General features: G+C 37.8%; 1 pseudogene; it reads left to right on the forward strand.

Moving 5' to 3' along the window:
* The first annotated feature begins 17,203 nt into the window (after positions 1-17,203).
* On the forward strand, positions 17,204-84,150 carry LOC149180181 (ABC transporter C family member 9 pseudogene; annotated as a pseudogene).
* The last annotated feature ends 60,029 nt before the right edge of the window (positions 84,151-144,179 follow it).

A 144,179-nucleotide genomic window follows, 5' to 3' on the forward strand; every position in this document is an offset into this window, starting at 1 on the left:
ACCTTGCAAACCATTGCACTTACCTTGTTCCATTCACAAACTTCATAATGGATGCTCCTGCACCCACAGCTCTCAGTGTTGCCCCCATAAATGCACCAAATAAAGACCTGGAGTCCTTGCCTCTTGCTGACAGGGACTACCTCATCCAAGACTTTGTGGGTGATAGAGACCATTTGCAGACCTTCAGGGAATTGAGAGATGACTGTTTAAATGGTAAGGATACATATGGGATATGGGAATCAAATCTCCCATACTACTTCCTCCCATCTGTCAATATTTTTCCAGAGATTATCCGCCTTTGTGCTGAGAATTATGATGCTAGTCACAGAGCTGTCAAGTCTCCCTCTGGGAGCATCCTCTTTTACATTAATGCTGAGTCCATCAACCAGATGCTCAACTTCAAACAAACTCAGCTGTTGTTCCCTTTCTCCATGAACTATCTGCTGGATACAGGTGCCAAGATGTCCACTGATGAGATTCAGAAGATCACCAAGACATTTATGAGGCCTGACCGCCAGCCCACAGGGCCACCTCCCTACTTATATGTCCACTTTACTGACATAGGCAAACTTCTGCTGGACATGATTTCATATGTGTTGGGCTATAAAACCAGCGAATTTGTTGATGAGACAGTGTTGGTATTACTAGCTGCTTATAGCCCAGGCCAACCTCCTGCCTACAAATATAATTTCGCTAAGTTCATAGCCAACAAGATACATGAGCAGCTTTTCAAAGTGGACAGAGAGGGCATCTTCAAGTATTCATCTTTTATCTACCACATGTTCATGTACTACCACTCCGAGGCTTTTCCATGCCACATTAAAAAGCTGGATTCTAAAGGAGAAAGAAGATCTGTTATCTTCTGGACATCTGTCTTCCACCAAGTGCAAAATTCACCATATTCATATTGTGAATTCATTGATCAATTTGTTTACCCAGTCTCCTGTTTGTTGATGAGGTCCCCTCCTCCCAGAATGTCATTTGAACTACAGAAAATCCTGCAGCTCTCCAAGAATTATAAAATAGGTGATTGGTACCTATACCAGGATCATACAGTCATCAGAATCTATGGCTGTGAGCTCTGTCCATACAGGCTGATGTCTGTCTATGACATTCAAGAGGAGAAAATGATCCTCAGCCACTTTAAACCTAAGGTGCCGCAGCCTAAATCAGCTGCAGATTTTGTAAGAACAAGGGTGGAAGTCATGGCAAAAGACATTCACCCCATGGACCAAATTGAACTCCACAAGCAGACTGGAGAAATGGTCTATGCCACATTGGTGGACAGGGCAACCATGGCCCATGAATTAAAAGAATCACTGAAAAATACCAACATTCAGTTGGATTTTGAGAGAATGTCCTCCATGGCCAAGGACAACAGAATTAAATCACTTGAGGACATCATCATCGACCTGGGACATGATCCCAAGGACCCAAAGGGCGTGAGGGCCCTCATGAAGAAAAAGGAAGATGATCTTAATGCACTGAAGAAGAGGTTAAAGCTGCTGCCCACCGAGCACCCTCAAACAGCAGAATTACAGAAGGAAAAGGAGGCCGATGAGCAGTTGGATCTTATAATGCAGCTCAACCAGAAGGTCCTTGATTTGGAAAAGGAGCTTGAAGGGGCACTTCAAGATAAGCAGGGAGAATCCACATCCCAAGCTCCTCCAACTACTTCAACCACGGCAACAACAACAGAGGCAGCAGTAGCCCCTATAACCACTACAGCCACAACAGAAGCAGCAACAACAACAGCTCCAGACTCCAGTACATGCATGGAAGAGTTGACTAAGGCTATTAAAGAAATGGAGCTCCAGGCCACTGAGATAAAGCAGGCCAAGGAAAAGTTGGCAGAACTAGAGGCCAAATATGACAAATCAAAAATGACTGTGGCAGAGCAAGGCAGAGAAATAAAGTCCCTGAAAGAGAAAATAAAGGCCTTGGAAAAAGAGCTGAAGCTAGAGACTGTTATGGCAGAAATAAAAAGAATTTTGTGGGCCCGAATTGACCAATCCATCACTAGACAATGGAAGTCAATTAAAACTGTGCATGAGCAAATGGATTTAATTGGCCAAGCACAGATAGAGATTCAGAAGGCCAGAACAGTGCTGGGAAACAGGCCTGAGCAGGCCAATAGAATGATAGATTTTTTGAACAGACAAACAAAGGAGGAACTGGCAGCCATCAACATTATTAACAGAACAGAGGCTGTCCTTACAGCTAAAAAGGTACTGACTCTCAGGAATTATGTACAAACTGTGGAGAGGAAATGCTATGAAATACAGGCTGAGGTGGATGAGTACAAACTCAAAATGGGAGCACTGCAAGCAAAGGGACTGCCCAGCCTACTAAACAGCACAGGAAGACTGCTCCCCCGTGAGCAATATGCCAACAGGATGACAACCTTTGTTGAAAATCAAATTACTGCATCTGGCAGCACTTCTGAGGAAGCAGGACCTCCAACAGGGCAGGGCCTTCTGGACAAACTTGAAAATATGTTTTTTATTGAGAATGAAATCCACCACCTTTTTGAGGTTCCTCCAAGTTTTTATAGATATACAGAGGCAGATGAAACTTTGGTGAAGATTCGAAGACACCAAATGCCCAAGGAGGATTGGTGGCAAGCAATGCTTCAAATTTTGCCGCAATAGCCTCAGTTGCTCGGTCCCAGTCAGCTACAACTCAGCAAAAGGCAAACAGCAGAATAAAGACAGCATTTAAGGCAGCCGAAAGGTGACTCGGCATATAGACAACGACAGCAAGCCAAGAGATAAATACGCAATTTTTGGGCAGCGCATCCTCAGCCGACTCCAACAGCCACAAAGTCAACATCTTCTGACCATTTTGGACAGCTAAGGCACTGAAAAGTTACTACAACATTTACTCCCTCAGCTACAATGCTCCAGGAGTTAGCATAACATTAATGAAGCATTTACTCATCAGCTAGATATTTTCTTATGTAAATTATGTATATATACCTCCCCTGGCAACGTATAAGGGGTTGGTGATTTTCATTCTGAGGCAAATGTATTGTATATTTTCAGATTATCTAATGCAAAAGGCTGGAAAGGCTCAGTGATTTCCTGAATGTTTGATGTCTTGGTGATGCTATGCGTGCTGTTGCAGAATTCCTGTACTGTCTGATGGAACAATAAGTTTTTCTCAATCTATGTTATGTCTTCTTATGTTTATTAAATCATACACATATCTCACTAATCTAGCAGTAGAGAAAAGGAATAGTACAGGATATGTTTGGTTACACCTTGTGCTCAATCTTTATTGCTGAAAATGTTTTCTTCAAATTGATCATGAACATGAATTCTTAATTGCTCATGTTTCCATTAAATTCTATAAATATGAATGTTATATAGAAATTCTTCACTGCTTCTAAATAATATTCTCACTGTTTCCCCATACCAGTTTGTTGAAAGATTCTTAATTTCCTTTCATAGCCTAGTTACATCATACTTAATCACAGTTTCAAAGCATTGTTCCTCAGACACTTATCTGGCTCTGCAGCATCACTACTGTATCAACACAGCATATCAAACAAATAAAGCACCACTGACTCCATGCCCAATGGCCTAGAACACCCTGGTAAGCACATATATATCTTGACTGAAGTCATCATCCAGCAAATCCCAAAACAAAATCTTGAGCACCATAACTAGCCTAAAATATTATACAAACAAAGTTAAAACATAAAGAGAGAGCCCTCTCTGGTCATAGGTAGGCTAGAACCTGTGACCCAAAGATTGGTTAGTGGTTACCTCGGCCGTATTCCCTTGGGAGTCAAAGGGAACAACCTGAGTGATAACAGGACTTAACTCAGTTAACTGAGCTAACTAATTACAACTCAAAGTACAACTCATCCTGATCTCCTTAATTAAGGGATAACTTCCTCAATCAAATGGATAACTGTTGCATGTCTTCACATAGACTTCATGTTTGATTTTCTCTAACTAATTAGCTCAAGATGAATTAATTAAATTTTTTACAAATAGCTGTTGAGATCAAATTCGAATTTTAATTCTCAATTTTAACTTAGGGACTAAATAAAATTGGAATGTATCCCGAAATGCTATCTATAACAATGCTATTTTTAGCATTTCTATTTTTATTATTTCTTGTTGCTATTTTCAACATTGACCCCATGTTGACGGTGCTGGACCTGCCACCAAAGGGGATCTCCTCGATATGAAGTCCCAACTAGACCTCACACCATTTGGTGTAGGAATCACATCTGGTATGATGGCCCAGTTTCCATTTAATTAGAGATCTACCTTGACCCTAGTTGTCAACACATGAGATTGCTACGCTAATATCTCCAAATAGCAAGGTACGTGTGCCTAGTGAGTGCATGATGTAACTATGTCAAGGTTCTCTTACTACAAAATGGGAGAATAAAGTAAGCCTTTAAGTGAGAGGTAGTAGTACCACCCAGGAAGAGACACACGTGAACCAGAAAGGTCTGTTTAGCACCCAGTAGAATATTCCACAACGGATGCGGCAGTCATTAAAACTGAGGTGAATAGGACAACACGTATGCCACCTAGCAGAGTAGTCCACACGGATGTAACAGTTGTTATAATAATAATAAAAAGGATGGTCTATCGAGTATCCTGCAGAGTAGTCCACAAGGATGTGACAACGGTGATAGACAATACACAAAGTTGGTCTGTCTAGTATCCTATAGAGTAGTCGACAGGGATGAGACAACGGTGATAATAAATACAACACATCTTCAAAAATGTAAGTACTAAAACAACCAAAGTAGTTCAACTATCTTTGTATAGGTTAAGAAAACATGCATTAGAGTAGTCTTAAAAACATCTACAAAATATGCGTGAAAATGTGTTGGCATTAACAGGCTTATGAATTAAGCAAAAGTCCCAAGACACATTTGTACACCATACATCACTAGTCCCAGTAGTGGGACATTAGAGCCACTCCTCACTCCTCAAAGAAAAAACTACAGACTCTCAAGGTGATGTGGGAGGAGCCAAGGTAAAAAGTCTTTTCTCATACAATGGGAGGGGTATATATAGCCAAGGGTGATGCTTGACCCTTGTGACTCTTGGACTACCCTCATGATTGTTCAACTTCCCATGAATTTTAAATTGACATGACTCTTCGAATTCTTGTGTGTGTCCATTGGACTTCACTTTACATTACATTCAATTACAACGAATATGGCCCATAATGGTGATGTGGTTGAGACAACTTATGACACAACTCAACATGACACTGCTAACATGTACTGCCTAAATGTGGTGTCGATGTCAAGCTACTGGGTTGTTGAGTAATGGATGTACTCTTGGTGTGCATTACCTTCTCCTTTGCATGGCATAGTGTTGTAGGGTCTTCTATGGTCTTGGTCTTGCTTGATGGTTCAATGCATGTGTTCCTTTTGCTTGTTTCTTGATATGCTTGGTACATCCTTTCAACTGCAAGAAAGTGTTCTAAAATGTGCACTCCTTCTTCATCCCGTTCATCATCTTGCCATGATCTACCAGTGAACCTGTTCCTATAATTCACTCATCATCAAACGACATCAAATCTAAAACCTCCTAGTCTAGCATGATGCATTGTTCTTGTGTTCTGGGTGACAGGGAGGGAGGACAACTCACTGAGACAATGCAGAGTGAAACTTAGGCTCGAATGAGGAATTCTAGGGGGACAACTTGCACTATTAGGAAATCTGCACAGTGATCACTGGGAGACAGAATTGTACAGTGAAAATCACCAATGTCAGCTGCAAGGTGGACCCTAAGGGAGGAAACCTCTACACAGTTTTCAGAGGGAGGACAGGGCGTGGTTGTAGAGGGACTACTAGGTGGTTTTGTGCAGTTTCCAAAGGGAAGATAGAGAAGGGCTACAGAGGGATCTGCTGAGCATGATTGCAAAATTTCTAGGAATAGTGAAGGACAAGCAGCAAGGGAACTGCTAGACATGTTTGCGCTATATCTAGAGGCAGTGTAGAGAAAGGCAGCAAGGGTTAGCTAGGAATTTCTATGCAATTTCTAAGAACAATGTAGAGAAAGGCAACAAAGGCTACTTGGGCACGTCTTCACAATTTTGGGGAGTAGTGAAGACCTACGTCTCAGAGTAGTGCAGGCTTCTGGTAGGCAAGAAGGAGGGTTGATGTCTGTGCTTGAGAAATGCGCAGTGTAGTTGGACATGGTGGCAATTTCTGCGCAATTCTAGGAGGTAGACATGTTGCTCACCTTCGGGATTGCGTAGTGTAGCTGACTTGGAGGACAACCTCAAGCACTGCATAGTTTTGGGACGCATAGTAGGTTCACTGAGGGTTGAGACTGCGTAGTGCAACTTAGTCAGGGTCTAGTGGAAGGGCATTGTATGGTCGTGTATATTTTCAAGAAAATGGCTAAGTGTCGAAAGCGAGTGAACTTGTGGAGTTTTACATTGTGATCATACACTTAGTATACTTGATGGCGAGACAACATAGACCACCATGAAAACAAGAAGAAACATGCTCTTGGTGAGACTGTCTTGGAGTTGAGAGCGACAAGCACGACACTTGTGATATACCTTCGGACGACTGTGATGACACTTGTGTGATTAAGCTTACAACTCTATGTGTAAGTGCAGTGATAGTTCACATAGCGAAGACAACTCAAACACACAAAGACAAACCTTCAAGCTCACCATAACTAGATCACAAGCATGACAAAGCAATCAACATGCCGAAATACAACCACTGTTCAAATAAGAAAAAAGGTGAAATACTTCACAGGAGCTCATGGGTGAGCTCCAGTGTTTGCAACCATCAAACGAAAAGCAAGGAAGGCTCTGAAATTTGGATACAAGCCAAAATTTTGGAGGGAATCATAGTCGTTACAAGACTTGGTGACACACTGTTTGAATACCAGCTTCTCGTTTTTGGTTCATTTTTTAGCGCAGGGCCTTGGCCTTTTGGGGAGTATTGATTTGTTGTGCAGATCAGTTTTGCTTCCCCACTTCCCTCGTGGAAATACATGGTTCACCTTGTATCGACTTAGTTGAACACAACACAAGATTCAACCAAATCACATTGTTTCAAATTGGGAAGGGTAATTTGGCTTGCGAGCTTAAGATTTTTAGAGTATAGTTTTTCATCTTTCGTATTTCTCCACTACTAGTAGGCCTGGACAGCAGCCCGACGGAGTCACGTAGGAACACTAGCGTTTCTCCACTACTAGCAAGCCTAGAAAATACCCCGGTGGAGTTTCTTTCTTCACCTCTCTACACAAGAACCTTTCTCTTCTTACACCTTTGTTATTTTTGAAAGAGAACAGTGCATAGGCACTTATTTGTTTTTGGGACAGAAGAGGGATCCCAACTTATTGAGAGCAGGAGAGGTTGTTCCTTCAGAAAATCATGTAAAGACCTCTGATTTAGGTTTTCTCATTTAGATTTTCCCCTTTTCCATTTCTACTAGTTGGATAAGCTTGAACACACTAGAGCATAAAACTGAGTATAGGCATGAGGTTTCCAAAATTGGACATAGGTTCATGGTTCGACGAAAAATTTCCTTAAAGACGGATCATATTTTCCATCAAGACTTCATCGGCCAAAAGTTACAACCAAGAATAAAGAAGACGAAAATAGGATTGGCCAAGCATTGCAGTGTCACAAGACTCTTTGAACTTCAGCCACATACCCATTCAAAAACCAGAATATAGTGTAGGCACAACACTTATTCACGTATTGCAAACAAAAGGAAAACTCAACACGAAAGTAAAAAACAAAATGAGAGGAAAGGAGTACACAACAATCAAATAAATATAGAAGACAAGAAAAAGAAAAGGGCAAAGAAAACAGGATGTAAAACTTGAATATGAAAACCATGATGGACTACGAGTGCAATATGAGTGCAAGGAAGGGAAAACTTAGATGCAACTAATCCTACTCCTATCCTAATAGTTAAATGATTGAGGTTATGTGAAATGAAATTTCTAGTGTAATCGCTTTCGACCTGCATCCACAAAGATAGAAACGATTAAAACATAAAAAAAAAAGTAGTGTGCAATAGAAAATATAAAAACTTGAACAAGTTGTACATGAAAAGGAAGGTATTTCTTGTGGTTAGAAAGATGTGTCAAAACCACCCAATACACATGATTACCTTTTTTATGGATACCCTTTCTAAGAAAACCTCAAAAACTTCTTGTGGGTGCATCTTCATCTGCACCAAGTTTCTCAAAAAGAAGGAGGAAGGATTAAAGCTTGTTACCTATAACATGGTTTGCCAAGTAAGATTGTTACAACCATTCAATGATTGGATCATAAAATTCATGATGGCTGTTTGGAAAGCTTCGTGATCTTTGAAAATACAGATTTCTGATTAGAGAGACAGGATCATGATGGGAATCTTGTAAGGAAGAATAAATTTGATCATTCTCAATAGTCATGCCAAGACAATGAGGACCTGCCATAACCATCAGCGTAGGCTGAAGTCCCTCACCTACTTGACAGAAATTTGAGGAGAAAGAAGCTAAAAAATGAAGATCAGAGAGAACGAAGCAACTATCATTAGATGTGTTGTTGGGAACATGATAAGTTGAATGATTGTTACCCAAGATAGAGGAATGATCAGATGATCTGGTTGAAATTTCCAATTCCCAGTTTGAAATAAACAAAGAAAAATCCATTTGAACAATCTTGCAAACGATATTAATAATAGAACCAAGTTCGTTGTGAGCTAGACATGACGAACCACCTTCATGCAACTGGTGAGAAATTGTGCAGGCATCATGGCCATCACAAGAATTTAAAAGAGATGCCAGCATTATGAACGCGGGAAATTAGTTGGGGAGAGAAACTTGATTCATGTGATAGCTCGTGCGTGCATCATCACACATGGGGATTGCTGGTGTGATGAGTGGGAAGATTCGCAGTACAAGATTCACAAGAAGACTGAGGAGTTGATCATGAGAGGGAAAATTCGATAAGTATGATTACGGGAAAAGACAGTCTTTGAGATGATTGACTTCACAATTCCATGATTTCATGAGAGACAAACATTCCCAACCCGAGTTTGATGTAAGAGATGTGCATGAAGATGGATGTGCTGTAACAGATTCATGGATTCAGTCATAAGTAAAATTTTGAAAATTTGAAAGATCACACCCGGAATACCAAACATTTTTTACATGGGGATCCACACTAAATGAAACCATGCAGATAGACATTTTATGCGTGAGAAACTAAATCTGATTTAATTCGGGGGGCTTACTAGATTCGTGAGGTCTTGACATAACCATCAATGAACATTGAAGTGCCTCGACTCCCTATTACGTCCTAAACTTTCTAGAATTGTAGAATCATATTTTAAAGAATGAACTAGATCAAGCATGTCTTGAGGATGCCTGTTGTTGCTGATTTCAAAAGTACTCTCAATATGGCAGCCATCTCTGTCACAGCTTTCACAAGAATTTTCAGCTTCAACAAGCTGACCTGAAGAGTTGTCTTCATGAAAGAGAGGAGATGAAGGGGAATGGGAAGTATGCTCTGTGATTAGACTATTTTCAAACTCATCATGGACAACCTCCCTTCCTTGTGTCAATTCAAGAGATAACTCATCCGATGAAGAAATAAAAGAACGTGGAGCATCTCCAATGCATGTGGATGCATTATGAATGGCAGGACAGACGGGAAATCTAGGTGAAGAGGAAGTTTCAATATGGACATCTTCTTTGACAGGAGCACATGCTAGATCAAATTTAGAGTCTTGATGAGAAAACAGAAGATCACATGACGTGCTTGGGCATTCATCACTGCATATGGAAGCATGGGAGTGATGACCGTCCAAGACTGGGGTTGATCGAAAGAATTAATTGTACAGGATGTTCGAGCGAGATTAGCAGATTGATAATAGTTCAAAAATGGAAGCTCATTGTTTTGATGTGCACAATTTTGAAACAGAGAAGGAATATTGATAGTGTCCTCACCTTTCTGCTCCTCTACCTATGTAATGTGACTGCCTTGTGCCTGATCGCAATTTGAGCCAAGAGCTTGAGAATCAAAAGAATGTGAACAATTGGCTATTGAAGTGGATTGATCAAGCGAGTCATGGTACAAGGAGTCATGGCTTGTAGATGATGGAGGATGGAAAAGATGCATATCAAATTTAAGACTTGAGTTATGAACGGTGACATCCTCTTGTGGAATGGAGGAGTGAATCTTCATTGTAGGCTTTCTGAGCCATTCTGGAATTTCTTCCATTGAAGTAGGAGACTGATGAGAAGATGGGTTGGGGACATGTTGCACAAATTTCTCAGCTTTGAAATCACCGCAAGGGGGCACCCACATCGAGATTGTAAAGTGAGGAGGACAAGGAAAGCAAGGTGTTGGGCTCCTCCTCTGCAATGTGAGGTGCCTCATGATCCACAAGGTTTGGGGAGGAAGGGAAATCAGAAGGTTCACCATATTGAGAACTATGAACCAAGTGTTTAAACTCTTCTCTCAAGAAGTCAAAGCTCACAAGTTGTTCAGAAATTTCGTAACAGGGGTGAAGGAGTGATTAGCAAAGTCCTCAACTGATTTGTCGAGCTAAACTCATCAAAAGTTTTAATCATCATTTCGGCAAGCTGACCAAAATAATCAATAGAGGCAAAGGGTAATGTGTAACACTAGCGTTGAGCATGAACTTCAAATGTGAGGGTGAGTAATATAGTCCAAACATCTTCGTACTTTGTCTTGTGGCGTAGGAAAAAGTTTATAACTTGGCACACATGCGCACGAAAATATGGTTCACCCTCACCACTGAACTTTAACTTGGACATGCCATGGATAACTTCCACGAGGATGGTACATTGAAACTTTGTAGAAAGACATCTCGGGATTATGATGTCAGGAAGAGCCATTTTTTAATAAGATATTCAAACCAGACTCTATGGGCACAACCTGTCGTCTGGCCCTCCTTCTAGTGCAATTTTGTTGATGATGTTGGACCCACCAACAAAGGGGATCTCCCCAATATGAAGTCCAAACTAGACCTCACACCGTTTGGTGTATGAGTCCCATTCAGTATGATGGTCTTTCCATTTAATTAGATATCTAACTTCACCCTAGTTGTTAGCACATGAGAGTGTTACGCTGGTATCTCCAAACAACAAGGTACGTGTGCCTGGTGAGTGCGTAATGTAACTATGTCAAGGTTCTCTTAATACAAAAGGGGAGAGTAAAGTGAGCCTCTAAGTGAGAGGTAGTAGTACCACCCAGGAAGAGACACATGTGAACCAAAAAGGTATTTCTAGCACCTAGCGGAATAGTCCACAGCAGATTCGATAGTCGTTAAAACCGAGGTGAAGGGGACAACACATACACCACCCAACAGAGTAGTCCACATGGATGTGACAGTCATTATAATCAGAAAACAAAGGTGGCCTGTTGAGTATCCCGTGGAGTAGTCCACAAGGATGTGACAACAATGATATCCAATACACAAAGGTGGTATGTTTGGTATCATGCAGAGTACTCCAAAGGGATGAGATAGCGGTGATAAGAAATACATCACTTCTTCAACAATGTAAGTACTAAAATAACCAAAGTAGTTCAACTATATTAGTACAGGTTAAGAAAACATGCATTACAAATGTTTAAAGAGTAGTCTTACAAACATCTACAAAACATGTGTGAAAATGTGCTGGCCTTAACATGCTTCTAAATTAAGCAAAAGTTCCAAGACACATATGTACACCATACATCACTAGTCCCAATAGTGGGACATTGAAGCCACTCCTTGCTCCTAAAAGAACAAACTATAGACTCTCAAGGCTATGTGGGAGGAGGCAAGGTGAAAAGTCCTTGCTCATACAATGGGAGGGGTATATATAGCCAAGGGTGATGCTTGACCCTTGTGACTCTTGGACTACCTTCATGACCGTTCAACTTCCAATGGATTTTCAACTGACATGAATCTTTGAATTCTTGTGTGCATCCATTGGACTTCACTTTACATTACATTCAGTTACAACAGATATGGCCCATAATGGTGATGTGGCTAAGACATCTCATGCCACAACTCGACATGATACTGCTAACATGTACTGGCTGACTGTGGTGTCCATGTCAAGTTGTTGTGCTACTGAGTGATGGATGTACTCTTGGAGTGCTTTGCCTTCTCCTCTGCATGGCATAGTGATGCAGGGTCTTCAATGGTCTTGGTATTGCTTAATGGTTCAATGCATGTGTTCCTTTTTCTTGTTGCTTGATATGCTTGGTACATTTTCCAACTGCATGCAAGTCTTCTAGCATGTGTGCTCCTTCTTCATCTCGTTTGTCATCTCTCCATGATCTACCAGTTTACCTGCTCCTCCAATTCACGCATGTCAGGATGAAATCAAATATATAACCTCCTAGTCTAGCTTGATGCATTGTTCTCTTGTTCCGGGTGATAAGGAGGGAGGACAACTCATTGAGACAGTGTAGAGCACAGCTAAGGTTACAATGAGGAATTCTAGGAGGACAACCTGCATTGTCAGGAAAACTATGCAGTGATCATTAGGAGACAAATTTGTGCAGTGAAAGTCTATAGTGTCAGTTGTAAGGTGGGACCTTGAGGGAGGACACCTCTCGCAATTTTCAGAGGGAGGACAAAGCGGGGCTACAAAGGGATTTTTGGGCAATTCTGCTTAGTTTCCAAAGGGAAGACATAGTAGGGCTGTAGAGGGACCTGCTAATCACGACTGTGCAATTTCTAGCAACAATGCAGGACAGGTAGCAGGGGAACTGCTAGACATGTTTGCGCAATTTTTGGAGGCAATGTAGAGAAGGCCAGAAAGGGTCAGCTGGATATTTCTATGCAATTTCTTAGAACACTGTAGAGCAAGGAAACAAAGGAAAAAAATGGGCATGTTTGTTCAGTTTTGGGGAGTAGTGCAGACCTAGGTCTCAGAGAAGTGCAGGATTCTAGCAGGCAAGAAGGAGGGTTGATGACTGTGCTTGAGAAATGTGTAGTTCACTTGAACATGGAGGAAACTTCTACACAATTCTGGGAGGCAGACAGGTTGCTCACCTCCAAGATTTCCCAGTGTAGTTGATCTGGAGGACAACCTCAAGCACTGCACAATTTCGAGCAGAAGTGCAGGGTCACTGAGGGTTGAGACTGTGCAGTGCAACTCAATTGGTGTCCAGTGGAAGGGGGTTGTCTGGTCAAGAAGATTTTCAGGAAAATGGTTGTATAGAAAGAAAGTGAACTTGTGTAGACTTACATTGTGATCATACACATAACATACTTGACGGCGAGACAACATAGACTACCATGACAACAAGACAAAACATGCCCTCGGTGAGACTATCTTGGATTTGAGAGCGACAAGAGCGACATTTGTGATAGACCTTCAGATGACCGTTACGACACTTGCACGATAGTGATTACAACTTTTTATATGAGTGTGATAGGTGTTCACATAGCGAAGAAAACTCAAACACACAAATACAAACCTTCAAACTCATCATAACTAGACCGCAAGCATGATAAAACAATCAACCTGCCAAAAGATAACCGCCAGTCAATCAAGCAAAAAGGTGAAAATACTTCACAAGAGGTCATGGGGTGAGCTCGAGTGTTTGCGACCATCAAAGGAAAAATCAAGGAAGGCTCCAAAATATCCCCTTAGAAAGGGCTCATTTTATTAGAATAAGCCATCATGGTTGTGAGGTTAGGTTGGGTGGTCATACACTCAAATATTGAAATGATGTCCCATCTCTTGAGAGGTGATGGATTCCCTAAATTCAAAGTTTAATGAGAACATCTCAACTCCCAAATCATAGGCATATTATAAATTTTAGAGCCACTACAATGAAGGGAATTACATACTAATTAGAGGAAATATTCATGACAAGGTGTAGGGAAACAAGATATAATAGCATGATATAAAATTATTCCAAGTGCCCACTCAAGTACGTTTTGCCCAATGTGGCAAATAATGGCATGTATCAATTATGTGCATGCAAACCAAGAATGTATGCAAGCTAGTCTACATCAAGAGTAGTCTTGTTGAATTATACGTTAAGGGAACTCTTAATGTCCTATACATATGTGATTAATTCATTTTAAATATATACAAAGGTATTTGTTTTGGACATATGTTGGTGGCAAGTTGAATAGATTTGGGTGTACTTTATTCAAATTTAAGTAATTTTTGGTGTAAATTGGTTGGGAAACTTGATTGTTTTATTATATTGAAAGATAATTGCAATAGTAAATTATTAGAGGGATATTTACTTAAGTCCATGTTATTGAATTTCTATTTTCATGATATTCTTTGTGGGACTATAAAATCTGGATAAAAAATGAAGCTATTAACCATGTTACTTGGTGAGTCATTCTCATAAGGAATGGATTTTTCTAGATGGCTATGAACCCCTCCTTTTGGATATTGTTGTGGTGATAATGGGTTAGTTTTGAATTCTGCATGTCCTTGGTTAGACCTCATAAATTAGGTAATTTGGGTCCTTATGTAGACATCTTATTAATGTTACTCTATAGTGTGCCTTAGTTTGTGTGTGAATTGTATTATCTATCGAGCTTGGTCATGCAAATATCTTACATAATGAAGGTTAGGTCAACTTTTATGTGAACATAGTGATGAAAGTAGGTATATGATTTCTAAAGTGCCGTGGATATTCCAATAGTATAGTTCATCACAACAAATCTGATAAAATTACTGAATTTTTTATTGTTGATTTCTCCTTAGATTCCAAATTCTTTAGTTAGCTAATTATATGCATGATTATTTAAATTAGTTGAAATGAGAGAAATAGAAAACTTATATGAATTCACACAACAACCAAAATAGAAACAAATATTTTCCATGGGGAACTCTTACAGGACAAAACCCAACTAGAAGGTGGGGCTACTCCGCTCTATTTTCTCTGGTATGGAAAATGTGCAAGTATGAAGAAATAGTGTTTATGTAGTTATGTAAGCCTCGTTGCCTATATATATGTTACAAAATATCAACCCACTATGTTTTTCTCATTAACTTACCACTCCTAGTTGTTTTTCTCAATTATGGAACAAAATACAATCACATATAATGAAACCCCTACTCCTCTTTGTGGCTCATTTTTTAACATAGCTCGATAGTAAACTACAAGTAAGTTTTGAATCCTTCAATCCTGAACTAGAGTTATAGGCTTAAACCTTATATATTCTTCTTCAAAGTATACAAATGGATAGTTACATATGCATGAGTGATGGGGGCCAATGTGGCATCCAATTGTACCATGGTTACCAACACGGTAGGTCAAATTATGTGATACATAAATTTTGCACATTAACTTTGTTTGACATGATTATTACATCATTAGAAAGGTATCTTAGTGTGGAACAATATGAGGGGTCTATCCTAAGAGATAATTTTTTTGACCCCAAAAAACTTTGTTAAGTGCATCAAAATGGGCTCAAAAGGTCTTAGACCCCAATTCTCCAAACTTGTACCTGTCGGTAAAAGTGATCATGCAAGTTGAATCCTCTAGTTTTTCTAGTCTGAAAGCATCAAGGTGAATGGAAAATAATATAAGGATCCAATATATATCATACCTCCACATTTTGGGAGTATTTTGGTGCCCAAAAGATTAATTGAAGAAGGTGATAAAAAATATCCTCTACCTTCTCTTTAGAGTACCATTTTTATTTGGCCAGAAATTGTCCTTTCAACGCAATTTTCCAAATGCCATGTTGCCCTTGTCTTGTAGTTCTAGAATCCCATTACAAAAATGTATTATATGCTAACTTTGCTTGAGCATCTAGTTCTATGTCTTGTAATTCTCCCTCCCACCCCCTCAAACCATCTTGGGATGATGAGATTTGTTATTTTTAATTAACTTGATCTCCATGGTATCAATATGAATATGGGGTTAACAAATCCTCCTTCTCCAAAGCATGGTAAATTAATGTATGATATCACCAACATATTCAACTCATTGAGAGAATTCTGATGATATAAAATTTATCTCAATTTGACTCCAAAATCAAAATATATACTCGTTCAAAGTTCAACCAATCACATGGTGCCCCATTAACATCAAACTACCACATGGAGTCCCCATAGACTCAGGTTCACAAGTTCTGGTAGACCTAATCCTATAGTGATAGTTAGTGTTTTAATGCATTTGGCCCAATGTGATTTAGGGTCAACGATGATTTAATGTGTTTGACTTGATGATCATTGAAGATGACACATATAATAAATCAACACCATCATAGCCTTGGTTTAGGTTAATTATGATGGATATGTACATGACCTATTAATGCAAGGGCATCTCTTGTTTTGGGAAATCCTTAAGAAAAAATATTGAATTTCTGCAATCGTAGTTAGAGTTCAATAAGGAGGGTTGAAACTCCATTTTCCATGTCACGTGTAATTCATTTTGTAATAGGATGAAACACATATTGTAATGCATGTTAGAACTCCATGTTAGCATTTCCATTTCACACAATGATATCCTCCAGCTGTTATGTGATTAGGTCATGTCACAATCACGTGCAGGTGAAAGAATGAACATTCATTGTTGAAGTTGAAACACCAAGGCCGTGAGGAGGAGGTGAAGTAGTTGTGATAGTTTGGGGACCGTTTTGGTCACAAATTCTTGGAAGAGTGTGTAACTAACCAAGAGCAGTTGAATCGATTTAGCTAGATCGGAGGAAGGGAAAAATAGGGCATCTTGTGATGGAAGTAGGATTGGGGGGAGTGTTTCGACTGCTGGAACTGTGTACAAAAGCAAGACTGAGTTGGGTTGAATGAATTCATGTTATGGAAACTTAGTATCAATTCTCCATGCATCCATGACTGTAATAGTGATTTGATATTTAAATGTTTCATTGTTGTCATAGTAAGAGTGTAATCCTGTGCAATGTTAATAAACATGTGTTGAATCCTTTGTCTGTTGTATGGAATTATTGGTCTGCATTGAGTTTATTCTTTGTTTTAGTTATGAGTTTTGTTGTGTACTTAGTTAGCTAAGCACAAGGTTGTAACTACTAGTGAGTTGTGGCCCGTAGCTACTGCATCAAGTGGTATCAAAGAAAAATTTTGGTCTAGTTGTTATGTGTGTTCTTGTGGTACGTTGGGAATACCCTAAAGCTTGGTGGTGTATCAACATTTGAAGTGTTGTAGTGCAAGTGTGTATCAAATTTTTGATTGAACTGTGGATGGTAGTTAGGATTAAAATTACCAAGGTACTTGTGAATATGTCACCAAGAAGGAGAGGAGCAACACGTGGAGGTGCTAGAAACTTAGATTTGGAAGATCTACTTATAAGAATAGAGGAGTTGGAATGCAGAGGAGGTGGGGATTCTGAAGAAGCTTCTGAAATGGAAGATGAATTTGAATTTGGACCAGATGATGATAATGTAGACCCAACCCTATGGTTATTATCGTACTTGAATAGTCGAGGTAGTGTGAAGGTCGAAGTGTCATGCTATGATGGAAGCTTGAAGGCCAAAACTCTCATATACTGGATTGGAGATCTTGAGAGGTATTTTGAATATGAAAATGTTCGGGACCCTAACAAAGTTCATTTCGTAGTCACGAAGATTAAAGGACATGTATCCTTTTGGTGGGACATGTTGTAGAGAGATATGAGTGATCATGGGTTAGAAAGAATCAAAACTTGGAATAAAATGGTGAGCAAGGTAAAGGAGAAATTTTTTCCTGCAAATTACCAACATAACTTATGTAAGCAAGTGCATAATTTGAGGCAGAAGGAAGTGTCTATGTGTGAGTATACTAAGGACTTCTTCCTATTGTCACTTTAGTCTATTATTAAAGAGCCAGAGTATCAACATGTGTCTAGATATGTTAATGTATTGAAGTATTCGATCCAAGATTAAATGAGCACACATTCTTTTCGAACTGTGGATGAGGCTTACCAAATCGCCTTAAACGTTGAGGAAGAAGTTGGAAGAAAACATCAGCATAAAATTAGAGGAAAAGGCATGCGAGGAAGAGGAAGAGAAAACCCTACCAAAGCTAATTATAAGGAAGGGGACACTTCAAGTAACCAAATCACCAGGGAAGTGGAACTGGTAGAGGTAGAGGTTTTGGTAGAATTAGAGGCAAGTTTGTAATCACATGTTATAGGTGTGGTGTTGAAGGTCACAAAGCATCAGAATGCCTAAACAAACAAGGTGTAAAAATAAATGATGTTAGGACATAGATGACTATGACATATGAGGAATCAGTGTTTGTAGAAAATGTGGTTTTTCTTCCACGGGAGGAAGGTGAAAATATGATGTTTTGGAGAATATGGTTGAGGTTGGAACAAAAGCTTGCAGTAGATCCTGGACAATGAAAGAAAGTTTTCAAATCCAAGTGAAAGGTAAGTGTTGTAAGTTGATCATTGATGGAGGGAGTACCGAGAATTTGGTTTCCACCGAGGTTAAAAATAAAATAAAATTTAAATTTGAACCACATCCTAACCCATACAAAGTTTCGTGGTTACAAAGGATCAACAAGTGACTGTGACAGAACAATGTCTCTTGAGTTTTTAGATTGGGGAGTTTAAAGAGCAAGTGATGTATGACGTTGTTGAAATGGATGCATGTCACATTTTGCTTGGGATACCTTGGTTGTTTGATCAGAAGGTGGCTCATGATGGAAGATCCAACACTTATCAATTTGTGAAAAATGGACAACGATACATATTAACGCCCATGCGTGAAGAGAAGGGGAGGTGCAGCAAGGAGGTAAAGAGATATAATAATAATGTGTTATTTTGCTCAACCAAAGAATTTCTAAATATGCATAAGAAAAATGGGTATTGATTGGATCTCTTTCCAAGGGAAGTTTGAAAGGATGAAAATGGGACTGTTGTTCCAATAGCGATTCAAGACATGCTCGAAGAAATTAAGGAGATTGTGGCAAAGAAAATTCCCAACAGATTGTTTCCCTTGTGCAACATTTTACACCAAATCGATCATATCCCAAGATCAATTTTTCCAAACAAAGCACTAGATAGAATGACTCCAACAAAGAATGAAGAGTTGAATTGGCAAGTGCAGGAATTTTTCGATCATGGATTGATTCATGAAAGTTTAAGCTCTTGTGCAGTACTATTCGTATTGACACCAAAGAAGACAGGGGGGTGGTAAATGTGTATTGATTCACGAGCAATAAACAATATCACCATAAAGTATCGATTTCCATTGCCAAGAATGGATGACCTTATGGAATTCTTGAGTGTTTCCGAGTATTACCTCATATCGAGACACAAGATTTTTGGGGCATTTTTGGAAGAAACTTTGGAGAAAGTTAGGCTTGAAATTTATTTCATTAGGGGAATTTTGAGGTCTAAAATGGGCCTCATAAGAAAAATGTACAACCAAAATAAACTTTATAAGAACCAATAGGTTTCAATATGATGATGTCAACCATGGGGGATGATTCACCATTTTTGGAGTAAAAAAGTAAAAAGATTAAACAAATAATTAAATAATAATAAAACTACTTTTCCAAATCGTATTTTCAACTTATCTCCCTAAGGGTTTACTAAAATTTTGAGTGGGAGTAATCATTGGATGCAAAATTTAATTCCCCATCTAAGGAGTGCCCATGTTGCATATTTTTGATGGACCCTACTACACGACAAATGAGAAATACATGAAAAAATGTGATTGCAATCGTGTTTTTCATGTATTTCTCATTTTTCGTGTAGTAGGGTCCATCAAAAGTATGAAACAGGGGTATTCCTTTGATGAGGAATCAAATTCTTGATCCAATGAGTGTTTCCACTCGAAATTTGAGTAAATCAATAGGGAGATAAGTTGAAAATATGAGTTGAAAAAATAGTTTTTTAATTTTTCCCTCTAAAATTTGATGATGTAATCTAATATTATTTTATTATTTTCACTATTATTTTATAATTTCCTTAGGAGTCCCATTTTAGACCTCAAAATTCCCCTAATGATAGTTTGGCATATCATCTACAAACAGAAGAGAAAACCAAAGTGGTGAAAAATAGCTTAGGGAATTTTTTGAGGGGTTTGACTGGAGAGAATTCTAGTTAGTTGGATTTAGCATTGGCTCAAGATGAATTTTCTTATAATGATTTAGTGAACCGATCCATAAGGAAGAGTCCATTCCAAGTTGTATATGGAAGATCGATGAAAATTGTGGTGAATTTGGTGTCATTTCCATAATTGAAAAACCAAAAGAGTGTGGATGCAATTGAATTTGTAAAAATCCTACATGAGTTGCAAGAGCAAGTCAAGAAGTTGCAACTCAACAATGAAAACTATAAACAAAGAGTAGATCAACAAAGGAGGAGGAAAGTATTCCAAGAAGGTGAGATGGTTATGGATCACTTGAGGAAGGAAAGGTTTTTGAGAGGCTCATATAACAAGCTGAAGTATAAGAAGATTGGTCCCTGTTGCATCCTAAAGAAGATTTCATATAATGCTTATTGCTTGGAGCTTCTGGATAAGTTTGATATCTCACCTACATTAAATGTAGCAAACCTTTCTGAATTTCATGAGCGAGAGCAAGGAATAGATGAAGGTATAGTTAATGAATGGGAGCAACATTTACCAATAGGCTAGAAGAAAAGATTGAAGAAATTATTTCTACATGAATTAGAAAGAAGACTGATCAGAAATAGTACCCTGAGTATTTAATTAAATGGAAGAATTGAGGGGAAGAAGATGCATCTTAGGTTATTGCAGATTAGTTAGCTCACTTGAAAGAACTCTTTGCCTTCAGCAGAGGTCGGCACATGAGATGGGGCTTACGTTTCTCTTACCAGGGGTGTCTGATGCAGGGGCATATATTGGTTTCATAAATCCTTAAAAAAAATTTGAATTTATGCAACCATAGTTAGAGTTCAATGAGGGTTGAAACTCCATTTTCCATGTCACGTGTAATTCATTTTGTAACATGATGAAACACCTTCTATAACTCATGCTAGAACTCCACATCAACATTTCCATTGCACACAGTGATATCCCCCAGTTTTTATGTGATTAGGTCATGTCATAATCGCGCGCAGGTGAAATAATAAACATTCATTATTCAAGCCAAAATGCTAAGGTCGTGAGGATGAGGTGAAGTGGTTGTGATATTTTGGGGACAATTTTTGCCACGAAGTCTTAGAAGAATGCATAATTGACCAAGAGAAGTTGAATCGATTCAGATGGATCGAAGAAAGGGAAAAAGAGGGCAACTTGCGATGGAAGTAGGATTGGGGGAAGAGTTTCGACTGTTGGAACTGTGCGCAAAATCAAGACTGAGTTGGGTTGAATGAATTCATGTTATGTCAACTTAGTACTAGCAATCCATGCATCCATGACTGTAATCATCATTTGATATTTAAATGTTTCACTATTGTCACATTAAGAGTGTAATCCCGTGAAATGATAATAAATAGGTGTTGAATTCTCTATCTGGTGTATGGAATTATTGGTATGCATTGAGTTTATTCTTTGTTTCAATTATAAGTTTCATTGTGTAATCATTGGCCAGAGCACGAGGTTGTATCTTCTAGTGAGTTGTAGCATGTAGCTACTGCATCACCTATGCACTTTAGCAACCACTTCCCTACACTTATGGGGTTATATACATATGTAACGAATGTGCCACAATGTAGTTTATCGATACCATAGTCTAGGTCGATAATGGTTTAATACCGAATTATATGTAGCCTCTATCTACTTCCTTAAAGTAAGGCATTACTCCAATCTCCAATTCTATTAGGATAAAACCCTTATCAAAACATTGAACATTTCAAAGATTATACAAAGCCATAATACATTCAATGGACCCATCAACATGCATACTAACGACCAATAAAACAAGCTAAGCTGTAGCTAATAATACTTTGTATATTTAAACACAATAGCATCATATTATACCACAAAATGGTCCCAAACAAACACTTTCAAATCTACCGATATACCATACGTTACACCAAACCTTTTTCTTTACTAGAAAAGAAAGTCAACAATCTTAAACAGTCAAAGATCCATTATATTCACACCATAATACATAATCGAAATAAAACACTGCAATAATCTAGCTAATAACATGAAGCAGTCATACGTGACTATGGATATAGCTTTGCATTTCATGATCATATCAACAAACATAGAGTCCTCCAAGTCCCTATTAGAAGCCACAAAGATCTCGAAGCCCCTCATCACCATGAGGACACTCACATACAATGTTTCATCATAGACAAATAGGAATAACACTTTCCTCCATTAGTAGTGCATAATAGGTTAGCTAAAGCATATTAAGCAACCATGCATGTTCATGTAAATACATATGTAAATAATGAGGATATCAACAAACAAATAGACCCATAAGTTAAATAATGACCATGAAGGCTTCTAAAGAGAAGCATTCACCGTGGTCACACAGACTTATTAACAAATTTCCTAAGGTAGATATATTCCATATACATAGAACATAAATTGAACTCCTAATAAGATAGCCCACCATCATGGTTATGGTAGTGAGTTGCCCAAACTTATAAAGATATAAATATGACTAAAACTTATGAAATCACAGTTAATCTTGAGTGATTTGAGATCACAAATCAAGGACATATCAAATAACTTACAAATGATTAAGAAGGGTGCAATCACATAAATAAAACAACTCATAATCACCATAGATATGCAAGTTAGTCGATCAACCATGATTGGATAGTGAATCCAGCATTACATAAATGACATAGGACTAATCATTAACCATAAGCTCAATAAGGTATATCATAGCTTGTAATCTAACATGCATAACTAGGCATAATTATCTGAATAACTTGAAATGGATGGAAATTCAAGGAGGTACTTCCACTCTCCACCCAATCAAAGGTCAGCTACACTACAACTTTCTTGCAACTGACCAACCCAAAGCTAGATCTAGGGTCTGAGGAATTTCTTGCACAAGGGAAAGGATTCACACTAGTGATTTGAACTTGATTTTAGGAGATGGAGTCCATTGTTCCAATGCTTCATCATCTCAATAGACAACACTTAGTGGTCCATTCACTTTCTAAAATTTACACATGCCACCATGGTTTAGACAAGAACTCAATGGTTATAACACATAGCCACACAGATGATCACTCAAGTCACAAAGAGTGTGCCATCATTTCAATGGAAAAGCATTATAAAATAGGGGAATATGAGCTAGATAAGGCCAAACATTCCCAATCTCCGAGAATTTAATAGTCACTTCTGCTATTTTCTTTCAGCTACAAGAAATCAACTTGTCTCTTCAATTCATCCTTTTATCAATATGTGAGAAGGAGTTCGAGGAATGGGAACCACCAACCATTTTTTATCACCCAATCCAATCATGTCCCTTCATCCGTCAGGAGTTGGTTTGATTTGTTATGCCACCTCTTCCTCTTTAGGGGAGGGAAATTTTTCGACTTCTTCACTTTGCAATGCTCATCAATGAGCTCTTCCAACTTCATTTAGATCCCATCACATTTCATAACACCTATCAAAAAACTAACTCACCGATTATACAAGTAACCACGATATTTATTCAATTGTTATGGGTCGTGTCTTTTCAAGCAAGACAAGTGGACAAACAAGCTTCAGACATTCAAGTGGCTTTAGGTAAAGTAGGTGAGAAACCAAGTTTCCCTTAGGCTAAGGATCATAATTTTGTCTAATATTCAGTTGTGTTCATTAATTAATTAGTTTTTAAATGAAAATTAGCATATTTTTAATTAGAGGTCTAGTTAGCCATGCTCCTTCCAAGCTAGCATTATAATCACAATCGTCATTACAATAACCAAGGGTAGAACAAGGGGATGTTACAAACCTATCCCCCTTAAAGGAAAACCATCCCCAGTGTTTTGAAAAAAAAATGATGTCAACAAAACCAAGCTCTATATTTATAACTCTTTATCTCAATAACATTTCCCATATCCAACCATGTCTTTCACTGTGGTCATGACTCCTTTAGGGAACAAATTCAACTCATTTCTTTGCGAGACATACCCAAGGCATCTTTGATTCCCATGAGTATGCTTATGATTCTTTGAAACCAAGTTGACTCAAGTTTCCTCTTCCATTCTATCACACACCTTCCAGGTTCAGGAATCCCCTTTTATGCTTCATCACTCCCTTGGGTGATCCATCCCTTGGCAAGGCTTCCTTACATAGGAAGAGTCTTCACAACTAAGACATCCATCTGCCTTGCTTTAATAGCACAACACATTTATCATGGCATACCTCATGGTGATCAATGCATATCACAGGGTTCGATTTTCACCATAATGGCCTAGTTCCTAAAGTCTTTATCTCCATTATGTTGTTGCAATGCACTATGATATTATTAAACTAAGATTGTTTGATTTGTACTCTCTCTCTCTCTCTCTCTCTCTCTCTCGATATCTATCTATCTATATATATATATATATATAGTGTCCAGTAGTTAACATACATCAAAAGCACAACATTCTTATGAGATTTATCATAAATTAGTTCTAAAGAAAATTAAACCACACTTCCATAAACGGATTCTTTACGAGGTTAACCATAAAATTTTAACTCAATTCAAATCATAAATTTAACTCATAAATTCTTCAAATTGGTAATTGATACTTATCTCTGTAGTTACTCCTACCTCCTTTGGTTAACAAGCACTAAGTGATTTCATAGACAAATCAACTCAATGTTGCATAGCTTCAGGTAGTCTTAATTCAACTCCATCTATTGGGGCCCCAGAGTCACACTACATTGTGCTATAATGAAAAACATCTAAGTGTGATATTATTTTTCTACTACGTTTCAAATATTCTATATAAATCAACGTGTATGGCCATCTATTGTTGTCCAATATTTCTCAATATGTTTTCATAGCCCTTAACTTCAAAGTTCTAGTTCATTAGTTCTTGGGATAAAATTTGGTCTAAAAGGTGTAAATGGCTCGAAATGTAAGCAAATAAGACCATATATTTATATTGTTCTTTTAAATGTGTTGTCACAAAATGACTACGTAATTCTGGTTTGAACTTAATTAGAGTTACAAATTCTAGTAGAGGTTCACAGTTCATGTACTTTATTTTCTCTTATAAGATGTCAAAAGAAAGTAAAATAACATGAAGAATTCATCACAACCATTGAATTAATACCAGAATCTCTATTTATGTGTTTATTATTTCTATGTCAAATGAAAACAACTGATTCAAACATAACTAATATTGTAATAACCTTGAAAATTGATTCATTATTCCCATTTAACATTCATCATGTGTTCTTCAAAGAAGGTACAAAACTAGAGTGATATTCAAATTTAGCTCATTTGTGTTAAATTGGAAATCAGTTTCAGAATCAGGGTTAAGGGAAAAAATATCATTAAATGTATTTTGTTGGGTTGCATTTCCATTGATCCTAAGTTTGAGAATTCATAAACCTTGGGTTTGACATGAAGAGTTTACAATATGTAAGGTGCATGAAAAATGGAGAACAAATCCTAACCAGTTTAAAGGAATAATTAAGAATTCCTTTAAATCAATCAAAACTTTATGGGTAACTGAGAAATTAAGAATTCAACTACTTGAATTCAGAAATTTGAAATTTTCCATTTCTTATAAAACCCTTGTAAAAGGTATTAAATAATTCAAGATACTCTTGAAAGAACCTTGATAAATTTTGCAAAAACCAAAATATATCATCATATTGATGCCATAATTTATTTCAGTTAAACAATTCCACATGATTCACATAACATATTAGGTTTACAACTCAAAATGCCATGAAAATTGCATAAAACAATACTCATATGTAGTAAAAGTCAAAACATGAAATGGGTATGAGAAAATACATATGAAGGGACATATATCCCAAGAGTTACTGTAGAATTCTTCCTTAGAATTTTTTCAAGACCTCCCCACACTTCCAAAGAAAAAATTGATAGGGTTTCCCTACAGTGCAAGATTTCTCCCCCAAAATTTACAAAATGAGGCCTACATATAGGAACTTAATAACTTAGGCCTCACGCTAAACCACTAGTGGTATTTATAAAACCACCAATATTTGTTACAAAATTTCCAGTTGTACTATAGCCAACTTCTTCTAGAAGTTTCCTGAAGGATCTAATGGTTATGGGGTGGGCCCCTTCAGATTTAGCTTGAATAACTCTTCATCCTCTCTCTTGGTTGTGCGTTGGGCCTTTGTTCTCCTTGTTGAGAACTTCTTGGGTCAAGTGCTAGTGTGGGCACACCGTTAACAATTCCAACGGTGCTAATATTCGGGCAAGTGTCGATGCCATTGTCGGGTGGTAAAGTCTCATATGGTGGGTCAAACTCCTCATGCTGGAACTAGATTATATTGAGGTTACCTGAAATTCTAGGGTGAATCCTTGTTAAGAATCCCATTTCTACAAGTCCATTAGGGTTCTCCATTCTTACCGTACGAGATGTCATAATACTAGGCCTCAATGATGGCTCCCTCCATTCTGGTAATGTCTTAATAATAAATTTGTCCTCGATCTTTGAATATATTCCTGAGAAAGAACAAAACTTCATAGTGACCATTATATAACTTCATGATCTCATTTACTTGAAGGAAACAAATTTATTCTACGGGGCCTTTTCGATCCTCTTTGATTGCAGCTAAGAGTTTCATGAAGGATTCTTTGGGAAACACGTTTCCCTCCTTGTCAAAGAAAGTTGGAAAGCTTTTGCGATGAAGCATCCCAAACCTTATTTTAAAACCTTCTACCTCGTATGTTAAAGATTTCACTTCCTCTTTAGCCATCATCATTAGTTCACTTTTCCTTATTATTTGGTTTGCCCTGGTCACCCATTCAGACCAGTCAAGGTTTACCATTGTGATCCCATCCTTTGAAATTTGATTTAGGAAGTCTATGATGACTTCAATCTTAACATGTGAATCTCCAATTGTCTCCTCAATAGCCTCTATTTCCTTGCACACCCTTCTCACGATCTCAGTCATATCTTGAATTAAATCCAAATTCTTTGAGTATCTATCCATTTTATTCATTATGTGACCCCATAGTATCTTCCTGGTTGCTTTGAATGAAGGCTTGTTAGAGTCTTCTTTCTTTAATATCTCCAACTCGGTTTCCAGACTCCCTATATGCTCCCTTGCCAAAAAAAACTTTTTTTAGCAAATTGCAATTCTTTCCTTTGATTTGGAACTTGATATTGAGAATCATCATCTGTTAAGAAGTCTACCTAGTTTGCTAAAATTTGAATGGAATTTCTTAGCTCAAAAGATGCCATGAGTGGATCCGAAGTGCTAATGTCATCGTCATATCGACACACTTCTTTAACTTTTCCCTTCACGTCTGCACAACTCCTTGTAGATGAAGAGGAAATTTGATAGGGTGGAAGGCTGATGAAAATGCTTAGTAGACATGCTAAGGAGGAACAAAGAGAGTGATTTTTGAATCAAGGCGACAAATGAGGAGAGGCCATGTGTCACAGAGTGTCAGTAATAGGTTGGCAATAAGGCCTCCTCTAATTTTGATCCTAGGAATGGAAACACACATACGAGTAATAGGGTTAGGGTTCCTAAGCTTAAGGAGTATGAATTTAGACACTAAAAGGGTTATTTAAGCCTAATAATGCACCTATGAGGCTAATTCCATTGGTTTTTAGGGTTTGTTTTCATAGGAAGTGAATTTTATTTAAATGAAAGGAACTCCTCTTGCAAGACAAGGTTTGGGTTTAAATGAGTTAAATTATTGTAAGTTTTGCAGAATATAGACCCTGACAGGGAGAACTCATGAAGAAAGGAATTTTACAGATTAAATTTGCATGGCTTATACTCTTATTTTACCAAATTCATAAAATTAAACGCCATGGGTGTGTAGGAGTTAGAAAATGTGACAATAGTGGGAAAATGCCAAAAACAAACTCCTATACATCCTTTATACCAGTCAACACGTGACATGTGAGAATTTATTTGGCGAGAAATTTCAGATGATGTCACACTTACATCGACAAGATGTGGGGCTAGCCATGTGGCATGAGAATGGTGCGTGATGACTTAGTGGACGTGGCATGGATGACAAATGACTAGACAAAAGGCAGATCTAATTGGGTAGGTGACTAGATGTGTTGTGGGTGACTGGGAAATGGGTGCATCACATGTGACATGGTGACATAGTTGACTGACGTGAAGTGGAAAGCCACATGAAAACATTTTGTGTGGCATAGGTGGCAGTATTTGAAACTTTGGAAGGCGTGCGAGGCATGCCAGGAGATGACACATAGTGCCCACTGCACCACTCTAGCTTGTTATCATTTACATGTCTTTGTCAGGAATGGCTCTCACAACTATCATATGTGGTGCCTTCTATGCCATTATATCTGATTGGTGTGCAATTCAGTTGAAGGTCTTGGTAGTGTCACACTATCATCATTAGGGATGGGATTGGGACACATGGAGGCTGATTAAACAAGAGAATGTGAACGTGGTAGATGACCAAGTGGGTGACATGGAAAGTGACATGGGGAGGCCAACGAAGTGTATGGTGCATACACATGAATGATGAGTGGGAAGGAGAGATAGTGACAAAGCAGGTGACTTAGCATGTGACCTGATAGGATGCAACCTGGTGACGTAAGAGAGAGACCACGTGTTATCCTATTGCATCGACCAAGGTTTGGCTTTTGAATCTTGTATAGGTTTCTAAAGGACACGAGATATTAATGCATGGCCTCCTTCATGCCCCTCCATGATGTTAACATTTGGGCATATTTACAGTGTGGAATGCTCTGGGCCTTTGGATCAATGGGTGCTCGTGTTGTTAGATCTAAGCAGTGAACCACTCCATTAGTGCCCACGTGTGGCGCACCCATACTATAGTGCCTGTGTCTAGGTACTCATGGACTATGGTGCAACCCATTGTGGTGGCACGTGACAACGATTATGGAATGTCATTGAAGCATGTCAATGACAATGTCTGGCTAGCTGATGTTAGCGCCACTTCATATCATTAGCCATAATTGGACCAACTACAAAAAAATTTCCTTCAGACACAAAAAATTTCAAGGGTGTTACATTTTGTCACAAGCATAGGGTCCATGGGGGACAATGAAACCCTACAAACATGCAGTTCCAATGCCTTCCTTCATTGGGTTGTGGAATCTGCTTATTATAGAAGAAGGCTTGAAAGAATAGCTTTTGAGGAAAGAATAAAACCGTCATTTAATTCTTTTATTTTATTTTTATATTATTGTAAGAACTTAGGTGAAGAACTTCTTTAGAAACATGCCATTGTCAGGGTCTCCAAGGAAATCTCCATCAAGTGTTTCCATTTGATAGGTATTGTTATCTAGAACTTCCTACACTCAAAATGGAACAATCAAAAGATTTTCAAACTTGCCATTTTTGTCTTTGATGGATGAGATTGAGTTCCATTTCAGTACCAACTATCTAGCTTGCAGGTCGTATTCCTTTTCTCTTTTATAAAATACAACTTTCATTTTCTATTGGTGGGCTCAAACTTTACTTAAGGCTTCTTCTATTTGTTATTGAAGTTCTATCATTTGATAAATTCTCTTCTGCATTGGGCTGAAATCTAGTCCCTCATCCTGTAACAACTTCATGACTTGTAAGGTAAGGTTCATAGGAAAAACGACATCCATGTGATACACAACCTAATAAGGTGTGGCGTCAATAACTCTTTTGGTACTAATTTTATCTGCCCATAGTGCATATTTGAGATTTGCATCCAAACTCTTTTTATTGTTGTCCAACATTCTCTTAATGATTCTCATCGGGTTCCTTTTTGATGATTCTTCCAATACATTTCCTTGAGGATAGTATGTCATGGAACGCATTAAATCTACACTCTAATATTGAAAAAATTGCATCATCTTAAAATATTTGAATGCTTGAGAATTATCTATAACTAGATTTATAGGACATCTGAATCTAGAGAGAATGTTATCTTCCAAGAAAGCTATGATAACCTTCTCTTCGACCTTGCAGGTTGGAATGGATTTTATGGACTTATAGAAGTAGTCGGTTCTTGTGAGGATGTATTTTTGTTTCCCACTTGAGTTCATATGTATCTCTCTTATGAAATCCAATCTCCACTGCTTAAAATGAGCTTGAACTCTGATTGGTTTCAACGGTATAGGCTGAAGCTTCTATTTCCCTGCAAATATTTGACATTCGAGGGAAACTCAAACAACAACATTTGTATCTTTGAATAGGGAAGGCCAATAATACCCTGCTCTCAAGATTTTATAGGCTATGACTTTCCAAGTTTGATTTCGTTCGCACACACCTTGATGGAACTCTGAGATGATTTCTTGTACTCAGTATTCAGACATAGGTAATCAGGATTCCAACTAGATCTTTCCAATGTAAATATTCTTTCAAAATGCAGTACTTTATCACCTTCAATTTTAGAGACCTGCACTTGGCCTTAGGTAGTTTAGGCATACACTCCAAATTTTGTAAGAATAATATGATATCTCTATACTAGGGATAATTTTGGAACTTTGAGAGGTCCTTTAAGAAGGGTTCTTATATATTCTCTCTTCCAGGATGAAGTGTTTCTTGTGGATTCTCTTCGTTCGAAAAAGGAGGTTCTTGTGGATTCTCCTCTCCACAAACATTGCAAATATATTCATTAGTACGCATTTCCAGCACAACATGATTATACTTGGTAAGTAGTTTAGCTAATACTTGGACCTTGACAAACTTGGTGGGCTTTATTTCAAGTCATACTCTTACAACTTAGCTATCCATTTGCCTCGTCTTCCATCACTATCAGGCTGGGTGAAGATTTCTTTTACTATTATGGATGACACAAATGTTATTACTTTGGAATGTAACACATGTTCTTAGAATGCATTGAATTCTTTCACCATTTCATAAACCTGCTTCTCCAAAATGATGTACTTTAGCTCTGCATCCCTCAAGGCATGACTGAAAAATGTTATAGGTTGTTCATACCCTTCTTCTTATGTAACAACATGACATCAATTGTATGTTTGGATGCAAAGGAAAAAATCTATAATTCCTTTGAAAAATCAGGACTCGTTAAGACCAAATATTCCATAATAGCCTTCTTAATTTGGTAAAATGATTCTCGTGCTTCTAAAATCCATCTCACATCATTATTATTTCTAAGCATGTCTATTATATGCTTTAATAGCTCTATTGAATTTGCAATAAATATGTCTATAAAATTGATCTTTCCCAAGAATGATTGGAATTCCTTCTTGTTCTATCGTAAACTGATCTTTGATATAGCTTCTACTCGCTCGAGATCAAGTCTGACATGTTTTGAGATGATATGTCCCAATAATTTTCCCTCTTGTAGAGCAAATAATGTATGCCTAGGATTCAGTGATAGATTGAATTTTCTGCACTTCAGGAATGTCTATCTTAGATATTCCAAATGATCATCATCTGATTTTGAGAACATATCCATGTCATCTAGAAAAATGACTATGAACCTATCTCTATCAGCATCAAATGCAATACCCTAGCTCTTTGAAAGGTGGCCCTTGCATTCATCAGTCCAAAAGGAATTTTTTCATACGTGAAGGTTCCCCATGGTGTTGAGAATGTAGTCTTGTTTTTGTCATCTGGGTGCATTACTACTTGATTATAGCCTGAAAACCCATCCATCATTAATATTCTGTAGGCTCCTATAAACTTTTGGAGAAAATGGTCCATCTTGGGTAGTGGATAATTATCCTTCAGAGAACACTAGTTCATATCTCTAAAATCCACACAGAGTCTGATATCACCATTATTTTTCCTGACTGGTACCAGATTAGCCACCCATTGTGAGTATCTTAATGGCACAATAATATTTCCATCTATTATTTTATGGATCTCTTTTTCTATCGTAGATAAAAGAATCAGATTGAACCTCCTGCATTTCTACAAAAAAGGATTAGCATTCTCTTTCAACACTATTCTATGTTGAATTATGGAAGTGTCGTAAGTTTTTAAATATTCATAAATCCATGCAAAAACATATTTAAATTACTTTAATAGATGAACATACCTTTTTTTTATGAAAGTTGCAAATACTTGGCAAGTTTTACCTTTTGTGTGTTCTCTTTTGTGCTGAGATTGTGTTCCTCAACATTTTCGTCTACTAGCTGAAAAATAGGCTTGGTAGGCACATAATTGTGGTCAAATATTTGTTCCAGTGGGACCAATACCTCAGGGATGAAATTATTCTTGAGTTATATCACTTCATGACCTTCAATTTGGTTCAGACACTTGTTACTTTTGTCTTTCCAATCTTCCTCTTCTTGATCGATTTTAGGTGCTTCCCCTTCAAAGTCAATGTTGGTGGTTGACATATCGTCCATCAATTCAAAAAATATTCTTAGTTGTTTGTAGTCTTAAAAAACCTACCAACGTTTGAAATTTTCTAGAACAGAAGGCCTGTATCGCATTCCATTTCATGCTTCAACTTTGGCTCAGGAGGCAGTTTGAAGGTACTCACCGATATCGTTAGTGCATCTGCATGTTGGTTATCTTCTCTATGCACAAGTGTAATGTTAAAGAATCAAAATAATTTTCAATAATATCCCAAAGTTCATTGCGATACAATCTCATTTGAGGATGTTTTGTGGTATAAATGTTTCTTACTTGTAGGACTAGTAGCTCTAAATCACCAAAGATTGCAATATTTTTGACCCTCCTTTTTTGGGTTGTTTCTAATCCTATAATTAATGCTTCATACTCAACAACATTATTAGTGGCATCAAATTCTAGTTTAAAGGATAGTGAAATTTTTTGTCCTGTAGGTAGTATTAGGATGACTTCTGCTCTTGTTCCTTCCTTGGAGTATGCTCTGTCAAAGGAAAGTTTCCATATCAAATATAAGTCTCGTGGTTGTTCTATCCCAATAAGATGTGGTTTAGTTTTAACCATAACTTCAACATTTATTGACAAGATATAACATCCCATTGACTCTTCTGTAGCATAAATAGGTAAGTTCTTTGACTTCCTTGCATCAGTTATGATGTATAGGAGTTTAACCTCCCGATATAGTCTTCGCTCTTAACCCGCAAAAACTAGTGTGGTGGCATAGCATAGGTCCATTTCTAAGGTATCACCTAACTTTCCAACCCAATACCTAGAAAGAAATGTGCCATATGAAGAAAATTTATCGACCACTACTATATCCATTACTAGACTCTTGTTCGGTATTTGCATAAGGGAGACTACCAAATATTTGATGAGGCCAAGACATTTCACTCTTCGAGAATCAAAGGAGTACAAGTCGTGGTATGGTTTAGTGATATCCAATCATAATTTCACCATTACTAATTTGGGCATAAGGTTATGATATGCCCTTGAATCTAACATACACTTATGGAGTAACTTGTTGTGGACATTCAAGGTGATGTAAAACGGAGGATTATCGTCGTCCTGTTCTTCTATGTGAGGTTTGCATTCCACATAAGGACAATATTTTTGGATGTTTAGAGTATCATTGTGGGATATTTTCTTAATAAGGGTCATGAGTTTCTGTATAAGTGGTTGATATTCCAGGTTTTATGCTAACTCTAAGAGAGGAATGGGAACTTTGATCTTACTCAACTCTTGTTCAAGGTTGAAAAGTGGTACTATACTTCTTTCGGCCTCTTTGACTGGTTGAGTTGGTAATTTTGGGGGAATATGACCCCTTGAATCCTCATGTTCTTGCAATGATTTTGGGGTTTGATCCTGGCCATTATTTCCTTTCTCCTACGCGGGCTTGGGATCCTATGATAGTATATATGACTTATTCTAATGACTCATCCTAGTAGGTATTCTCAGCCTAGGTCACAAGTCATAATTTCTTCTAATTTTAGTGCAATCATATAGTTAGTAACTCTATGATATTGGAATGGTGGGATTTCATAGTAATAATATGGCTCATAGCTCTCTTGTGTTGTAAGAGAGTTCTTATAGTTGGATTCAATGATGTAGAAGGTGGGATTTTGATCTTCTACCCAATTTATCCATTTATCTTTCATGCACTCTTCTAGGTATTCATTAGTTTGTAAGTTGAGATCCTTGCTTACTAGAGGTTGTATCAGTTGTCCATAAGGCCTTCACTCTCTATTCATTTTTTGTGGGTTGAATTGTCTATGGATGAAAGGAGGGTTACAAGGAGGTTGGTTAGGATTATTTCTTAGCCCTTCTGCCTTAAGCTTGGAAATTTTTTTTGATAGGTTTCTAATCAGTCTATCCATTTCTTTAATTTTTTCTTCAGATGAGTCCTTAGTGCATGTAGGATGATTAGGTTCCTATTTTATTTTCCTTTTTCCTTTGCCTTTGTTTACTCCCCTCTCTTTCAGAAAATGTCATGGTTTTCATTTGTAACTTCCACTTTTCTTATTTTTCCTACTGTGATTATATTTCTTTCTATATCGGTTGCATCCAATTACATGCCAAACATGTTTTTAGGTTGTCTTTCCTTGAGCATGACATAGAAATATGGTTTTAATGCAGCTGCATAGTTAACAATGGTAGTGATGGGAGTGGGTTTAATTTCATTTGGGATCTTGTTATAGATCTTATTAAATGTCTTTTTGAATTCTTATATGTTTTCAGATGACTACTTCTTCATCGTAGAAAATTTTGTGAGGTAGTATTGAAAGTCTTTCTTCTCACCACACTGAGTACAAAATTTTATTTCCAAATCATCCCATGAGTGCAATGAGTTAGCAGGAAGGGTACAAAACCATTTTTGTACATCTCCTTAAAGTGTTTACATGAATAACCTCATGAACACATCCTCATATTCTACCATGAAATTGTCGATGAAGCCTAGGAATGTGCTAATATATTCCTTAGTGGTCCCTTTATTTTTTCCATTGAACCTGGGTAATAACTTCAATTAATTCTTGGGCATGTCATGTAATACCCAAGGTAGAGACAATGGGGCACATCGTGATGCTACCCAAGCCAATGGTCAGTTAGTTTGGTTGGGTTTATTTCAGGGTTGAACTTTTCCTCCCATGATGTGTTACAAGATCATGTCCTTAGCGGCGGATGATATTGGAGACCTAGCTCTTTCTGTGGATTTTGGAGTTTCATTTTCAAATTTATATAGGGGGCTAAGTGGCACAGAATTTTCTCCTAAGTCATGTTAAGGAAGTGGAACCGATGGAAACACACCATACAAAAATTCAACATCAACATTAGGATCCTTAGGAACCAATCCAACCTTTCTGCCAACCAGCCCCTGGGTCCCATTGAGATTTTGGGCATCTTGACCTTGGACGCTCTCATTCTATGGGCATGCCAGCGTCCAGGGACCTCTGTACGCTCTCATAGGCCTACAAGCCATCATCCAGGGACTCCTTTTGTAAGTGTTGAGCGAGCGTCCCCGGATTTGAGCCACTTTTTCAGGCCCTAACATGGAAATGATAATATAATTGCAATCATTTGAATGAGACCTTGACTGGAATTGTACTAGCCATGACAGTAATTTCGTCAAACATATCACGAATATGTAATCTACATGTATAAACAATATATTTGAGCATAGGGGTCTCATACTTAGCTGAGAATTGCTAAGAAGCATTGATGCCTCAACACATCAACTGCCATTTCATCCATTAGGTCATAGATACATTGATCATTCATTTACAAGTAAAAACATGATGAGAGCCATGCATAGATACTATCATAAAACACATATAACCAACATAATAGCAGCATAAATACCAATGAAATCACATCCATATAAACCACATATAATCCAGTATAATACTCATATAAATACAAGGAAAAATAACCTCATATTGATGATGAAAAATACAAACTTGGGATGGGACTTCCACATTCCACCCGACTGTAGAATGACTGAGCCAAATCTCTCTTCATCCATTCACCCCCATGCCATATTCCAAGCATGAATGTGGGATCTCATAGAACACATCAATCCAAAACCATGCAGGGCTTCCAGAGGGCATCCACCTCAACCCATCAAAAAATGATTCCACCTCAGGGCCATATATCACAATACCATCATTAGATTGGTCTCTATCCAAGCCTTCCAGGGCTTCCAGAGCATTTTTCTAACCAAGGCTTCTAGGACTAGTAACTCAACCCACAACTTTCACTGGGCTTCCAAAGCATTTGTCAAACCAGGGCTTCTAGGAATAGTAACTCAATCCACCAAGGGCTTCCATAGCATTTGTCCAACCAAGGCTTCCAGGACTAGTAACTCAACCCATGTTGTTATAGGGCTTCTAGAGCATTTGTCCAACCAAGGCTTCCAAGGCTAATAACTCAACCCAAGCTAAGGAAACATGAGAAACAACAAAAACAAAACAAGGAAAAAAAATCATAATCACCATACCTATCCAGGAAATGGCAAGGCTACACAATCCACTATGAATCCTGGCCATACTTCATGCCCATGATAGATCAAAACAAACAGACCACATGCATATACCATGCATTCCAAAACTAGTGGAAAACATACATGAAACTCGGTACCTGCAAGAAAAATATGATGTAGTTGTTGATCCTGATGTCATCTTGTGCTTTTCTTCTCTTCCTTTGCCTTCTTGCTCCAAAAATCCAAGTATGCCACACCATCCAAGAGTGCTCCAAGAAAACTCTAAGTATCCTAGAGTATGAGAGAGAGAGAGAGATAATGAGATAGATCTAAAACTGAACCAACGAAAGGTTACCAACTGATCCTCATAAGCCTTTTTATGAATTAGGCCTCTATTTTCTTCATTTTCCATTGTGTTCCTTCATTTTCCTCCTCACATGAAACCTCTGACCTTTCACCTCCCTTTTCTCCTAATTTCCATTATTTTAATAAATAAATGTGAAAAAAATGTCATTTTTCCTTTCCAAATCCTTAGCCATTTCCTTTGCTAATTTCCTTAGACATAATAAACCAAATGAACACCCACACTAGGATGTCTTGCCCAACATTCAGCTTGGAATACATGTCCCATCAATTGTGGTTATTATTTTTCCTTTAATAACTTTTATTATGGAATTTTCACTAGGGTTGTTACAGAACCACCCCCCTTGGGGGAACACCATCCTTGGTGTTCAACAACACCTATAACCACAAGAATGCTATAAGAAAAATATATTATCGATGGAGATTTATAACTTAGCTCGTTGTCGTATTTACAATGATCAACCTAGTAAGAATCAAACCAACATGAAAACAAACATAACATCATAATGACATGACACCCATACCGCTTATCGGAGCTTTATAACATATCTCATAGCAGTGTTTACATCCATATACATATGTACATATACCAAAATCACAAAAAATATACCAAAACATATACCAAGACTTATACTCAAACACCATACCAAAACACCATGCCAAAACTACTTTGCCTCAATTGGCAAACAAGGAAGGATACATCTGATCCACCATCTCCCATGTAGCTTCATCGGGCCCAATGTGCTTCAATTTCACTTTAACTTGTTCGATTGCTTGGTTCCAGAGCATGAGAACCTTTTTTTGCAATATACACTGAAGCTCCGACTGGAATTCCCCATCTAGTTCCACGTGCAATACCGACCATTCAATCACATGATCAACATCTCTAACATACTTCTTAAGAAATGACACATGGAAAACATCATGGACTTTCACTGTCGGAGGCTGTGCAAGTCGATAGGCTACTGGCCCAATGCTCTCAATAATGTTGAAGGGTCCACAAAACCGTGGTGCCATCTTGGCACATGATCCAATCCGTAAGGATATCTTCTTTGGTTTGATACGTAAGTACACATGTTTCCCAACCTAGAACTCTTTAAACAACCTATTCCAATATGCATAGTTCTTTTGCCTATCCCGTGTTGCCTTTAAATTCTTCTTTATAACCTGCATTTCTTGTTCCATGTCTGGTCCAATCAACACCCTGTTAACTAGATCACTCCAACTGACAGGAGTATTGCAACTCCGCCCATACAATGCCTCAAACAGAATCATCTTCAAAGATTCCTAATACCCGTTTTTGTAAGCGAACACTACCAAGGGAAGATACTCCTCCCATTTACATTGTTGATGCATCACATACATCCTCAAAATGTCCTCCAATATCCTATTGACCCTCTCTTGTGTATCCATCAGTCTGCAGATGATAAATAAGTATTGAAGGCCAACTCTAGGCCCAAACCTGCAAATAACCCCTTCCAAAACTTGGAAGTGAACTTTTCATCCCTGTCTAACACAATATTCTTTAGAACACCATGCAATCTGACCACATCTATGATGAATACCTGTGCTACATCGCTAACTGAGAATGTAGACTTCACTGGAATGAAGTGTGCAACCTTTGTCAACTTGTCCACAATAACCATGATGGAATCATGTTGTCTCACTATCCTTGGAAAACCTATGATGAAGTCCATGGAAATGACCTCCCATTTCCACTTTGGAATCATAATTGGTTGTAGCAGTCCACCTGGATGCTTACAGTCTATTTTCACACACGGGCAATCAAAACACCTAGCCACAAACTCTGCTACATCCTTCTTTTGGTTCATCCAATAATAAAATCTCTTCACTACTATCAGTGTGTTCTGATAACCTAGGTGACCCGAATATGGTTTCACATGAAACTCCCTCAATATCACCTTCCTGAGCTCACTACTGTCTAGCACATATATCATGTCTCTAAACCTAACCAATCCATTAGTTGTAAGACAATAATCCACATCATGTGCACCTGCACCTGTACCACTACCTATACTTGTACTTTCACATGTACCTATACTTGTACTTGTACCTGTGCCTGTACTCTAATGTAACCTGTGCATAATCTCCATATATCTGACATCTTGTTGGCCCGCCTACAAAATCCTATCCTATAATTCTATTTCATAGTAGCTCATAGTTGCTAAGGGATTTACCTGTATTCGCCTGCTAAGAGCATCTACCACTTTGTTCTCTTCTCCTTTGATGTACCTGATCTCGAAATCGAACTCACTAATCATAGCCAACCACCGAGCCTACTTACCATTTAGATTTGGTTGGTTAAATATATACCACAACCCACTGTGATCACTCATCAATGTAAACCTCCTGCCCAGAAGATAGTGTCTCCACATCTTCAATGCATGTATAATCACTAGTAGTTCAAGATCATGCATGGGATAGTTCTTCTCATCCTCATTCAGTTTCCGCGACTCATAGCATACCACATGTCCATCCTACATAAGGACTCCAGCAAGTCCTTTCTTGCAAGCATCTGTGCATACTACAAACTCTTTGTTCGAATCTACAATCTTTAACATTGGTGCATGTGTCAACAACTACTTGAGCTACTCAAAACTAGCCTCACACTCCTTTGTCCATTCAAACTTCTTACCTTCACTCTGCAATGATGTGATAAGATAAGAAATCTCTTAGAATTTCTTGATGAACCTCCTATAATATCTTGCCAACCCCATGAAATATCTCACTTAATCCACATTTCTAGGAGCTACCCACTCCATGATGGCCCTTACCTTTTCTAGATTTACTGCAATGCCTTCCTTGGAGACAACATTCCCCAAGTAATGTGCCTCAATATGAATAAACTACACTTGTTGGGCTTAGGACACAAATGATTCTCTCTCAACAACCTCAACACTACTGCTAAATGCTCAACATGCTTTTTTTCCATTTTTAGAATATACCAATATGTCATCAATGAACACAATAAAAAATTTATCCAAGTACAAACACAACACATTATTCATCACACACATAAATTAAGTGGGAGCATTAGTTAAGCCAAATGGAACTACAAAAAACTCATAATGCCCATACCTGGTCTAAAAAGTTTTCTTGTAAATGTCCTCCTCTTTGATGTGTACCTGGTGATATCCGGATCTCAGATCAATCTTCAAGAACATTGTTGCTCCTTTCAACTAATCAAACAAGTCATCAATCCTCAAAAATGGTACCTGTTCTTGATGGTCACTTTGTTCAACTGCCTATAGTCAATGCATAATCTAAGAGTACCATATTTCTTCTTCACAAATAATACTGGTGCGCCCCATGGTGATACACTTGGCCCAATGTATCCCTTTTCCAACATTTCCTTCAACTCAACCAACTCAGGTGTGCTCATCTTATAAGGTACTTTTGATGTCGAAGCTACCCCTAGCACCAACTCAATAAAAAATTCTACCTCCCTTTGAGGTGGAAACTTTGTAATGTATTTAGGAAATAGATCATTGAACTGCTGTAAGACTGGGTACTTTGTCAACACATCTTCATCCTCAACTTCTTTACCCTTGTCACTAGAAATGTGTACTGCAAATAACACACACCCTTTCCTGCAAGTGTGCTTTGCTTGCATAGCTATTACCATCCTAACTGATGTGGCTTTCTTCTTTCCCTACAAGACTCTTGGTTCCTCGTTGTCATCCACACACTCAATTGCTTTGTCATAACAATCTACCTTGGTTCTGTGAAGGTACAACCAATCCATGCCCAACAATATATTGTATGATCCCAATGGTAATACATTAAAATGTGTTGTGGTAGGCATACCATTCAAATCAAATGCACAAGCTCTTACCCAATGATGAACTCACTTCTTTGTACCTATAGCCAATTGCACTAACCAAGATTTTGCATGCAATTCCTTACTCAAACCACACTTATCCACCAAGTCATGACTAACATAGCTATAATTAGAACCAGGGTCAATAAAAATAGAAATAACTGGATCACAAAGATTACCATCCATCTCAATGATAGATGCCTGATGGTATGCCTGTTTTTTATCCAATGTTGCATAAATATGAGGAATGCTTTGACCAACATCCCCAATAGTCTGTGCATCTTGTGCACTATATATCTAAGGCCTACCATTTGGTTCTTCAAACAAGCTCTCCTACGATGATCTTTCCCACAAGTCCAACACTTTATAGGCTTCTAGCCTGCACCCTTACTCTGCTCCTCAGATCAATGTCCCTATCCTCTATCTGATGCATTAAACCTCTTAGGTGGTGCAACAGTCTCCTTATTACTCGAATGATGTGGTCTTACTAGCTTCTTGTCCCATTTTCCTTTATTCATTGCAAATCCCTTCTAGTTTGGCTTAGTCTCAGATTTGTGTTTCGATTGTTCATAGAAATGATTTAGCTTCTGGATAGCCTCCTCCAATGATATAGGCTCATTTGACTCAATCCTATCTTTGAATTCCATTGGCAACCCACTGGTGAATCTCTAAATCTTGGCCTTCTCCTCCTTGAGGTAAGGCACATATCTCAGTAGCTCTAAGAACTTGCTAGTGTACTCATCATTTGTCATAGACCCCATGCTTAGCTCATAGAATTATTTTTCCCTGTCATCAAAGTATCTCTCTGACAAATACTTCTTCTTGAATAACCACTCAAACTCACTCCAAGTGAAATCTTCCTCATGTATATCTCTGACATTATTCCAATCTACCCACCAAATTTTTTCTTTACCTTTCAAACTGAATGTAGCTACTATGGCTTTCATGTTCTCTGAATAATCATGCAACCTGAAGAATTTCTTCATGCAAAGCAACCATGCCTCTGAATCTTGTGACTTCATCATCTTTGCATCAAAAGTAGGTGGCTTTTCTTTCTTAAACTCATCTGGAAAGTATCCCCTATCACTCCTCCTGTATGGATGATAATGATATCTATGATCATGCATGTTAGAACCAAAACTAGAATGGTACCTGTGTCTATCCCTCCTATCCTAAGTGTCAAACAATCTACCATCTCTAACCATGCCACCACCATATGACCTATGACCACCATGTGACCTACTACCATATGCCACATTAGTTTTTTCTCCTACTCATGGCTGATCTGAAGTGGTCCCTGTCGATGCAAATCTAACAAAATCTAAAGTATCACTGCATTTACCTCTGCTAGCTTCTCTTGTGCATGTATGATTTTGTCATTGTCTGCCTTACAACTCCTTATTTCTTCCTTTAAGCTTCTTAGTGTATCTTCCAAATCGGAAGAGTTCCAACACCATACTTCTCTTCTGATTCATAGGGAGAGTCTTTGTAGTCTACCATCTTGCTAGCCATTTTATATTTATTCCTGCAAGGTATATCATGTCAGCTAAACCGAATCACAATAAACCAATGTACCTTAGTATAGCTCGGGGAGGATACCTTGTCTACAAGATCAACAAATCAACATGATACATGTATAACATAATCATGAAAACATAGAAAAACATAACACATAAGCATATGACCATGCAACCATCATTCTAGCTATGGTCCAACCATCAATGCATGACCTTAACAATGACACACACCATGACCTCATGCATGAAAACAACCACTACATCACACCACACCTGATCACATGAAAAAATTAATGTGCATAAGCAATGTGTAACCAACCACACACATGCATAAACACATGTAATCAAGCATGAACAAACGATACTTGGTGAAAACATTAATGTGCATAAGCAATGTGTAACCAACCACACACATGCATAAACACATGTAATCAAGCATGAATGAACGATACTTGAAACCAAACCTAAAGAATGATAGATGAAAACAAGCATACAAGAATGCAACCAGACATACAAGAACATAACCAAGCAGCATATAACAACATGTAACCAGTCATACAAGAACATAACCAAGCAGCATATAACAACATGTAACCAGTCATACACTCATGACAATGCACTCCACAATAACAACATCAAGTTCCTCATGATGATATCATTAAGACCATGATCAAAATTATGCAAATGCAACAAGCACATGGAATGCAAGTGTAAGAGAGACACATGAAAATGACATGCATGCATGACCAACACATAGCCCATCCAGTATGAGGGGTGAACCATGCTCTGATGCCACTCTAATATACCCTCCTCCCACATCTACCCAAGCAACCGACCAACCGGGGTAAACACGTGACAAGAGGCCACTATGATATGATTCGACCTCCTAATTCACATTAAGGGAGTGGAACCGATGGAAACATGCCATATAAACATTCAACATTAGCATTAGGATCCTTAGGAACCAATCCAACCTTTCTGCCAACCATCTCATGCGTCCCACTAAGCTTTTGGACAACTTGACCTCTGGACGCTCTCATGCTATGGGCATGCCAATGTCTAGGGACCTCTAGATGCTCTCACAAGCCTACAAGCCAGTGTCTAGGGACCTATAGATGGTCTCACAGGCCTACAAGCCAACGTCCAGGGATTCTTTTTGCTAGTGTTGTGCTAGTGTCCCCGGGATTTGAGCCACTTTTTTAGGCCTAGAGCCCAGGTCACTGCCAAGAATTGAATCATGTCTTCAGAACAGTAAAAAAACATGGAAATGACAGTATAAATGCAATCGTTTGAATGAGACCTTGACTAGACCCCTACTAGCCATGATAGGCATTTCAACAAACATATCACGAATATGTAATCTACAGGTATAAATAACATATCTGAGCATAGGGGTCTCATACTTAGCTGAGAGTCACTAAAAAGCATTGATGCCTCAACACATCAATTGTTATTTCATCCATTAGGTCATAGATACATTGATCAAATAAAAACATCATGAGAGCCATACATAGCTACTGCCATAAAACATATATATAACCAACATAATAGATGCAAAAATACCAATGAAATCACAACCATATAAACCACATATAATCCAGTATAATACTCATAGAAATACAAGGAAAGTAACCTCATATTGATGATGCAAAATCCAAACCCAGGATGGGACTTCCACGTTCCACCAAACTGTAGAAGGGCTAAGCCAAATCTCTCTTTAGCCATTCACCCCCCTACCATATTCCAAGAATGAATGTGGGATCTCATAGAACACATCAATCCAAAACTGTCCAAGGATTCCAGAGGCCATCCATCTCAACCCATCAAACAATGATTACACCTCACATCCAGACATCACAAATCCATCATCAGATTTGTATCTATGCAATCCTTCTAGGGCTTCCAAAGCATTTGTCCAACCAAGGCTTCCTGGACTGGTAACTCAACCTAGAGCTTTTACCAGGCTTCCAAAGAATTTTTCCAACCATGGCTTCCAAGACTATTATCTCAACCTACCAAGGGCTTCCAGAGTGTTTGTCCAACCAAGGCTTCCAAGACTAGTAACTCAACCCAAGCTGTTACAAGGCTTTTAGAGCGTTTGTCCAACCAGGGCTTCCAGGACTAATAACTCAACCTAAGCTAAGGAAGCATGAGAACCAACTAAAAAAAAACATGAAAAACAAATCCAAAATCACCATGGCTATCCAGGAAATGGCAAGGCTAGGAAATCCACTGTCAATCCCAGCCATCCTTAATGCCCATGACAGATCACAACTAACAAACCACATGCATATGCCATGCACGTTGTTAGGGTCCTATATTTCATAGGAAGAGTTGTTTTTACCTGATTATTTTACATTTGAAAAATGTAACTAAGGTTTCATGTTTGAAATTTATTTCCAATATATATATATATATATATATAGAGAGAGAGAGAGAGAGAGAGAGAGAGAGAGAGAGAGAGAGAGAGAGAAAAAAGAAAAAAGAAAATAAATTGTAGGGGACAAAAAAAAATAGAATAAAGAAAGAAATGAAAAGAAAATAAAAGAAAAAATATATATAGAAAAAATATGTATGAAAATATCCCCTTAGGTGAGAAAATCTAAATTCCACCAAGGAAAATCAGTATTGCATCAGTTTACGTTTAGAAATTTTGAATAAAGTGTGCAGCTTATTTAAATGCCACTTGGTTAATAGGAAAATTAGAAATAATTTGGGCTAATCACACTGTTTAATCATGATTATGCTAGGAACACAATAGGTTAGATTAGTGAATAAATTAATCAATTGGTTTATTCATGACCAATTGATAGGAAAACTGAGTAAAAAATGTGCTCTTCTAGTTCAAATGCAACATTGAATTGTTTCTAAATAGTTTTTAGGAAAAAATAGTTTTTGATTAACTTTACCTTAAGTAAGGGTTAATTGCGCTTTAATGTGCATGTAATAATGTTTGGAATATGTATTTTAGCCTAATTTCGCACTTTCAAATAAAATGGACGGATGAGATCGTCCCCCACCTAAATCAACAACGGGGGAATGTTCCCCCCCCCCCGAACTCAACTTCCATGGGGTGGGGGGGGGGGGGCACGGGGGGTCTTAAAGATCCTACTACATTCCACCCTCTTGACATTTCACACCCCCCTCACTTTCCTCTCATCGCCCCCTGTTACATAGTATTTTGTCACACCTCCTACACTTCCCTGTGACATGCCCCGAAGTGCCCGAAACATGACCATTATACAATATACCCATCCATGTATACAGCTCAGATCCATCCTAAGACTTTGTTTGGAAATTGCCTTGAGATTTCCTTGAAGAAATAGCCTTTAAAACCCTAAAATGAGAGTCATCGCTCTTATGAGGCTTAAAACAATGATGGTCACCTATTGTGTTTAACCAGTGATGGCATCACTCTGTTCTCTTGCATACCCACAATGATCTATAAGCTTCATGATCTATAAGTTTCCTGAGCGACGAGCTCGAGGTTGTTTCGTATAGATGAGGTTGAATCCTCCTAACTTGACCTATTTGTCTTATCCCTATGAGCTACCTCGATATGTGGGCCTAATCCTATCTTTGGAGAAGTCCTAACTCCCTCTCCCAGCCTATAAATTCCTCCTCTTCCATTCCCAAATGGTTGGTCTATGTCTATTTTCACCCTTATGTTAAGCTTGTGCCTAGAGGCTATTCATTAGACTTGGAGAAGGAGTGCTTGGAGAATTCTCGGCTTGGACTTGGATTACGACTCAAGGAGAGCCTTTCAACATCAAGGCTTTGTTTGTAAGCTTCCCTTTATTTCCTAATAATATACAATTGTTGGTTCATATTCCCAAAATATGTATGTTCATGTATTATTTAGCTTGACATTCCTTGATCAGTTAAGTAGGTTTTTATTGGATTTGCTATTGGTTTTGATATGATTTGTTGTCTCTTGATCACTTGTGTAGGTACATAAATATTGAGAGAAGCAAGAACAAGTCTGTGACAGAAGTGGTTTGAGGCCCTCAACAAAGGAAATCGAAATAGCCTCAGAATGAGGTAGGTCATCTCTATCGTTCCACTTTTAAATTATAACCTATGAAGATGTCTAGCTGATTGTCACTTCAGTTGCTAGACCCACTCATTGGGCTAGAGGGATCGTCTCCATCCATAGAGAGGACTAACTTTTTCAACAAAATGGTGACTCCGCTGGGGAGCCTATGATATTTTCCGTCCATTTATTCATCTTGTCTTTTGACGAGTTTGATCAACCATTCATTCTTAGACTTCATTACTTGTCTGTGGTCAGTCTCACTTTCTGGTAGATGCTTTAAGGTTGTTGGTTTGAGATGTTCTTGAAGATTTTGTGTTTTTACTTTGCTTTCCTTGCCCATCGCATTTTCAGCCCCGACATTTGCGATGATATCATGGGTTTGTTGATTACAATAGTGATGATCACTATTTTTCTCTTAACAAGTGCGATGATTGCAGAAGTTAAAGAAATTTAGGGTTTTTCTTCTTGTTTTCAGTTCTTTTTACCTTCTCCCAATGATTTACCAATGTGATATCAGTTGACTCTATTATTGTCTAATTGCAATCTCCTTTTAACTTGGTTTGAGTATGCTTGAATTTTGATTATCCTTTTAGGGTTTCTAAGTCTTCTAGGTCATCCTTCATCCACTCGTTGGTCTTCTCATCAAAGATTAGAGATCAATTACCTGTGTTAAAGAGTCTTTGTGGGTTCAAAAATCCTTTGTAGATCACTTTTGGTTCTTGTGTCTTAAGTTGTTTTCATTAGTGGATACTATGAAAGTCACTTAAGTTATGTTATGTAAATAATAGATTACAAATTTATTGTCTCATTTGAATTGAAAGGGAGTGCTTGCTTTGAGTTTTGTGTTTCGAAAAGTGAAAGTGAAAGCATTTATCATTTCATAGTTTTCAAAGCATTTTAGGTTGCATTCAAATCATTAATGTGAAAGAGATTTTCATATTTTTTGGCTTGCTTGCATTCTCTTTTACTTTTGCACTAGATTACGTTGATTGCATTTAAGTGAAAAAGAGAAAAATCATCATTATATCTTAAGGTAGTTTTTCTTTAAGGTTTGTTTTGGCATTGCATTTGCTTATCATATGAAAGATTAGATTTCATATTTTTCATTTAGAATTTGAAGATTGTCATGGATGCACTTTTGCATTTGGTTTTATGCATGATTTGAGTGATGTTCTTCCCTACATAAATAGATTTCATCGAATTGAAGGATTTCATTTCATCATCTAGTTGCATTTTAGGAGCAGGTAACATCATTAAGGACTTGAAATCGAAACATAATTCCAAGATTAACTTTAAAATCTATAAATTAATCTAAGAAGCATTTGAAACATTAACGTTCATACTTATTGGTCTAGGCTAGAGACATGTTCCAGCTTCTATAAAACTTAGCAGCTGTCGTTCGCTCCATGATTAGACAGTGCAACCATGGACTTGTGCTCCCCATACCGTTGTTTATATAAAGGGAGACCCCCATAGGTTGCAAACATTTATCCCTAGGAAGTCGAGTATGCCACCCTGTAAACGTGATACACTGAACACATCATTCGGGGAGATTGCCTGCACGTGCATCAAGTCCTTAGTAAATTTATTTGCTAAGGTGTATATTGTTGTTCATGGTTATTTGGTACTCATTTTACCTAGATTCACATGAGTAGTCATTTTTATCTTTTCTGGCTCTTTAAATTTGAAAATATCATCGAGCAACTTGTCCTTTCAAGCTCGCTAAACTATCGAAAGTGACTAGAGTCACCATTTCGTCCTTTTCTAGACTCTTAAAAGATGAAAAGGAAAAGTTTTTGTTTCTAAAAATAACTTCCCATGATAAACATGTTGAACCCAAGTAGTTCCTTCAATATTGTTAAAATCCCTAAATGAATCTCCTTTCCTTTTTTTATTTTGAGAGGAAGTAATCGTGGCTGAACCATTGAATTCATCTCATAGTTCCCCGTCATTGTCTGATACTGAAGGGTCCTCTCAAGGAGTTCATCCGAAACTTCCTCAGTCACTTGAGGGTCAAGGTTTTGAACTTGGGATTATTCCAAGTATCCAACCCTTGTCTTCTCGTCCACCTCCATAGGATTCCTGGTCACCTCAAGAATCTGATCCTGATAATCCTATTCAAACCCCTGAGAGTCCAAAGACTCCAGAGAGTCCGCAGAGGCTTGTTGTCTATTCATCGAATCTGTTATTCGATTCTATTGTGATATCTCCTCAGCTTCCTTAAAGTATGTACAATCGACCTGGTATTCCTTTGGAGTTATCTCTATTGGGAAATTTAATTGCTTAAATTGCTTTCATTAAATTATCAACCAGGGAAACTCGTAAGCTTGTGATGATGCCAGCAAAATATATGCAGGAGTAGGCAACTAACTCTATGTCTAACTAAATTATTTACGATTCAATATAATATGCAAGGGAAGAGGGTCCTAATTAAGGAGGTCCTGGTTGTCCTTCCCTACAGTATCATAGAGAAATCATTGATTACATAAAACCAGAAACTTGAAATAAAGACAAGAGAATGAACTTTAATTGTTGTTCAGATTCAAATAGAGAGAAAGACTAACTTAGTCCCTTGATTGTCCCCTCATATACTAATCCAAACTAAACTAAGATTCATTGATAAGCATAAGAAATGAAATACTTGAAACATAAAAGCAAAAGAATGAATTTCAATTATCATGCAAATCAAATGGAGAGAGAGCCTAACTTAGACCCTTGGTTATCCCCTCATATGCTGATAAGATTTCAATTTAAAACTCATTTATCAATCACAAACAAATCCTCAAACATCTAAGAAATTAAATGAAATAAGATCTATTATGAAATAAAATGTTTCTTTCATCCTTTTAGAGTGAGCTCAATTCTCTTAAGAAAAAAGTGACAAATTATTCCATTTACTACACTAAGACAACTTATATCTAAAACTATATAATGGAAATTTATGTAAAATGAAGCTTTATTCTATTCCATCATAAGTTGGATACATGCTCCAAGAGTCCTCCCCTTTGGAATGGAGGAGGTACTCCTATTTATACAATGGGATGAGATAACAAACTCATAATGATGATCCACTAATCTCTCTTTAGTTCCATACATTTCTCAACCATGTAGACACATAACCCCCTTTTGTCCTTGATCTTCTCCATGAGATCATGATCTTTTCCATGAGGCTTATCTTATCAAATTCGAATTTGATCATTCAAGGCCACATAAAGATGCCCTGGAAGCTTCCTTTGTACCTACACATGTCAACAAACTCATTCTAATTGTTAGGTATAAGTATAAGCATATTATTTTCTAAAGTTTAACCATAAATCCACTTTAAAATGTTAAGAATTAATAAACTTTGGAAAAGCATAGTTATAACCCAATAATGAGGTAAATGTAATGATGTGGAGGTGGAATGGAGGTGACATGAAGGTAAAATGTGAAGGTATTGGTGAATAATGGAGTGAGAATAAGGACAATTTTGAAGCCCAACAATCTCCTCGTACATCTTGCGTTCCTCGTCACCAGTTATTTCCATCTATGAAGTGAGAAGGTGAAATCCAAACCTCTTCTCTAGGTCATTCGAAAGTTTTCGATGCCCATACTCCTCATTTCGATGATGAGAAAGGATATGAATTTCCTCCAGAAGGCTTTCCTTATACAGGAAGAGTCCCATCTCTCACCTTTCCCAAAACTAGTGGACCCATGTTGCCACATGGTTATACCACCTTAGCTCAATTGGTTTTAGGTACTCCTAGTGCTTTGTCATTGTATCAAAACCCCATTTGGTCTTCCAATGCTATGCCTACATCTAGTATGTTCATTCCGAATGCGACCTCTTGAACTTCTGTACAAAATGCTATCACCTCATTTCTTATTCAACCTACAATTCCGTCACAACTTGTCTCATCGTTTCAACCGACCCTTCCGATGCAACTGACTATTTCAGGTCAGGTTTTGGTTAATTCTTCTACCCCTCCATCAAGTGGAAAAAATGTGCCACCACCTAGGGGAAAATATCCTAATACTCCTCTTGTGTCAGGTGAAACCACTGTGAATGGATTACAGACTCACATGGTTGGAGTTAATCAAACTTATTATGGTAGTATTCCTAAACCTGTTGGTCCATCTGGGTCTGGTAACATCCAATACCAGTAGCCTTATATGGCTCAAATTCTGCTCCAACAAGCTTATGTCCCATATGGTTCACAAGCCTTGGTTAATCTGTCTTACATTCCTCAAGTAGGAGCTTATGTCCAGCCTGGTCAATCTGTTATTCTTGGTGGATATGGTCAAATTCAATTCGGGAACTATCAATACCCTCAGGGTATGTCCCAAGGAACTGTCTAGCTACCCTTGCAACAACAAGGACAACTATTGAAGCAACAAGGGAAACCTTTGCAGAAACAAGAGAAATATTTGCAACAGCAAGGGCAAGCATTGTAGCAGCAAGGGCAACTGCTATAGTAGCAAGGAAAACCTTTGCCACAGTCACAATAGCCTTTGCAGTCATAAAATCAGTTTGTTCAGCAGTCTACTCAACCTTTGTCCTCGCAAGGCCAACCTTTGCAGCAGCAAGGTCAACCTTTACAGCAGCAAAGTCAGCCTTTGCAGCAACAAGGTCAACCTTGGTAGCAACAAGCTTTATATTCGTATCAACAAGGTCATCCTTTGCAAGCCAAAGGTCAACCTCTGCAGTAGCAGGGTCAGTCTCCTTTCATCCAGGGTCAACAGGTTCAACAACCTTATAACCTGTATTCCATGTACAATTCTTATCAGCGGCCTATGGTAGGACAATATCAAACCTACCCTGGACACAATCCACCTTATGGTCAAGCTAACCCTTAGTAAGGACAAAATCAAGTCCCTTATGGACAAAATCGTCCACTGTGGGGCCAAAATCCTTACTAGCAAGGATGGAATCCACATTTTGGGTCTCCTCAAAGACCTTATATGCCGTTCAATATGCAAAATTTCCTTTCTTGGCCACGTTGGATTTGCCCAAAGTCTCGAGGCTCATGAATGATCTCATTCTTCATTCACCTTACAGGCTTTCAGTTCCAACGAAAATTCCAAGCGATTGCCCCAAATTCAAGGGAAAGTCTAAGGAGGACCCATAAGCCCATGTGATGACATATCACCTATGGTTATCCTCCAATTCGTATGTCGGTGATTCTATCTGTCTTCAACTCTTTCAGAGAACTCTCACAGGTGCTTCCACGAAATGGTATATCGAGTTGCCTTGAGGTACCTATGTTGACTTCAACTCTTTGTTTATGTCCTTCCTCGCCCACTTCCAATTTTCGGTTCAGTATGAAACTAGAACTCATTTTCTCACATCCCTTAAGCAAGACACCACAACCCACATTTCTGATCATATCCACGAATGGAGACGTCGATGTTGCCTCATCAAATTTGAGATTGCTGATGCATTGTTGACAAAATGGTTTACAAAATCACTCGTTAACAAGATTGTTAAGGACATAGCTATGGGTGGATGTGTTACTGAAGAGCAAGCCATTGCTCATGCCCAGTATCTAGACTTACTCTATTCACAATCTAGCACGTTGTATGAAATGTTTCCTGATGATCCAAGACCATCATCAGATCTGACAACATCAAAGTCTCCAAATGCACCACCTGTTGATGGTGTGATTGGTTCCATGTCTAAGAATTCCACGAAAGCGTCTTCAAAGCATAAATATGTCTCGAATACTTGTTCCAATAATCCCTCGAAGAATTCATCCAGTACTGGTAAGACCTCTGAGGTATATGTTGTTCAATCTACCACAGCAGATAAGGCCTCTAAAGGTAAGAAGAAGGGCAAAGGTAAAGCTAAATTAGATGCCCCAAAATAGGACCCTCTTAAGTCATCTACTGATGATGCTTCTAAAAGAAATATGAAATATCCTTGCCTCATCTGTAAGGAGGATCATTACACCAAGGATTGTCCCTGATGTTTTGAATTTAACCTCTTTTTGAAAGGGACTCCGACTGTCTTAAAAGAACATTTTCCATCTTTGCAGACGTAGTTGGTAGACCAACCACAATCCTCTGCTTCCACTGTTTCCCAGGTTTTCATGATGCAAGGTTCATCACCTATCTCGATTGCTACTCGAACTAAGGACTATCAAACCATGCATAAGCAGATGGTGCAGAAAGAAGCTACCGATATTCCTTATACTTATACTCCATCTAGTTCTGGTCTGCTCCATATTGAGCGCCATAACAGCGAGTCTGTAATCTGACCACCTCCCAAGGGTGTTCTTCGGAAATCATCTTTTAATATGAATGTTAGAGCTGCTCAACATTACAATATTGTTAAGGATTTAGCTCAGGCACCTTCGATGATGTTTGCCTTCGAGGTTCTTCAATCCTGTCCAACGCAATGGAAGTCACTATTGTCTGTTATCGGTGTTATTGATCCTTCTAATTCGAGTCTGATTACATTCGATCTTGAAAACCACGTGCCTCCTCTTCCTCATCAGTTTGTTTTTCTGATACATGTTCTTATCAAAGGAAAGACGATCCATGAGACTATTATTGATGAAGGTGCTTCCACTTGCATCATGTTTGTTTCATGTTGCAAGGCCATTAGCTCTCCTACTCTTAACTAGTCCCCAAACACCTTGGAAGCCTTTGACGACAGAGGCTCACATCCATACGGTATTCTCACGAACTTGTCAATTACATTGGAGGGAAAGACCGTTGAATTAGAGGTAGAAGTTGTAGATGCCAATCTCAACTACAACCTTCTTCTCGGAAGAAGCTGGACCCACGCTATGTTTTTTGTGGTGTCTTCTTTGTTCTGGTTACTTCATTTTACTCATGAAGGGAAAATTATCACCGTTGATCAACTGTCCTTCTTTTATTTTGGTTCATCGAACGACAATGTCCCTTATGTGGGAAATTCTGAAATTCCTTATGAGAGTGTGGGGGAAGGTCTATTCAAAGACTCTGCTTTAATGGGTACTTTTACTCTCCAACCTCCACATGTTAATTCAATCAATATGTTCTCAGTCTATACAGATCCTTGGATTATCCCTACCCCAGATCAAACTGATTCATTTGGCGATGCTATACCTTTAAGTCCATTGGAGCAAAATTATCAAGAAACTGTCTTGGCTTCGATGGCCGCTTCAGAAATTCATACTGTTTTTAGTATGAACTTGAAAACCTATGTGTCATCTCCTTGGCTTGGTTCTTGTGATTCTCTAGATTGTTTTAACGAGATGTTCCCCACCAACGATAATATCATTGAGTTCATGTCTCTGGACAAAACTCCATGGAACTGTCTACATAATCGTTCTTCATTTCTTCCTAGCCTTGATGAGATGACTTCCTATCTTGAAGCGTTTGTTCTCATTGTCCCATGCCTCCACTTCAGACACCTGTCCTGGTGAATGAAGTCTTGTCGGAGGGTAATATGGGGAAAATCATTGCAACCATACCCATTTACATTTCAGTTCACCCTGAATTTGTTAACATCTTTCAACTAAGGGCAAACTTTCCTCGTCATGAGATCAAGTTTTTCATGCCTTCTTTCATGATATTTTTTCACTAAGTCTCTACTGTTTTCCCATTATCGCAATGGGGTTTTTATCTTATGACTCATAAACCTCTCTCGCCTGGGGGGCATGGGGGCAGAGCCTTTTATGAGGTTTACTCTACTGTTTGGCCAAGTCGATACTTACACGTCATGTCAACAGTGAAACTCTAGTTTTATTCTCTGTTGATTGATTACCCGAGTCTGAAAATGGACTCCATCTGAACTTCTTACGCGAGGTCATCCATGTCAATTTGACTTTTGTACATTACTGTGTTAATTCATTAGTGTGCATTTTTTTTTTTTGTGTGTGTGTTTGTTTGCTTTGCAAACATGTGTTTTTCTTCTTACCCTTTGTTCCACCTAGTTTGGAGATGTTTTCAAGTCATTACATTAGTTTTGCTGATGGTGCTTGTTGTAGCACACAGGACCTGTCTTCCGCAGCATGGGTACTCTATGACCCTAATGGCAAGCTGATTAACTTACAAGGTATCTGCCTTGGTCGGACAACCAATAATATTGCTGAACACAATGTAGTTATTGAACTCTTGTCAGAAGTAGTTGCTCTTGGCATTAGGCATTTAGTTGTCAAGTTGGATTCATAGCTCATTGTGTTACAGTTAAATAATCATTACTCAGTGAGAAATCCAGAAATATTTCATATGTATCTATGTGTTAGATTGCTGGAAAGAAATTTTGATTTCATTACATATCAACGTATTCCATGTAATTTAAATACATGAACAGATGCATTAGAAAATTTTGTTCTTGATAGGCATTTGTGTCATTTATAAAACTAATCATGTTATGGACACATAAGTAGGAAATAAAACATGCATATATATATATATATATATATATATATATATATATATATATATATATATATATATATATATATATATATATATATTGGAGTGTTTACATCAAAATATCAAAAAATAAAGTGTTATGGGACACTTGGCTTTAAAATCCTACAAAATGTGTAAAAGAGTTAGATAGGCTATTGGAAACATGCATGTTGGTCTCTCTAGTCCCACATCTACGCATTTATCACAAGTTGAGTCTCAGTTTACACTTTTAAAAAAATCATAAAACTTGAAAATATCCAAAAAAACAAGTTATTACTTGCATCAGTTCACTGTTCTCCTAGTGGCAGAGGTAGATCTGGATCCCACCTGAAATCTATTCCAGCATAAGCATAGTCATCTACCACGAGTAGTTGCCACTCTAGCCAAACAAAAAATTATGGTGGGTAATGCATATATTGACCCGTTCCTCCTCGAGGCATGAGTTGACTCCTTCACACGAGTCTCAGATCTCAGGTAGTAGGATATGGTACCTATTCCCACTGATACCAGAATGAGGGCACTCACTCTAAAAAGGTCACCAATATAGAAGCAAACCAGAATTACTTCAGGTGTCCATGCTTCCCCTTGGTCAGTTGTCACTTCATATTTGCCAAAAAGCCTCCACACAAGTTGAATACGGTGGGGGTCAAACATGCAATAACATATTGGAACTAGGATTTTGAAGCCTCATGCAAGGCTTGCATGCTAGATACAAGTTCCATAGTGAAAATAATCGTTCTCAAGACGATTTTGTTGGTGATTTTCACTATCTTCACCTTCCCTCCATTGGTCATTTTGGCACCAGGATAATGCCTCTGGACTAGATTCCTTGTACTTTCACCTCCTTTGTGAGATCCGAAGAATTGGACCGCTTCCCCTCGTCGAGACAATCCCATGATGAAGTAGATATCCATCTCCTCAAGTTCTAGTTCCTGGCCTTTTATGATGAATATCTCTCGATCTACATCCCAAAGACTGATCAAATAGGGCAGCAATTCCATCTGAGCCCTTAACCTTGTGGTCCTGAAGAATTTTAGCAGCCCACAATTCCTCAGAGCATTTATGCATTCAGGATCCTGAGCTGCTTGGAAGTCTTCAACCTCATGGCCTCTTTATTTCCATTCCAAGACCATGATCTCCTGCAAAACATCATTTAACATCAATTAATGTTTTTTTCATGGATTAAAATCATCAATTTTTGCTTTAAAAGAGGATTTTCTTTCCAAAAAATCTGCCTCGGTGCCATCATGCCTATTTTTACAAACAGAGCGATGGCATAACGTGAGCTTTTGGGCTCGATCACAATCATCGTGGGTCCAATGACCATATCCGCGATGGTCGTCAGTTCCCTAAAAATTTAAAATCCTCCCTTATAGCATAAAAATTACCATTTAAAATGCATAAAAAGTGATAAAATGCAAGAGCAAGGATGGGCCTCTTACCTGTTGCAGACGGTTCATGAAATGGCACTCTGGATCTCCCATAATGACCACTTGAAAATCGAGAGAATTAGGGCACAAATTCACTTTTAGAGCTTACTATGGTAAAATGGTAAAAAATAAAATTACTTTTGGCTATTTATAAGTTTTGCAAGTCATTTTTGTCAATATTTTTGTAATATTTTAATGTTTTTCTCGATATCAGTGATGGGTGCATTTCTTTGTGCAGTTATAGGTACCTTCAACTGAACAGTGATCATTATTGACTAATTCTTGCGAGTTTTATTTTATCTCTTTTTCAGATTCATTAAATAAACGAAAAAGGAACCCCCTGGAGTCATCTTTGAGCTCTTTTCTGACTCTCAAAAACTGAAAAGATTGTCGAGTACTTGTCGTTTTGAACTCTTTAAAGTAAATGAATTAATGTCACCTCAGTATACATTTACCCTTTTTTCAAGCTAAGATTGACTATTTACGACAAAGGTACACCTTGGTTTACATGGTGAAGAGGTTCCCTCGGATATTGTTTTCTACCTTTTCGGATTTGAGGAACAAACTACAAAAAGGGACATGATGGAGTTTTCCTTCTCATTTCTTTTTCAAACTCTCTAAATATGAAAAATATACCGAGTTATTCTTACATCGAACTTGTTTAAACTCTACGATGAAAGACTTGTCACTATGATGAGACCGAGCTTCTCCTTTCTAGGGCTCGTAAAACTCATAGGATGGATTCATTCGAAGAATGAACTTACATAACAAGCATATGTTATCCTCTTTAATCTTGTGACAAAAATAATTTGGGTACTCGCTAGAAATAACAGGGGAAAAATGACGACGAGACATCCTTTGTATAGGAAGCATGTCGCTCTTGAACATGACACTCTTCTGCTCTCCTGTCGAGTTTGGGATATCCTCACTCAGTCACTTGTCCTCCCAGGTTTAGGTGATCCATTTTTCCTCTCATTTGACTATTCCATTTTGTCATCATGACCTTTAGTCCTATGTCGAGTCAGATGCTGCCACACTCCGAATTCGTGTCACTAATGTTCAAGAGAAGTCCAATCTGCAGTTATTTATCTATATAGTGTTTGAGCCACTGTTACAGTCCTGAATAGTATTCCACTTTATTCCTTGTTTCATGTCGATGATGGGGATTCATCATTGCCCTCCTTCGACAAGTCACTTCCTGTCAACTTCAGCTCATTATCTAGAAATATGACATAGAAACTCCCTTTCAGTACCTTAGAGCTGGCATGCCCTAATGGTCATTTCTTCGTATCCGACGATAGGTCTTCATCATCGAATTTCAATCGGGTGATTCCATGAGTGTTCGAATTCAGCTTCATTATCACATTCATGAATTGTACTGTTGTACCTTGAGAGTCATTGTCATTATTGGTGGTTTCTCTCATACCTTTTAATGGTCCACATCATTGGCTGGTAATCAGGTGGTTTTCTAGCATGTTCGACTTCAACACATTTATTCACATGTTAGGATTTGTATGTTGATCGGGTCGGGATGGAGCGCAAGATTCTGAGTCTTGTATATTATGATTCGGGACATATGGAGTTTTATATCATTCATGATTGTACACATGTTTCTACTATACAGATGGTTATGACCATACCGTGGGACTTTCTATTTATGATGATCCTCGTTATCTAGATGGCTGCACCCATACCATGGATCTTTTCATATAGTCTTCATCATTCAGATGGCTACGTCCATGCCGTGGATTCATTTTTTGATCTCAGATATGTATATGTATATGCATCCTTTATCTTTTTTGTCTCCTGATAGTGTGTGTCCTCATCCTTTCAAGAGGTTGTAAAGCATCTCAACCATCACTCCTCGCTCTGCCTTCATGCTTTAGGGGACATCTGTTATACAATATTTTATCACGCCTCCTACACTTCCCTGTGACATGCCCCAAAGTGCCCGAAACATGATCACTATACAGTATACCCATCCATGTATACATCTCAGATCCCTCCTAATACTTTGTTTGGAGATTTCCTTGAGCTTTCCTTGAAGAAATAGCTCTTAAAAACTTAAAATGAGATTCATTGCTCCCATGAGGCTTAAAATAGCGATGGTCACCTGTTGCACTGTGTTTGACCAACGATGGCATCACTTCATTCTTTTTCATACCCACGATGATCTCGAAAAGGTAATTTTACCAAAAAGGATGAGAATCTTCATGATCTAGAAGCTTCTAGAGCAACGAGCTGGAGGTTGTTTCAAAGAGATGAGGTCGAATCCTCCCAACTTGACCTCTTTGTCTTATCCCTATGAGCTACCTCCTTGATATGTGGGCCTAATCCTATCTTTTGAGAAGTCCTAACTCCCTCTCCTAGCCTATAAATTCCTCCTTTCACATTCCCAAATGGTTGGTCTATCTCTATTTGCACCCTTATGCTAAGCTTATGCCTAGAGGCTATTCATTAGACTTGGAGAAGGAGTTATTGGAGAATTCTTGGCTTGGACTTGGATTACCACTCAAGGAGAGCCTTACAACATCAAGGCTTTGGTTGTAATCTTCCCTTTATTTCCTAATAATATACAGTTGCTGGTTCATCTTCCCAAAATATATATGTTCATGTATTATTTAGCTTGACATTCCTTGATCAGTTAAGTAGGTTATTATTGGATTTGCTATTGGTTTTGGTATGATTTGTTGTCTCTTGATCACTTGTGCAAGTACATAAATGATGAGAGAAGTAGTAAAAAGTCATGACACAAGCCGTTCGAGGCCCTCAACAAAGGAAATCAGAATAGCATCATAACGAGGTAGGTCATCTCTTTCATTCTACTTTTCAATTATAACCTAGGAAGATGTCTATTTGATTGTCACTTCAGTTGCTAGACCCACTCATTGGGCTAGAGGGATCATCTCCATTCGCAGAGAGGATTAACCTTGTCAACACCCCCCCCGAAAAGTCTTCTGTTATTGACTTCCACCACTTCCACTTCCACTCAGTGCACGCCATGTGGACCTCTTGTACCCACCTTCTATCAAGATCTGTCTGCAACCTCACCCTCATGGACCCCACTCCTGCGACTACTCCTGACCATTAAACTTATCCCGATGACTCACTTCCTCCCAATCTTATGTTACCATCTGGTGCCCCTCTCTCCATGTCAGCAATTCGTACTGTATTAACTTCATTGCGCTCCCTGTGCAACAAACCTACTCCCGGTTAAGTAAAGGATTAATGGTTAATTGGGAAATTTCTCTATATAAACGCTCTGAAACCATAAAACTTCATTCTTTCACCGTGTCATATGATCAACAGCAGTTTATAGATTCTTAAGCCACATCAATGACCAGTTAAATTACCCAGCCATTACTGTTTCAAACTGTCATCAGGGACCCAATTTGACATTCCTCTATCATTTTTCTACTCTAGGTAATCTGTGACCTTTTATCATCTTAATAAATTCATCATGTTGCTTAAAATGAAATTCCCCAAAGAAAAAGGAAATAAACCAGAAGAGAATCACATGTTACCCTCACCTGTAGACTTAGATCATGTACCCTTATTGGACCTGCAATATAAAATTGTTGAAACCAACTGTGAATTCGACTTGTTCGAACTTCATAGTTGGTTAAAACAAAGATTCCTTAACGAAAGCGATGAAATTAATTTGTGGGAGTCTACCATACATCAGTTCATATTCCCACAGGCCCACTTTTTCCTTAAGTTAGTTTCCTGGTGTCAATTGATTTATGTTCCCTCTCAGAGAGCTATTGTAAGTCGCAATGGTGAGGTTTTGATAACTATCACAACTGAAGCCATTGCCTAAATTCCCCTAGTAAAAATCCTAGAGTCATCTAAGCCATTGTCAGTAGACTCTCTCACAAATCTTTACAAGAATTTAACTTTTCCCCAGAGAGCCAAGATCTTTGAAGTTTTTCTGCCTCAAAATGCCCAATTACCAAAAACCAACCCTCCATATTCATCTTCCATGTTCCCTGAGGGAACCAAGCATATTATTTCCACCTTCTCTTACATTCTTATTTATCATTCTGGCCAGTGGGTTAATGAGGCCATTGTTGGCTTCTTGTCAATTTTCACCACTAGTGAGCAACCATTCATTTTTAATTACAGTTAGTTTATTGCAGAGGCTATGCATGATCGACTTATTAAATTTTCTATAGAGAGATCTTTCAAATACTCCTATGTTTTAGTGTACATGTTTATTTATCAAAAATCAGGCAAATTCCATTTCACCTTGCAAAAATGGATGAGCAGGGTAATTCTCAGTCATTCATACAATGGATGTCCTTGGTGAGAAGGAATTCCATAAAATTCTCTTTCATAGACTTTGTGGACCAGTTCTTATATACAGTGGAATGTCTCTTACATAGTGATGTGGAGTCGAGGATAGGTGAAGACATTCATAATATTCTACATCTCAACGATCAAGTAATGATAGGGGACTGGTATCTTTATTAGACCTACACAAAAATTCAGATATATGGGTGTGAGCTGCCACCCTACAAATTGCCAAAATTTGTGCATATGAGATTTTTCTCATTAGAGTACATTTGACAGATGATTCACATGGATGATCTACATTTTGTGTCAACCAAGAAGAAGGCTAGTTCAATATTAAAGCCAAAGTAGGACCTTTTGTATACAATACCAGATCAACTGGTAAGGAAGTCGATTTGTTGCTGAAGCAAATGAAATTTAAATTAAGTTTCACCTAGTCTTATGACCCTTTTGGCTTGATCTTAAAGCTAAGGGTGGAGAAAAATACCACACCTTATGCACATACTCCTCGACCACAAATCGAGCGATACACGAGCTAGACTGAATGGGTGGAAAACACACTGCAGGAGGAAGAGGAGCAGGTTCTCTCTACTACAACCACTCAAACACCCATACCTAAAGAGAAACAGGAGAAGAGAGTAAGAGAAGAAGAATCTTCCCTGGTGATAGAAATAGGATCAAAAGATTTCCTAGTTTATACAAAGAAGCAAAAACCAACTCTGCAATTATTTTTCAGCAGGACACAGAAGAACAAAAGACTATTTTAATGGCAGGTCCTCATGTGTCTAGCATAGAGGAGGATATCTTCATAGGATCACAATCTTCATCTCCTTCCATAAATCCTCAAGAGACACCAAAGCCAGTCGATTTGGCTCAAGACACTGTTGAGCCCAACATGTTTTCCAAATACATGGCAATTAAGCAAAGAAATGAAATGCTAAAATCCTCCACTTATATGCAATTCTAGAAACAAACAGTTGTATCTCAGGACAAATTACTATTAGCATTTGACTCAGAAAAGGGAAAAATGTAGATAGTATTTCTCGAAGCCAAAGTACTAGCTCCCAAGTAACCTGTAGATTACAAGGAATCTGTGTTCACTGATGCACATCATATTCAACCCATAGACCAGATGGACCTGCACAAAAAAAAAAAAGTGAGATGATGTATTCCACATTCGTTGCCGTATCTACCTCTAAATTGCAGGTCTCAATAAATAATTTACAGTCCCAGCTCAAGTTAGAGAATATTTCATCCTTAGTTAAGGATACTAGAATCAAGTCACTAGAGGACTTGGTGTTCAAGTTGGGATATAACCCCAAATATATCAAGGTAGTTGAAGAAATTTTGAAGAAAAAGGATGCCAACAAGAAGCCTTGAGAAAACAATTAAAGTTGCCTACCACAGAGGATCCATATGCCAAGGAGCTAGGATAGATGGAGAAGCAGAAAGAGGATATGTTCAGGATAGTCATCGAGCTAAAAACCCAGATCAAGGACATGGAAGTAGAACTCGAGAAACTTCTCAAATATAAAGAGCAGGCAATACCGTTGGTTGTAGTTCCATTTACAACAGTCCCAATCTCAGTGACCACAACCCCAGGAGCATCTACATCAACTTCAACACCAGCAAAAACATCAAATTCTGCAAGTGTTCTTGTTAAATCCATGGACGATCTGTCCATTCAAGAACAAGAAATTGTTAAGTTAAGATATCAACTTAAGACACTATCAGAAAAAAAGTTAAAAATTGATAATTTTTATGTGGCAGAGTTGCAAAAAACCCATTAGTTAGATCTAAACATTGAGCAATTTCATAGTGAATCAGTTATGGGTCAAACTCTGGCCCAAGCCAGAGAAAATATATGGACAGAAATCAATGAAGCCATCATAGAAATACGGCCTTCCATACAAATCATTTTGGAACAACAGGAGTTAGTGTAGAAATCCCAAAAGGCGATCAGGTATATTAAAATAGACTTGCGAAAGAAACATGGGGAAGCTACAACCATTATCAAATTTCTGAATTCCAAGAACAGAGAAGAAGTACATGAGCTGGGAATTCAGGACAGAACAAAGACCATCTTGGAGGTGAAAAGGATGCAGACCAAAAGGACTCTTATGAATCAGCTGGATAAAAAATGCCAGAACTTAGAAACCAGCATAGACAGATTCCACAAGAAGTTGCAGGTGCTGAATAGGAAAGGTCTGCCAAAGTTGACTAATACAGAGAATGAGCTCATGAGCCTAATAGAGTACCAAGACAGATTAAGCAGGATTTCCCAAGATAAATCAAAGTTTGCGGGGATCAAAGGGCATATCACAGGGAAGGCATTCATGGAGGCCTTAGATTTTGATTTATTTATCAGTCATGAGGTCAGGCACCTACTTGTCATCAAGCCAATATTTCATAAATACACAAATGTGGATGAAATATACAAGAAATTGATTAAGTTTTTAGTGCCAATTGAAGATAGATGGGAGAAATTGTGTGAATTACTGGAGTAATTCATAATTGGACAGCAAGGAAAAACAACGCAGTAGATTTTGAAGTCCAGTCACTAACAATCTTCCTCAAAAACAAGGCCAACATTCAACAGGTTGAAGATTCCTATTATTTTGTTCTAATTTTGTATTCAATTTAGACATTAATAGGATTCCATCTTGATGTTTTGAATCAAGATATTTTTTAATTACTTTTTGTAAAATACTTCAAAAATCAAAGTATTAGTTGTTGGGATTAGTTTTGAAGAAAGGACTTATGTTGTAAAGAACTTGATAGAGCTATCATTGATCATATTTCAGTAATACAGCCCAAGCATTACATAATTCTTGTGTCAATTTAATTGGTGAAGTGCATCTTTCTCTATTAAATGTTTTCATTGTTTTTCATATATGTTTCTGAAATCTAAATTATTCTAAGAAGAGTATGTACATAATTTGTTTAAAAGTACACTCTATATCTGAATTATGAATAATTTCTATGTTTTCTACTGAAAATTAAAAACATAATTCTAATTGCTCTGTTTTTAATTGGATTTCTTAATCTTTTGCTTCTCCTCCATACCATAGAACTTAAAGGATCCAATGAACTTGCCTACCTTGTCCTGTAAGTTTAGCCTGTAAACTCTGCATTTGATCAATCCAAACCTGTGACTCCTTTGCCCAATGGCCTGATTCCACTATCTCAAACCAAAAACACAAAAAAACCAAACCTGAACATGATAAATAGCCTAATATCATTAGTAAAACAAAGCTAAATCATAAAGAGAGATCCCTCTCTAAAACTGGAAGGGATGGATTCTCAATTTCCAAAGTGGTTTTAAGGTTACCTCTATAATTTACTCTGTAACCTCAAAAATTACGAAGTGATAACATCTTGGCAACCATATTGGGGACAAACATATCTTCATTTGAAATTTTATTTCCCTGGTTCCAAAAACTTTATTTCAGCAACATGTAAGATTTATTTTTCAGAAATAAATGTTTTGAGGTTGTAAAATTTGTACATATTTGAAATTGTGTGTTTAATACTATATAATAGATCTATACCCTAAAGGAATTCATACCAAATCTCATTTATACCAAAATCCTCCCAATATCCTAGATAATCCTGAGAAATTGATAAGGAAGAAAAGCTTCACTGAAAGTCAAGGGAGTAACAATTCTCTGCCAAGAGCTAGTTCTTTTCCAGATAATTTTGTTACCATAGAAGAAATTCAATTTGACCTACCCTTTGAAATCAATTTCTTTAGATCAAAATCTAAAATCTTCACATCTGAAACAGTCATTGATGAGTCGGTTTTAAGACCATACATATCTGAACATCAGTCCGTAGACGAGGATTTTAACAAACAAGCTCTCTAACAATTTGAAAAATTTGAAGACCTAGCGGCAAACCTAGATCAAGCTATGCACAAAGCCTACGTCAAGCAATTAGTTGAACTTTCATCCCTGTCATTCTTTGTTTCTTCTCCCATAAACAATCTTTACATCTCGTTTCCACTAGTTCCACCTCCTCAACAATTTCCACTACCTCTCCATCAACATCACAAAGTGTAATGCAAACTTTCTTAATCCCTTCCACATCTACACCTCACACAGGTTCATCGGTTTTTCACCCTCATATACCAATCATGGTGGCTCGATATGCTCCCCTAGTTTTACCTACCCAATTACATAACATGTCTCAAGACTATCAAACTAGGATTCATCAGTTTGATGGCACTAGGGCCATCATTGCACAACAACATGTAGATAGAACGAATGACTATTTTGACCTTCAGGTGGTTGATGAAGATGATGTGAAGATGAGGATTTTTTCCCAAAGCCTTAATGGAGAGGTAAGAAAATGGTTTAAATCTTTACCAGCAGCTACCATTAATGATCTTGCTTCCTTTCATCAATCTTTCCTCAACAGATGGGAAACTAAAAAGAATCCCCTCTAGGTCTTAAATGAATATAAAAATATAAAAGGAGGGCCTAACAAAACTGTTGAAGAATACTGTGATAGGTTCAATCAAGTTTATAATTCCATTCCAGACGCTATAAATCCCCCACCAGGGTTAGCTCGTATTCATTTCCATGAAGGATTTGATGTTGGCATGACCTACCAATTAAGAGGAAAAGACCCTACCACACTTGAAGAAATGAAAATAACATTGTCAAAGTAGAGGCTAATTTATTAGCCAAAAAATCCAAGCTTAAAACTGAAAGAAGGGTTACCATCAAGGAGGAACCTTCATCCTCTTCATCAGACTTAAAAATAAACAACCTAGTGAAAACCATGGATAGAATGATGGAGACGATGACAGTGGTTGATATAACCCCCCAGGCATAATCAAGCAAATTCTCAAAATAGAAATCAGAATCTCATAAGAAATCCACCTCTGATAAAACAAAGGGAACAGAGGGGCCCTAATGATCAACAACTTAGGCCTCCTTTCTAGGAAAACTATGTCGAAGAAGAAGTCGAACTAGAAGAATATTAAGAGGAAAACCAAATTAATTTGTTTGGGGAGACAGAAATTGATCATATATTTTTGACTAAAGAAGAGCAAGATCAATTTCTTCTTTCACAACCAGAAACAATTCCATTAGAGTTTGAAGAATACAAAAAAGGTTACCAGAGTGCCATAATGGAAGTGCATATGCAATATAACCTCAGGAGTAGAAAAAATGTTGATACTCCTCTGAAGAAAATCTATGATACTCCTTCCAACAAGACTAATGATAATCAACCAAAGAAAACTCAGATTGATATCCCTTCTTCTAGTCAAGCTAAAAATGTTCCTTCCTCTAGTCAATCCAAAGAAAATACTCAAAAAGAAAACCTGAAAAAATAGGATCAGAACATCAAGGAAATAGAGAAGCCACAAACCTCTTTGAGCATAGAAAATGAATTGTCTAAAGTTAAAATTTCAATCCCCCTCGCTGATGACAAGCCTGAACTGTTGTTTGGCCCAGATGTAGAAGGTAAACCCCAAGATGGAAATGCTGCTCCTTTCTATCTCAGTCTCAATATCCTCAATAAAACCCTTTGCAATGCCATGCTCGACTCTAGTGCCTCACACAATTTAATTCCCCGAACCATAATGGAGAAATTGAATCTTGACATTACTAGGCCATATAAAGACTTGTATTCTTTTGATTCCAGCAAGGTAAGGTGCCTTGGTCTCATTAAATACCTCTGTGTCACCCTAGCTCAAATTCCTACCAGAAGCATAGTTATGGATATCGTAGTGGCAAACATACCCCTAAAGTATGGAATGCTACTTTCTAGATCATGGGGGGAAAAGCTACAAAGAACCCTGCAAATGGATATGAGTTATGCTTCCATACCTATTTTTTGTTAGCCTAGGAGACTTTATAGAGAAACCCTAATGAAATACATGGTTAGTAGTCAAGATAGACCAACCAACCATCCCTTGTATTCAGTCCATTCAGTGTAGAAATTTTGAATAATTTAACACTTATTCACAAAGATTATCCTGATTATACACTATTTGCGGAATGCATGCATAATACATAACCTCCTCTACGTTGATCATCAATTTGCAAAATAAAAAACAATCACATGCGCACATTGAAACATCAATCACACATATCAACACAGTATGTACTGGTGAAAGCATACAGCTGAAATCCCCCAACTATCTGTATATTATAATGATAGAGAACATGTAACAATACATAATACAATACTCCTCACAAGTACTCAGTACTATCTCCACCTGCTACACACAAACTAGCTCAGATCTGAATCAAGTCACAGGTTCAAATCTTCTCTGTTGTTTGCCTGCCTCTACTACGCAATCCAAAGTGAGAATAGGAATGATCCAAGCTCGTTTTCCCTTCTTCTATACTGCGCAATCCTCATTGGCAATCTCAATCATTGATTGTGCAAATCTCATGCACAACTATAGTCACAACTGATAGTAGTCTCCACCTCTAACACCTGTCTCCACTGAACTGTCCATGCACTGAGTTAAATGATGTATTCTTTAGTTGATTTATGAGTTAATAATTAGTGAATTAATTAATAATTAATTCACATCACTCATCACTAGTGTATTCTGCAGTTAGACTAAATACAACTAGTTCAACCAAGTCAAACTGAACACAACTCCATCAACTCCTCAATCAACTCCACCAAACTCAATCACTTGAGTTCTAACTGAAGTCCATCATGCAATAGCTCAACTGACCCATAATAAAATCGTATTTCCTTCTGGCAATTACATGTGCCACATCCTAGCTCGAACTGAAGTGCTCCAAGAGGATAAGGTAATGTTTATAGTCCAAGTATTATTAAGAGCTAATAATATTCGACTGTTCTATTTTTAGCCTAGCAGTCTAAAAATAGACTCCGCCCATATGTCTAAAAACAAAAGTCCATCTATTTTTACCAACATGACCAAACATCCACAAATAGCATCCTGCAACTCATATACCATGATCCATATGTCTAAAAATAGACTTTGCCCCAAAAATAGCCTGCGAGCCCACTTAGTGAAGGCGACTTCTTTTCACTAAGCTCCATCATCTTGTTGCATTTTCAACACTCCCTCTCAACAAGATATGGATTATCTGCAACCCCTATCCTACCTCGGTGGTATTCGAGTTTGCTCCTAATGAGCACCTTCGTTAAGATATCGGCATCCTGATCCTCCGTGGGAATTTATGAAAGTAACATGATTCTCCGCTGCACACAATCTTTGATATGATGGTACTTGATGTCAATGTGCTTGGATCTATCATGAAATACTGGATTAGCCAAGAGTTTAATGCAACTCTGGTTATCATAACAAATCACAGTAGGCTCCAAGTGTGACCCGAACAACCCGACTAGGATCTTCCTCATCCATATAGCCTCACATGCAGCCAAACTCGCTGCCATATACTTGGCCTCTGCTAAACTGAGTGCCACAGATCTCTGCTTCCTACTGTACCAAGAAACTGTTGTTGACCCGATACTTAAGATCCCTCTAGATGTGCTCTTTCTTTCCGTTGGGCTCCCTGCCCAATCTGCATCCGTGAAGCCACATAGCTTCACCTCATCCTCCTGTCTGTACCACAATCCATATCCCAATGTGCCTCTGAGATAACGCAATACATACTTTCCTACCTTCTAGAAGAGCTTCGTTGGCTTAACCATAGCTTGTGAAAGCTGGTTAACAGCATAGCATATATCGGGTCGTGTATTGACCAGATACATAAGCGACCCCACCAACTGTCGATAAACAGTGGCATCCACTACCTCCGCTGAGGTAGCATCCTCCTTCCTCCAACCTCCAGGAAGAGGAGTATCAACAGGCTTGCAGCCATGCATGTTGAACTTCTCCAGTATCTCTCGAGAATACTTACCCTGAGAAACAAATAGTCCATCACTGCCCCGCCAAATTTCCAATCCCATTAAATAATGAAGGAGGCCCAAGTCCTTCACATCTCAAACTCTCTAGCAAGATCATCCTTGCATGAAAGTATCAACAGCTCATCTCCCGTCAAAATCAAATCATCTACATAAAGTACAATGATAAGCAACTTACCCTCCACCACAATCTGGTATAGGTTAGGATCCACCTCACTCTTGGAGAATCCAAGTCCGGTGAAATAACTGTCTATCCGTGTGTACCAAGCACGTGGTGCTTGTTTCAACCCATACAACGCTCTCTTGAGCCTACACACATGCGACTCACTGCTAAAGATCTTGAAACCTTCAGGCTGCTCTATGTACACCTCCTCCTCAATGACTCCGTTGAGGAATGCAGTCTTCACATCCATCTGATGAATGTGCCACCCCATCTGCGCTGAGAGAGTAAGAGTCGTCCATATGGAAGAATACCTTGCGACAGGTGCAAAGGTCTCCTCATAATCGATCCCCTCTATCTCTGAGAAGCCCTGGGCAACAAATCTTGCCTTGTACTTCTCCACACTCCCGTCAGCTGCCTGCTTCACTTTGTAGATCCAGCTCGAACCCACCACTGATTTCCCCTCCGGTCTTGGAACAATCTCCCATGCACCGTTTCTGACAATCGAATCATACTCTTCCACCATGGCATCTACCCATGCGGGGTCCTCCGCAGCTTCCTCGAAAGAGGATGGCTCAGTCATGACACATTTGCTCACAAGAGCCATGTATCCAGTGTACCGATCAAGGGACTGTCTCTGTCTGCGTTGTCCTGTAGGTGGTCCTACAACCTTCTCTGCATCTTGAGCCAGTCGCTCAACTTCTATAGCGTGCTTTCGCCCTCTGATGGTTGGCGCTGCATGAGTGGTCTCTTCCACTCCATGAACTTCATCTTGTGGCTAATCCACATCCTGAATCTCATCCTTAGGAACTAATAGCTCCTCATCTGCATGCAAGTGTGGCCCCTCTCAAGTGAACACTTCATGGCTTTCTCCTCCTGAAATTTGATATCCCGTCACACAACAGTCTTGTGACTGTCTGGAAAATACATACGATAGTTATGGGGCATATCAGTGTACCCCACAAATATCCCAACCTCTGCGGTCGGCTCCAACTTCTTCCTGGCATCCTTCGTCACATGCATGTAAATGTTAGAACCAAAAATCCTCAAATGGGAAATATCAGGCCTCTTACCAGAATAAGCCTCCTCGGGTGTACTCATGCCAAGTATCTTGTGAGGAAAACGGTTCTACACATATACTGTAGTATTGCATGCCTCCGCCCACAAATGAAGGGGTAGGCCCTGATCATGCAACATCGCCCATGCAGCACCCACGATCGTTCTGTTCTTGTGCTCAGCAACCCCATTCTGTTGTGGGTTATGGGGAGCTATGAGCTCTCTTCGAATCCCTTCTGCGCTGCAGAAGTCCTTGAACTCGCCAGAGATGAATTCACCACCATTGTCGCTCCTCAGAGCCTTCACCTTCTTCCCCGATTCCTTCTCGACCAGTGCTTTAACTCACAGAACTTTGAGTATGTCTCGCTCTTCTTCTGCATGAAGAAGATTCAGCACTTTCAAGAGAAATCATCAACAAAGATCACATAGTACATGTGCTTTGATGTCGAAGCTACTGAGAAAGGTCCACACACGTCTGTGTGAATTCTCTCAAGGATCTTCGTGGCGCGACTATCCTTCTCGTGAAAGGTGGCTTTCAGAAATTTTCCCAAAGTACACCCCTTGCACTGATCTGACTGCGCAAGAGTGCCTTTAGGAAGCCCAGTAGAAATCTGGTGCAGTATCTTCAAGGCTCCATGGTGAAGATGGCCCAATCTCCTGTGCCAAAGCTTGCCATCATCCCGGCTCACCAATCCTTCTGCCTTGCATGCCATTGCTGCGCAACCATCTACATGCAATTGATAAAGGTTCCTCACTCGAACCCCTATCTTCCGAGTTTCTCCAGTTGTCTTACTGCGCAGGAAAGCCTTTCCCTCGCTGAAAACAACATCATATCCCTTGTCTTCTAACATCGCTACAGAGATAAGATTCTTCTTCAATCCTAGAACATGCATCACTTCCTTTAATACGAAGGGTTTACCAGACTCCCTCTCAAAGGAAATGGTACCGATATCGGTCGCACTGTATCTACCATCATCGCCCATCTCGATGTGCACTCCAAGATCTTTCTCATCCAGATCAGAAAACAAATCTCAATCTCCTGTCATGTGAAAAGACGCACCACTGTCCAAGAACCATACGGATCCCATCACACTTGATACCAAGCATGCAATCAGCAAAATGTAGGAATTTACAGGGTAAGTTCCTTAGACAGAACACCAAAGGACACCACTCACAACTAGATCGCAGATCAATACACCAGTGTTTTTGACGTGGTTAAAACCCTCAAAGAGGGAAACAGTCCACGGCCTGAGCCAACGTGGCCACTTCAGGCAATTTATTAATAAAAGAATTAAAATTTACATAAGCTTCTCTCATAGATGGATTACCCTACAAATGACCCTCCATGCGCTTTAAATAGAAATCATGGACCAATCGGGTGTCAAGCCACAGATCAAGTGTTGGTAATACTGAGGAGAGAATGAACCGTTGGATCACTACATATCGTGACCGTCGGATTGTAAGTTACAAAATGTACAAGGTAAAGAAACACACTTTACCTAACTCTATACTAGACCAAGTTGTACTTAACTATTTCCTATGTGTCGGAATATCCTAAAATCCCCCCTTAAGAACAACTTGGGATAGGATTGAAGGATTTACAAATATAACACAATAGGAGAAGGAAGGAGGCACTAGAGCCTATCCCCCCTTAGTGACAACTTCCTGAACTCCAACCATAAATCGAAGTTTAGTGAAATTCGCCTCTGTGAGAGCCTTTGTGAAGATGTCTGCAACTTGATCATCTGTTGAACAATATTGCACTTCAAGAACATGGCCGTGAATGAGCTTTCTGATGAAGTGCATGTGCGGTTCAATGTGTTTGTTGCGCTGATGTTGGACTGGATCTTTGCATAGTTGAATGGCACTTTGATTATCACACCAAAGTGTAGTCAGATGCTGCTGCTGAAAGCCAAACTCTGACAGGATCTGACGAAGCCGCAAGGCTTCCTTACTAGCTTCTGCGGCACCACGATACTCTGCTTCTGCTGATGAAAGAGAAATGGCACCTTGTTTCTTGCAATCCCATGTAATAGGTCCTGAACCAAGAGTGAACACATAACCGGCAATAGACTTCCAATCATCAGGGTCACCAGCCCAATTGGAATCAGTGAAACCAACCAATAGAGGAGATGCTTTGGCACTGTAATGAATCCCAAACTGAATTGTACCTCAAACATAACGAATTATTATTTTAGCTGCTTTCCAATGACTTTCACGTGGGTTTTGCATAAACCGAGAAAAAAGGCCAACGACAAAGGAAAGGTCAGGTCGAGTATGGGTTAGATACAGAAGTTTTCCTACAAGTTGACGGTATAAGGTAGCATCAACTTCAGGAGAAGTACAAGTGACTGAAAGTTTGACTCCAGACTGAAAGGGAGAAGGGGCTGGCTTACAGTCTTCCATGTGAAAGTGGCATAGAATATCATAGGCATACTTGGACTGAGAAAGGGAAATACCTTCCTTGGATTGCAAGACTTGAAGACCGAGAAAATAATGTAAGTATCCTAAGTCTGTCATTTCAAACTTCCTTTTAAGGCTAGACTTCACATGGTTTATAAGGTTGGTATCGCTACTAGTCAAGATAAGATCATCAACATAAAGAACAAGAATGATAAGAGACTTGCCCACTTTCTTGGTGTAGATAGTATTGTCAGAATGACACCTAGAGAAGCCAGATTCTAAAAGAAAGCTATCCATTTTGGCATACCAAGCTCGAGGAGCTTGCTTGAGACCATAAAGGGATTTCTTAAGCCGACATAAAAGGCTAGAGTCTATTTTTATGAAGCTAATGGGTTGTTCCATGTAGATTTCTTCATGCAAGTCCCCATGCAAGAAGGCAGATTTAACATCCATCTGATGGACTTCCCATTTGAACGAGGCAGCAAGGGAAAGAACAAGGCAGATAGAGTTCATTTTGGCAACAGGGGAGAAGGTTTCAGTGTAGTTAATGCCTTCAACCTGTGAAAAACCTTTAGCAACAAGACGATCTTTATGTTTATCAACTTTCCCATCTAGTCCATACTTGGTTCTGTAAACCCATTTGCATCTAACAAGTTTTCGTCCCTTTGGTAGAGGAACAAGATCCCATGTATCATTTGCCAATAATGAATGATATTCTTCATGCATAGCTGCTTCCCAATCTGGATGGCCTGAAGCTTCTGCAAAGGTGTCAGGATCATAATTTACTGGAGCTTGAGCCAATAAAGAAGAGGCTCTGTCAAACTGAGAACGTGTGCGTCGCTGATCTGTAGGATCACCGACAAGATCACCTGCTGCATCTCGAGTAGCACGAACCCATTTTGGAAGCTGAGGAGCTGAAGGAGGATCCTGAGATGGTGGGGGAGGATTGTCATCCTCACTTTCATCATCTGAAGAAGAAATGTTTTCAAAAGTAGAAGAGATAGGGAGAGGTGGCACATCTGCCGGACTAGGCTCGCAGGTCGATATATTTTCATCAAATTTTACATCTCTTCTAATGATAACATTTTTGGACTTAAATGGAATAAGTCTATAGCCTTTGACATCTTTAAAATATCCAACAAAAGTACATTTTTCACTCTTAGGTTCTAAAGCTTTATGCTTTTCATCTGGAATATGGGCCCACGCTTCACTTCCAAAAACACGAAAGTGACTTACATCTGGTTTGATTGAGCTCCATGCTTCTTCTGGAGTGATATTCTTTAAAGCCTTAGTAGGAGTGCGATTTATTATGTAATTTGCATAGTTAATTGCTTCTGCCCAAAAACTAAGACCAAGTCCTTTAGATTGTAGCATACAATTAGCCATTTCCTTTAAGGTGCGATTCTTCCTTTCAGCTACACCATTTTGTTGTGGAGTATATGGAACAGTATGTTGCATTTGAATTCCATTCTCAGTGCAAAAGTTGATGAATGTTTTTTTAACATATTCTCCGCCATTATCAGATCTTAGCTTAAGAATTTGATGTCCAGATTGTTTTTCAACAAAGCCTTGAAGGCCAAAAATGTGTTAAATACTTCACTCTTGAGTTTTAAGAAGTATACCCAAGTGCGTCTGGAGAAATCATCAATGAAAGTTAAGAAATACTTGCAGCCAGAGAATGAAACAACTGGAAGTGGACCAGATAAATCACTATGCACAAGCTGTAAAGGGGCCGAGGCATGCCAAGAGGCACATTTTTCAAAACTGTCCCGATGATGTTTTCGGAGTACACATCCGGAACAAACACCATCTCTGCAAGATACCATAGGAAGACCTGTCACCATATTTTGTTTACATAGATGTTGAAGGGAGCGATAGTTTAAGTGACCAAATCGCTCATGCCAAAGTTTGCTCACTTCATCGTTATGAGCAACAAATATTGAGGGAAGATTTGATGACCCAAAGTTGTGAAACTTATACAACCTTGTAGAATCATCAGCAATGCCAGTAGCTAAAATATTTTTAGGATCTCTTAGGTCCTTGATTACAACATCATGAGGTGAAAATTCAACGATTTTACCTTCACCTGAATGAGTTATCTGATATACAGATAGAAGGTTGCAGGATAAGGTTGGAACACATAATACATCATTAAACTGACCATTGTCTAGATGAACAGTTCCAGTCCCTACAACACTAAGAGATCTATCATCACCAACATATATATTTTTGGTGTTACAATCATTTAAAGAAGAAAACATGGCTTTGTTTTTGGCCATGTGATAAGAAGCTCCAGAATCAATGAGCCACTCATGAGAATGAGAAGAAGAAGATACATTTAGTGCATAGCCAGACCGAGATGCTTGACAACCACATGCAGAAAGTGCCATTCCTGAAGATGAAGTTGAAGTTGAAGATTGCTCCAAATGGATGTTATGTTTCTTCATCGCTGCTTCCAAGGCTTCCATCTTCTTAAAGCATTTGGATTCTAAGTGGCCATCTCGATTACAAAAGTTGCAATGTCTATTAGTCTTCTTCCATTTGTTTTTATTTGTCTTATCATTTTGTTGAAATGATTTTTCATTTTGAGGCTGAGATTTCTTAGACCCTTGTTTGGTTTAGGACCATTCTTTTTAAGATATGACTTCTTAGGATTCTTTAAATTTGGTTGCTGCTGAGCGGCTAACGCTTTCTTGGAAGAGTTTCCAAGATTAAGAAGACCAAGGTGTAAGAGCTTTTCTTGTTCTCTTATTAAAGAATCACAAAAAGAGTCAAAGGAAGGGGACTTGTAGTCTGTTCCTTGAGAAATGAAGGCTTCTCTTATAGAATGGAAGGTGGAAACAAACACAGAGTAGGCTGGTCCCAACTTAGTAAGAATGGAATAGATAAGGTTACTATCTTCTTTCTTAACTTTAACACCTTCCAAGAGATATCTAAGGGTCTTGAACTTGGACAAGAAATCTTCAATGCAAGAAAAATTATTAGGGTCCAATGTAAGAAACTCATTTTCAAGTTGATGGGCTCTAAGTTCATTTTTAATCCCAAAAACTTTATTGATTTGTTTCATTGCTTCATCAGGAGTATCAAGTTCTGCAATATGGAATCTAAGATCTGGAGAAATAGACATCCCTATCAATCCACGTGCTTGATCTTGCCTATTTTCCCATTTAGAAACCTTATCTTCATCCTTCGGTTTCTTTTCTTGGCCTGAGGCTATTCTGTAGAGACCTTTACTTCTAAGTAAATCCTCAATGTAGGACAACCATTGGAAGTAGTTGGTGCTGTCAAGGGTAACTTGGTATTGACTTTCCATTTCAAAGGAAACTGAAGCTAAAGATGTTGAAACTAAGTGTTCCAATGGATAGATTTCGAAAAATTAGGTTGGTTTAAAAAAAACGGCTCTGGAAACGGCTTCAGGATGAAGAAGTTATGGCTTTTTGAAAAAAAAGTTGATGAAGTTGCCGACGAAGTGCGGGAATGTGCGGAAATGAAAAAGTCCGCCCCCACAAAATGGAGACTTGAACACAAGACCTTTACTCTCTTAAAATAGCTTTGAACCAATTGAGTTATACAAAAAAATTGAGAGAGAGAGAGAGAGGGGGGGGGTGCTTTGGGTTGCGTGCTTGCTTTGAGAAAGCTCTTTTTCCCTACAAAACAAAAAACACAAAACCCAACACGGACATGCAAAGAAAACAAACCTTACGGCTCAAAGTTAGCTTTAGCCGAAAAACTAAATATTTTCAAAAATGAACCTTGCGGCTCAAAGTTAGCTTTAGCCGGAAACTAAATATTTTTCTCAATGTTTCTGATTTTCCGAGATCACACTAAGGTGCAGGGAAAAGAGCATACGCATGAGAAAAATCCTTCCTTTCTGTTTCTGATTTGCCCAGATCGCACAGAGTCGCAGGGAAAAGAGCATACGCAGAAATGAAAGGTATAGATCCGGTAATAAAAAAAGCTAAATAAACCGAAACCGAAATAAACATAGAGAAAATAACTGTAAACTGCAAATAAACACTGTATACCTCCAGATCTTAAAAATGACGCAGCTAGGGCTACCGGAAACCTTTTCGCGTGAAACGAAAGGGGTTCCTCACTGGAACAGATGCTCCCAACACAATAGAGCAGTCCTCTCGGCCCGAAAGTAGTCAGAAACAGTAGATCTAGGAAACGGCAGTCGGATGCAGTTCTACCGGCTTCAGATTTGGATCACCAACGGACGCGGCCCTCAAATAGCTCTGATACCATGTAGGAATTTACAGGGTAAGTTCCTCAGACAGAACACCAAAGGACATTGCTCACAACCAAATCGCAGATCAATACACCAGTATTTTTGACATGGTTAAAACCCTCAAAGAGGGAAACAGTCCACGGCTTGAGCCAACGCGGCCACTTCAGGCAATTTATTAATAAAAGAATGAAAATTTACATAAGCTTCTGTCATAGACGGATTACCCTACAAATGACCCTCCATGCGCTTTAAATAGAAATCATGGATCAATCGGGTGTCAAGCCATGGATCAAGTGTTGGTAATACCGAGGAGAGAATGAACCGTCGGATCACTACATATCGTGACCGTCGGATTGTAAGTTACAAAATGTACAAGGTAAAGAAACACAGTTTACCTAACTCTATACTAGACCAAGTTGTACTTAACTATTTCCTATGTGTCGGAATATCCTAACACAAAAAATCTAGCTCAAACTGCGAGGCTAAGGCCTCTCCCGCTGCAAATCCAGCAGCTTGCTTATTTTTCTTCTTCTGCGGACAATTTGTGGCATAATGTCCGTGCTGGTGATAGTGAAAGCACTTCACCTTGGAGATGTCCTGCTTCTTGCCTTTCGCATCGGAATGAGAAGCTTTCTTGTTCTTCCCCTTCTTTGCTTTGGCAGCCAAAGCGTAATTTTCTTCATCAGATGCCTTTGATGAAGATCCGTCCCTGGTATTCCGCCTGATCTCCTCTTGCACAAGATCTGACCAAAGTCTCTCCCATCCTGGCAATTTATCCCGACCATTCATAGAGTCCTGATAAGAATGCCAACTCTTTGGAAGACCAAGGAGAGCTAAGCTCACCAATTCCTCATCATCAACAGTCACCCCCACACTTCCCAGCTCATCCCGGCACTGGGTGAACTTCGTAAGATACTTGGGCATACTGTCTCCTTTCTCACACTTAATGTTTCTGAGTTTATCCTTGAGCGCCAACTTCCTTTGGTCGCTCTTGCTTTGGAATAAATTTTTCAGCACTTTCCACATCAAGTATGGAGAAGCCTTTCCATGCAGGCTGGATACAATGTGATCCTTCACGCCCTCCAACAGAATCCTTCGACACTTTGCTGTCTTCTTTTGCCAAGCCTCAACGTGAGCAACATCAGTAGGCTTTGGGACCTCAGCCTCTATGAACTCCTTCAACCCATTGTCATATAACACCGCCTCCATCCTGTCTTTCCATGCAATATAATTCGAGCTGCCTTCAAGGGCATACTCCAATCGCAATCCGTTGAAAGACATTTCAACTTTGACACCAAGAAAACACTGCTGCAAATTCTAATTCCACTAGCTCAAAACTCAACTGCTTCTGATCTAAAATTCATGAGAACAAAGTATTTCTCGTACAGAGATTGACTGTATGGGCTTTTATCGGATATCTCACATTCCAAAAGAATGATGAATCTAGAGGCTATCTGGCCTGATTACAGACTCCGCCTGAAGAAATAAAATGTAATCACTTTCTGAATAATAGCTTTGATGATCAACTCTGCTCCGATACCATGTAGAAATTTTGAATAATTTAACACTTATCCACAGAGATTATCCTGATTATACACTATTTGTGAAATGCATGCATAATACATAACCTCCTCTACGTTGATCATCAATTTGCAGAATAAAAAACAATCACATGCGTACATTGAAACATCAATCACACATATCAACACAATATGTACTGGGGAAAGCATACAACTGAAAACCCCCAACTATCTGTATATTATAATGATAGAGAACATGTAACAATACATAGTACAATACTCCTCACAAGTACTCAGTACTATCTCCACCTGCTACACATAAACTAGCTCAGATCTGAATCAAGTCACAGGTTCAAATCTCCTCCGTTGTCTGTCTGCCTCTACTGCGCAATCCAAAGTGAGAATAGGAATGATCCAAGCTCATTTTCCCTTCTTCTGTAGCAATCCTCATTGGCAATCTCAATCATTGATTGTGCAAATCTCATGCACAGCTATAGTCACAACTGATAGTAGTCTCCACCTCTAACACCTATCTCCACTAAACTGTCCATGCACTGAGTTAACTGATGTATTCTTTAGTTGCTTTATGAGTTAATAATTAGTGAATTAATTAATAATTAATCCGCATCACTCATCACTAGTGTATTCTGCAGTTAGACTAAATACAACTAGTTCAACCAAGTCAAACTGAACACAACTCCATCAACTCCACCAAACTCAATCACTTGAGTTCTAACTGAAGTCCATCATGCAATAGCTCAACTGACCCATAAGAAAAACGTATTTCCTTCTGGCAGTTGCATGTGCCACATCTGTAGCTCGAACTGAAGTGCTCCAAGAGGATAAGATAATGTTTATAATCCAAATATTACTAAGAGCTAATAATATTCGACTGTTCTATTTTTAGACTGCGACTGTTCTATTTTTAGCCTGGCAGTCTAAAAATAGACTCTGCCAATATGTCTAAAAATAGAAGTCCATCTATTTTTACCAACATGACCAATCATCCACAAATAGCATCCTGCAACTCATAGACCATGATCCATATGTCTAAAAATGGACATAGTCTAAAAATAGACTTTGTGCCAAAAATACCTTGCGGGCCCACTTAGTGAAGGCGACTTCTTTTCATTAAGCTCCATCATCTTGTTGCATTTTCAACATTCAGACCTAGACTCTTTTATCTTGTATAATGATGGATGTGTAGAAGGAAAACTCCCTAACCTAGAAACTAATTTGTGTGAGATGGAAGAAAACAAAATAAACATTGTAAAATTGGATGAAGAAAATGATCCTTTATGGGACATGGACTTTGATGGGGTTGTAAGCAAGGAAGAATCAGGAGCAAGTGTGTGGGTTTTCAATTCACAAACTAAAAAATCCGAAGATCCAAAGGACATTCATATAAACTGAAATTTCAATGTAACAATAATATAGGTAAGTATGAAGCCTTAATCCTAGGATTGCAACTTTTGAAAAAATTAGGTGCCAGGAGAATCTTCGTTCATGGAGATTTTGAACTCATAATTAAACAAATCAAAGGGGAATATTCAGCGAAACATCCAAGGTTATGGGCTTATAGGAATGATGTTTTAAATTTCCTTGAAGGTTTTGTTGAGTATGAGTTATCTGTAATTCCAAGAGGTAAAAACATCGTAGCTGATGGTCTGGCCACTTCAGCTACTACTTGATTAATGCATATACTTTGTTGTCTTTTGTCTCCCAAATTGCACGTTGCTTTTCACTTTCAGGTAGCTTCAACGTAATTTATTTTCTGTCGTTATATTTCTTGCTTTGATAAACTTCCCACAAATCCTTAAAAATAAAGGTACTTTTAAGCTTGCAAAACCTTTCTTGATAATTATATTTCCTGTTAAGGATGACTTTGACTATGGAAACTATTAAAATCATGATCACAAAAATATTTTACAGCCAGAAGTAAAATAAAATAAAATAATCTCAATAAATTTTATTTACCTTCGTGAGTCTTGTTTTCCCTCTTTCACCACGCATAGGTTCTTTGAGAAAAAATATTAAGAAGCCACAATAAACGTATCTCTCCAAAATAATATTCCGACCGTATTAAATAAAACTGAGTTCTGGTCAAAATTCAATAAAAGCCATACAAATAAATATATCCTCCAATTTCCATAATCTAAGAATTATATGGAATGCCATAGTTTCTCCTAGAAATGTAAACATTTTCACAAACCGCAAGCATAACCTTTGTTGGAAGCGATTTGGACAAAGCCAACAAAGAATTATAGACCCAACCTTCAAACTAGAGGGATAAACCCTAATGTCCAAGTGAAAATATTCAATTGCAGAGCCCTCGCATTGGCCTTGGACTCGAAATGGTTATCTTCGTCAGATATATTTTCTTCTTTATTTAAATTCGAGAGTGACCAACCACAGAACAAAATGAGCAAATTCAAGCACAAACTACACTTTTGGTTCTTCTCAGAGAGATTGAATCCTATCGCAGGGCAAGAGAAAATGAGACTAAGTTGGAAAAATCATTATGGTAACTATTTCTAGACAGTGTCGGCAAAGAATTCAAAGCTTATTTTAGCAGTCAGTCGTTAATGATCCAACGTCGTTGGGGGAAGAAGGCCCATAAAGGTGTGAATGTCAAATTTGCACAAGGCAGATTCAGGGATTTCATGACTGATCCACAAACATCATTTCGAGTGTGACGGGTCAAATTTTAATTCCAATAAGAAGCGAGGAAGGGTATATAAAAATACATTTGACTTGTACCTTTCACTTTTAAGTGTGAGAGAATTACTATGCCAACAACCCTTCTCCACGAATACGCCTCCAGCTCACCTCTATTATCAAACTTGAACGATCTCACAATACATGGAACCAAAACAATGCATGGAGTTTAAAATTCGTCGACGCTCTGATACCACTGTACATAGGGAAAAATAAACTCCACAATAGGAAAAACTTGTATTATTGAGATCAGAAATGCAAATATTTATACATCCCAAATATCACTACCAGAGAATTATGTTAGGACAATTTATTAATTGAAAAATAGAAACTAATTACACTACTAATAATGTATAATGAAAATTTTGAAAGATTAATTAACAATTTAAGTATTAGCTAAGTTAAAGTTAAAAACAATAAAGACATAATGGGACAAAGAAGTTGAAAATTTTGAAAGATTAATTAACAATTTAAATATTAGCTAAGTTAAAGTTAAAAACAATAAAGACATAATGGGGCAAAGAAGTTGGCTATTGTATGTAAAATTGAAGCATTTTACCTAAAAAATCTATCTATGTAGTCCATTGTACCATTGAGTTGAGTAAGAGTGAATAGGGTAAATTGATTTAAATTGATGATATTAATATTTGATATCAATATTGACACAAGATCAGTCTCTCTGTCATTTTCTCCGTGGGATCTGTTACTTAAATCATACAATTTTAAAATAATAATAATGTCAAAAGTTGAAAGTTTATCCATTCAAAATCGTTATTTAAATGCGCTTTGATTATTTCGTAATCAGTTTAAGTGATCATAATTACTTTTCACCAAATTTTAAATGAAACAATAAATAACAAAATAATTTAATTTATATATAAAAAACAAATTTTTTTATAAATAACTATTTATTATTTCAATCTAATAGCCATATAAAAAATACAAAAATTTAACTTATTATTACTTTGCACTAAAAATATATTTTCTATATTTTCTAGCCAATTCCAATAAAATGAAATAGTATATTACTGGAAAAACCAAAACTGAATTTGTTAATTGATTGTGGAAAATTTTAAGGATGGAAAATTTTCTTGAAGTTTAAAACATTGGCGAATCGCACTAATGCCTAATATGCAAATTATAAATGTTTATTGATATATTTGTAAAATTAATCAAATTTACAATTATTTTATATATAGTCTCTCTATAATGTTGGCGATTTTTAAGGTAAAATAATTTTATATTCTAAAATTTGGGCTAATCGTCTTTTATAAAATTGGAAATTGGCGAATCTTTTTTGTGGAAAAATCATGGAAAATTAGCCCACTGGGCGAACATTAGCCCCTAAAATTTTCCATAGAGGGATAATAGATACTCAATACAATTGGTTAATTAAGTAGGAATTCTTCAAGTAAATCAAGGTTGTGACGCAGGAACATCACTCCCATTAACAACTTTTGTAAATATCTTAACAACTTTTGTAAATATCTTGTACTCATCGAAAAGTCATATTTAAATAGATTACATTCTCGAAAGCGCACACACAAATGGTAAAGAAACTAAACTAATAGTTAAACTCATTGAGGTTTGAAAAAAGATATGAAGTACGGTCTCCAAAACGCACACATGCACCATATATAGATATGAGAGAGAGAAATAGACATATAAAAACGAATATTTTGAGTTCGAGATTTAACAAGCGGAGCTGCGAAGAAGCAGCGAAGAAGCAAGTCCTGGCCAGTGTTAATAAAGTGTCAATAAAATGTTGACAAACATCATACGAGAGCCGTAGCTTAACGAGGGGAGGAGTTGTCCAGAAAGTTATAGAAATTTCTTTAATATTTAGAGAAAATTGGGCAAAGATTTTTGTAAATCCAAGTTATAGTTGTTAAAATTTCCTAGATGTTTTTGATAGTGCTGAATCTATTTCAGCCATCTTGACCGTCCAGACAATTCCTCGACCTCTTCCTCGACCTCTTTAAGCGACTCAGGAGCTAACCCAGGGCTCCATACTATTCCATAAGCATGTCGTAATTTGGGCATCATCATGGATCCATTCCTCATAATTAGACGAACATTCTTTGGACTTATCTTTGGAATGATACGACACTTTACCATGGGTTTTTAAGAAAACCTTTACAAATTTCGCTCAATAATTAGCCCCATTCAATTTGATACATGTAATTTGTCCACCAAACGTCTCATTGTGGTATTACACTTCAACTTGTGGCATTGAACTCCAACTTTCGATTCCATTGTATTGATTCAGAAGATTCGATTCCATTGTATTGATTCAGAAGATTCAGAAAGACAAATAAGGGATCTCAAGAAATTTTGATATATCCAAAGAAAATAGTCGCTTACTCCTTTGATGACTCTGTTAACAGCTTTACCCATTTATCATACTAATTATATACAAAATGCTATGGGATATATTTCATGGCATACAAAGAAAATGTGCTTGGCATGCTTCTGTAGTTGCAGAAGATATTACTCTGACATTCACATGGTCATTTGTGTCTATAATCACATTCAATATCAGAAAGACAATACGTAGGAGACTCCCAATCATTTTGCGAATCTGGTGGATATTCTCTTTTGTGCAATCAATTCTCTCCTCTCTAACTGATATCAACTCTGTAGTTGCATACAGGGAAATATCCACGGATGCATATATAGATTTTTTCACTTTATTCTTATGCCTCATTTTGTTCTGTGTTGCTATTCAAGGAGACACAGGCATATACAGCTCCACATCGGAGCTTGAAGAACCACTTTTGGGTTCCACTGCAGTGAAGCATGCAGATACAAAGCCAAATCACCATATGCCAAAGCGAGTATATTTGGTCTTGTCACATTTTCTTGGCTCGATCCCATATGACATACCAAATGTTGCAAAGAAGGACTCTGCTGATGACGTTTATCATTCATTTGATGAAAAAGTAGATTTTCTGAAACAAAAGCATCCTTCAAAAAAACCATCAATGTCAAAAGTTGTCTTGTTTATTTGGAACTCTGAATGCAATTTTTGCAGTTATAAATGCAACTACATCTTATGTTGGTCCGTACTTGATTGATAATTTTGTAAATTTTTTTACTAGAAAGCAGCGTTCTACACATAAAGGCTATATGCTAGCCTGTGCTTTTTTTGGTGCAAAGCTTGTTGAGACTATATCACAAAGGCAATGGATTTTTGGGGCAAGGCAGCTTGGAATGCGCCTGCGAGCAGCCCTTACAGCACATATATATAAGAAAGGCATTCATCTGTCAAGTCAGGCTCGTCAGGGTCACAGTAGTGGGGAAATAATCAACTATATGAGTGTAGATGTCCAGCGTATTGGAGACTTTGCATGGTATTTAAACACAATCTGGATGCTTCCTATACAGATTCTGCTTGCAATGTATATTCTTTATAAAAACTTAGGCATGGCATCACTTTTAGGATTTGCGGCTACATTGCTTGTGATGGTGGGAAACCTACCACTTACAAGAAGACAAAATTACTTTCAGACAAAGATCATGGAATCAAAAGATGAATGGATGAAATCTACGTCAGAAATATTAAAAAGCATGAAAATACTCGAACTGCAGGCTTGGGAGATGAGATATTTGGAAAAATTGGAGGATTTCAGAAAAACCGAGTATGGTTGGCTTCGAAAGTCACTTCTTCAAGAGAAAGAAAGCATCTGTACACATTTAACTGAGTTAGCAATTGATATAAAAAATGGACATTTCAACTGGGATCCTTCTTTGGAACAACCAACTCTCAAAAATATACATTTGCAGGTCAGGAGAGGGATGAGGGTGGCAGTTTGTGGCACTGTTGGATCAGGTAAGTCAAGCCTTTTGTCTTGCATATTGGGAGAGATTCCAAAAAAATCTGGAACTGTCAATGTCAGTGGCAGTAAGGCTTATGTTCCTCTATGTATCTTTTTGTGTAGCAGAGTGTTCGCTGTGATTAGGCCCCTCCCTGCAAGTAAAAATATGCTTAACGCTAATTTGGATATTATGCTGAAAACCGACCCATTGTTTCTCATCCCTGTTCTAGCTGGAACTAACTAAGTCACCAAATTGTGTTTCCTATTGATGCATCTATTTTTCCTTTGGGTTGGTTTTAGGTGCTAGCTTCAATTGAAACTCTATGACTTGTGCGTATAATTCTTCAATCGCGGCACCGACTTGGGAGGCCTGCACTTTCCAAGGATCCTTATTGTGGTTACATCAAGGGTCTTGCCAAGATATGAAAAGGCTAAGAAGAACCCTGGCTTGAGTGTCTTCCATCTATGCTTCTGCCACCAAGTTACAAATACCCTTCCCTGCCCAATAGGGACGATAATAATCCACTCGATGACATTGTTCCTCCTAACCTTGGTGATTTTGCACCTTTGCTGATCATTGGAAGTTCCATTTCAGCTTTATATTTTCATGAAGTTGCATGGTTCACAGAAAAGAAAAACCATAATGGCCATAATTTCAATTCTTCGGCTAAAATAATAAAAAAAAGAACAACATTCACATGCACTATAGATCAAAATATAAAACAGAGATGCGATTATATAATGAAAACCCAGATATGAATAAGCATAATCAGAAAGAAATCAAAACGAGTTTGAGAAAATAACTTTGGACAAAACCTGTAGAATTAATTATTTCATTAAAACGATTTCTAACTCAACAAAAAAAACTCAACTCAAATTGCAAATTATCCCTAATATTGCAAAAAATGGCATCGACAAAAATATAAATCACATGAAAACACTGTAAGACCACATGAAATGGAATAGTTGGCCCGAAAGGTAATATGATCACTAGGTGCAAATACCAATTTATTAGAAAGGGGGTTCTTATGTGTCTAGATGTTGTAGGAATATGGCCTAGCGGTAGAATGAGGTATGCCTCAGTCCAATGGTTTCCTTCAGTGCTATTATGTAATTGCTAGAGCAATTTTACCAAAGAAAATGATAGCAACAACTATTTGGCTGCATGCAGCCCATATGTTAGGATTCATATAATTAAAAACTATATAAATTAATAACACCACAACAAATGTTGTTACGCATGCAAGCATATGTCAGAAAAGATTTGTCATCAAACATCAAAGAAAAAGAGGCTATACCTTAAGTGTAATGTAATCACAACTGAAAATGCGCCAGATATCTTTTGCAAACTTTATATATGAAATTGAAGCGATTCTCTGTAAAAAAATATCTAAAACTTGGGGCATCCAGCCAGCCATGCATCGATTCCACCCGTAGCCAAATGACAATAAAGAAGAAATCATTCTGAGCCATCATGGAGAAACCTCATGAACAGAGTGGGCATCTTTAACGCAGACTTCAATGTTTTTCTGATTAAGTTGTGGCATGCACATGTGCCTTCCATGCATACAACACCTATTTTTATTTTCTTGTTTTTATTTTATATATATATATATACATATATTTTGAATAAAACAATAAATCTATCGCAAAGCAAAAAATAATTGAAAATTAAATATTTGGACGACATGAATAATTGAAAATTAAATATTTGGAGGACATGTGGACTTGGATGCAAGCCACGTTCTCTAGTCTAGAAGGTCTCCTTTCAAATGAATTAGTAAAACTATTAAAAGTAATGGCAGAAACCATTGAAAGCCACCTTTCAAAAAATTGATAAGAGTAAGTAAACTGAGATCATGAGCACATCAATAAGAGTAAGTAATACAACACACTAACAAAAACCTCCAAAATTGTTTGGGTGGGAATATATTGTATTTTCCCGAGGAATTTACTAGATGGGGAGACAGGTCTTCACTATAGAAAACGCAGTTACTTGTTCTCCTGCAATTAACATTCCATTGTAGCTAGAGTCTTCTAATGTCAAGAGTTATTTTATCGAGCGTACGTTGGAAGGGATGGAGATGGACCTGAGCCTCACTAACCCAAGCAAAACGTAGGAACGAACCTTGAACCTATCAAAAAATTTGCCTTCTAGCGAAGGTTAGACAGGTGAGAGAGGGAGTGGCGATACCTAAGGCCAACGAAGGTAGGATTTGGTTTTCGTCCATATAAGTTGTTCGAAGAATCAAGTAACAATTGTTCGGGTAGAACTTTCATAATCTAGTACAAATCTAATTCGTAGTTCAATTTCTGTTTTCATTCCATATAAGTTGTTTGAATCTGTAACAATCATCCGAGTTACTGCTGTAAATCTAATTGATAGTTCAATTTTCAGTTTTCATCCATAAATTTATACCTCTCTCCAGCCTGTGAATTGTGTTGTCTAGAGTCGAAAACCAGTGACATTCATATTTTTAACAGCTAACAGCCCAAAGGGTTCAAACTGCCTAATAAAAAATATTAGCTACCAAGAGTCGAGGAACATAACCCACAATTCTTATGCCTGACTTGTTAGAAGCAAGAGGGTGAGGGTGAAGGGCAACACATAAAGGAACAGGTTTTTAGTGGGATGGTGAAACCAAACCACTAACTGGCAGGTATCACCTCTTCTATTTTACAGTCAACCATCCAGCATTTCCTCCCTTCTCTACCTAACCTACAAAAAACTTAGTAATTTTAGTACATAGTCTAAGGAAGCTTGTCAATTCTTCTAGGATTTTAGTTACAAAAGTTTAAGTGAGGACAACGATTTTGACAATTTGCTTATAATTTGCAGGTTGTTGTTAAGCTAGTAGTAACGACAAAGCCAAAGATCATAAACAAAATAACATACCAACATACCTGGTAGGCCAAAACATGATAACGTACCTGCTACCCTAGCAAAGCTCATGAGTAGCATCTCATGTAGTCTCGCTTGTTAATTCTATCAGAGTATGCGGAGCATTCGAGCTAGCGTAATATCCAAAACTATCTTGGACTCTATGGTGTAATCTCAATACGTCGCATATTACTGGTATGAATGGATTGCGTCGATGCTCTCATTTTTCACTTCGACAGAGTAAAGGGAACCTCACATAAGAAGGTAGTTGGAAAATTCGTAATTCGACCACCACCACATGTAACAGAGAAGCCAGTTGGCCACTTTGTGTAATTCGACTGTCGCGTGTACCAGAGAGCTCGAGATCATGGCACACTCAATGAAGGCTTTGGGTAATTCAACAGCTGCCATATGTATCAGAGGGCTCGAGATCGTGGCACACTCAATGAAGGATTGCGTCGACATTGGATGAAGTAGGAGATACCGTCGTTGAAGCAAGCAACCAGCAACCATCGTAGAGGCTAACAATTAATGTTAATCAAGAACGTTAGCATTACTCAGCCCTGAAAAAAAATTCCTTACAACATGATTTTTAATCCTATGTTTTCCAAATCATGTGTGCTTTCGACCTCGGGAAGAGGCTAAATAAGATCTTCAAATTGTTCATTGGCCCAAAAAAATAGTTGTCAACATTTAACAGGATATTCAAAAATATATCATAGAGTTTGTATAGAAACTTTAGTTTTTTGTATTTGAAATCAGATGCAGGGACTAATAATAAGCACCTTATAAGCACCTTTACCAGTTACTATAGCCCTTGATGCCTCGGCAGGGACTAAAAATAGAAGGGACGTTGTCAAACATTTTGACCACTTGGCTATGGTTTTTCATATTGAAGTGGTAAATATCAAAGTGTCAGCATTTGATGTCATTACCTATCTGATGCTGGGCTAAGCCGACAATACCCACAGTATGCATATAAAATGCAATATCTCATCTATCCCAGGAATTTTAATCTCCCTGCCTAGTGAACCCTTCATAAATTACGATTTAAGGCCCCTTAATAAAATCTCATGCGGAATCTTATTCAACCTTCATAAAATTTGGTTAATTATTAAACCCACGCATATTAACCATACCCTCTTATCCTGGATTCAGATTTACTTAACACTAATCATACCATGGTTAATTGCCCTTAATCCACTTTATTTATATAATAACTTCATATAATAGAAATATACATAAACCGTGTTAACCTTACCTTTCCACTTTTTCCATGGGCTTGACACATTTTCCGAGGCCCACCTTTATCGGTTCAATCTCTACCATTGATTTCATTCCATCATATCAACGGCTATCGCGTGATCTCCACTCGTCCTCTAGAACTCAAATAACTTTAACTCACGTTGATAACTTTCTCGGATTCGCTCAGCAATTGAACAACAATTGAACAACAACTGAACGGCAATTGAACAGTGACTGAACAACAATTGAACAACAACTAAACAACAATTGAACAGCCACTGAACATCAATTGAACAACAACTAAACAACAATTGAACAACAACTGATCAACAATTGAACAACAACTGAACAACAATTGAACAACAACTGGTATTTTAACAGCAATCGGTCCCACGTTGACTTTCCCTTTTTGCATGGGCACTCCACTCTATGTCGTTGACCTTACCATTCAATCTGGTGGTCGTTGATCCACCCGATCATCGCACATCGCATATCGCAATTTCTCCCAGCCAAGGTTCATTCACTCCTGAATGATGCGATGCGATATTAATCCAACATCTGCATCAATAGTGATCCAATAGTCTGCGACCCTTCAACTATCACATGGATTACCAAATGCTCAACCCCCGTAGTTGACTTTGACATAAGCATTTGAATTTGCAATCGATGGATAAGACCAATTGCGGGCCTTTAACCGCAATGAAGATTTTCCGCGCTCTCCTATCCTTGCGGTCTAGTCCTCCGCCATTGATAGCTGTTGATCTAAAAGATCTGACAGTTCTCATTCTTTTCTGTCTACTTTGCATTTAGGCCATTTCTTAGTGTTCCTGTGGTTTCAAGTTTCTTCCATGGTTCTGGTCTTTAGCTGTTCTGCATCACGACTTCCTCCTTAACTCCACTCACGCCTTTATGCTTCCTTCACCTTCACTGTAACCTTAAAGGCTTCCTCCTGTACTGTCGGTGTGTACAAAGCCATCATACCTCTCTGTTACTCTTCTCTGTATTTCGCCTCTAATTCTGCACATGCAACTTTTGTTACATAGAACTTGCTCTAGTTCACATACAGATTATAACTAAATTACTCCATACACACACATAAACTTAGAATCGAGTTCTTTGTATTAATAAACAGATATTTACACAGTTTCTTCTCTCAGGCCTGATTTCCTATATCAGTGGTCTCTGTTTCACAATCTGCTCATAGGCTTACAATCAAACCTCTAACTACTAACTTGGCTTGACTAACTATCTAACCTCTGACTATGCTTTTTAGGCTTACATTTATACAAAAGGATCCTACAACCAATTCCTAGTTTAGATCCATAACCTTCTCAGCAAAACCCTAAAATCTCTTCCTTATCTCTAAGGATCCTCTCTAATCCACAAAATCATGAACCAGCTCCTAATCTAAGATTTACAATTAATTCTCAAATATCTCAATCTCTCAACTATCCTGATTCTCTCATGTTCTCCTACATTCGAGAACATTTACAATATGCTTCACAATACTTAATTAATTCCTATTTTCATTAAAATCACTCAAAACCTAAGTAATTACATTAATTCAACACTTAGGAAACCAACTTCCTTAAAATACAAGACCCCCTCTGTCTACTAAACTACAATGATATTGTTGAGTTGAATACTCTTGCATCAGACTCCCAAAGTAGAAAATGTTCATGATCTTCTGATCATGTGTCTTCATATGTTGATAGAAAACCTCCAGGATCCCAAACTTTAGTTTGTAGTTGTCTGAATGCTCTACGCCTTTGTTGCTGCTATGTGTCTACTTTCTTCTGTTTTATTTTCCTCTCCTTGTCAACCAGGTTCAAGTTCTGATTAATCATCCTTCCTACTGCTATCAATCTTCTCCATATGGATTGTTTCATCATCAACTGCCATAGTTTTTCAATTTCCATTTCCAGCACATCCTTGGGCTGGTCCATACTTTTCCACTTACTGTTACCTCTTTCTCTTTGTTTCAGGTTGTTGTTGTTGTCTACTAACTCTTCAAACTTTTGTTCTTCTCTTTGAAGTTGTCAAATTCTATCACTTACTCTTTTTCCTATGCTTACTTTTTCTTCGCTTATTTTTACTTGTTTTGCCTCCCTTTCATCCTTATCCTCTTTCATTTTTATTTGGCTCCTCATCTGTGCCAAATTTTCTCTAACATCTGCAACTAAACCCGCACTCACCAGATAATTATTAAAATAAAAATCATAAGGCTTCTGTGCCTTTTCTTCCTTTGGCAACACATCAGTATGCTGCTCTGATTCTTCCTCCTCTATCAGCACATCAATATGCTAATTTGAATTCTCAACAGAATTCACGAGACTGTCAGCTAGTCTCTCCTCCACACCATCTGTTTTAATGATGTCTTCCTGTCCTTTTCCACTGTAGTGAACTTCTTCATTCTCATTCAGTTCTGATTTTACAACCTGAACACTTACTTTTTGGTTTTCTAGCCTTTTCTCCAAAAGACTTAACTCATGCCATAAATTTTCCATCTCACTTGGAATTTCTCCTAAAAGCTCTGTACAATCCTCACTATATTCTTCTTTGTCACAAGTATAACTTCTTGTTGACACTACTTCTTCATTTTGGATTAGAATAAAATTCTGATCCTCCATTTCTGTGATAGGTTTAGATGTTTGTCCATCACTCTCCCTTTGGCCATTTAAGAAAATCAATTCCTCTTTGTCCTCATCAATAGCAAATTCCTTATCATAAGACATAACTGTCTCATCTCTACTGAAGATATTTCTTCCACTAAGCAAGGAATTTATGAACTCCTTCTATTGTAATAACTCAACTTGATCTTCATTTGAAAGACAGTCATCATCATACTTTACTTGGAAAATTTCAGCTTCATTCAAGACAGTTCCATAAGATGGTTTGTCTTCTGCAATACCTGCATTCACACACAACTTGTCAGTTGTAAAACCACAAGACCTCATGATCTCATTTGATGATTCAATCACCAAGTCCTCCTGTTGTTCCAAGTCCTTTACATGACGCAGAAATATTTCAATGGTCTTCTCTTCAATCTCATCAAGTCCTTCACTTGATTGCTTGATATCCTTCTCTACTTCTTCTTTCAGAACAAAATTTAGATTCTGCCTGTCTTCTTCCTTCTTTACGACAATATCAGCAAATTGTCCTTCTTCACATGTTTCACCTACAAACATACACAAATTATCAAATTTAAAATCATGTGACCCTTTGGTCTCACTTGAAGTTTCAGTCTTCAAGTCTTCATCTTCACCCAGAACTTCACCTTGCTCTGGTTCACAAATGGACACTTCCATTTCCAACTCAGCTTCTCTGAGTTTTTCCATCAGCCACTTTACTTGCTTCTGTTGTAGCATTCTTTGTAACTTATGCCACTTCACTGGCTTCTTCTTTAATACCCAACCTAGTCTTTGGCTTTCCTCTAGCAGCATTGTTAACACTTCGAGTTCTTCTCTCATCTCAGTCATCTCCTTGTCAAACTCTACTTGACTCATCCTCTTGCCATTTGCCTTGGCATTCTCCTTCTTCACTTTTCTTCTACTGTGGTTTCCCTCAGAACCTCCACTATGACTATCAGTAGTCATCTTCTTCTCCATCTCTATGAGTTCCTCACTCATTCACTATGAGTTGCATTAAATCCTCTGCAACAACAATTTCTCCCTACTGCCACTTACCTCACCAAGCTTTCCTCTATACTTGGTCTTTTGGCAAGCTCTTGGTTCGCTATCTCTGGAACCTCCTTTGAGCACTTATCTCTGCTCCTTCTAGGGTTCAGCTCATCTGCATCTTCTAAGAACACAATTGTCGTCTTTATCCAACCTCTGTTGGAATTCTTCAAGGTTCTGCCACATTCTGCTTTCATTCAAAAACTTTTACCCGCTTCTTTTATCCCTTATAAATTCTACCCACATCCTCTATGGAATTGCCTTTGTGAGCTGCAACAATACCTCTGTATGATCTTGTTCTACCATTCACCTACACTTTGAATGGATTGTCCTCTGTTTCCTTGCATCTGCAAGTTCTCCCAATATTCTGCTATACTTTATCTCTGCGTGCCTACTGTTTGTCAGATTATAATCTGATCTCCTCTTGCCTGCATACACATCTTAACACATAACTTTGTTCTAAATTTTCTCAATGAAATTTTCACACAGGATTTTTTTGCGCTGCTTTACCAAATGTCTCAACCACAATTCTGCTCTGATACCAAAATGGTGGCGGGCTAAGCCGACAATACCCACAGTATGCATATAAAATACAATATCTCATCTGTCCTAGGAATTTTAATCTCCTTGCCTAGTCAACGCTTCATAAATTACGTTTTAAGGCCCCTTAATAAAATCTCATGCGGAATTTTATTCAACCCTCATAAACTTTGGTTAATTCTTAAATCCGCGCATATTAACCATACCCTCTTATCACGGTCTCAGATTTACTTAACACTAATCATACCACGGTTAATTGCCCTTAATCCGCTTTATTTCTATAATAACCTCATATAATAGAAATATACATAAACTGCGTTAACCTTACCTTTCCACTTTTTCCATGGCCTTGACACGTTTTTCGAGGCCCACCTTTATCGGTTCAATCTCCACCATCAATTTCATTCCATCAGATCAACGGTTGTCACGTGATCTCCACTCGTCCTCTGGAACTCAAATAACTTTAACTCGCGTTGATAAACTTCTCGGATCCACTCAGTAATTGAACATAAATTAAACAGCAACTGAACGGCAATTGAACAGCCATTGAACAACAATTGAACAACAACTGAACATCAATTGAACAACCACTGAACAACAATTGAACAACAACTGAACAACGATTGAACAACAACTAAACAACAACTGAACAGCAACTGAACAACAATTGAACAGTAATTGAACAACAACTGGTATTTGAACAGCAACCGGTCCCACGTTGACTTCCCCTTTTTGCACAGGCGCTTCATTCTACGTCGTTGATCTTACCATTCAATCCGACAGTCGTTGATCCACCCAATCATTGCGCATCGCATATTGCAATTTCTCCCGGCCAAGGTTCATTCACTCCTGAATGATGCAATGCGATATTAATCCAATGGTCTGCATCAACAGTGATGCAATGGTCTACGACCCTTCAACTATCACGTGGATACCAAACGCTCAACCCCTGTAGTTGACTTCGACATAAGCATTTGAATTTGTGATCGATGGCTAAGATCGATTGTAGGCCTTCAACCGCGATCAAGAATTTCCGCGCTCTCTTATCCCCATGGTCTAGTCCTCCACCATTCTTCTTCTGCCATTCATATCTGTTGACCTAAAAGATCTGACGGTTCTCGTTCTTTTCTGCCTACTTTGCGTTTAGGCCATTTCTTAGTGTCCCTGTGGTTTCGGGTTTCTTCCAAGGTTCTGGTCTTTAGCTGTTTTGCATCACGATTTCCTTCGTAACTCTGCTCGCACCTTTATGCTTCCTTCACCTTCACTGTAACCTTAAAGGCTTCCTCCTGTACTGTCGGTGTGTACAAAACCGTCATACCTCTCTGTTACTCTTCTCTGTATTTTTCCTCTGATTCTACACATGCAACTTCTGTTACATAGAATTTGCTCTAGTTCACATACAGATTATAACTAAATTACTCCATACACACACATAAACTCAGAATCGAGTTGTTTGTATTAATAAACAGATATTTACACAGTTTCTTCTCTCAGGCCTGGTTTCCAATATCAGTGGCCTCTGTTTCACAATCTGGCAGTAGGTTTACAATCAAACCTCTAACTACTAACTTGACTTGACTAACTAGCTAACCTCTGACTATGCCTTTTAGGTTTACATTTATACAAAAAGATCCTACAACCAATTTCTCGTTTAGATCCATACCCTTCTCAAGAAAACCCTAAAATCTCTTCTTTATCTCTAAGGATACTCTCTAATCCACAAAATCATGAACTCGCTCCTAATTTAAGATTTACAATTAATTCTCAAATCTCTCAATCTCTCAACTATCCTGATTCTTTCATGTTCTCTTACATTCGAGAACATTTACAATATGCTTCACAATACTTAATTAATTCCTATTTCATTAAAATCACTCAAAACCTAAGTAATTACATTGATTCAACACTTAAGAAACCAACTTCCTTAAAATACAAGACTCCCTATATCTACTAAAATACAATAATATTGTTGAGTTGAATACTCTACATCACTATCACATGCAATTCATCTTTCGGAATGCATAGTTATGATGGGAGTATCTGGGTGAAGATCTACAACGTGCAAGCATACAATGAGAATCTGCCAACAATGTCAACGTGTGCTTAGAGAAACGTATAGATAAAACTAACACGGGTGCCCAACGCTATACCTTGTAATAAGATTATATAGCGATAAAACTTTTTTTTTGGTTGTTTTTTAACTATAACCGTTGATATAAGCATTTTAAAAAAATATATAAAACCGGCCATAAATGCATTTAAAAGAATAAAAGTTTAATCAATAACCTTAATAGCATTTAAAAAAAATTATTACTATTTAGTAATTTTTGTTGATATTAAAAAACCATATATAATAAATATTAAAGAATCACCGTACAAAATAAAAGTATTGAAAAGAATAATCATTTAATCAATATTTAGTAATTAAAAATAGTTCCATCAACATTTAATAGTTTTAAATAGTATAGAAAAACCATACATACGACAACTTTTCACTATTATATTTGAAAATAAATACTTTATATAAAAAAAAATATAAAATTAAAAAAAATTACTTAAAATCACAAATCACTACACAAAATTTAAAAAATATAAGTAGATAGCATATCAGGTTTATATGTTTTTTTTTTTTTTTTTTTTTTAGAGTTGAGTAAAATGAGAGTAGCTCTCATCACTTGATATGTTTTTTTAGAGTTGAGTAAAATGAGAGTAGCTCTCATTTAAATTGAGCAAAAAAATGAGACTAGTAAATGTAAATTGTTTTTTGTTTACAAGGCTTAATCATAATACCAAAATAAATTTATCTTAATTTTTAATCTACTAAGTACATAGAGGGATCAAATCTATTTTCACTCCAAAAGAGGTTGCACCTCAAGAGATTTGATCCCCTAGGTTTTTGGTAAATCCAGAGTAAGATGGATTTATGCTAGTAGTATTCACAAATGAAGGGTTAATATTTATATACAAGTTAGCTATGTTTTTTTATTAATTTATTTCAAGTTAATTAATTAAAAAATTGTCATATCAACATATGTCATAGTGGGTATGTGGTATTGGTAAGCCATGGTATTGGCCTATGGTATTGTAACAAATGCTATTTAGAAGTTAAGAAATTCCATGCTAAAGTTGAGATCAGTGTCCATATTTAAGAATATTGTTACATGTATTTTAAAATGTATTACGTATTTTTTATCATGAATAATAATAATAATAATAATAATTTAGTTATTTTTATGAGATGTATCATGGACTAAGTGTTTTGATGCTTATCATGGATTGATACCTATTATCAACCATTTAATTTATATAGTTGTGCTACTAGGTATGTAATAGGGGGATTATTTGGATAGTTTAGGTTAACTTGATCTTGTCAATTTACCAAGGGTTTTGGAGCTCCAAATTTATGAAAACTTGTGGCATTGGCGCATAGTATTCATGTGGAATATAATCTATAAAACTAGACTCTCAATAATTGGCCAATTTTTTTAGTATCTTTACTATTTATAATTTAATCAAACTACAATAAAGTGAAATACTATTATTTATGATTTAATTTAACCTACATTAAAATGAGATACTTAGCCAATCAAATCTTATTGACAAATCCATTACACACACTCATTAGGTCTACAACTTACATTGTATGGCGGCCACTCTCTCACTAAAATTGATACACATTAATAGCCTCACTCTCCCACTAAAATTGATACACATTAATAGCCTTGATGTGTATTGAGATTTCAATGGTAAAGTGAATAGTCTTGATACACATCAACAACCTTAATATGTATTGAGACTTTAATGATAAAGTGAATGGCCTTATAATGGAAATACTACCGATTATTTAATAAGATACTCATTTTAGTAGCATATGAGAGTTCAGGTACCCCAGCAGAATAAATCAATCCACACCTTCATCTGTTGCACAATCAAGTTTTCAAGTCCCATCTACCTGCCCGACACCATTTAGAAGGTAGGTAACCCTTACCACCTAACATCCTAGCCAAAGGCATCCTAGCCAAAGGTCAATGCTCAAGTCCCATCTACCTGCGAGACACCATTTAGAAGGTAGGTAACCCTTATCACCTAACATCCTAACCAAAGGTCAATGTTCTAATCTCGCGTGCTGGTTTTACAGCCTTATGCTTAGCATGTCTACATGTCTACCGTGAAGAAGTCAAATCTAGTTATTTCTTTGGTCTAGTATAAATATATTTCTATGTCCTAAGTCTATTTTTAGGACCGCCTTCCTTTTATTTTCTTATATAATGTTCTTTACTACTCATGATTTTGATATACGATCTTCATAAATGTGACCGCTGCATGGACGCACATGTATACTTAATCAATCTAGAGGTCTAAAGATTATAGGTTCTAAAAGGAGAATTGATCTTTTTCTTTGTTAGTTATATTTTCTAAATTAAATATCGGTCACATTATTTTAAAAGAATGGTGTAACTTAACCATTAATTCTCATCTCAAAAATTTAATAGGTTTTGTTTCGTTATACCAATTTTTTATTTTTATTTAAAATTTAATAGGTTTTGTTTTGTTATACCAAACTTCTTCTTCTTTTTCTTTCTTTTTTTTTAATATAATAAGTAATGTATTATCATGAATTGCATAATATTTTTTTAATGGTACATGCATTATTATTTAATAGGTTAATTTTTTTGACCATTTTATTTTGCAAAAGTAAAACATTTTATAGATTTTTTACTTACTTTATATATTTCTGGCATCATGTAGCATTATATTGTTTTTTATTATTCTTTCATGGTTTGAGGTTGTTTCTGTATTATCTTGTTATACAATTTTAGGGTTTTTTTTTATCTATATATATATATGCATTACAATCCAATTTCCCCATATTATTATACAAACACTTATTATATGGTAGTGATAGTGTTCCATTCTATGTCTAGGAAAAAAGTTAGGGGCTAATATTCATAGGTGGGCTAATTTTATAGAGGCTATATAAATTATTATAAATTTGAATATTTTTACAAAAATATCACCAAGCATTTTACAAATGACATATTAGGCACTAGTAATATTTTCCAAAGTTTCTAAACTTTAATATAAATTTCTATCCTTAAAATTTTCTTTGCCTATGCCTCCAAGGTCTGTGAGTTATATATATACATGTATATAAAAATGTATCCATCCTGAGTGTTGTATCTTTCTGTTGGAATTGTTTATAAGGTTGTGCAATGAATGTTCTAGACATGGGGCCTCCATGGCACCATATTCATCTATGGACGCCCCATGTAATTCAACTCACATGATGCCTTTATATGGATGAGGGGCTCACTATGCCAGATTGAACCCTAAACAACTATCTCTATTGACGATGATGATCGACTAGGGGTTAATTGACTATGATCATTGGTTTGATTTCGTTAGCATAACTATTTAGTCTCATTTGGTGTTCAGTCTAATTAAGAGCTAAGCTCTGCAACCTCATGCTAGATTTGGTGAAGAATGAGGGTTTTTCCCTATATTTGAGAGAGTTACCATCATGATTTTGATTGTCTCGCTTTTAAATTCTGTCCAGAATGGATGTGCATACTAGACAAGAAAAAACACACACACCAAGTCCTATTTCACCTTATAAAACTCTAATTCTTTATTTCTTCATGGCTTTATATAGTTTTTTGCTTCTTGACAATTTTTTTCATGGATTCCATTCACTAATGGTTTGATTGATATACTTTTAGTTCAAACCCTAGCTCTTCTTTGAAGTTCTAGTCATGATGAACCAAGGATTTGACTATGCTATGCCTCCCTCATGGCTTCCTAAACTATAATTTCAAAACCCTAACTCTATTATTTTTAGATGGGTTTTTTTTTTAAATTATAATTTAGATACTGAGGCATTCTTTCTTTTGTAGCAAGGTGTTGAAGTGAGGACTTCATCCTTCCTTATCAAAGTTGACAATTTTCGTTGTCATTTATATTCTTTTACATGTCCTTGTGATAATTTATAAAAAAATTGAAGGTTGGACTAAAGAATTCTGTCTTGTTTTTCCACAGGTTAGTTCTCAATTGTGCTTGGGTTTTATTCCAAGCTTCTTGCAAAGTCGGATACTTATAATACAAATGCTTATTTTCCTTTATCCTTTATAAGTTTTTGATGTCATTATTAGGCTTCAACTTGTTTGTGGTTCGCATGAAAATTATTTGTGTTTATGGTTTGTACTAAGAGGGCCTTAATTGGCCATAATTATAATTTCATTTGTTATATCTATGTCTGGAGGGTTTTAATATAGGAAAATTCCCATAGTGGACAAAATTCTATAATAATTAGCTTACCCCTTCTATTAAATTCAAATTTCTTACTCGTAATTTTGAGATATGTCATAACTTCCATTCTTTCTTTTTGAGAACATTAATTGCATTTTATTTTCTTATGGTTATTATAAATATATATATATATATATATATATATATATATATATATATATATATATATATATATATATATATTCTTATGGTTTTCTTTAGCTTTGTTATATAATTTGCGGTCAAAACATGTATAGTTGGAATTGAGATTTTCCTTCTTTATTTATGGGAAAAATAAGTTTTATGTTTTCTTTATTTAAACTATAGTGTGCTGAATAACTACAAGGTTTTAGACTGTGTTAGTTTATGAGTTTTTTCCTATTCTCCATGCATGTGTATACTATAAACTCTTTATATTATTATATACATGTATCAATGCATTTTGGGCATTTATGTTACATCCATTTGGTTTTTGTAACCAAGAATGTGTATCTATAACTTATTGTTATTTGTTGTATATTTATATGAGCTATTTGTCTTCCAGCATTACGATTGTAGAAATTCCCACTGTAGATCAACAAATTATGCAATAGACTAAAGAAAAATACAAGATCTACTTCTACAACAAACTTTGCGGAAGCTTAATCGAATTGAGCAAGATCAATGAGAACACATATAACTGAGAATGAGAAATAAATCACACATAACATAGAAGAAATAACCCAGGGAAAGCCTCAGCCTAAAACCCCAATCTCTATATTATCATACAAGTGGAAATATGTCTGGATTACACAAAGCTTTAGCTCAAAAGCTATCTAGCTCTTAGTACAATCCCTCTATTGCTCATAGACAGTCAAAGGCTTCTCACAAACCTTCTCCTCTGCCCTCCAAGCCTCCTATTTCCTTGCGCAGTTTCTCCTGGGGTCCAATGTTGCCACCTGTGTGTAATTACCTCACACACTGCTCACTAACCTCTGAATTAACTGTGCAATCCTGAAGGAGATAATTCATTCTGCATGGATGAGTTTCCTATATAGGAAAAACCCTCCAACTGATAGTACATTGTCCCTTCCTCTAATCTCAACCAGGGCTTTGACTGAACTGACATGCATGAGTTATTTATGAGAGAATATTCAGTTATTTGAAGTGCAACAATTACATGCATGCATGCATTAATTAACTGAACTCACAATTAGTTCAACAAACTATTTGAACTAATATAACTGGACTTAACTTAGATAACTGAGCTAACTAATTACAACTCATCCTTATCTCTTTAACTGATGGATAAATTCCTCAATCAATGAAGAAACTGTTGCATGTCCCCACATAAACTTCATGTTTGATTTTCTACAACTAATTAACTCAAGATGAATTAATTAATTATTTTACAAACAACTGCTAAGATCAAATTCCAATTTTACTTCTCAATTTTAGTTCAGGGATTAACTAAAATTGGAATCTATGTCGAAATACTATTTATATCAATTCTATTTTTAGCACTTCCATTTGTTGCTATGTCCAACACTGGTACCCAAACTGTTATTTATAGTAGTGCTATTTTTAGCATTTCTTGTTTCTATTTTCAACACTCACTCTCAACAAGAAAGGCATTCAACTCGAACCCGATCCTAAACCTTTGGAATGTTCTGCATGCAACACTTCTCCCAAGTGTTGTTGCTCCAACAACTCTAGAAACAAAAAATCTCCTAACTGACCTCCCTGTTGGGCTAGAAACATCCTCTGATGTTGAAGCTCCATCTGCCACTGACAAGTGCTCCCTCTCTGACCTCTGAGCTGCTACAACACTCCATGCATATCGCACCATTGCACACCTCTCTGTGCCATCCTGCACTGGTACAACACTCTTGTGCCTCTCGCATTGTTGCAGCCTATTAGCTCTGCACTGTCTTGGGATTCTTGCACTGTAGCTCTCTCTACCGCTACATCCGCATTTGCCTCTACCCACTCAGCCAGTCCTGCTACTCCTCATCGGGGCTCCCGTACTAAGGTCTAATCAAATAGGTTGGGTACCTCAATGATCTTGCCCCTATTCCAGCCTTCTTGGGACTGTCACTCCACATCGCCCCACCTCCGACCTGGAGGTATGGATGCATGTGATCCCTCTACCCACTTGGCTCGAAATTTCCCCCTACTGGAGGTCTTTGCATGAGTAGATGTCTCTACTTGATCTCCTCTTAGCTTCTCAAGTTGTGGCTGCTCCACAACCCCCTGAGGCTGCTTCACCAATTGTGGCTCCTCCACAATTGTCTGAGACTTCTTCTGGCACTGCATGTTTAAAGGTAATTTAATCTCCCTCTCAACCACCAAGTCTCCATTAGTTGCCTTGCTCCTCAAGGCTTTGCATGCATCTTGAACCTCAAGAGCCTACAGGGTCTTGACTCGTGAATCGATTTGCTTCACCTGTCTCATGGTGATGTGTCAAAGGAAAACCTTTCCCTTACTGAAGACTACATCATAGCCTTTGTCTTCCAGCATTGCGATCGACACCAAATTTTTCCTCAGTCCTGGTACATACTTGACATCGGGCAAGGTAATGCGAGCTCCATGCTCCCTATGAAAAACAACTGTGCCTACACCTAAGATACTATACTTCTCATCATTACCCATTGCTATGAGTATCTGGAGATCTTTCTCCTCCAAGGTACTGAACAAACCCTTGTCACCGGTCATGTGGAAAGAAGCTCCACTGTCAAGAAACCAACCACATCCCACCATGAATGAAACCATGCATGCAAAGAGTGTGAAATCCAACTCAAACTGCGAGGCAAGTGCCTCACCTTTTGATCCTTCCATGGATCCCTTGTTGGATTTTTTCAGTGGACAATTTGTAGCAAAATGGCCCACCTCATGACAACGAAAGCATCGCACTTTCGATTTGTCAAACTTCTTCCCACCATGGGAAGAATCAGATTTGGGATGGGACGCCTTCCCTTTCCCTTTCCTCGCCTTATTCACTGAGGCTAGATTTTCCTCATCATCTTACTTCTATGAGGATCCATCTCTGGTGCTTCTTCTTATTTCCTCCTGCATAAGATCCGACCAAAGTTGTTCCCAATCTGGCAGCTTTTCTCTTCCATTAACCGAGTCTTGGTAGCTATGCCAGCTCTTAGGAAGACCGAGGAGTGCAAGACTCACCATGTCATCATCAGTGGTCGTGATCCCTACACTTCCAAGCTCATCCCTGTAGGTGGTGAGCTTGTTCAGATATGTAGAGATCGTGTCGCTCTTTTCACACTTGATTTTCCGAAGCTTGTCTTTCAGTGCCACCTTCCTCTGATCGCTGCTGTTCTGATATAGATATTTCAATGTTTTCCACATCGAAAACGATGTATCCTTCACATGGAGACTCGAGACTATGTGGTCTCGAACTCCCTCCAAAAGGATTCTCCTTGCTCTAGCGACGCATTTCTTCCATTCCGCCAATTGAGTAGCATCAGTCGGCTTGGTGACTTCTTGATCAATGAAGTCCTTTAAACCGTTATCCTCTAATACTTCTTCCATGTGATCCTTCCAAGCTATATAATTCAAGTTGCCATCAAGGGCATACTCAAGTCTTAAACCACTGAACGCCATTGGTGAAATCGAGATGTGCTAAGAACTCGATTTCTATATTCAAGAACCCCAAACTTCGAACTTCTCCCTTCTTGTATATGTTCTTTGCCTTGATCACCTTTGCTCCGATACCATGTAGAAGTTCCCACTATAGATCAACAGATTATGCAATAGACTAAAGCAAAATACAAGATCTACTTCTACAACAAACTTTGCGGAAGCTTAATCGAATTGAGCAAGATCAATGAGAATGCATATAACTGAGAATGATAAATCAATCACACATAACATAGAAGAAATAACCCGGGGAAAGCCTCAGCCTAAAACCCTAATCTTTGTATTATCATACAAGTGGAAACATGTCTTGATTACACAAAGCTTTAGCTCACAAGCTATCTAGCTCTCAGTACAATCCCTCTAATGCTCATAGATAGTCAAAGGCTTCTCATAAACCTTCTCCTCTACCCTCCAAGCCTCCTATTTCCTTGCGCAGTTTCTCTTGGGGTCCAATGTTGCCACTTGTGTGTAATTACCTCACACACTGCTCACTAACCTCTGAATTAACTGTGCAATCCTAAAGGAGATAATTCCTTCTACATGGATGAGTTTCCTATATAGGAAAATCCCTCCAACTGGTAATACACTGTCCCTTCCTCTGATCTCAACTGGGTCTCTAACTGAACTGACATGCATGAGTTATTTATGAGAGAATATTCAGTTATTTGAAGTGCAGCAGTTACATGCATGCATGCATTAACTAACTGAACTCACAATTAGTTCAACAAACTATTTAAACTAATCTAACTGGACTTAACTCAGATAACTGAGCTAACTAATTACAACTCATCCTTATCTCTTTAACTGATGGATAAATTCCTCAATCAATGGAGAAATTGTTGCATGTCCCCACATAGACTTCATGTTTGATTTTCTACAACTAATTAACTCAAGATGAATTAATTAATTATTTTACAAACAACTACTAAGATCAAATTCGAATTTTACTTCTCAATTTTAGTTCAGGGACTAACTAAAATTGGAACCTATCCTAAAATACTATTTACAACAATGATATTTTTAGCACTTCCATTTTTCATTCCTTGTTTCTATGTCCAACACTGGTACCCGAACTGCTATTTATAGCAGTGCTATTTTTAACATTTTTTGTTGTTATTTTCAACAACGATCAACACCAAATTTTTCTTCACTCCTGGTACATACTTGACATCAGTCAAGATAATGTGAGCTCCATGCTTCCTCTAAAAAACAAGCGCGCCTACACCTGAGACACTATACTTTTCATCATCACCCATTGCTATGAGTATCTAGAGATGTTTCTCCTCCAAGGTACTGAACAAACTCTTGTCGTCGGTCATGTGGAAAGAAGCCCCACTGTCAAGAAACCAACCACATCCCACCATGGATGAAACCATGCATGCGAAGAGGGTGAAATCCAACTCAAACTGTGAGGCTAATGCCTCACCTTCAGATCCATCCTTGGATCCCATCTTGGATTTCTTCAGTGGACAATTTGTAGCAAAATGGCCCACCTCATGACGATGAAAGCATCGCACTTTCGATTTGTCAAACTTCTTCCCACCATAGGAAGAACTCAATTTGGGATGAGAATCCTTCTCCTTCCCTTTCTTCGCCTTACTCGCTAAGGCGCAGTTTTCTTCATCCTCCTTGGATGAAGAACCATCTCTGGTGCTTCTTCTTATCTCCTCTTACATCAGATCTGACCAAAGTCGTTCCCAATATGGTAGTTTCTCTCTTCCATTTATCGAGTCTTGGTAGTTATGCCAGCTCTTAGGAAGACCGAGGAGTGCAAGACTCACCATGTCATCATCAGCAGTCGTGATCCCTACACTTCCAAGCTCATCCCTGCAGGTAGTGAGCTTGTTCAGATATGTAGAGATCGTGTCACCCTTTTCACACTTGATTTTCCGAAACTTGTCTTTCAGCACCAACTTCCTTTGATTGTTGTTGTTCTTATATAGATCTTTCAATGTTTTCCACATCGAAAATTGTGTCTCCTTCTCATGGGGGCTCGAGACAATGTGGTCTCGAACTCCCTCTAGGAGGATTCTCCTTGCTCTAGCCACACATTTCTTCCATTCCACCAATTCTATAGCATTAGCTGCTGCCAGCTTGGGGACTTCTTGATCAATGAAGTCCTTTAGACCGTTGTCCTCTAATACTGCTTCCATGCGATCCTTCCAGGCTATATAATTCGAGCTGCCATCAAGGGGATACTCGAGTCTTAAACCGTTGAACGCCATTGGTGAAATTGATATGTGATAAGAACTCGATTTCTATATTCAGGAACCTCAAACATTGAACTTCTCCCTTCTTGTATACTATTCTTCACTTTGATCACCTTTTCTCTGATACCATGTAGAAATTCCCACTGTAAATCAACAGATTATGCAATATACTAAAGCAAAATACAAGATCTACTTCTACAACAAACTTTGCGGAAGCTTAATCGAATATGAGCAAGATCAATGAGAACACATATAACTCAGAATGAGAAATCAATCGCACATAACACATAAGAAATAACCCCGGGAAAGCCTCAGCATAAAACCCCAATCTCTGTATTATCATACAAGTGGAAATATGTTTAGATTACAAAAAGAATCACCTCACAAGCTATCCTGCTCTCTCTGCAATCAAACAATACTGCTCATAGACATTCAAAGTCTCTCACAACCTTTTCCTCTTCCCTCCAAGCCTCCTATTTCCTTGCGCAATTTTTCCTGGGGTCAAGTGCTTCCATTTGTGTGAATTCCCACCTCACACTACTCGCTTGGCTTAGAAATAACTGCACAAACCTGAAGGAGGTAATTCCTTCTGCATGGATGAGTTTCATATATAGGAAAAATCCTCCAACTAATAGTACATTGTCCCTTCCTCTAATCTCAATTGGGTCTCTGACTGAACTGACATGCATGAGTTATTTATGAGAGAATATTCAGTTATCTGAAGTGCAACAATTACATGCATGCATGCATTAACTAACTGAACTCACAATTAATTCAACAAACTATTTGAATTAATCTAACTGGACTTGACTTAGTTAACTGAGCCAACTAATTACAAATCAATATTACAACTCATCCTTATCTCTTTAACCGATGGATAAATTCCTCAATTAATGGAGAAACTGTTGCATGTCCCCACATAGACTTCATGTTTGATTTTCTACAACTAATTAACTCAAGATGAATTAATTAATTATTTTACAAATCGCTGCTAAGATCAAATTCGAATTTTACTTCTCAATTTTAGTTCAGGGACTCACTAAAATTGGAATCTAACCCAAAATGCTATTTTTAGCAATGTTATTTTTAGCACTTCCATTTTTCATTCCTTGTTGCTATGTCCAACACTGGTACCTAAAATGCTATTTATAGCAATGCTATTTTTAGCATTTGTTATTGCCATTTTCAACAGTCTGGCCATGAGGTGGAATCATTGTTTGATTGGTTGAGGTGGATGGCCTCTGGAAGCCCTGAATGAGTTTTGGTTGATGTGTTTTATGAGATCTCACATTCATGCTTGGAACATGACATGGGGGTTAATGGTTGAAGAGAGATTTGGCTCAGCCATTCTATGGTCAGGTGGAACGTGGTAGTCCCATCTCTGATTGGTTCATTTCATTCATTAATGAGAAATATATTCCCTTGATTTTTATGTGTAAAGGTACTAATGTATTTATGGGTTTTATGGATGATATGTTTATTGTATTTTTGTTCTTGTTATGTTGATTATATGCACATTTTATGACAACAGCTATGCATGGCTCTCAGCATGTTTTTACTTGTTTGTGAATGGATAATGTGCCTATGACCTAATAGATGATAATGTAGCAAATGGCATGAGGGAAAAATGGTTCATAGCAATTCTCAAATAAGTATGAGATCCCTATACATAACTATGTTATTTACACATGTCGATTACATGTCGATGATATGTTTGAAAAAATTGTTGTCATGGCTAGTAGGGGTCCATTCAAGGTCTTGATCAAGTATTTTCTTTAGTGCTTTCACTTCCCTGCTACTTTACTAATTTGAAGAGATGGATCAGTTATGGGCAGTGACCTGGGCTCTAGGCCTAAAACAGTGGCTCAAATCCCGAAGTCATTGGCACAACACTAACAATTCTAGTCCAGAGTCATTGGAAGACAGGCCTGTGAGAGAAAATTTAGGTTGCTAGTCACTCCCTTTCCCATAGCATGAGAGAGACCATGGCCCAAGAGACCTAAAACAACAGTGGGACCTAGGGACAGGCTGTCTGAGTGGCTGACTTATCCTCTGAGGGTTATGTTGATGATGGTGTATGTTTGTATGGTGTGTTTCTGTTTGTTCCACTTCCTTAAGGTGACTTAGGAGGTCGAATTATATAATAGTGGCCTCTCGTCACATGTTTACCCCGGCTGGTCGGTTGCTTGGGTAGATGTGGGAGGATGGTGTTACAGAGTGGTATCAGAGCATGGTTCACCCCTCAGACTGGATGGGTTATGTGTTGATCATGCATGCATGTCAATTACATGTGTGTATATTACACTTATATACTTATTGCAATTGCTTGATGTCAGATTAGGGTTGTAGTATGGTTATCATAGAGAATTTATTATTGATTTCATGAAATGTATTTGAAATGAGTATGTGGCTGACTGAGTATGGATTATATTTCTCTTACATGTTGATTTCATGGCACCTACTTACATCCTTGTATGTTAGGTTACATTTTTTAGTATTTTGATTACATGCATTAGCCCTATAGGTTGATTACTAGAACTGATTGATTATTTTCAACTACATGTGGTTATGTGTATTGGTAGTTGGTTTGGCATTGCTTATGCATACTATTGGTTGCATGTGGAAATTGGTACAATGGAGTAATGGTTGTAATCATGCATGAGTTCATAGCATGAATTGTTGATATGGCCTTGCATTGATGATTGGATCCTAGTTAGAGTAATGTTTATGAGTTGATACATTTACTTGCATTTGTCTATATATTGTTATGATTATGTTATACATGTATCACACTGATTTGGTAATCTTGCAGACAAGTATCCTCCTTGAGCTATACTAAGGTACGTTGGCTTATTTTGATTTGGTTTATCTGACATATTATGCCTTGTAGGAAGAAATACCAAATGGCTAGCAAGATGGTTGACTACAAAGATTCTCCCTATGAATATGAAGAGTAGTATGGTGTTGGGAACTCTTCTGACTTGGTAGTGACATTGAGAAGCCTAAAGGAGAAGACAAGGAGTTGTAAGGCAGATAATGATAGAATCATATAGTCACAGGAAAAGTTAGCAAAGGAAAATGTAGTAATACTTCAGAGTTTGTCAGATTTGCAGTGACAAGGACCACTACGGATCAGTGATGAGTAGGAAGATTAAACTAATGGGGCGTATGGTAGTAGATCACATGGTGGTCGTCAATCAAATAGATATGATATAGTTAGAGATGGAATATTTTTGGACACTCTAGAGAGGAGAAGGGATAGACATAGGTATGATTCTAGTTCTAATTCAGATAGGCACTATGATTGTCATCGGTATCACCCCTACAGGAGCAGTGATAGGGGGTATTTTCCAGATGAATTTAAGAAAGTGAAGCCACCTACTTTTGATGGAGAGATAAATAGATCACAAGATGTAGAGGCATGGTTGCTTGGTATGAAGAAATTCTTCAGGTTGCATGACTATTTAGAGAACATGAAAGCTAGAGTGGCTACTTTCAGTCTTAAAGGTAAAGCAAACATCTAGTGGGAAAATGTGAAGAATTTCATATATATAGATGAGGAAGATCTGACTTAGAGTGAATTTGAGCGGTTATTCAAGAAGAAGTATCTGTTGAAGAGATATTTCGGTGGCAGGGGAAAGGAGTTCTATGAACTAAAGATGGAGTCCATGACAGATGATGAGTACACTAGTAAATTCTTGGAACTGTTGAGGTATGTGCCTTACCTCGATGAGGAGAAGGCTAATATTCAGAGATTCATTAGTGGACTACGGTTTTCATTCAAAGACATGATTGAATTTGATGAGCCTAGATCATTGGAGGAGGGCATTCGAAAGCTAATACATTATTAACATAAACATACAACGCAAATAATGAAAGAGAAGTCTCAGAATCATTCATGACATATGCATGAAAGTCTCACAATCATTTAAGTGAAAGTCCTAAGATACAAAATTACAATGTTTCCACTCTAGCCCCAATAGTGGAACATTAAGTCACTACTTGCTTCTCCAAAGAAATATCTTCTCTCCTATGTGAAGCTAGAGAAGCCAAGGTGAAAAATCCAAAGTCCTTTCTCTTGATCTATGAGGGTGTATTTATAACAAATGAGGTGAATCTCCACCTTCCATGTGACTCTTGACCTCCCTCATCACTCTTGAGATTCTACTATGACTTTTCGAATTCCTATATGATCTTTGAGCTTCTACATGACTTTAGAACTTTCTAGTGTCTTTTCACATTCCATGTGGGACCCTTGGGTTTCCACACATTTTACATTTTCTCATTTTTTTTTAAATTACATAAGTGCATTCCAAAAGTGATGTGGAAAAATAAATTGACACATATGACTTTGTAATGAAAATTTGAGAAGTCATGACTTAGAAACGATGACATAAGGCTTCATTTCATCAATTCCAAGCTCTTCTCTTTGCTATTATGACTTTTACTTCTTCATGACGGATCTTTTCTTGTAATTCGTCTTCACCCTCCAAAGGGTCTAGATGAGTATTGGAACCTTCCAAGTCAACATGATTTTCCATCTCTTTATCTTGGTCCAATATTCCCTCAGGTTCTTCATGATGGTCCTTTTCGTGCTTTTTCTCTGCAAGTTCTCTCTTGTAACCTATCCTTGATAACCTACCTTAAGCATCACCTTGCCATGTTGAGATGATAAAACCTACAAATGAAATCCACTCATGACAAGCCAACATTAGTTTGAAAACCAATTATTCTACCTTTGCCTACTTATGGAAGGTGTTGAATGTGATGGTATGTGCAAGGAATAAGAGAGAAAGGCTTCCTTGGGCATAGTGCGCAGTTACAGGAGGTAAGAAGTGGGAGACTATGCACTAGAAATGTGCATTGTCCTATGGCAAGAGGAAGAGACAAGCATGTGTGTGAGACACAGGAAGCAGTGACTAGGAGCCTAGGGATTAAAGCTTCCCAAGAGAGAGAGGGAGGGAGGGATAGGGTATTGTGCAGTTCTTTGTTGCAATGTCCTCAATGTTAAATGGAACTATGCAATGCGCAGTAAAAGGAGGACATAACAGGTCTTATGTGCAGTGGGAAGGTCTAGAAAATAAGGGTTGGAGGCTTGATCATTATAACTACGCAATGCATAGTGAAGAAGAGGAAAGATCAAGGTATTATGTAGTTCTCTTCAACAACGATCCAGAGGAGGCTGCACTATCAACTAGAACTGTGCAATGTGAAATTGAGGCAAGTCAAAACAATGGGATTGTGTAGTTGAAGAGGAAGCTTAGGGGACTGCACAGTTGGGCATGAAAGTGACACATGGATGGCTCCACCATCCACTGCACTATGTAATGGACAATCTGGGGCAAGAGGGATCATGAACTGCACAGTGGGTAAGGCTAAGCAACCAGATTGATGGCCTGGCCTCCAAGGTTGCTTAATGTGCAGTTGGAGGAGATTGTCCTTAATATGTGCACAATGCATAGGTCCGAGAGGTAAGGATTTCATTACGTATACTTAGGAGTGTGAATAGTACTCATCACTTTCTTGGATATTAAGAATGCTCGTAATTTGCACAATATGTGAGGATAGGGATGAGCCCTAAATTTTGTTAAGTGTTGGATCAATGGAACAAGAGAGAACACATGATATACACAAGTTCCAAAATAGATTCACACATATGTATACCATCAAACACAAGCCAATATAATTTACAATACACAAGATCCACATGCATACCTTGAAATGACATCAAAGAGACACTTATTTCTAAGTGCGGCAGTTGAAATCTAGCTTTGCGACACTTAGGATACAAGTTAGGACACAAGTGTTGACTGCAACCAGAAAATGTGCTAAGCTATGGGAAGGTGTCTATTGCATATTCTTTTTTTTTTTTCTAGTTAAGACTAACCTAAGTACCCACGGGGGATTTGAACCAGTGACCTATCGCAAGGAGTGCCTTAACAGTGCACCCATTCACCGTCAATCCAAAACCCCGTGGGCGTCTATTGCATATTCTTATTATATATAAGATAATATACTGCATAAGAGTGCACTAGAGCTACTTCTAATGGTGCACCAAAGTGCAACACAAGCATAAGTGAAAATGATCAAAAGCAAAACTTGTGACTGTAAGAATAAGTGAAAAAGACACTTGCAAAAGTTAAAGAAAGTGAAAGAAGCACATGATAAAGCTAAAGAAAGCAAAAGAGACACTTGAGAAAGTGAAAGAAATTAAAAACGACAGTCGTGAAAGTGAAAATGACACTTATGAAAGCAAAAGCGCACAAAAACAATAGTTGAGAAAACTCACTAGGATGATGGTACACTCAAAACTAAGAGTCAGAGAGATTATCAACTAGAATTATACCTCAGCGCTCCATAGGGATTGCATAGTGTAATCTACCTATCAACTGCGAAATTATTGTCATCAGCAGATTGTGCAATTCTGAGAGTTGCACAATGTCTACCATTAAAGACTGCATAATCATTGTTACCAATGACTACACATGCATTGTCTTCCATGATTGTGCAATGCCTGTCCTCAAAGGATAGACATGAACTTCTAGGATTTCTAGGAAAGGGTGTGCTTATGAATGCATAAAAAATATATGATTGTGTAAGCAAGTGAGTTTAATTGTTAGAATCCAGGAAGAACACTTGAACACTTAGCAAACCATCAACCGACCATGAAGCAACTATGATCAACTTGGAATGACATATTGTAAAATCATAAGGAGGCTCCAAAATTGAAGTGTAGGAAAAATTTTGGAGGGTGTTTGTTGCAATGAAAACATCATCATATAGACTTAATCCCTAGATCAAGTCTTTCAAATAAAGTAGCATAGGGAATGACTCCACAAGAAAATGATGAAGTGAAGAGACAAGTGTAGGAGCTATTGGAAAAAGGTCGAATCAAGGAATGTTTGAGTCCATGTGTTTTCCCTATAGTACTCAGTCCAAAGAAGGATAGTGGATGGAGGATGTGCACTAATTTGAGAGCCATCAACAAGACCTTTGGGATAATCTAGCTAAATTTGGGATTTTGTTGGACAATATAGGACATAAATTGAGTTTTTTGGCTTTTATATGAGAGCTCTATTGAAAGAGTTTATGTATGTAACTGAACATATTAGATTAGAGAGGAGAGAGAGAAACAGAGGTAGAGGAGTGAGAGATCTCATTTTTGTATGTAAATGGAAGACTGTGCACAAATGTGTAGTTCTATTTCCTTCCTCTTTTCATTACAATATATATATATATATATATATATATATATATATATATATATATATATATAGACCCAATGTTGAATCCTCTATATGTTATTGCTTCAGTGTGATGTGGATTTCATATTAAAGTAGCGCAAATGGTTTTCTTTAGTTGTGGGATATTACCATTCCCTGGGTTTTATATCGGGATTATTTATTAACAGTATTAAATTTCGGGGTTTGCCCTTTACTGGAGCAAAACATTATAGTGCAAAAAACATACAAAATTTGAGTTATTTCTAAGGTTTCGTCAGTAGAGTATAATGTTGAATTCTCCATTAGAACATTGTCGTTTAATGATTCATTAGTCACCGAGCATGTATTATTTGTTGCCAATTGATATCACTCTGACCTGACAATGTCATTATGATCCAATAATCTATTGGATCCTTGTTTTAGTGTTTGAATGGAAGCCAATAACAGTCGATTCTTTGTCATTGGATTTCAATATCCTACAACAAGTTCTGGTATACAATAAAACTCTAATACATGCATCATAATCTGACATTCCCATCATTGGGATTGTTTGGGGTTGAATTGCAACACAAAGGAATGTCTGACATGTTGATGCCCAATGTGATCTAGCACCTTTCACTTGCGCTCTTGCTCATCACTTTGGTCATGTGTAGCAATACTAAGGTAAGTGCCTAGAGCTCAAAACTTTAGGGTTTCACTTAATTTATTAATCAGTTGTGGTGTTTTTCAAAAGGAGCGCATTTAGCATTAGCTTCAATCAAAGGAATTGTTAGCCACTAAAACCACACTCCAACTACAAAAGACATATCCAACCTCTGAAAAGGGAGAATCAAAGAGTTCAACCCATGATTTCTTTTAAGTTAAAGAAATTGACTAAGTGAGATCAAAAGCATCAGTAGTGCGATAAATATTTTGAAAATCAAATCAAATGTGAGTATAATATGGACAATCTAAGGGAAAGTTATTTTCATCCTCAACCCTCTTAGGATCGTAGAGGTGACAAATTATTTCATGCCATGGCATTATTGGAATTGACCAATGCTTAGTTTCACTTTGAAAATCATGAGAATTAGTTCTTATCTTAAAAAATTTAATTTTATTCTTATCACTAGTCAAGACAGAAAGATAAGTTTGTTTCGAGATTAGGTTGATCACCATTTTATAATATCTTAGTTTCCTTTTTCCTAGTAGCTCTTTATTTTCCCACAGTTCTCCTTAAATTTTGGAAGTAATTGCATTTGTTATATTATTTGAATTCCACAAGATGAGCTCCTCCTTTATTCCCCAATGGTACATCCAAGACTTGGCATCCTTATGCCATCCCTCATTTAAGTTGAAGGTAGGGGTTTTGGCTAGAGTTAAAATGTAGAAATTTGATAGAAATTGTAACTGCTCAAGATTTCTAACTAAAAATAAGAGACACAATTATACTCTACTAATTTGCGGAATAGAAATCACAATTTAGAACAACATGCATAGACATGAAATAAGATAGACAAAAAGTACACAATGATTTATAGGGGAACCCAACTAGTAAAAACCCTCAAGCCTCTTTGCATTAATCAGTTGAATAGAGAACTATTACAATTGCTTGCTCCATATTTGAGCACAACCTACAAAAGAATAATTGTTCTCTCTTCTGAATGAGACCCTCTAGCCAACACTTAGCCAATTTTCTTCTCCTCCAGCCTCCTATTTCCTTGTGTGAATCTGAGAAAATTCCAACTCCCAAAATTGTAACATGTGTATACAACTCATGTTACACTAGCCTTTGTCTCCTCCATTCTAGCTGAGGAATTCAAATTCCATGCATGCATGAGCTATTTTGGGTTGATTGATCAGCTAACTAATAGATCTCTGATTTAAAGTGTTATCTCACTACACCACTGACCTTCAACTGACTCTAGTAGTTGTTAGAGGTCAGTGAACTGAGTACAACTGAAAATAACAGAACTAGATTACTAAAATTTAGCAATCAAAACATGCATGACTGAACTCCAAGCATATAACTTAAATTTATTGAGTTAACTAAGTGACAAGAGCCATGTTACACTAGTTAACTACCTCCAAGTTGTCTTGCTAATGTGGAAATTTGATTTACTCAATTTGACTAAGGCTAAAGTCAAATTGAGCCTTTCTTGTTACATTTTCTAACACTCCTTCTTAGCAAGAAAGGTATTTGTCACCACCCCTATCCTACACCTATGGAATTCGAAATTACCTCTTGACAATGCCTTTGCCAAGATGTCAACATCTTGCCCCTCAGTTCAAATTTACTATAGCAACATAATTTTCCTTTGCACACAATCTCGCAAATGATGATAATGGATATCAATATGCTTGGACCTATCATGAAATATTGGATTCTCAAATAGCTTAATGCAACTCTGATTATCACAATATATCACTGTCAGATCCATCTCCTAACTAAAAAGACCCACAATTATTTTTCACATCCATATGGCCTCACATGTTGCTTAACTTGTAGCCATGTATTCAACCTCTGCTGAGCTGAGTGCCAAAGAGCTCTGCTTTTTGTTGTACCAGGATATAATTGTGGACCCAACACTGAAGATAACACCTGAAGTACTCTTCCTGTCTAATTGACTCCCCACCCAATCTGTATCGGTGAAGACTTGAAGCTTCACTCCCTCTTTCCTCTTGTACCATAATCCATACTCGATAGTTCCTCTGAGGTACTGTAACACATGTTTTGTTGCCTTCCAATATAGCTTGGTGGGCCTCACCACAACTTGACGTAGTTGGTTTACTGCATAGCACATGTTGATTCTTGTTTTCACAAGATACATCAAAGACCCCACAAACTGCCTATAAATGGTAGCATCAATCTCTTCACCTGAAGTGGCATTCTCCTTCCTCTAGTTTATAACTAGAGGCGTGTCCATAGGCTTACAATTCTACATGTGAAATCTATGAATTATTTTAGAGGCATACTTCCCCTGAGACACAAACAATTCACCATCACCTTGCCATACTTCCAGCCCGAGGAAGTAATGCATTAATCCCATGTATTTAATCTCAAATTCCCTTGCAAGATCCTCTTTGCAAGAGCTAATCAACTGCTCATCACCTATCAATATTAAATCATCAACATACAAAACAAGAATAAGAACCTTGCCATCTACCACAACATGATATGGGTTTGCATCTGCTTCACTTTTGGTGAATCCCAATCCACTGAGATAATTGTCAATCTGAGTGTACAATGCTTGGGGTGCCTATTTGATACCATACACCACTCTCCTAATTCTGCACACGTGTGACTCTTGATCATATGTCTAAAATCCTTCTGGCTCCTCTATGAAAATTTCCTCCTCAAAAACAAGATTGAAAAAGGTGGTCTTCACATCCATCTGGTGGATTTTCCACCCCCTCTACACAACTAGTGCAATAATTGATCAGATGGAGGAATACCTTGCCACAAGAAAAAATGTTCCTCATAGTCAACTCCCTCTCCCTGAGAAAATCCTTTGGCAACAAATCTGACCTTATGCTTCTCGAGTTCACATTAGCTACATGCTTCACTTTGTAGATCCATCTGGAACCAACCACTGATTTCCCTTCTTTTCTTGGAACCACTTTCCATACACTATTCTTCATCACATATTCATATTCTTCAACCATGGAATTAACCCACATAAGTTGAGAAATTGTTTCTTCAAATGAAGAAGGATTTTTCTCAATGAGATCTATCATGAGAGCCATGTAACCAGTGTACCCCTTAGGTGACCTCCTCTTCATGTGCACTGATGTAGGGGCTCCCACATTCTACCTAGCATCCTACAACAATCTATCAACTTCTCTAGTGCTCTTTCTTCCTTCTCTAGATGTTTATGGTTGAGTGGGTGTCTCCACTCGGCCTCCTCTTTTCTCCTCCTTTTGTGGCTACTCCACAACTTCCTAAAGCTCATCCTGAGGCTCCTCCTTTGGATCTAGAAGCTCTACTCCGGTGGGATACTCAACTCTCATTCCAAAGAGCATCTCACAACATTATCCTCATCAAACTTGACATCTTTCCTCACAATTGTCATTATCAGTGAAGGAAAACACACCTAGTAATTGTGTGGATTTTTAGTGTATCCTACAAAAACTCCCAACTCTGCTATTGGCTCAAGTTTCTTCTTCGAATCCTTGGAGACATGATAATAAACTAAAGCTCCAAATTTTTTGAAATGAGACACATTATACTTTCTCCTAGAGAAAGCTTCCTCTGGTTGATCATACCAAGTATTCTATGAGGACTCTAGTTCTACAAGTAGACTGCAGTGTTGCATGTTTCTACCCATAGATGTAATGGTATCCCCTGATCATGCAACATGGCTCTTGTTGCTACCACTATGATTTTGTTCTTCCTTTAAACTACCCTATTTTTTTGTGGGTTATGGGGTGCTATCAGTTCTCTTCGAATACCTTCTTTGGCATAGAAATCCTTGAAAATATTTGAAACAAATTCACCTCCATTATCGCTCCTGAGAGTCTTCACCTTCTTCCCAGTCTCCTTCTCAACCAATTCTTTGAATTCAACAAATTTTGAGAAAAATTCATCCTTCTTCCACATGAATAAGATCCAACATTTTCTAGAGAAATCATCAATAAAAATTACATATTATTTATGTTTTGTTGTGGAGGTTGTAGAAAAGAGTCCACAAACATTAGAGTGGACTCACTTCAAGATTGCATCTACTCTACTATCTCAGCCATGGAAAGTGGATTTGACATATTTCCCTAATGTGCAACCCTTGCAGACATCTTTCTGGTCAAGGGATCCTTTAGGGAGGCCGATGGTAATTTGCTGCATGATATTTAAGGCACTATGGTGTAGTTGATCCAATCTCTTGTGCCAATGTTCTCCAACATCTCGACTCTGCACTTTCTCTGCCTTGTTTCTCAATGCAACACATTCTACCACCTCAAGTTTGTATAGGTTATTCACTCAAACCCCAATCTACTTCACTTGCCCAAAAGCTATGTGTCTAAAAAAGGCTTTCCCTTTACTGAAAATAACATCATAGCCTCTATCCTCCAATACTGCTATAGATCAAATTCTTCTTTAGCCCGGACACAAACTTAACATATTTGAGGTGAAGAGAAGAGACTTTCTCCCTCTCAAAGGTGACAATACCAATTCCTATAGCACTATACCTCCCATCATCCCCCAATTCAATATGCATTTGGAGATCCCTCTCCACTAGGCTGCTGAAAAATTTCTTGCACCCTGTCATATGGAACGAGGCACCAGAATCAAGGTACCACACACTCCCCATAACAGTGTTGGCTATGCATGCTATTAGGGTGAAGTCTAATTTGAATTGTGAAGTCAGTGCTTCACCTCCTACTCCTCCTGAAGGCTTCTTTTTAGAATTCTTGTGCAAAGAGTTTGTTGCATAGTGCCCATACTCGTGGCAGTGGAAACATTTTATCTTGCTCAAGTCTTTCTTCTTGCCATTATTTTGGCTGGAACCAGATTTTCTTTGGGTCTTCTTTCCTTTGCCCTTCTTCCCCTTCCTAACCAAGGAAAAATTATCTTCATCCTCTGCTCTAGATGAGGTTCCATCTCTGGTATTTCTCTAGAACTTTCTTGAACCAAATCAAACCACAACATTTCCAATTTGGTAATTTTTCCCTTCCATTCACGTAGTCCTGGTAGTTGTGCCAGGATTTTGGAAGGCCTAGAAAAGCTAGGTTCACTAGATCATCTTCTACAACATTCACCCCAACCCCTCCAAGCTCATCTCGAACTTGAGTAAATCTGGAGAGATACTATGGAATGGTATCAGTTTTCTACATCCTAATATTTCGAAGTTTGTCTTTTAGGGCCAATTTTATATGATCACTAATATTTTTGAATAACTCAGTCAATGTCTTCCATATAGCAAATGGTGTCTCTTTTCCATGGAGATTTGAGACCACATGGTCTCACACACCTTCCTGAAGAATTCTCTTGGCCTTTGCAACATCCTTCTTCCATTACGCTAATTATTGTGCATCAAACTGCTGGGGTTTATTTTAATACACCATTATCATCAAGCACTGCTTCCATTTGATCCTTCCAGGCTATGAAATTTGAGCTACCCTCCATGGCATACTCAAATCTCAGTCCGTTGAAAGACATCCTCTTGAATCTGATGAAAAATTGTTGCACTAAATATTGATAGCTTGTAGATTTAATTGTTAAAAATACACGAGGTATTTAATAATAATAATTTATTATATATAAAAATGTATAAGATGATCTATGATGATTTGAATGTTACAATGAGGCCCTGCATTACCTCAGTAGGTAACTTTTCGTGAATAGGTATGTCTTTTAGACATGCCTTTTCACCTAACTTAATGACTATTTAACCTAATTAATATTTAATTATTTAATATTTATATTTATTTTATTTATTTAATTGTTATGAATTATATTCATACCATATCCCCTTCAAAAGCTTTGTCCTCAAAGCTATATTGCTGCTTTGTCCTCAAAGCTATATTGCTGGCAATTTTCTTCACTTAGTGTCTATCCTCTTGATTTGTACAATCTAGTCATCAATTCATCATGTAACTTATCAATACTATTTCCTTGGATTTTTTTTATTAATTAACTTCTTTATATTATTGTTATTCAACATAGATCTATTCAGAATTTTCTTTGATAGTGTTCTGTACATCCTTATTTAATTTCTACTATCATGCTAAACAACATTTTCATCATCCAGTTTTTGAGGCTCGCACTAAAGTGAACATACATCTCTTAAAATTTTTCTTTTATTTACATTCTCATGGTCCAGTTTTTCGAGGCTCACATTAAAATGAACATTGAGGGCATACGTGGACATCGATCCAGAAGTGCATCCCAGGAATGCCCAATAATTAGTCAAGTAACTCGAAACCTTCCAAACAATGCCTTACAAGCTTCAAATGACCTGAAAGAGACTTGCAGAGCATCCCTATTTCATGTAAGACCTTACGTCTCAACTGCGTGCATGCTCGTGAAGAATGGTGACACACTCTTTCCATAATTATCATACATGTCCCAATTTCCTGCGAAGCCGTTGCTCGACTGTCGCCCTCTGGAATTCTTTCAATGGAAGAAATTCCCGAATCCATTACAAGGAGCAACATCCAAATGAGTTCTGAATTAAATATTCACTCACAGAATTCATGGCTACTCATGATAGACCCGTGCATGAAATTTGTGAATCTTGTTTTGAAATCCACAATTTCAATATAATCCTCTCCGTAATATTCCAGTGCTTCTTTTATTGGGTCGAGGATGGAGTAGCCAGGGTGTATGCCTATGTGGGCAACAAAAAATTTTCATCGTTGTCAACATCGGCAACGATAGAGAGCGCATTTGTCACCCAGCTGACAGAGGGGTTGTCGCACGACAAGAGCGTGGCTACGCACCACATGCCACCGTCGTTCTTCAGAAGCCATGGTTTTCCCTCGATTGACCTAGAAAATTCGCGTAATAGGTGTAGGCTGTGTTTATTCACTATAGAAATCACGGATCCGACGAGGAAGCCTCGGGTGGAGATTGAGTCGAAGGGAGGGTTGTTGATGTATTGAAAAAACCACGTGTTCATTCTCTTCTCGTTCTCAGATCAGGCAACACATGTTCTGGCTTGTGCAAATGTTCCACAGATTTTCGATCGTAGGTGAGGTGAGAATTAGGGATTGTAACTGGATCATCCATGAATTTCTTTGAAATCGGACAGAAAAATTCTTTGGGTATAGTTTCATTATGGTGCAGATTATGCATTAATCGGCTCGCATTCTGTTTCGGTGGCTGCCATGTCTCTTGGCTCAGCTTCATTCAGAATTTCGAAAACCTTGAAACATTTTTAAAGATTTTGAATGTCTGTCGAGGTGGCTAAGTTGCAGCAAAAATAATGGCTGGCTTGAAATAAAACATCCCAACATCCTGTCTGAGAAGATGAATTCCTCAAGAAATGAGCTGAGCATTGGCAAGGCATAACTGGGGAAGCATATGTTTATATCATTTGATTTCTCAAAGCACCCTCGCAGATGGAATACATTATAGGAGCATTTCTCTAAGAGGGATTGAACTGTCGACACCCAACCATAGTATAATTCTTTTAAAAGGCGTGATACGTCATCGGGCACCGTAATGTATGACGCATGAACTGGGGGCGCAACGCTTGACGGCGGGGGGCAGCAACCCCTCTTAATCAGCATGTGCATGTGCAGCTCCTCATCGGTTGTCGGACAATGGCCACAGTTTGAGGGAGCTGTCGGGGTAGACAGACAATAGAATGAAAGAAGTTGACTTGTTAACGATGTTAACAGGTATCCTTGCATAAATACTTTAGCTATTTCGATAAAATTTACAAAGTCGTCAACAAAATCCAATCTTGACTCCAACCAGCACAGTTGTGGAGAGGGCCAGGGGATAAATTCGTGACAGAACAGTTCCTTGCACAAACAATGATTCGGATAATCGTGGCATCCGCAGCTGAAATCGACCTCCAACCTGCAATGGGCACAACGGAGATACGTATTCCTCTGTGCCAGCGAGCATTTGAACAAATGATGGTTGGAAGCAGGATTTCTGTTAACAATTGACTTGGCTTTTGTGTGACAGGACGCAATAGATTTGTCTCTGCTATACTGATGAGTTTCTTCCGGAACCTGTTGCAGCACCACATTTTTAGGATGAGAGGGTGCAACAAGCTCGGTAGGGTAACTCCCAATACCAACCTCCGGAGATTTCTCTGTAACAGCTTCTTTCGAAATATCATCTTCCTTCAAAGGCATCGCAGGAGCTGTTGCTTCTCCCCCTACCTCGTCAAAAAGAAATTCATTCACTGCTTTCACTGCTTGAGACCCATCCCGCACAATTTCCAACGAACCACTTTGAATTTCAGGCTCTTTTGAAACCTCAGAAGCCACAGAGGTATCTACCTCCTCCCCTGCTGGAATTTCAACAAATACGAGATGCTCCATATGCTTCTTTAGATTACAAAACTGCTCCATGAATTTAGGATGTGAACCTAATGGCATATTGTGCGGTCAACAATGTTCAAAGACCTCCATAATTATATCCTGTGCCATGGCTCTGATACCACTGTAGCATAAATATTGATACCTTGTAGATTAATTGTTAAAAATACACGAGGTATTTAATAATAATAATTGTCTACATGCCTTTTCACCTAACTTAATGACTATTTAATCTTAATTAAAATTTAATTATTTAATATTTATATTTATTTAATTTTTATGAATTATATTCATCACAAGTTTCATCTCTGGTATTTCTCTAGAACTCTTCTTGAACAAAATCAGACCGCAACATTTTCAATTTGGTAATTTTTCCCTTCCATTCACGTAGTCCTGGTAGTTCTGCCAGGATTTTGGAAGGCCTGGAAAAGCTAGGTTCACCAGATCATCTTCTACAACATTCACCCCAACCCCTCCAAGCTCATCTCGTACTTGAGTAAATCTGGAGAGATACTGTGGAATGGTATTAGTTTTCTACATCCTAATATTTCGAAGTTTGTCTTTTAGGGCCAATTTTCTATGGTCACTGATATTTTTGAATAACTCAGTCAATGTCTTCCACATAGAAAATGGTGCCTCTTTTCCATGGGGATTTGAGACCACATGGTCTCTCACACCTTCCAGAAGAATTTTCTTGGCCTTTGCAACATCCTTCTCCCATTGCGCTAATTATTATGCATCAAACTGTTGAGGTTTTGCAATTTCAGTTTTAACATATTTTAACACACCATTATCATCAAGCATTGCTTCCATTTGATCCTTCCCAGCTATGAAATTCGAGCTACCCTCCATGGCATACTCGAATCTCAGTCCGTTGAAAGACATCCTCCTGAATCTGATGAAAAATGATTGCACTAAAGTTGCAAATTTGAAATTCTTAAGGGACAAGTTCGAAATATTGGTTCTAATGTGATTTCATGGCTCTAATAACATGTAAATATTTGATAGAAATTGCAACTACTCAAAGAAAACAAGAGACACAATTTTACTCTACTAATCTGCGGAATAGAAATCACATTTTAGAACAACATGCATAGACATGTAACAAGAGAGACCATAAGTACACAGTGATTTCTAGGGGAACCCAATTGGGAAAACCCCCTCAAGCCTCTTTGCATTAATCAGTTGAATAGAGAAACTATTACAATTGCTTGCTCCATCTCTGAGCACAACCTGCAAAAGAATAATTTTTATCTCTATTGAATGAGACCCTCTAGCCAACACCTAGCCAACTTTCTACTCCTCCAACCTCCTATTTCCTCGCAAATTTGAGAAAATTCTAGCTCCTAAACAATAGGGAAGTCCCTATTTCCTTGCACAATTCCTAAGGAATTGATCTCTTGATTGCATGCAACTATTGTACACTCAACTAGTATACAATTCATGTGACACTGGCCTTTGTCTCTTCCACTCCAACTGAGGAATTCGAGTTCCATGCATGCGTGAGCTATTTTGGGCTGATTGATCAGTTAACTAACAGATCTTTGAGTTAGATTGTTGTCTCACTACACAACTGACCTTCAATTGAATCTATTAATTGTTAGAGGTCAGTTAACTGATTATAATTGAAAATCACTTAACTAGATTGCTAAAATTTAGCAATCAAGGCCTGCATGATTGAACTCCAATTCTATAACTCGAATTTACTAAGTTAACTGAGTGACAAGAGCCATGTCACACAAGTTAACTGCCTCCAAGTTGTCTTACTGATATAGAAATTTGATTTACTCAATTTGACTAAGGCGATATTTTCTAACATAGAAGCAATTTTAGGAAACCTCTTGGAGTCCATATTGTATAACTTTTTCTTATACATAAGATACTTGGTCATAATGATATTTTTGATGGGGAAAAGACTTACTTCAATGAAAAAATAAATATAAGTGTTTCCTTTTAATTCTATTTAAAAAACTTTATTATATTTTTACTTTAACAAATTAGAATGTCACAAATAATATACTGTTATATTTCATTTAATGAATAATCAATGACAAAACTGTGGCAATGTCTTTAGCAATTGATTTATTGTAATTCACATGGAGTTTTGTTGTGGTTGCCATCATATTTTTGATCTATTCCATATATGACTTCAAAGAAATAAAAGAACGCTTATATTTTTTTTTATATATCATTTACTTAGGGTGCTGATAAATCATGTCCTTGCTCTTCCATCACTTTGTCAATGTAGTACTTATTATTAATTTACTGCTTATTATTAATTGTCTTGCACAAATAGTCTATTTCATTTTCCACTTAGTTCTATCAAAAATCAACCCCTGAAAAACAATGAAGATAACCATGCCAATTCTCTCTTAAGTTTTATAAAATTGTTCACAAAGTATACTCAACAAAACAGATAAAATAAAAATGGGACATAAAGAATCTTACTAGAATTTCCATGATTTTCAGAGTAAATTTGCACGCTGGTTAGACTACAGTGAGGAATTGCTGAGCCGATCAAAAGTGGCCAGAATTCGGCCAAAAAAAATTTCAAAAAATCTAGGAGTAGTGCACTGTTTGAATCCTATTTTTGATGGTGGAAATAGATTCAACACCAACAAATACTTGTGGGACATCCAAAATCTTGAATTTAACAATTGTAACCTGAATTTACAAAAATCCCTATAAAATTTTATCAGCCAAATTTCATTTCAAAAAATATTTGCAACCTGGTTAAACTAACGCAAAGACTTATTACTATGTTTTCAATCCCTCGTGATAGCAAATGCAATATTTTCAATCACATACCGTTAAAAGGCATTAGCAACATCTCTGTCAAATGAGGCAGAACCACAGTGGGGTTTACCCGGTGCTCAATTCTCAACTGCACGGCAATCAGGTTGACCATTGTCATCTTTTTGCCAAAGCTCCCAACAGGGTTCTACGTTTATCTAAGGTTCAGCTATGGACCTCTAACCCTATCAAAATTATTTTGGGTTCTCCATGTCCTTAAAATGTTAGGGTATTATCCCCCTTGGCCAATAATAGATTCGGATTGGTAGAGAGAATTCGGCTGGGAATTGGGACATGTCGCCGGGATGGAATGAGAGCTTTAAACTTCCCCCACTGTGGCATCCCCGGTCTACCTTCACTGTCCCCAATTCATCGCTCCAGCGTACTCTGATCAATATTTTGGACGGAGCAAATGCGACGATTTTACACACCTGTTTCGCGAGATTTGACATAAAGATCAGATTTTTCTGTGTGTTAGATAAAATATTATTTCAACTATCAAGAGTTTCAGAGTTTCGCATGTCACATGACAAATAGACAAATAATATCTTCTGCAAGTGGGGTTCAATTTTCTTCAATTAGAGGCGCCGTGTCCTTGAGACACAGGAAAATGAACGCCTAAAGTAAAGTATGCTACCAGAATGTTCTGCACGCTTGGTTCAACAGAATGTTACACTGATGGGGCACTTCCATGGCATCTCCACCAAATTTCCATGCTAGAAGGTATATAACTACTAAAACCTCAATCATTGTGTCACTTTGACATTAGTCTTTATTTGAAATTTCTACCTTCTTCAACATCTTCAAGCTGCATTCATAAACAAACCAGTAGCTGAGTTCGGCGATAGTATTTTCTTGCGAGTCAGGATTTGTCCCCAGAGAAAGCTTGACCAGGTCTCTCCCACTGCTTGCAAGTTCAGTTTACCTGGAAATTCAAATACCATGGTCATTGAACCTGAATCTTATGAACACATCTTTTGTTAGTGGCCTTGCCTCTGACTTAAAAACATTTGTGCAAGCATGAGCCATATCCAAGAAATCTGTGTATCCTGGGACTTCTCCTAACGCAACTCATTTTTGACACCTGCTTGCTCAATGCTAACACCTAGTCACAGTGCCAAATCATTTTATGAGTGAAATGATTTGCTTATCAAAAATGTACAATTAATCTATTTAAGAGTGTGTCTCTTTTTTTTTTTCCAGTCCAGGGCCAATAAAACAATATTTCTGTATCAATATTGCTCAAGTTTAATTAGGTATCTCTCGCTTGTATCAATATTTTCCATCATCATATTATTTTCATATTTTTTTATTAGGAGTTGTCTTTGGTGAGACTTTTTGGAAGGTTTTCTGGTGAGTTTTTCTGGTCTAATTTCTCTAAAATCCTGTAGGAATTTATTGAATATACAAGTTTGATGGGTAACTCTTGCATAATCGAAGTGCCCTAAGGGTTTTTCAGGGTGTTGAATCTATATATAGAGTCAAAACACCAGTTTAAAGAACAAAAATCAAGATTTCAATTCAATTTTTTACACCAGATTCTGATACCAGAAAGTCCAAAAAATCGCACTAAAAAAACTTCTTTTTCATTATCATATTAACAAGAGAAATAATAGCCCAATCACCCAAAATAACCCAATTAATTAAATATTTAAAAATTTTATTATTTATATTTGTAAAAATCTAAATTCTAATCTCTGCTGCAAGAGCATTAATTTGTATATTTAAAGGATGCAGAAATCTGAAAACCTAAGAGTGATTAAAAAGGGCTCCACCGCAATTCAGCAAGAAAACTTAAAAGGTCGTGTGTCTTGATTCACTGAGAGATAAATCAAAACATAAGGACAATATGAAAAACTAAGTACACGACTAGCATAGAAAGATCAAGATGATACATTTAGCTACTCCATACGAATAGTAGCATATTGTTTGCATACCGGACTATTCTGATGTATCTTTGAATAGCTTTCAATGCAACAATCCAAGCCTAAGTATCTTTTCCAAGATCTATTAGAGGATTAACCAGTGACCACACAAACAAATATACAATGTAAAACCCCTTAATTCGTACTACACCTCATATATAAGATCCGGATAAATGGTTTGTGAAGATGTTATGAATATGGCAAAAATTTTGATTCCCTACTCGCTGCAAATTGCCTGTTGAGGGTTTATAAGCCTAAGTTTTAATTCCAGAACTCAAAACAAGCTTGAAGTGCTTCTACCATAGCGAGTTCATTTAGATTGATTCACCTGTCCAAATGAGGTAAGCTTGGCTCCTCCATGTTTGACTTTTAGAAATATGATAAGGCTTTGAAGGGATGGAATATCTTGATTATTCCTAAGTTTTATGCATATCTCTTCTCCAATGTCGAGATATTCTTATTCTATTTATGATGTGTATTTGTGTTTTTTTTTTATAATTTATTAATTAAAATATATCAATTATATAAATTATATTTATAAAGATATATGTTAATATAGATTTTATCAAGTTTGAAGAGGAATCAAATTTTTCGAATTGCAATTTTTAAAGAAGGGTTTGTAATCAGAGATTTGATCTTTCTTGGTACTTGATAAATCCTGGGCTAATATAGATCTATGCTGGTTATTGATATATAAGTCATGTATCAACTCCATGTTGATCATGAAAGGAACTACACAATGTTCATCTTAAGCAACATACTAATAAAATGTTTGAACTACAATTTTTCTTTCCATTGGCTTTATACAATATAGACATAGTCTCTCTCTATAAATAGAAAGATATTTACATGAAATATTTTTTGTTATTGATATATATTTTTTTAAATATTACATGTCAATTCATTAAAAAGCATCTATCAATGAAGAAATTATACATGTCATTCATCTTAAACAACACACTGATAAAATGCTTAAACCATCAAATTTGTTTTTTTATTTACTTTACATATTCTATCTCTATTTACATTAAATATTTTTGTTATTAATATTTCTTTTAAAATGTTAGATGTAAACTCCATATTAAGCATTAAGGAATTACTAATCCCCTCATACACTAAATTAGAAAGCACACATTAATGGATTAAGAGCTCTCTCTCAGTGTTTTATTTATAATTTAAATTAATTTTTTTAAATACCATATATCAACTCCATATTAAAAATTGAATAAATTACACATAAAAATTTAATTAATTTCGATTACTTTATATCTCTCTCTACACAAAATTGATATAAAATTTTGTTATTGGCATTAACTTGTTTTTGAAACATAAGCAAGGGTTGGCGATTTGCTAGGGTTCAGGGTTTTTACAGAGTTTGTGCACTATGGACGGCCACAAAGAGGGGAGCTCCGCTCCCTCCTACAAGTAGGCGATGGCCAACAGGGGTAAAAAACCCTTGGAGAATGACAGAGGGCCTTCAAAAGGAAGGAAGGAAAATGGTGAAGAGGATCAAGACGGCACTAATTTAAGGGGGAATAACAATACTAAGGACAATGAGGAAGAAGACAAGGAACAGGGCCGAAAATACAAAGCTCAAAAAGGACCATGTAAACCCAAAGCTACGGTTACACCCAAAGTGGTCTTAAATGACCCTACGCTGCAAGTGCACAGGGACCACATGCAGACTTATGCAATCATCTGCAAATTCATGGGTTTATGGCCCACTCAAAAAGCTTTACATAGGTGGATCAAATACCACTGGAAACCGAAAGGAAGCATTGATCTTCATCTGGGGTCAAAGGGTTTCTTTACTGTGGTATTTGCTAACATTGAAGATAAGGACAGAGTGTTTGAAGGAGGGCCCTACTTTTTTGTTGCAGCAGGTCTTTATATGCGACCATGGATTATGAATTTTGTTCTAGAACGTGAGACTTTTACTTTGGTCCCAGTCTGGGTAAGACTCTATTCTCTACCTCTAGATTACTGGCAAACAGAATCCTTATCTGCCATAGGAAATAAGCTAGGACGTTCTGTAAAAGCTTTTGAGACCACTAGAAGGGGAAAGTACACCTCCTTTGCTAGAATATGTGTGGAGATGGATCTCCCTAGAGCCCTACTGGATGAGGTAATCTTGGAAGTATTTGATGAAGAGTGGGTACAAACAGTAGATTATGAACATATACCATTCAGATGTCGCAAATGCCATGAGCATGGGCACCTAGTCAGAGACTGCCCTCTCAGTAAAATAGAAAATAGGAACAAAGCTGACACTATGAAAGATACTGAAAGCTTTCACAAAGTGGCACATAAAGAAAAAGGAAGCAAAAGAGGGCCAAAGACACAAAAATCAGGAGGACAACAAACTAGTTGGAACAGGTTCCAAGTTCTCGAAGAGGAAGAAGGGGTTACAAAAGTAGATCACACAGAAGTAGTTACGCCAGGGGAGGAGGGGATAGCAGAAGATAATGATCAAGCACAAGATAATATTAAACAGAAAGAAACTATGATGAATGAAACAGAGCCGGAGATGGACCATGAAATGACCTAGAGTGAGATGGAAATGGAGGACCATGAACTACAAGAAATACTTGAGAAAGAGAACCTAGATCTGGAAGGTTTCTTGGATCAAGGAACTAGGGAAGGCATAGATTTGTTACCACGAGAGGAGTTTATCAGAGTTCAGCAATTGTTCTTATGGAAAACTCAGACCAAAGGAATGTAGGGGCAAACAAACAAGGAAAAACTGGGCAGCGAAGGTGTGAAAACGATGAAAACCACACCAGGATTAGCACCTAGAAACCCAGGAAAGAAAAAGAGGTAGAAAAAAGCAGAATGAGCTTTTGATGGAATGCAAAAAGCTAATGATAGATTCAAGTAAGATGAAAGATCTAACCAGCTACTCCTTTACAAATCTTTGATTATGAAGTTTACTTCTTGGAATATCAGGGGTCTAGGTAGTAAAAGAAAACAAAGAATTCTGAATAATATAATGAAACAACTAGCTCCAGATGTGATCTTCATCCAGGAAACCAAATGTTCCATTCAAAAAATAAAAGAAATCCACAGCAAATGGCTTAATAGATTTGAGTTTCTGGAAGTCAAAGTAGAAAATACTGCAGGTGGGGTTCTCACTCTTTGGAATCCCCAAAAAATCAGCATAATAGATGCTGAAGCATCTAGAGATTATTTATCTGTGGTCATTCAGCCTGTGGGAGACAAGGAAACCTACCTGTTAATGAATGTGTATGGTCCTCAAAGAATAGATGAGAAACTTAGGTTTCTAAATTCTCTGGAGGATCTCCGAAAAAGACATGCAGGATTACCATGGATTTTGGGGGGTGATTTCAACATGATCAAATCACTTTCGGAGAAAAAAGGGGGAACCAGAATTACAAGTAAAGATTCAGTCGCTTTTCAAACTTTCATAGATAACATGAAGTTAGTGGACATTGTAACAAGTAATGGTCTCTTTACATGGAACAACAAAAGAGGAGGTGAGTCTCAGGTGGCCTCAAAATTAGACAGATTCATGATCTCAGAGGATCTTATGCTCATAGACAAAGAAATGATAGCAAGAGTTCTCCCGTTTGGAGGCTCAGATCACTGGCCGGTTCAACTGGAGGTGTAGGGCATTGGAACCCCCAGGAATAGACCTTTTAGATTTGAGAACATATGGCTCTCCCACCCAGATTTCATTAGTAACATTACAACCTGGTGGTCAGAAGATTTGAATATTCAGGGCTCAAGAATGTTCCTTCTTCATAAGAGGCTAAAACACATCAAGCTCAGGCTCAAAGACTGGAATAGAAATGAATTTGGCAATATTTTTGAAGCTAAAAAATCTGTTGAAGATAAAATGCAGGTACTCAATCAAGCCCTTATCACGGATGGCTTTGACAAAGACAAAAGTGATCAGGTTTCCAAATGCCATCAAGACTAGGAGAATTTATGTAAACAAGAGGAAATATATTGGAGACAAAAGTCTCGTGTTTAATGGTTGAAAGAAGGTGAGAGGAATACTAGATTTTTCCATAGATCCACGATTGCGAACAGAGCCCATAATAGTATTTCCTCGGTCAAGGACAATGATGGTAATTTTCTCGATTCTCATAAGGAGATAGAAGTCGTGCTAGTTCGGCACTTCAGCGATATTGCTAAAGAAACAATTTCAGATCGAGAACAGGCCATTAGGGATCTTACAAGACATATACCCAGGCTGGTCTCTAGAGAGGACAATTATAACCTTAACAGGCTAGTTACTAAAGAGGAGGTCAACGAAGTCTTTAAGGAAATGCAAAATGGTAAGGCACCAGGCCCTGATGGTTTCAATGTGGACTTTTTCAAAGCCTGCTGGAGTATAGTCAAACAAGACATTTTGAATGTAGTGGAAGATTCCAGAAGGAATAAGACCATTTTGAAAGCTCTCAATACCTCCTTTATTTCCCTGATCCCTAAACAAGACTTGGCTCAAACTCCTGATAGGTTTAGACCCATTGCTCTTTGCAATGTGGTTTATAAGATTATTTCTAAGGTGGTGGCCAATAGACTCAAGCCTCTCCTTCCCACTCTAGTTTCTGTGGAACAATCTGGTTATGTGGAAGGTAGACAGATTCTTGATAATATCATTCAAGCTCATGAAGTGGTGCACTCTCTAACCAACAATAGGAAGGCAGGAATGATTATGCAATTGGATATAGCTAAAGCCTATGATAAGCTGAATTGGACCTATATTAGGAAAGTTCTTATTGCTTTTGGGTTTGATCACAACTGGGTAAGATGGGTCATGGCCCTGGTCACTTCTGCCAGCTTTTCTATTCTGGTTAATGGCTCTCCCTCGGAGATTTTTATTCCTTCAAGAGGCCTCAGACAAGGAGATCCTCTCTCCCTTTTCTCTTCATCCTCATGATGGAAGGATTGGGCAGGTCTATCAAGCATGCAAAAGATTCAGGTCAGATCAAAGGTCTCCAACTTTCAGATGATGGACTAGCCTTGACTCATCAACAATTTGTGGATGATACCATGCTGCAGGGAATCCCAATGGTCAAAGAAGCTCTCGCGTATAAACAAATCCTGTGGGACTTTGCCATGGCTTCAGGTATGGAAGTGAATCTTTCCAAATCAAATTTTTTTTCTTTAATACTAATATAGCCATTCAGAGGAATATTTCCAGAATTTTGGGCTTTCAAAGAGACATCCTTCCTTCAAAATATTTGGGAGTGCCTCTTACTAATAAACCTTTACACAAGAGCATTTGGGAGCCGGTGATCAACAAGATGCAAGACAAAATCAAGAAATGGACTATAAGATCTTTAAACTTGGTTGGAAGGCTGGTCCTCACAAAATCTGTTCTTCAAGCAATCCCAGTCTTCATGCTATCAGCGATCCCAACTCCTAAAGGAGTCTTGCAACATTTCAGATCCATTCAAAGAGACTTTCTTTGGGGTAAGGGGGAGGAAAGAAAGAAATGGGCCTTGGTGGCCTGGGATAAAATCTGCAAACCTAAAAACCATGGGGGACTAGGATTGGATGATCCAGAGATTCTCAGCAAGGTTTTAGGGGCAAAATTATGGTGGCGTTGGGTCAAAGATCCAAAGGCACAATGGGCTAGTATATGGAACGGGAAATATGCCAGATATTGGCAGTTGAATGATCACATAAGAATGTCTGGAAGCATTAAAGGCTCACAAGTCTGGAACAAGGCCTGGGAGAATAGAGGATTAGTACAAAAAAACAGCTTCTGGGAAATCAGAGATGGAAATTTGGCCTTATTTTGGGAGGATAAATGGCAACATGAACCCATACTAATATTAGAGGACTTTGTGGATCTCAAGAATGAGACGGACTCTAAAGGATTAATTAAGGTAAAAGATTTCTGGGATCAAACCAATAATGCAGGTAAACGAAGAACCTAGAAGCACCTGGAATATAGGGATGGTAGCCCTTTGAAAGAAAAGGCAGACGAGCTTAGGAATTTGACGGAACAAAGGAGGATATTGTTTACAGAGGGGCAGGACCAGCTCAGATGGGGCAACAATAATGAGGGTTCCTTTATTCTCAAGAAGGCAAAATGCTTGCTCCTTGAGCTGGATACCCAGGTACCAGACAGGATTTGGTTGAACCTATGGAGGCATGAAGGCTGGATGAAGATCAAACTTTTCATGTGGCTGGCTTATCATAAGAAAATCTTGACCTGGGAAAACATCAGGAAGAGGGGAGTTTTGGGGCCTTCCAGATGCCAACTCTGTGGTGAACAAGAGGAAACTATGGATCATCTTCTTAACAATTGCAGTTTTACCTCAGGGTTGTGGGATTCGTTTGCTGCCATATTCCAGCAAACTGACAGAGACCAAAGGTGTATCATCAGCACACTTACCAAGTGGAGATGTAATTTTTCAGAGTATGAATATCTAGACATGGCTTGGGCTCTCTTACCAGGCTTTGTAATATGGAATGTCTAGAAAGAAAGGAACAAAAGAATATTCAAGAATGAAAAAATCACCCCCCATCGATTATTTGAGTAGATCTTACACCAGATTAAGGAAACGGTTGGTTCCACTATACGAACCCCCCCAAGAACCCACCTTCAGTTGCAGAGTCGAGTATTCTTAGTAGACTGGGTTTGCAGGGGCTCATCCCTCAGGATCAGGATAGGAAGGTTGTTTAGATGGTCTCCGAACAGGATATTTGGCACCCTCCCCCACAAGGTTTTTTAAAATACAATATTGACAGGGCTTCAAAAGGCAACCCGGGAACTGCTGGTTTTGGAGGGGTGTTGAGGGATAAAAATGGCAAAATTCTTGTCATCTTTCACTACCATTTAGGAAAAGCCACTAACAATATGGCAGAGCTCATGGCTATGGAACAGTGTCTTGACTTTCTAAAGCAGGATAACTGCCAAAATGTGATTGTTGAAGCTGATTTTGAGCTAATTATTAACTCGGTCAAGAGAATCAGTTATGGTACAATGTCGGAAAAGGTCTCCAAACACTGGAGACTAATCCAGGTCTTTCAAAAGATTCAATAACACCTCCAAAGCCTTCGCACAGTCAGGTTTAATCATGTGCGAAGATCGACCAATAAATTGGCGGATATTATGGTCAATCAAAGAGTGATCTGTCCTAAGGGTAAGGTTAAAATGGAGTGGCAAGATATGTCTCAGAACAGCTTAAAGACGGTTTGTCATAACCAAGCTGAAGAGGATCGCAGTGTGTTTCAACATAGAGCCTAGGAGGCTGGTTCCAGATGATTAGGCTCCTTTTTGTGTTTCGACCCATCTCTCAATCTGGCCCATGCAGAAGGCAATTCACTATCAGTCTCTGCATCCCAGAAAATTTTGGAAATAGAGGCTACAAAGGAAAAATGTGTGGAGGAAGTGAATTCATAGTTTATGGGCAGGAGGATCGGAATCCGAATTTTTTCAGCAGGCGGAATACCGCGGGTTTTCGGCATATCGCATGCGTTCTAGGCGGAAAGCAGTTTGAAGTTTCGGGAGCGATTCCATTCATCTATCGACACATGGCCAAGGGGAGGGACTGACTAATTCCCTCATCGCGCGCTATTGTTTGGTCCACTTGACCCGTGCGATATGATTCTTGATCGTTGGATTAATCATGGTGGATCAACGGCCAGGAAGGATCATGCTTGTCAGCGGTTCCGGGGGTTAAGCGTCGAGCAGCTTGGCACCACGATTTTCTCCTTGGCCGTAGGATCCGGAGAGAAGAATGGATGGTTCAGATTAAAAGGCAAGATGGGAGGGGAAATAGTTCCCGGGTGGGAACAATGTCTTGAGTTCGATGAAATGTGGACTTGGATTCTTTTTGGAATTTATTTCCTTTTCTATTAGGACTCGTATGTTTAAGGTTTTATGGGCACTAGGAGCCAGCTCTTTTTGTCTTGACTCCAAAGATATTTGAGGGAAGGTTTGTTAGGTCTTATTTTCTTTCTAGGTTTTGAAAAGAATATGGTTTTGTTGGTTTGGGTTGGAGTCTCGGTGGACAGCATGCTGTCTGGGACCCACAGGCCCTCGCAGGCCCTGTATGTAATTATTTTCCTTTTTAATAATATAGAAGGCTCGACTCTTGCTTCACCAAAAAAAGATATCAAATTTTGTTATTTAATATGGACATTGAAATAAAATATGATTGAGGCTAAAATGTATTTTGTTATCAATATAATTTTTTAAGACATATCAACTGAACATAAAATGAATTACACTAGTACAATGTCAACATAGATCCATGTTAATCCCCACTATATCAAAGGCCAAGAATTGAGGTACAAACCTCTTTTAAAGTGTCAAACTTGAATAAAGATTTGCAACTAGAGAGATTTGATCCTTCTTGGTATTTGATAGATCTTGGGTTAACGTGGATCCAAGTTGGTTATTTATATATGTGTCATTTTTCAACTCTATGCTAAGCATGAAAAGAATTGCACATAGCCTTCATCTTGAGCAATACACGAATAAAATGATTTAACTAAATTTTTTATTTTCATCTTCTTTATACAATATACACCATATCTATCTCTATATTTACATCAATTTTTTTTGTTATTAATATTTTTGCAAAATGTTACATGTCAATTTATTAAAAAACACTTATTGATGGAAGAAATAATATATCTCATTATTCTTGAACAACACACTAATAAAATGTTTTAACCATCATAATTTTATATGGGCATTGAAATGTTTTATCTAGGATCGACACTAAAAAAAGTTATCAATATAATTCTTTTAAATATGACATGTCCACTGAACATAAAATGAAAGATACAAGTATAATATCAATATTATTTTTAGATATCAACTTTAAATTAAGTAATGAATGAATTACACATCTCCCTCGTACTAAGAAAACATTTTTAGACAATTCTATATATATATATATATTACTTTTAAATAATTTATGTTTTTATATAAATTTGATGTAAAATTAAAATGAAAATAGAAATATTTTATTTATAAATTTTATTAATATTATTTTTTTAATTTGTTAATGTAACTACTAATTTATTATTAACGATATGTGATAACATCTCCCCAATGCTAAACTGTAGAGCGTGGCTAGGCATAATTATTATTTTTAACATTAAATTTAAATAAAAATATTTTAATATGTAGTACTAAATTGGAGCGCTTGTACACGACTTGAATGAATGAGATTTAGACAAATGGCTAGGGTTTTTTTTGCAGTTCGTCCATCGCCGCAGGGTTTCAGCATGCCCTCAATGTGCTTCGTATTCACAATGTCTTTCCATGGTGTCCGGGTTGTGCTTATGTTTTGTATTTGATTCATAATCCGATGCCAAGATTTAAACAAATGGCTAGGGTTTTTGTTTGCAGTTCGTCAATCGCCGCAGGGTTTCAGCATGTCCTTAGTGTGCTTCGTATTCACAATGTCTTTCCATGGTGTCTGGGTCGTGCTTATGTTTTGTATTTGATTCATTATCCAATGTCTTACGCTTAGGATTTCTCGCTCCTTTGTATCACAACAGTAGAGATTTTTAATTTGAAAGGTGATAGCTTTGTAACTCATTTGATAAGGCCCCGTCCAGTTCTTGATTCACCTTTCAAAAGGTCGGATTTGAAGATCCTCCCTCTCATGCAAGACTTATTGTGTCGATCTAGTCTTTATCACATTGATTCATGTGGTTATGGTTGTTATACGTTGACCCTTTGTTTTGTTGGAATTAATAATCTCAACCACCGCAATAAACAGTCGGACAACAACCATACTTGTTAGACGTATTTTTTGTAGGTTGCATTTCTGGTTGAAGACATTTTTGCAGGTTGCGTCTCAGTGTGAAGATAGAAGGAATAAACAGTGGGACAACAACCATACCTATTAGACGTAATTTTTGTAGGTTTCGTCTCTGCTTGAAGACATTTTTGCAGGTTGCGTCTTAGCGTGAAGATAGAAAGACCGAAGCCATAGAAGGACCGAAGCCAGACGTGAACCACTCAGAAACTCAGAAAAGGAATTTAAAGAACTTATGTACTTAGATAAACAAATATGGGCAAGCATTAATTCAACAACCTTGCCCACACTCCAGGAACACCTGCGCGACTCTGATCACACTCAACAACAACATCAAAATTAATTTCGCTCTGTCATGAATTAAATGTAAAAATTGTTTGTTGAGTTAAATATGAATGTAAAAATCATTTTGAAAGAAGAGCGTAGAAGAGTAAGACGGTGTGGAGAGGTTAGAGAGCAAGTAGAAAAAGAGTGCAAGTCTCTATGGAGAAAATTGTGGAGCAATTTTTGGTGGGCGCGTAAAATAACAGTTACTATGTTTTACTGTGTAGTGTTGCACGTGAGTTTAAATCACTGTAATTTTTATTTTACTTGATGAATGAGCGGCAGTCTCATGTAAATGTATTTCATGTTTTAGAATTCAATACTAAGTTTATTATATTGCTCCAAAACTTACTTCCTCATTTTGTCGTGAGCAAATGAGCGGCAGTCTCATGTAAATGTATTTCATGTTTTAGAATTCAATACTAAGTTTATTATATTGCTCCAAAACTTACTTCCTCATTTTGTCGTGAGCAAATATTATTCATAAGTCTCTAAAATAGCTGCGCCATTGTGTGATATTCAACCCTGGAAAATAGTCTCTGCCTCTCCCCTCCGCGAAAAAGAAAATTAAATTCGCTTTAACATGGTATCGGAGTAGGTTAAATTTTGTTAGTGTAAAAACAATTGTTTTTACTAACAGTGAAAATTGTTTTGAGCGTGGATTGTGTTTAACATATTTACCAGAAAGTTTTTTTTTATGCTCAGAAATGGCAATATCAAGCACAATCTTGACTAATCCTCAAATACCTCAGTTTAATGGCAAAAATTATGATTATTGGGCTATTACAATGAAGGTCCTGTTTTCTTCTCAAGATATTTGGGATTTGGTGGAAAATGGTTTTCAAGAACCAACAGATGCAGCAACATACAATGCCTTATCTCAACAAGAAAGAGATGTGTTAAGGGACAACAGGAAGAAGGATTCAAAAGCCCTGTTTTATATCTTTCAAGCAATTCATGAAAGTATTTTCCCAAGGGTTGCAGCAGCAACAAAGTCCAAGCAAGCATGGGACATCCTCCAGACAGTGTTCCAAGGCATGGCAAAATTCAAGACAACAAAGCTGCAAATGTTGAGGAGAGATTTTGAAACACTTTGTATGAAAGAGTCTGATAATATAGACTCATTTTTTACACATGTAAGTGGGTTGGTTACAGGTCTCATGGTGAGACACTTGAGGAAAGAAGAATAGTTGAGAAAATTTTGAGAAGTCTGCCAGCAAGGTTTGAGGCCATTGCTGTGGCCATAGAAGAGACAAAGGATCTCTCACAGTTTTCAGTGGATGAGCTTAATGCATCACTGATTTCTCATGAACATAGACTAAACAGAGCAGCAAGCTCCTCATTGGATCATGCCTTCAAGACATAAGTATCATTTGGTCAAGGTCGAGGCAGAGGAAGATCATATGCTAGAGGAAGAGGAAGAAACCCACACGGAGGTGGAAGAAGTGGCCCTTCAAGCTCAAATGGAAGAGGCAGCAATCAAAATCCAAGTCAAGGCCCAAGCCAAAATCAAGCACAAGGTCATAGGTATGATAAATATCAAGTTCAATGTCATTACTGTAAGAAGTTTGGTCATAATGAAAATGAATGTAGAAAGAAGCAATATGATATTAGTAACAAACCAAGTGTAAATTTCACAAGAGAAAATAAGAACCATGATAGCATGTTTCTAGCTTGTAATGTAGCACAAGAAAAATAGAGTGATATACGGTATCTAGATTCAAGGTGTAGCAACCACATGTCAAGAAACATAGAAATGTTTTCTGATCTAGATGGAAGTGTGAAATCTGAAGTGATATTAGGGACTGATAGCAAAGTCTTTGTCATGGGAAAAGGTAGAGTAAATATCCTAACAAAGAAGGGGGAGAATAAATACATCTCAGATGTTTACTTTATCCCCGGTCTGAAACATAATCTCATGAGCGTTGGACAGCTCATGCAAAAAGGCTACAATGTCTTCTTCAAAAATGATCTGTGCACAATTTTGGATAGGCCTCCAAGCAGTCAGTTGATTGCAAAGGTTCAAATGAAAAACAATAGAATTTTTCCCCTGAAGATAAGATCAGATTTGAAAGAAGGTGCACAAGCACAACTATCGATGAACTCACAAGAGGATGGAAGAAAAGGGACAACTATCACCCAAGTGAAGTTTCAAGTAGAGGTAAAAGATGAAAAGTGGTTATGGCATTTGAGATTTGGACATCTCAACTTTGGAGGTTTGAATTTGCTGCATAGGAAAGGCATAGTGAAGGGTTTACCACTCATAAAAAAACCAGACAGCATATGTGAAGAATGTATCTTGGGCAAGCAACATAGAGAGACATTTCCAGCAGGAAAGTCAATGAGGGAGAAGGCACCTTTGGAGATTGTCCACTCAGATTTATGTGGACCAATGCAGACACCATCAATTGGTGGAAGTCACTATGTATTGACCTTCATAGATGACTACACAAGGAAGACATGGGTCTTTCTCCTAAAACAGAAAAGTGAAGTGTTTGAGCGCTTTCGCCAATACAAGGCTTTTGTTGAAAAGAAAAGTGGGCATTTCATCAAAGTCCTCAGGACAGACAGAGGTGGAGAATACATCTCAAATAACTTCCTTCAATTTTGCAGGGAGCATGGAATTCACAAGCAGTTTACAACAAGATATACACCGCAGCAAAATGGTGTGGCAGAAAGGAAGAATAGGACCATTATGGAGATGGCAAGGAGTATGTTGAAGGCAAAGCATTTGCCAAATGACTATTGGGCTGAAGTTGTCGCTTGTGCAGCATATATCTTGAATAGATGTCCAACCAAAAGTGTCTAGAACATTGTTCCTAAAGAGGCATGGAGTGGAAGAAAACAAAATGTCACTCACATGAGAGTTTTTGGATGTGTGGCTTATGCACATGTCCCGGATGAGTTGAGAAAGAAGTTGGACAACAAGGGGGAGAAATGCATATTTGTTGGATACAGTGATGAATCCAAGGCATACAAACTCTACAATCCATCAACCAAGAAAGTCATAATCAGCAGAGATGTGCAGTTCATAGAAGAGGAAGCATGGGATGGAATTTTAGAAAAGATAGTCAATGTTAAAGCAAGCATACCAAATGAGGACAGAGAGGAATTAACAGCAACAAGTAATTCCTCAACAGTGACTCCCTCTACTCCTATTCAAGCGCAGCAAAGCAAGCAGCAAGCAACACCATCAACAAATAATAGGACAGTTTCACGCAGCCAAGCAAGTGCTTCTCCAAGCACATCGTGAAGCGCGACACCAAGTGACATGTCAAGCCCATCTTCAACAAGCACAAGAAGGCCAAAGTTCAGAAATTTAAATGAAATTTATGAGCAAGATGAAGTTGATAGTAGCGCAGGTCTGAATTCCTTATTTGCATTATTTTGTCATGTAGATGACCCAATCCACTTTGAAGATGCAGCCAAAGAAGAAAAATGGGTTGCGACAATGGAGGAAGAAATAGAAGCAATAGAAAGGAATGACACATGGGAGTTAGTGAGCCTTCCAAAAGGAATACATGTCATTGGAGTGAAGTGGGTCTATAAGACCAAAAGTAACATTAAGGAAAAGATTGAAAGGCAAAAAGCAAGGCTAGTTGTCAAAGGATAAAAGCAGCAACATGGAAGAGATTACGTGGAGATGTTCGCGCCAGTCGCGTGGATGGAGACAGTGCGCGCAATTGTGGCAATTGTTGCGCAACATAAATGGATAGTGTATCAGATGGACGTAAAGTTAGCATTCTTGAATGGAGTGCTGAAAGAGGAAGTGTATGTCGCGCAACCACCTGGTTATGAGATTGAAGGACAAGAAGACAAGGTATATCGGTTGAAGAAAGCTCTTTAAGGATTGAAGCAAGCACCGCGCGCATGGTATAGCAGGATAGACGCTTACCTGTTGGACAATGGTTTCGACAAATGTGATGGTGAGCCTACTCTCTACATCAAAGGGAGCGAAGGTAAGATTCTCATTGTCGTCTTATATGTAGATGATTTGATCCTTAGAAGCAGTGATGATTTCCTCATTGTTGATTTTAAGAAAGTCATGAAGAGTGAGTTTGAAATGACTGACTTGGGATTGCTAAGATATTTTTTGGGCATAGAAGTGAAGCAAACAGAAAATGGCATTTTTATCTCTCAATCAAAGCATGTGGTAGAAATTTTGGAGAGGTTTAAAATGCAGAACAGCAAGTGCGCACCAACTCCAACTGTCATAGGGTTGAAGTTGAGCAAAGAATATTGCAACAACAATGTCAATCTGACATTATACAAAAGCATGATAGGCAGCCGGATGTATTTGACCGCCCCTAGGCCAGATATAATGTATGCAGTAAGTTTGGTGTCAAGGTTCATGGAGACACCCAAGGAGACACATTGGCAAGTAGCAAAAAGGATTCCGAGGTATGTCAATGGGACAAAAAAGTATGGCATTTTGTACACAAAAACCAGTGATTTCAAGATGGTTGGTTACACTGACAGTGATTGGGTAGGCAGTGTCAATGACAGAAAGAGCACGTCAGGATATGTTTTTCATTTGGGTTCCAGAGCCATTTCATGGGCCTCCAAGAAGCAGCCAATAGTGTCACTGTCAACAACAGAAGCTGAATATGTCGTAGCAACAGCAGCAGCATGTCAGGCAGTTTGGATGAGAAGGATGTTGAGGGATCTTCGTCATGACCAAGAGGGTGCGACAACTATTTTCTGTGACAACACTTCAGCAATTGCATTGTCAAAGAATTCTGTTTTCCACAAAAGGACCAAGCATATTGATGCTAAATATCATTTTACTAGAGAGTTTATTAACAATGATGAAATTGTATTGCAGCACTGCAGGTCACAGGAACAGCTTGCTGATATTTTCACAAAGCCATTAGCAGGAGAAAAATTTGTTTATCTCAGAAACTATTTAGGAATTGTCAATGGCGGCAATTGTGATTAAGAGGGAGTGTTGGAAATAATAATCCCAACCACCGCAACAAATAGTCGGACAACAGCCATACCTGTCAAATGTAATTTTTACAGGTTGTGTCTCTGCTTGAAGACTTTTTTGCAGGTTGCGTCTCAACGTGAAGATAGAAGGATCGAAGTCAAATGCGAACCACTCAGAAACTCAGAAAAGGAATTTAAAGAACTTATGTACTTAGATAAACAAATATGGGCAAACATTAATTCAACAACCTTGCCCACACTCTAGGAACACCTGCGCAACTCTAATCACACTCAACAACAACATCAAAATTAATTTCGCTCTGTCATGAATTAAATGTAAAAATTGTTTGTTGAGTTAAATACGAATGTAAAATTCATTTTGAAAGAAGAGCGTAGAAGAGTAAGATAGTGTGGAGAGGTTAGAGAGCAAGTAGAAAAAGAGTGCAAGTCTCTGTGGAGAAAATTGTGGAGCAATTTTTGGTGGACGCGTAAAACAACAGTTACTGTGTTTTACTGTGTAGTGTTGTGCATAAGTTTAAATCACTGTAATTTTTATTTTACTTGATGAATGAGCGGCAGTCTCATGTAAATGTATTTCATGTTTTAGAATTCAATACTAAGTTTATTGTATTGCTCCAAAACCTACTTCCTCATTTTTTCATGAGCAAATATTATTCATAAGTCTCTGAAATAGCTGCGCGGTTGTGCAATATTCAACCCTATAAAATAGTCTCGTGGTGCGCGAAGGTAGCTCTGTGAAATCAACCTCGCGGTGCGCGAACCTAGTTTCGCGAAAATAGCAACTCGCTGCCTCTCCCCTCCGCGAAAATGAAAATTAAATTTGCCAAATATTTTTAACATGTTTTTCTCATACAGATCTGGACGGATGATTTTTTTGGTATTAACAAAGTTGGACAAGGCCAGGAATTTGTGTGCCACATATGATCTGATCTCAAGGGATTGCGATCTGTCAGTCGATCGGAACCTAGTTGGGATCCTACTCTCTATGCCCCTCAAATCTTGATTTGGACTTTTTGAAAAGAGATTTGGATTTCCAACTATTTGTGAAAACCCCAGGTGGGAAATCCATCCTTTTTGGGGTTTGGGCCTCTCATCTCGTAAATGAGGTGAAGAAAAATATCCAAAATATTTTGGGAATTTCAATGATCTTTCAAAACCAGTGTTGTCGGATGGGGGCATGGAAATCAGTGCAAGATGATCTGAAGATGAAATATTATTGCATTATTCATTCCTCGTCCATTAACTTAAATTTGCAGCTGCAAGGAGGCTCCCCAGGGACCAACATCCCCATGGCTTCGTATTGGTATTGTTGTTCCATCTTTTGTCGCATTTCCTCCGCAACATTGTTGCATGTCTGGTTAGCGCGTGCCTGTTGTGCGCGGGCGGGTGTGCGCGCCCGTCGTGCGCCCGCGCGTCCGCCTGCGCGCCTTCCCGCGCCCTCGTGCATGGAGACTTTGCTCGGCGCCCGTCGCACCATCGCTCGGAGGCCTTACATCATGAGCACACCAACTGTCACGCCCCTATACCTGCGGTAGCCTTTCAACCGCTTATAGCGAGGTGCGGCACCACCGAACACTTTATTTTCACCAATACTTATGTTCGTGGACTATGCCTAATTCACTTTCTCCTACTTAGCTTGTGTTTCGCTACCAAGTAAACATGCAATTATCCTTTATACTTAATGAAGCCCATACTCATTCATTATCCATAGCAATTATAACAAGAACATCAACAATTGCGACAAGTATAAAGGGGAGAGGCAACTCCCTGTAATGTGAGTCTGCCCGACAATATATTAAGAATATCAGTTTACATAAGTAGGTTCAACTACACAACTTTATTTTTTTTATCATTCTTAAATTTATATTATATTTTAATAAATAAACTAATTTCATTTAATTAAAATATAACAACTTTATTTTAATTATCATTCTTAAATTTATTTATTTATTTTTATATATGTATATTCACTTTTAGAAACCCATAATTTCTAAGTAAGGTGAATGAATAGATGTAACCTTTACACGCATTCTTTCAACCTTAGTTTAGTTATGAGACATAAAAGGCCCATTTATGAGAAATACGATAGGTAATTGGAGTTTATATTTTCTTTTCAATTGTGAATGTTTGTGTCATGTGATTTCTTTTTTATTACAACGCAACAGCTATGACCTAAAGATCTGTAATTATTTAGGTTTATTTATTAAATATATTTTAACTAAATTATTTTTAAATAATTTTTTTAATTAATTCATGGCATTGGTATATCGCGAGAGGCTTTTAACTAAAAAAATTGGCTTTATTATTATCAAATTTATTAGCCAAAAGATAATAGTTAGAAAAACATAATGAAAAGCAAAATTAAACTAACAGGCTATATACAGATAGACCAATAATACCATAAAGTTTCAAGAACAAATAAGCAATTAATTTTCATCTCTGATTTATTGGGTTTCCCAGTACTAGATCATCTGGGTTGTTATATGGTTGCGGAGGAGGATCAAAAGCCTCGTGAACATATCTCTCGATATGTTCCAATTTTCCTTCCAAGCGGTCTGTTAAAGTAGGTTAGTTTGTTAGTCAAAAGCTATTTCGAGTTAATTTTTGGTGTTTTAAAGGAGGTCGGATCCATAAACTTGTTTGTTGTCATGATTTGACTTGTCACTGCCTAAAGGAGTCATCATAAGTTGGGTCATCAGTCTAGTCATCAAGGTCAGCCATTGGGAAGGGGTGTCTATTGTATGGGAAGACGTTGTAATAAATCTTTGAGTCTGGGTATTAGGTAATGATAGGATGGTTATATGGTCAATGTGTCTGTAGTCGAAGGAAATATCTCGAAGGGGTCCTAATCATGAATATTTTGATCTATACCTTTGTTAGACATTATATGTACCCCTCTGCCTGTCCCCCTTTTCCCTCATCACATTACTTTCCCTCATTTCCCAATGTTTACATTATTCATATTTATCATTTTAGGCCTAAACCCTCATCCCCATTTTAACCTAACTATACATCCCTAGGCTTAAAATACCCATTCCCTAAGCATCATCACATACCATGATTGACTTATGTCCTTTTTCCACCCCCAACGAATTTTGATTACAAGTCCATCATGCCTAAAATTTCCACCATCATATAATACTTAATCAGTGATCACCTTAAACATTTGAATTTCAAGTGGAATGCGGGTTAACTGTCAAACTCATTACATCAGCAGAATAATTTGAAATCATTGTAAAGGCTGCCAATTTTCTTTATGATTGATCACAGGTGATGGGCTCATTCCTCATGCAGAGAATGGGATAAGTGGTCGTATTCCAAAGCATAGATTGCAAAGAAGTTCAGAAATCGCAGAGAAGTTTACAGGTCACAGAGGAGTTTGAGCATTCGGTTGTGTTTTTCTACACAGAGAGGGATTGTGTCTCGGGCTATCTATCAGCACACTGCTTGACCGCAGGGATTGGAGAGGTAGGAAGTCAGTCACCTTTCCTGAATTCTCATTTTTATTTATCCTAGTTACTGCTGTCGAAATCGTGTTTGTTCCTACTAGAAACGTTTTGTTGTGCACACTCTGTTTTGCTTGACTAATACATTTTTGCCTCTGAATGTGTTGTCACATTACTATAGATACGAAATTATGTCGATGGATGTTTCCTGAAGGGTTCATGTTAGTTGTCTTTTAATCCTCAAATTCTCTTGCTTGTATTCGACCCCATAAAACTTCATTGTCATCAACTCACTGTCACAACTATTGAAGTAGAATTGTGTTGTCACCCTTGGTCATATTCATTTCTTTGGGTTTGTACACGTAGCCCTAGCTTAAAGTCAAATCTAGTCTTCTAGACAGATAGGA

This window comes from Pinus tabuliformis, chromosome 3_2 (genome assembly GCF_031772625.1).
Source record: "Pinus tabuliformis cultivar Carrire ecotype Pingquan chromosome 3_2, CPIR1, whole genome shotgun sequence".
In the NCBI taxonomy this organism is placed as follows: Eukaryota; Viridiplantae; Streptophyta; class Pinopsida; order Pinales; family Pinaceae; genus Pinus; species Pinus tabuliformis.